The sequence below is a fragment of the Portunus trituberculatus genome, chromosome 5 (assembly GCF_017591435.1).
Source record: "Portunus trituberculatus isolate SZX2019 chromosome 5, ASM1759143v1, whole genome shotgun sequence".
Taxonomy (NCBI): domain Eukaryota; kingdom Metazoa; phylum Arthropoda; class Malacostraca; order Decapoda; family Portunidae; genus Portunus; species Portunus trituberculatus.
The window spans coordinates 1,682,249-1,792,248 of NC_059259.1; the positions used below are offsets into that span (position 1 = coordinate 1,682,249).

The 110,000-nt window shown below is 39.8% G+C and overlaps 2 protein-coding genes across 4 annotated transcripts in view; both read left to right on the top strand.

Moving 5' to 3' along the window:
* Positions 1–4,045: 4,045 nt before the first annotated feature.
* On the top strand, positions 4,046–90,609 carry LOC123514349 (cilia- and flagella-associated protein 251-like). 3 transcript variants are annotated; one of them, XR_006677585.1, is made up of 8 exons: positions 4,046–4,119; positions 4,210–4,377; positions 15,755–15,810; positions 18,014–18,140; positions 20,276–20,442; positions 25,112–25,208; positions 48,422–48,627; positions 53,009–53,146. XR_006677585.1 is itself a non-coding variant. In XM_045272220.1 (5 exons), exons 1-5 carry the CDS (start codon positions 48,565–48,567, stop codon positions 90,153–90,155), a joined length of 927 nt encoding a protein of 308 aa, XP_045128155.1. In that variant the 5' UTR covers positions 48,429–48,564; the 3' UTR covers positions 90,156–90,609. The 3 variants fall into 3 exon arrangements, 2 of the variants coding, with proteins under 2 accessions (XP_045128155.1, XP_045128161.1); XM_045272220.1 differs by lacking the exons at positions 4,046–4,119; positions 4,210–4,377; positions 15,755–15,810; ... (1 more) ...; positions 20,276–20,442; positions 25,112–25,208 and adding exons at positions 64,730–64,838; positions 82,987–83,202; positions 89,899–90,609 and having other exon boundaries at positions 48,429–48,627; positions 53,009–53,290; XM_045272226.1 differs by lacking the exons at positions 4,046–4,119; positions 4,210–4,377; positions 15,755–15,810; ... (1 more) ...; positions 20,276–20,442; positions 25,112–25,208 and adding exons at positions 64,730–64,838; positions 82,990–83,202; positions 89,899–90,609 and having other exon boundaries at positions 48,435–48,627; positions 53,009–53,290.
* A 12,571-nt stretch (positions 90,610–103,180) lies between these two features.
* The window catches only part of LOC123514704 (carboxypeptidase B-like), a 58,781-nt gene continuing 51,961 nt past the window's right edge, over positions 103,181–110,000 (top strand). The window contains 2 exon segments of the mRNA XM_045272771.1: positions 103,181–103,309; positions 108,223–108,329. Coding sequence (XP_045128706.1) covers positions 103,233–103,309; positions 108,223–108,329 — 184 coding nt within the window. The 5' untranslated portion in view covers positions 103,181–103,232.

Sequence of the window (110,000 nt, forward strand, 5' to 3'; positions counted from 1 at the left end):
ACCAGCTGTGTAGAGCGGTCTCGGTGGTTGCTTTAATATTTTGTTAATTGATTTCTTAAATGCAGCTGTGCTCGTCTCCTTGTTCGTGTTCGTGTATTGTTGTTGTATAGGTTGTCTTTGAGAGTGTTTATCTTTTTGTGTTTAATGTGATGTCCTCTTGTGTGTAGTGTTTTGTTAATTGGGTCTATTTTAGCAAGTTTATGTAGTTCTGTGTTCTTGGTGAATGGATATTTTTCACTATAAGCAAAGCAAAGTGCTTCGTTTTGTTTTGTAGTTTTAGTATCTGCATGTGAATTTGATAGAGCGTTCAGAGCGTAAGCCAGATATGTTAGCATTGGTAGTACACACGCTTTGGCAAGACGTAATTTGATATTGGTGTCTAAAAATTCAAATCTCCCGATGGTGTTTAAGACTATGTGCTTTGTTTGTGATATCTTTCATGTTTTGTGTATCCGTTTACTCCCAGTTTGAGCCCCAAATTTTAGCGCCTTTTGCGTAGTGTATTTAATTTCCATCTATGGTTACTGGTTTCTTTTCTTTCTTTTTTTCATAAATATGGGTAATAGTGTGAATTTTTTTGTGTTTGTTTTGATTTTCCATTTTCTTTCGTAATTGTTTTTGTTTTTTATTTCTCTCTCCGTTATTTTTGTTAACAGTTTTTTTTTTTTATTTGTGTGCGTGTGTGATTATTTGTGTGATATCGTCTGCGTATTGTATAATTGTGGTTTCTGTCAGTGGTGCTGGAATGTCGTGGGTGTAGATCAGGGGTTCTCAAAGTGGTCGATCGAAACATCTAAGGAGTCGATGAATAGCCAGGGGATCGAAAAGGGATCGATGGATAATGTACTTGTACACCTCGACATATTTTCTTACTGTGTGATACCTATTTATCATACTTCATAGCTATACTACTACTATTACTACTACTACTACTACTACTACTACTACTACTACTACTACTACTACTACTACTACTACTACTTACTACTACTACTACTACTGCTCATATTGATTTTGACATCGGTGTTTTCCCCTTGAATTAAAAGCTAGGGGGTCGATAGAAAATTTGAAACTTCATTGGGGGGTCAACGAGCTGAAAAGTTTGAGAACCCTTGGTGTAGATGATGTAGAGCAGGGGTTCAACCAGTGGGTCGCGACCTTGGAGGAAAGGTCGCGACCCCATGGGGGGTCTCGAAGCCTTGGCAGGGGGGTTGCGAAGCCTTGGCAGGGGCGGTCGCGTAGCCTTGCCAGAAGTAGCTTGGGATACTATTAATTTTATCTCATCAATTACATTTTTTATGCTCTTACATTTTTGTTTTTGTTTTGCCTCGGTGCAAAACAAAACGTGTGCTACATTAGTTCAATGGCATTAGGTGTTATTATGGGTGTATGTATGCCTGCCTGTGAGTGAATGTGCCTGTGTGATTACAGGATTTTCAAATGCTTTTTCGGTTTTTCTTTTCTTCGCCTTCACAGAAGATAAAAGGAAAATTAAGCTGCTAATAGTAAGCCCTAAGTAGGGGATCACATGGGTTACAAACTTTTAGGTAAGGGGTCGTGAGTGCCAAAAGGTTGAGAACCACTGGTGTACAGTGTGGGTGAGATACTACTGCCTTGTGGTATCCCGCTGTGTAGTTGGAATGGTGGTCCTGAGTAGATTTTTAAGGGTATTGAGGCTGACCGGTTGTCTAAAAAGCTGCATAGTATCTTGTTAAGAAAGCTGGGTAGAAGTCCGGCACGGCCCATGTTTTTATAGAGCTGGTGATCGAGGACGAGCAATTTGCTGGGAGTTACACTGCCCGCTGATTGGCTGCCTCGCGAGCTAGGGTTAACTGCCTCCCAAGGCCAGCTGATTGGCTGGTTCATCTGCCTCCCATCACCCGGGCAATGCACATGGCTGCTGCTGGCGCCGCCCATACATTATCGCCCGTCCTTTTGTTTATGTTTTCGTTTGTAGAGATGTAAGCACATATGGGGCCTCTAGCACTTTCCTATTTCTTTTATCGAGGACGTCTTTTAGTATTTTTGCCTCGTTCCATTTTGGCAGGCGTCCTGTCCTGTCTATGTGGTCCACCACTGCGCTGGATGCTACAACAACAACAACAACAACAACAACAACAACTACTACTACTACTACAGTACTACTACAACTACTGCTACTACTATTACAACTACTACTACTATAAGAATAATATTATTGTTACTACTACTACTACTCTACTACTACTATTACTACGGTTAATACTATTATTTCTACTGCTGCTACAACAACAACAACAACAACTACTACTACTACTACTACTACTACTACTACTACTACTACTACTACTGCTGCTGCTGCTGCTGCTGCTGCTACTACTACTACTACTCCCACTATAAAAGTATGTTCCATCATGAGCCATGACAATAAAAAAAAAAAAAAATACGTAAACGGAAGCTATGGGTCCAAGTGTAACTGTGCGATTTACTTACACGTAAAATAATGATGGAAGGAGACGTGCACACATCCTCCTCAATATTTTGATCCACACTGGCGTGGAAGAGACTCAGCGTTACCTGTCAAGGGAATTGAAACTCCTTGCTGTGGAGTGTGGAGCGATGGTTGTGCCGAACCACCTGTAGTGTCAAGATGAAGAGCATGATCAAAATAGAAAGAATGAGAGGGATGAATGCAGGAGTGAGTGTGGGGAATGATAAGATAGGTGTGCTTCTTTATGCAGATGACGTAGTGGTTATGAGTGAGTCAGCAGAGGAGCTGCAAAGTCTGCTGGATGTGGTTGATGGGTATGGAAGAGATTTTGGAGTTATGTTTAGTAGTGAGAAGAGTAAGGTGATGATTGTGAATAGGTCAGAGGATGAATGTAATGCAGCATGGAGGTTGGGAGAGAATGAGTTGAAGCAGGCACAAGAATACAAGTACTTAGGGATGTGGATGAGTCCGAATGGGTGTGAAAAGTCAAAGAATGAAAAAATAAGCTTGGTGAACCAGTGGGTGGGCCGTTTAGGAAGCGCGGCAAGGATGAGAGCAAGTAAGTATGACGTGCTGAGAGAAGTGTGGAAGAGTGTGGTTGTCCCCAGTATAATGTATGGTATGGATGTGATTGCATGGAACGAGAGTGAAATTGACAAGTTAGAAGTGGGGCAGTGTAGAGTAGCTAGGCTGGCACTGAATGCACTGAGGTACACGGCAGTAGAAGCCTTAAGAGGGATATGGGATGGAGCTCTTTTAGGAAAGACTTATAAAAGCGACACTTAGGTACAAGATTAGGCTTGAGAGAATGGATGATGCAAGAATAGCAAGGAAGGTGTATCTGTGGAGTGAAAGTGGAAGCAAATGGAGGAAAAGGTGTATAAGAATGACAGAGAGGAATGGTCTACAGGTTAAGTGGGCAGTGAGAATGGCTGGGGTGAATCAGAATGAGCTGGAATGGGTCTTGACAAGAGGAGGCAGAGTGGGAACAGAATGGGATGCGAGGAAGTGGAAGAGTGAGATAGACAGAGATGTGAAGAGTATGGGACTGAATGAGTGGAGGAATGGGATGGAACGAAAGACTACTCTGGAATGGTACAAGGTAAAAGAGTCCCCGATGTATGAGAGGTGGTACGATGGAAGCTTGGGTGGTGATCTTCTCTTCAGAGCTAGGGCACAGTGTATGGATGTGAATGCAAGGAGTTACAGGTGGTCTGGGGACGAGACGGTGGAGCATGTGATGCTGGAGTGTGTGAAGTATGCCAGAGACAGGTATGAGATGATGCAAGTGGTGTTGACTGAGTTAGGGCATAATAGGAACGAAAGAGTGGAAAAGACGGGGAGGGAGTGGATGGTGGTGCTGCTGGGACTGAGTAGAGAAACGAATGAAAGGATGATTGATGCGGTGAAGGAGTTTCTGGAGAGAATGTGGCGTGCCAGATGTACAGACGGTTAGAACAAAGGACCCTGTTTCCTTTTCTTCTTCCTTTTTTTTCTGTGTGCCTTTTTTTGTCGTCTACAGGAGCTGCCGATCCAAAGGTCCGGCTCAGGAATGATCCAGAGTCGCCTGTTGTATCAAAATCAAGATCAAGATCAATAGTTTGGCGCGCACAACACAGTAAGCGGGGACAGAGTTACGGCATCAGCAGGTATTTTCGGTATTTTGTGTGTAAAAGTTATTGTATCATGTGATGTTCGCTATGACACTCATTTTACTCTACCTTTCCTGAACATTACAGGGAGCTGCTACAAGGGAGGGAAATCAAAGGACCACCTCACTAGACAGGTGGACAGACTTGGACTGGAAGAAGAGGAAAGGCTCAAAACAGGTGATGGTTTGTGTGGACGAGATGGACACTGCCTACCTTGACAACCTGGACGAATATATTAACGACGAAGGCAGGATTGTGAGTAGCCTTGCTTGAGTAGTAAATTCTTATAATTACACCACCAGCTCATTTGTGGATTAAATAAATGTTTTCTGGTTGATTTCGACCTGTTTCGAATGAAGATGCACTTAATTTCGGTCGCAAAGTTTTTTTTTCTTTTGCCTGCTCCCTCCCTCGCACCCCGCGTATCTTACGGAAACACGATTTTGCGGTATAACGAAGCATTTGTTTTAGTATGTATATATAAATTTTTTTTTAACCTGTTTTGAATGAATGCACGGTATTATTGCAGTTTCAACCAATACGCTACACTTAACAGTACACATTCTCACGGTCTAGATCACACTTATACGAGCATTGCTAATCCTATATTACCTTATTGGAAGTGAATAATAAGGTTAGGTAAGGTTTCCCAGGAGGTCCCCAAGCTTGTTAGAGATAGGGAAAAAGAAACATAAGGTAGGGTATATTGGTTGAAACAGCAGATTTACCGAGTGCACTAACCTAACCTGGTGGCACTACCATAGTATAGACATCCCGTTACCTACCTCTCAGCTGAAGTGGTTGGAGGTTGCCAGCGGTCGCCAGATGTACCCAGTTACCAATGCAGTGAAAGAACTGTCACCCCAACCTCCCCCTTTGAAATGTAATGAAAATATTAAGAGAGAAAGAGAGAGAGATTCTATCATATAAACACACCACACATCCTAATAGTGTAACAGAGTTCATTCTTTCACTTTATTGGTAACAGTGTACATCTGGTGACCACTGACAACCTCCAACCTGCACAGGTGAGAGGTAGGTGATGGGATGTCTATACTATGGTAGTGCCCCAGACCTAATTTAATCTAATCTAATCCAATCCAATCCAAACCAAACCTGACCTAACCTAGCCTAACTTAAACATAAACCTAACCTAGCTAATGTAGCCTAGTTGAGGCGACACACAGCACCACTGTTTCGTCTTCCTCAGAACAAAATTGACTTTATCTACTACAATTAATGGGATCTAACTAAGCAAACTAGCCTAACCTGACTGGCAATGCTAAGAAATTAATATAAAGTCATTTTCATAAAATCTGGCGATACAATGGATATGATTGAGGCAACACCCTGCCCAGGCAGACATCTTCCATAGACTGAATTCAAATAGAGTTGCTTTTCTCCATAAATTGCTATGATTGGCTAGATTTATTTTGTATTATTTTTATTGGCCAGTGGCTGCATGCCCAAACAAAAGAACTAATCATCATCACTCATTTCACTAGTGAAAAATAATTTGACAATGCGCACACACGAATGAACACACATAACAGCGTTCTTCAGTACCCGTCAGTCCAACACACGGGTAGGTGTTGCTTGCTCTCCCCAAGAAGTAAATTTTTAATCATTATTATCAACGTTATAAACAATTTGAGACGGGTATGTGTGGGTTCAAGTTACTCAGAATGAAAAGCTCTATAAGATGAGCCATGCTGCAGTTGGTCTAAAAGTAAAATAATATCCTGTAACTGTAAGATGAGGCCTTCCGCCCTTTCCCCACCATCCCCATCCTTGCACCAACAAGTTTGGGGACTTATGGGAAAATGGGTTTTTGGATGGGGAAAGCCAAATAAGATAAGATTTCGTATAACTCTGGTACCTAGTTATTTTATTTATTTATTTTTTTTATTTATTTTATTTATTTTTTTTTTTCCTTCTTCCAAATCTTTGGAGAAACCATTCTATATTTATAGTACGATAGTATAAAGTGATGAAAAAATACCACAGACCATTAGCCACTCCCAACAAGCTTGGGGTGAAACAAAAACAATTGTAATAATTTATAATACTTTAATGTTCCCTCCACTCCCTCCCAACACTCACCACTTAATATTGCCAATTCTTCCAAAATAACTTATGTTAGCTGAGGGGGCTGTGGCCTGCCTGGTTCCCCAACTAGGACATTAACTCAGTCAAACATAAAACTAATGAAACATGTAAAAAATTCCATTGCTTAACCTAGAAAATGTCAAACTTAACTTTATTGAGGAGACCCCACACAACTTTTTCTCTTGGTGCAAGTTACATGCTCCCTATCACAGCAGAAAATGTTCCTTTCATGATGGTTGTGAGTGACCAGCAACGCCTTAGTGTTTTGATTGTTGAGATGAACAATTTTCCGGTAGGTGTAGTCATAGCTATCCATTACTGGCAAAATGGTGCTTCTCTCTCATATCTCCCTCAACTTGCTCAGACAAGTAAAAAAATTATCTGGTATTTAACCAAACTTTTCCTACAAAAAAAAAAAAAAAAAAAAAATCAAGCCCTATGGACATAGAAACACATTCCTTTACCTTTTGATCCCTTATTTGGGAAATTTGAATCATTAAACTTAAGCTATGCTAATGTTGGCAAAATTTATTGCACCTGCAGAATCTTAACCAAGCTTCTTTTTTTTTTTTTTTTTTTATGTAAGGAGAAACTGGCCAAGGGCAACAAAAAACTTTTAAAAAGGGCTCACTTAATTGCCCATCCCCTTGCAGGTCAAAGGGTCAGCCAAAATCAAGAACAAGGAGTCCCTGTGATGTAACAATAAACAAAAGAATATCTATAAGCAGACTTTGGAGAGGGAATTTGCTTTAATGTGGATCTCTTAGAAAGTGTTTGATACTATGCTATTTATATATACTTTGGACAGTACCTATAGTCAGGATTGCTGCAGTCAGGTGTGATAAAATATTTTACTGACATGTGGTGAAGTTTTCCCTAGATTGTTTGTGTGGTGTCCTGGTGTATGTGGGTGGGTTTTAATTGATTCTGGTCACGTATTTGCTGTGTTTTAGGAAATTCTGATAATTCACTCTCCAGAAATTACTTGTTTTTGTTTAACTCAATCCAAAAGCCCTACAGAACCCCAAGCTTGTTGCGGGTAGATGATCGAGTTTTAATGCCCAAAAGTGTAATGTTCACCCTAGGTCATTCAGGTGGTTGCTGTTAAGGTTTTTATGGGATGATCCTACACTATTTGCAGTCTATATCTCCCTCCTCGGGTTCCTGTCTCCAGGGGTGATCTTGACGGCCTGGTGTGTCAGCTGACTCCGCCTTTCCTCTTGTTGGGAGATTTTAACGGCCGTCACCCATTGTGGGATGAAGGTGCTAGTAATCCTCGTGGGGTTTTAATCGGTTCTTTTATTGAGGATGAGGGATTGGAGGTTTTAAATTCTGGGGATGTTACACATTTCCACAGTCCTACTGGGACTTTTACAGCTATCGATCTTTCTATTTGTACATCTAATTCTTTCCTTGATTTTAATTGGCGGGTCCTACCGGATTTACACGGTAGTGACCACTTCCCAATTTTAATGGAATCTGTGAACTCTGAGCCACAGTCCCGCCCCCCACGCTGGGTTTTAGACAAGGCAGATTGGCCACGATTCACAGACCTTACCTCTTTTATCTGTCCGTTGGCCGACTTTTCTACTTGTGCTGAGGCTGTTGATTATTTTACTGATTTTTACATTCAGCAGCGCTTCAGACAATCCCTAGGACGTCCGGTCGCTTTACTAAGCGTCCCGTTCCTTGGTGGAACGCAGCATGCATAAACGCTGTGAGAGAGAAACGGGCAGCTTTCTCTCGTCTCCGGCGACATCGTGGGGACCCGCAGTGTCTGGAAGCTTTTCGACGCTGCCGAGCTCGGGCCCCCGCGTTTTTAAGGAGGCACAAAGAGCCTCATGGAAAGCCTATGTCTCATCCATTAATGTTCACACCCTTCTCACGGATGTATTCAATAAAGTCCGCCGAATTGCTAGGAAGTATTCTGTGCCTTCCCTGCCAGTCTTGTTGTCTGCTGGGCAAACGGTGGCAGATCCCAAGACCGTCACCGACCTGTTTGCGGAGCACTTTGCTAGTGTTTCCTGGAAGGATCCTGCAGCCCCAGGTGCATGTCACCGCCAGAGAATGGAATCTCTCCGCATCAACTTTTCTTCGACTGGAGTAGTGTTACAATGTCCCTTCTCTGCTTCCGAGTTGTGGACTGCTTTGTCCCAGTGTCATGACTCTTCTCCGGGTCCAGACGACATTCCTTATGCCTTTTTGCGCCACATGTCTGACAGTGCTTTTACCTTTTTATTAAATCTTTATAATATGATTTGGCATACCGGTGATTTTCCATCTTCTTGGGCTGTGGCAGTGGTTCTCCCATTTCCGAAGCCTGGGAAAGATAATCCAGGCTACGAACTACCGTCCTATATCTTTGACATCCTGTATTTGTAAAGTGTTGGAAAAGATGGTAAATGTAAGACTCATGTGGTACTTGGAGAGGGGAAGTACTTGTCATCTGTACAGTATGGTTTCCGAAAGATGAGATCTACTACTGATGCTCTTTTATCCCTGGAGTCCTCTATTTGTGAGGCCTTCGCTAATCACCACCACCAGGTAACCGTATTTTTTGACCTGGAGAAGGCCTACGACACGGCTTGGTGTCATGGCATTTTACATTCCTTGTTTAATTTTGGCCTCCGTGGCCACCTTCCTATTTTTATTCAGCAGTTTTTATCCAGACGTCTTTTACGGGTTTGAGTGGGGAGTGTTCTCTCTGAGGCTACTGCTCTAACTGATGGTGTCCCACAGGGAAGTATTCTTAGTGTTAGGCTATTCGCAGTCACCATAAATGGTGTTATTGATACTCTTCTGGATGGCGTTCACAGCTCCTTATATGTGAACGACTTATGCATCTCTTTTGCTGCTAGGATGTCACTGATTGAGCGCAAGCTCCAACTGGCGATCAATAGGGTGTCCAGTTGGGCCAACATGAATGGTTTTCGATTCTCCACCTCGAAGACCGTAGCCATACATTTTTGTCGCAACCGTGGCGTCCATCCAGATCCTGATTTATATTTAGCCAATAGACGCCTCTCATGTGTGGAGGCGACTCGATATCTTGGCCTATTGTTTGACAACCGTCTTACTTGGGTTCCCCATTTCCGTTCTCTTAAAGCGTCTTGCAGGACGGCACTATCCCTTCTTCGGGTTTTAAGTCACACCTCTTGGGGTGCGGACAGGGACACTTTGCTGCTTCTTCACCGTACACTTATACTTCCCAAGCTGGAATACGGCTGTGAGATCTACTCATCCGCAATGGATGCACGGCTACACGTGCTTGACTCCGTGCATTATGCTGGAGTCCGCTTGGCTACGGGTGCATTTCGGACATCTCCAATACCTAGCCTACTAGTGGATGCTGGTTTCTGGCCGCTTGACCTCCGGCGCCAGTCTTCGATGCTTCGGTGTTGGTTTCACACCCACCGTCCTCCTGATGCTGTCCCTTGTCTGTCAATATTGCGGGATTCGTGCTCGCAGGCATATGTCACTCTACCTAGTCTCCCTAAACCTTTTGGCTTTCGAGTTGCCTCTCTCATGCTGGATCTGTCTATCGACCCCACTCCTGTCTACTCTTTCCGACTCCCTCGAGTTGGTTATTGGCAGCTACCTGTTGTCTCATTATGCCCTCCTGCCATGGATGGCAAGAAGGATCTCCCGCCAGCTCTGTCCCGCACACGGTTTTTAGAACACTTTTTATCCATTCTGATGCCATCCCTGTTTTACTGATGGTTCCAAATCCGACGCAGGCGTTGGGTTTAGTGTGGTTTTCCCCTCCTACCGGTCTGGCAGCCTTCCTTCTGTGGCATCAGTCTTTACTGCGGAGCTGTCTGCCATAGTCCTTGCTTTGCAGATAATTTTTACTCTCCCGGTTTCTTCTTTTACAATTTTTAGTGGCTCTCGCAGTGCTCTTACTGCTTTCTCCTTTATTATTTCCCTTCATCCATTGGTTTTATCAGCTTTGGAGTGGCTATACCTGCTTATGAGAATAGGATATTGTGTTGGGTTTTGCTGGGTCCCTGGTCACGTTGGTGTTCCTGGGAATGAACACGCAGATGACCTTGCTAAAGAGGCAGCAAGTCGCGCTCCACCCTCTGCCCCTGTCCCGTTTAGAGATGTATTTCAGTCCATCCGCCTGGCGATTGTTGCAAGATGGCAGAGGAGGTGGCAAACGGGTGTTGCCACCTCAAAAATGGGAGAGATCACCACTTCCATTCTCCTTGACTGGACATACACCCATATTCGCGACCGCCATAAACAGATTGGTATTAGCGCGGCTCAGAATAGGTCACATTTATCTTACACAAAAGTATCTCTTGACCAGGGACCCTCAACCTTACTGTGATGACTGCTTGGTGCCGCTCACTGTACGGCACCTGCTTGTAGAGTGCCCTAGTTTAATTGAGTTACGACACCGCTACCTCTACCGTTGTCGCAGTAGAGATAGCGGTGTCTTTTACCTATCTAAGGTTTTTGGACCAGCTTTTCTGGCCCCTGGCCATGACGTTTTTAGATTTCTGGGAGAAGCTGGCCTCCTCCCCAATTTGTGAATTTTATTTCTTTTTATTATGTATTTTAATGTTTTATTTAATTTTATTGTACTTTTAGTTTTTAGTTACTTTTAATTTTACTGTTTTTAACTGCTTTCAGTTTTCATAAACTATAGTTTTAATTTAAATATCTTCGCAGCGCCATATGACCCTAGTTGTTGAGGCGCCTAAACAAAATCCATCCATCCACCCTAGGTCAGCACTCTGAAATTTGAACTTACAAAATTTAAGTCCAGCTACATCCTAGTTTCTGTCAGGCTGAGCCTTGGGACTGCTTTATATGATGTAAGCATGCACTTAGTAGTAGTGCAGATACTACTAAAAGTAATTTTGTCAGTTTTTGTTTTTTAATAGCTACTTACATTACTTACACACTGCTAAATATACATCTTGCTTGAACAAGCATTTACAGTTTTTCAATTATTGTTAGATATACTTTACTGTCCTTTCTTCCTTGGGCACATGTGTCTCAGTTCCTACTCTGCATCCATGATGGAAGATCACTGCTCTGATTGCAACCTTAGCTTAATAGAGATAACTGCATTCCACTTCCTCTTACCTGCTAGTGTGTGATAATACATAGCTACATATTATTACTATTCTAGTGGCCTTTATCAGTCTGTTATAGACTTGCAACTGATCATGGGGGTTGATGGGGGCTGGATCCAATCCTGGTTAGGTGAGGTTAGATTAGATTTACTTGATTTATATTAGATTTTAACAGTACTTTAGAAATTTTTTACAATTTAACCAAATATGGTCTCCTAGACTTTTTTGGAAATGGCAAAAATTTTGGTCCCTTTAGGATAAAAGTTTAATATACATAACTTTGGTGCCATATTTTCAACCATTTTCTTCCAGTCCTTCAGAAAAGCCATTGTATGCATATAATACAATAGTATAAAGTGACAAAGAAATGGTACCATTTGTAAACAAAGAGGTTTTTTTCTCGCCCCTCCAACTGCTTACTCTGTATAAGGGCCTTATCCGTCCCTGTATGGAGTACTCTTCGCATGTTTGGGGGGGTTCCAGTCACACAGCTTTGCTTGATAGGGTGGAATCGAAAGCTCTTCGTCTCATCAACTCCCCTCCTCTGATTAACTGTCTTCAGTCTCTCACCGCCGAAATGTTGCATCCCTTTCTATATTTTATCGCTATTTTCATGGTAACTGTTCTACTGATCTTGCTAACTGCATGCCTCCCCTCCTCCTGTGGCCACACTGCACAAGGCTTTCTTCTTTCTCTCATTCCTATTCTGTCCAACTCTCTAATGCAAGAGTTAACCAGTATGCTCAATCATTCATCCCTTTCACTGGTAAACTCTGGAACTCCCTCCCTGCATCTGTATTTCCAAATTCCTACAACTTGTCTTCTTTTAAGAGGGAGGTATCGAGGCATTTGCTCCCCTAATTCTGGCTGACAGTTTTGGCACTTTTTCTACTCTTTGGAGAGCCAGCGCTCAAGTGGGCTTTTTTCTAACTTTTTTTTTTTTTTTTCCCTCTTCCCTACGTAAAAAAAAAAAAAAAAAAAAAAAAAAGGTGGATGAAATAACTTATGGAGAAGGGAGTGTTGGAGTGGTGCAAGCATGAGTAAGAATTCAAGGAGAATGAAAGAGGAACTTTGTCATTGTTTATGTCCCACCCAGAACAAACTCATGGGGAAATGAAGAATACAGGAACATGCTTAATGATGCCAGAAAATGTTTACAGAGGCTAAATGAAAAGAGTAAAAAACATAACAGTGATGGGTAACTATAATTGCGAGGAAATAGTTTGGGAAGACCTGACAACTGAGGGAGGAGAAACATATTTGGGACAAATACTACTGAATCTAGCAGTAGACAATATCCTAACTCAATGGGTGAAGGACAGCACAAGATATAGAGCAAATGAAGAGCCATCATGATTGGACTCGGTATTTACTAAAAACCAGAGATACTCAATAACTTGAAATGAAAGAGTCCACTTGGTAAAAGTGATCATGTATCACTTAAATTCAAGCTGAAAGAAGGACTGGAAGTAATTAGGAAAGAAAACTATAAGAATAGAAAGGACAATTATAGTAAAACCAGCTTTGCAGAATTAAGGAAATACTTTGAACAAGTAGACTAGACTGAATTTTATATATCTGACAAATCTGAAGACAAGTGGAATATTTTAATGGAGAAGTATAATGAAGGAATAATAAAACATGTGCCAATCAATAAAATAGATAAGCCTAGACACAAGGAGTGGTCTAACAGAAGATGTGAGTTAGCAAGGCTGGTTACTCAATGAATGACCTCATTAATGGCTCACCATGATGAGGGTCAGTCCATCATGGGCATCTTCTGTGTCTTCCATCCAAAGATTTTCTGTTGGGACGTAGGATGAAAGTTGTGGTCCACAGCTCTTCAAGTTGTGATATTGATGTTTTGAGTTGTGTCCTTCAGTGATCTGTTGTTGGTCCTGTTCTATTCCTGATCCATATTTTCATCTACCTATGACTTGATTTCTTGTAAGAGGGAGGTTTCAGGACATTTGTCCCTGTCTTTCAGATAATTCTTTCCAATCTTTTAGGGAACTTGTGTTTGAAGTGGGCCTTTTTTTTATTTACTTTTGTTGTCCTTGCATAAAAAAAAGAACAATGGAAAATAACAAGAAAAGCAAAAGGATGACTCATAAGGATGCAGAGTAAATAATGCTAATTCAGACTTTCATAAAAACTAGAAAAGAATATACCTCAGAAATTCACTAAACAATTGCTTAAACAATCACAGGGAAGACACTGACACAACCTCCTTAGGAAGAAAATTGCAACACCATACAACTGTGTTAGAGAAGGATTGTGCTCTAACATCAGTTACATGACAAGGCTTAAATAGTTTCTTACTGTTGCCTCTGGTGTGATCATTATCAACCCTCATGAACAGATCAGCAGGATGAGAACAATGGCCATTCATAATCTTCCAAACCCTAATAAGGTTGGCTTGCAATAACCTCCCTTTGATAGAATGCAAATTGAGTAGCTAAACGTTCAGTGTGAAGAGAGGTTAAACACACCACTGATTTTCTTTGTTCATCTTTGTTGCACTGATTCCAGAAGTTATAAGTCACCTGTATAACTTGTATTCCACAAAAAGCTGCAAAAATCAATGATGTGTGTGGTAAACACTTGAACCATGAATTCTGGGGTTCTACAAAAAGTGCTTCTATGAATGTTATTAGCAACACCACTTGCACTGTAAAATGCTTCTGTTATATGCAAGTGATATTTCAAGGGACCATTTTATAACACTGTTACAAAAGATTATTTTGAGACAAAGGTATCAAGCTGGACAAGACAGTAATAAATATTTCACAGTATTATTGTCTCACTTCAACACAATAATAATGACTTGGATAGTGTCCAGTTCAGTCATAAAACAGCAGATTGCTGTGACGCTGCTGATGGCTCCTTCCGAACCCTCATGTACGAGTGAATATTTTTTAGAGAATCAGGGATTTGATGCATTATCATCCTATCATGCTCCAGGAAACCACCATTGAATAAACAATCACGTGTGAAAATTTCATGTTAATCACATGTATACAAAGCAAAACAAGGATAAAATTTTGAAAAATCTTCAGGAGCAATTATCTCGAAAAATGTTTTTCTACACTTTCAAAATTTTACAAAATCAGTATGAACTCTGATCAACTTTTGTTTGGTAGTATTTTAAACTACAACTAAAATGGTAGGTTTTGTTGGAATTAGATTTTTGATAACCTCAAGAGAAAACAAGATATAGGAAAGTGAAAAAAAAATGTTGAAAAAAAAAAAAAACGGGAGGGCAGTTCAACTTGCACTTTAGTCCCTGGGTTGGTCAGAGTCTGACTTATCACAAAATTTGACTTATTGGGGTCCAAGTTATCCAGGTTCAATAGTATTGTAAGGTGAGCTTCCACCCTGATCACCTTTTGGTATGGATGCATGATGCCACCTCTGCTAAATGTGGGAAACTGCCTAATTAGAAGAAACAGGTTTTGTGTGAAACAAGTGACATTTTTAAAGTAGAATATACTTTTTCATTCATCTGCATCTTCTAATCAAACCCTTCCATCCTGCCTGATCTTTTCTACCTTTGGCTTGTTGCTAAACACAATGGAAACAGTAGTTATCTTGTGCAGGTGATGTGGTGCCACACTGTATATAGCAGGAGGTGATAGTTGTCATTTGTATTAGTCTGGGATGAGTTAATATCTTGAGAACATGTATGCCTAATTAAGAGAAATAGGTGAGTAAAAAATCTATTTTAGTTAAAAAATATCATTTCAGGAATTAATTCCAATCATTTACATATCAGGGAATGCCTGTAATGTTGGTCAGTGTTACCTCTAGAAATACACACATCAAGCTCCTTTTTCTCTGTCACTGGGCATATCAAACTGAAGGCCTGGTGGAAATCTGGAGTTTTTAGGTGGGAAAGCAAATATTTATGAAGTTTGCCTTCCCTTCCTAACTAAAGCTGTCCTTATCTCAGCAAACTTAACCTAATTCAACTTTGGTGAACTTTAATGATATCAAATTCAAATTAACCAAACTTTGCAGGATTAAACAATCTTCACCAAAGCTGACTTGGTCCAATTATTCCTAATGTAAATTAAACAAATGAAGGCAAATCTTATTCAAGCTGATCTGATTTGTAATTTTATAAACTTTGTAAGCTGGTCTTGGTTGTTGTTGTTGTGTTTCCATCTGTTCTTAATGGTTGTGTGAGGAGAGATGTCTGAGTAGCTGACAATAGTATATCAATAAAGATATTATTAATCATACTTTACAGCTAGATAATGTTCTTGTTTTTAGCATTGCTGTAGTTATTATGAAATTATATTCTTAGAAGGTCACACATGCTAATATAAGATAGGTCAAAAGTCAGAAAGTGTAGTGGAGGGGAAGAGTATAGGGAAACAACAAACTGCAGTGGTTGTTATGACTGTGGTGTTCACCTCTGTTTTCCTCTGCAGGTCACCTACAAATGGCTGTCACTCACTCTTGGTGTTCATTCCAATGTGGCAAAACAGTGAGTTGGCTTTGATATTCTCTCTCTCTCTCTCTCTCTCTCTCTCTCTCTCTCTCTCTCTCTCTCTCTCTCTCTCTCTCTCTCTATATATATATATATATATATATATATATATATATATATATATATATATATATATATATATATATATATATATATATATATATATATATATATATATATATATATATATATATATATATATATATATATATATATATATATATATATATATATATATATATATATATATATATATATATATGTATATATTACTATTGGTTTACTGATCATTTTTTCCAGCATTTTTAATCTCTATTTTATTATAGTGTTTTACCTTTTTAGTGTTCTAAATATGTTTGTTTAGAAAATTTTATTATAGTTGCTAAGCTTTTCACTCCATTACTATTGATACTGTATGAATAACCTTTGTTCACAGTGGAAATAAAGATTCTGAATCTGATTATCCTCTCTCTCTCTCTCTCTCTCTCTCTCTCTCTCTCTCTCTCTCTCTCTCTCTCTCTGCCTTCAGTGGCCTAAACCCTACGAACGGCTTATGGACCTGCTGGAGTCCCTCCTATTGTTTGCAAAAACTGTGCCTCTATGCTTGCATCTTGCCTGGCCAAACTCTTTTAATTCTGTCTATTGACTTCCACCTCTCTTTCTTGCTGGAAGTTTCCCTACATTCAACCTGTTCTAATGCTGCAAACTACTGCCCTGTAGGTTTAATCTCTTGCTTGTATAAAGTTTTTTTAATTTCTCTTCAAAAGGAAGATTCTTAAACATCTGTCACTTCACAATTGCCAATGTGGCTTCCATCAGGGCTGCTGTACTGGTGATCTGGCTTTCCTTACTGAGTGTTGGTCATCCTCTTTTAGAGATTTTTTGTGAAACTTTTGCTGTTGCTTTAGATATATCGAAAGCCTTTCATAGAGTCGGGCACAAAGCTTTGATCTTAAAACTACCCTCTTGCGTCTTTTATCCTCTCCAACTGTTCTATTGCTACTGTGGTAGACGGTCACTGTTCTTTTCCTAAATCTATTAATAATGGTGTTCCTCAGTGTTCTGTTCTGTCACCCACTCTTCCTATTATTCATTAATGATTTTCTTAACCAAACTTTTTGTCCTATCCACTCGAACACTGATTATACCACCTTACACCTTTCCACATCCTTTCAGAGACAACCAACTCTTCAGGAACTCAACAGATTATGCAGGGATGCCACAGAATGCCTGACTTCAGATCTCTAAGACTTCTGATTGGAGCAAAGAAAACTTATTAGTGTTCAATGCCTCAAAAACTTCAATTTTTCCATCTATCAACTTCACACAGTCTTCCAGGCAACTATCCCCTTTTCTTCATTGATACTCAACTGTCTCCCTCATCTACACTGAATATCCTCAGTCTGCCCTTTATTCTTAGTCTAAACTGGAAACTTCACATCACATCTTTTGTTTAAACAGCTTCTAAGAAGTTAGGCGTTCTGCGGTGTCTCCGCCAGTTTTTCTTGTCCCTCGAACTGCTAACTCTATACAAGGGCCTTATCCGTCTTTGTATGGAGTACTGTTCGCATATTTGGGGCGGTTCCACTCAGACAGTTTTATTAGATGGATGGTATCAAAGTTTTTTGTCTCATCAACTCCTCCCCTCTGACTGACTGTCTTCAGCTTCTTTTTCACTGCTGAAATGTTGCATCTCTTGCTATCTTTTATCGCTATTTTCATGCTAACAGTTCTTCTGATCTTTCTAGCTACATGTCTCCCTCCTGCAGATTTGCTGTACAAGGCTTTCTTTTTCCTCTCATCCCTATTATGTCCAACTCTCTAATGCAAGAGTTAACCAGTACCCTCAATCATTCATAGTTTTCTCTGATAATCTCTGGAACTCCCTGTCTGTGTCTGTATTTCCAATTTCCTATGACTTGACTGCATTTAAGAGGAAGGTTTGAAGAGATTTATCCCTGTCTTTTGGTTAACTCTTTTGTACCTGTAAGGAGACTGATGTCAGAGTTGCCCCACCCCCTCCCTCTCTCTCTCTCTCTCTCTCTCTCTCTCTCTCTCTCTCTCTCTCTCTCTCTCTCTCTCTCTCTCTCTCTCTCTCTCTCTCTCTCTCTCTCTCTCTCTCTTGTCCTTGGCACATTCACCCCTTTTACATAAAAAAAAAAAAACAAGCTTAAATTACTGTTGGTACTGCTATCCACAGAATGTTGCACCATTTTGTGATGCAGCAGCGAGGTGGTGATGGTGATGGTGGTGGTGGTGGCGGCGGCCTGACTGTCACCTACCTGTTGACTGGTGCAGCAGAGGAAAGTGACGGTGCTGTGAGGAAGGTAAGGTGTATTAAGGTGGTGTGAGGAAGGTAAGGTGTACTAAGGTGGTGTGAGGAAAGGTAAGGTGTACTAAGAGAGTTGGTGTTAGTATTGTTATTATTGCTGTTGTTAATGCTTTTTATTATTATTATTATTATTATTATTATGATAAGTATAATTATTAATATTAATATTATTATTTTAATGTTTTGAAGCTTCCCTTTTATAATATGTTAAAGTCATAGGAAGATGGAAGTATACAGGTAAACAAATATGACCATATTGGCATAACAACACACTGATGATGGTCCAAATGACGTGGCAGACTTCTGGTAGATTGTGGCAAGTGTACCAATGAACGTGTGACACAGTTCGTGCCATCAGTCTCGTTGTACCCTGTGCTTGGTGAAGTTGTTCTGCACTATATTTCACCACATTTCAGCATTCTTGCAATTTATCTTGCCTCCAAAGCCTACCAAGTGCCAAAGAGTGACTACAGTATGAATATTTTTTTTGTTCTTCATTACTTGCCAATATTCATGTTAACTGTGTATTTTTCATAATGTGTGGCTTCATTCCTAAAATATTCATTATTAATTGCCTTAATATCCAAATTTGATCATATGATTATAAGGCAAAAATGGAGTTTACCATCAGCATGTACCTAATTGCATCCAATATGTGTGTGTGTGTGTGTCTGACTCACTGCAGTGGTGCTGCTGAACTGTTGGACTGAGACTATGATTCATAAGTCAGTTCATCACCAGACTTCAGCTGGTTAACATGTGTGCTTTTCCCTCATCCAATACATCTGCTGCTTCCTCCCTGTTCCCTCTGCATCACCACTGCATTGTGATTTTCATTAGCCAGAGACCATTAAAAGATCAATATAGAAATGAAAGAGAAGGTTATCAAGTCACTGAAAAGTCACAAAATGAAAGAAACTCCTCCCATCTCTGCCTACTCTCTACCCAGGCTTACCGTCTGTGTGAGGAAAAATGCAGTAAAGAAACCTCTCACAGCATTCTTCTTTCTTCTCTTGCCTACTTAAAACTTCATTTCTTCTATAAATAATGTCTACTGTGTCTAGTACAGGATCATCAATGAGCTCTTCTGCAACACACTGGCATTAATGTTGTATGAATTAATTCTAATATGGTGACCTAATCTCAGAGGCTGTGTGAACATGTCCCATTTTTCCCATAGATTCTTCAGTTCACAATATGCATTTTTGCAAAATATGTGGGTTTTTGTGGCCCATAAAGGTGCATGTTAGGGGTAAGCACTATACTGTACTGATATGAATGTCCAATGTGCAGTAGAGTACAGTATTGTACAGTACAGTATACTGTACAATACTGTACTGTGGCTTTCCTATGTGCATTATTTTGAAAATATAATACATTAGAATCAAAGAAACCTTAATCCATATTTTATATATGAGCTCTTATATAAGATGGTTTTTAATGTCTGGATGATTTTTCCTATTTCCAGACTGTGTTCCAACCTAGTTAGTCCAGAAATTGGAGGTCTGACTATTTATTTGGCCAATTTTACTTTCAGTTTTTACTGCCACCTCATGTTCTGTATCTCATTGATATACATAGGTGTATGTTGTGGGCTATATATTTGTCATTTAAATGCCTTTTTCCTAAGTTATATTTGTATTCTTGTTTATCTTTTGATTAAAATTTTCTCATGTATATATATTTATATTGTAATTTGATTTATTGATTACTTTTTTGTATTTATTTATTTATTTTATTATTATTATTATTGTTGTTATAATTATTATTTTTCAGACATTCAGACAAGTTGGAGGAGGAGGTGAAGAAAAACACAGGTGCAGGGAGGTGAGTTTATTCCTCGACTAGTTTAGCTGATGCTTTCCCCTGAAAAAGCATCAGCTAATCTAGGCGGGAATAAACTCACCTCCCTGCACCTGTGTTTCTCTTCACCTCTTCCTCCATTATTATTATTATTATTATTATTATTATTGTTGATGATAATAATATAATAATAATAATAATAATAATAATAATAATAATAATAATAATAATATTATATATGGTTTTTTGATGCATTCTTTCAATTATCTAATTTTTCTTCATCCCCACATTAATATGATATTTACATATGTCTGTCTACTTGTGCAGGTGGTGAAGGTAGTACATGAGATGGAGATAGAGGCAGCCCGAGCAGCCATGAACACTGTGAGCAGCCAGCATGTGTACAGCGTGCAGAAGAGTGCTCTGCCTGACATAGGGCTGCTGTATGGAACTGATTATGATGTGACCAAACAGCATATCACCTCCACATCCAGGTTGGTGGGTGCATATACTGGCATTTCTTGATTTATGCATATTCAGATTATGTGATTTCAAAATATGTGGTAAAAACTTTGGTAATTTTTTTCAAATTACACAAATTATTTTGAGTAGCATAATGTCAAGAAAATCAAGTTTGGTTGGGTTGGTTCAGTTTCATGATGTGGCCATCTAGTGTCACCAGGTGTTCCCCCAGTTAACACACTGTCCCTTTACACAGTACCCGGAAAAATTGGCATTAGATGGGCTTCTTAAAATAATAATAATTAGTTTCTAATTACTATATGCATCTATATGGGATAATGAAAATATTTTTTAGATATTTTATTCTTGCCCGTGCATCGCTAGTGTTGACGTCTCTCTCCCCTCTCCTCTCCCTGTGCCTTAGCAACCATATCATATACAGGTAACTCTCGATTTACGCGATACATGCGTTCCAGAAGGCATCGCATATATCAGATTTGCGTAAAATAAACTTGTAAATCTCATAATAAACAATAGATGATAGGGGATATGCTGGATGTGGTCCAAAAAAATTTGTACAAAATACTCTATTTATTTGGCTAAATTAACATGTTTTTTATTATTTACTATTCTAAATACTAGAAGTGTATCTAAAGTAAAGGGAAAAGCAAGAAATAATAAGAGAAAGCAAAAAATAATAAGAGAAAACAACAATACAAAGAATACGTAAACACAACACTCACTGCGTCACTGCCTTCACCACTCACACCACAGTCAGTCACCATCTCCCTCTGAGCTTTTCCACTTTATCAAAAATCCACTTATCAAAAATAACCTCACAGTATAAAAGGAAACATTAGTAAAAAAATAAACGCAGGACGCCATTGTCTTAATTCATCCCTCATAAGCACATGCCGTTGCTGACCACCTCCTAGTCAAGGACGTCATTATCCACCTGCGCTTCCTCCGCTTCCACGGGATAGTCCACATCCTCTTTTGGTACTACATCTTCCACTGGTGTTTTCTTGAAAAACTGCAGCATGGTGGTCTGGTGCTTTTTCTTGGAAAATTCTTTTTGCATTACTTTGTAGCAGGAGAGTGCATCTGTTGCAGTGGAGCTCCCATCTATCGGCCAGCTGTGGAACTCTCTGGCGTGCAGTTTGAAATTACGTCTGGTGCTCAGTTTGAAAATGCGGTTCGGCATCTGGCGTGCAGTTTGAAATTACGTCTGGTGCTCAGTTTGAAAATGCGGTTCGGCCAAATCGCGTATAAGCAAACCGATCTTATAAATTTAATCAATTATAATATTTTTTCGGTCACATATTAACAAAAACGCGTAAATTAAACACATGTAAATCAAGAGTTACCTGTATATCCCACAACCCATATCCTTCAACTTAAGGCAGGTTCACACACGTCAATATGCTGGAGGCAGGGCTACTCACTAGAGGTATCAGGTAGATATTGCTACCTAGCAGGTGAAGCTGCTACCAGCAAAACAAGATGGACATGTTTGTCTTGTCCAGATGCTAGGGGCTTTGTTTACATAATGACATTATGATAAACGTCATCAGGAAGATCAGCCTATACCATCTTGCTGTCAGTTAGATCCTGTTACTATATCAGTAATCATTCTTTGTTTATTGCAGCTGAGAGATGCACAAAAGCGTTGTTTAGAGGATACATGCTGCAGGGATGGCAGGGTGTGTGCCAAGTTGCTCTCTCAGATGCTGCTGTGGATTCAGTGATGGATTAATCTATTTTACTTTGATTCCTTTGGGGAAAATGGCTTTGGTTTATGAATATATATGAACATTCGATCCTCATTTTTCTGGACTAAATGGTGCAGGCACTGGTCTGGATAATGAAAAAAGTCAGGATAACACAAATGGGTCCTTCGTTTGCCAAATATGGTTGTTTGTCTCATTAGACATTTTTGAAGAATACCAAAATTTAGTTTATTTAAGTTTCCGTGATGAACTAAACCTAAACTAACTAAATCTAAGTTAGCCTAACACTAAAACTAACCTATCAGTTCTGTATATTGCAGCTTATAAGTCGATCTGGTACATGAATCAACTCCTGTTATTTGACCCCAAAATGTTGTACTATAGGTTTACTTTGCAGATAAGTCACCCCTCTTTAACTATTGCTTAGTCTGATCCAATGTTACCCTGGGTCACTAAGTACTGGATTGTAAATTAAGTTTTATCTAGAATAAATAAAACAATTCAAACAGATTGAAGACACCACCAACTTCAAACATTTCAGTTTTTACTTTCAGTCCTCACCTGTTTCACCACTATATCAGATGAATATTTACTTTAGAACTCTAATAGTAAGTGTCCAACCACATACAGTCCTGCTACTAATGGAGACTGCACATACTACCAAAAGGAATATGTTCAAGGGTGAAGTGAATATTTCATAGGCAAGGGACTCAAGGAGGCCAGATAAGACTCCTGGCTCAGGGAGACAGCCTCTTCCTCTTGTCATGTTGTGTAGGGGACTGACACTCTGGAGTCTGAAGTAAGTAAGAACAACAACATACATACATAAATACAGTAGTTTATTACTAAAACTATTTTATTGATACATGCTAAAAATATAATAATTTCATAACGAAACAATCATGGTTGACTGCTCAGTGCTGCCACCTAGTGACTAGCATTCTGTCTGAACTGCTGTTTAAGCATGAAATATTAAATATCATATGTTTTTAGATATTTTAGATTATTTTGAGCATTATGTTTTAAGCTTTTGTATCAATAGAATATTCTCTAGTAATAAACTATGGTATTTGTGTAGGTACGTTGTTGTTCCTACTTACTGTAGAGTGTCAATACCCTGCACAACATGGCTAGGACAAGAACATCTCCCTGAGCCAGGCATCCTATCTTTTCCACTCATTACATTTTTCTTAGTGCACCTTTACCACTTTTGCTTCATGATGCATCTACACAGTATTTGCCAGAATATTCTACCAACTTATTTGATTTACAAGTGACTGACACAATTTGCTTGACCACACCGTACTTCTCTCATTCACAACTCTAGCTCCTTTCTCTAATTTTCTTATTAATTCCAGCTTTTATGTCACACCTAGGGTCACTCACTTATGCCTAACACCCTTGGAAGACATAATGAAAAGTTCTAAGGTACTGAAAATGCACAAACTTACTCACTGATACTGGACAACACAGTGTTCATTAGTGTCAGCCGGACTTCTTTGCAACCGCCTGCTGCAGCGGTGCCGCCATCTATCTGCTGTTTCTGAAAGTGTGTGAGGTTCACATTGTTTGAATGAATTTGTTGGCCATCTGGACTCAAATTATTAAATTATTATCTGGACATTGTCCAGATTAACTGAAATCCAGATAAACGTGGGACATACAGGTGTATATGCAGGGGTCCTCCCTTAATGTGAAATCTGCAACCAAAGAAATGAAAATAAAACATTTAGATGAAAGAACCAATTGTTGTGAACGAAGAACAATGATTCTATCCAGTGCTGCTGTTGCAAAGGCTATGCTTGAACCTTGAAGCTTGGGTCGGCTGCTCCTGCAGAAGACAAACATAAAAAAAACAAGCAGAAAAGAAAAAAAGACCAGTGTCCTGTTCATTAATTATCCCCTCTTATAGTGATAATGGGTTTTGATGGGTGGCGGCTGCAGCGTGGGTGGTGATGTGATCGTGGTGCACTTGGTTTGTTTACATTCTGGTGATCGGTTAAAAATCAGATGAGTGAGCCGGCACAACAGAAAATGACCGAGTGGACATAATTCATAACAATCGGAAAACCAAAATATCAAATGATGATGAAATGAAGAGGAAACAGTCTCAGTTGCCAATCACAATGTATTTCACAAGAAAGCTACCCCTATTAGTGAACCTCAGCCCAGGCAATACACTCCTCATGTCATGCTGTTACACTCCACATCATCTCATCCAGTTATTCATCAACAGTAATTGCATGTGATGGAAAGCTCAAGTATCTTTGTACCTTATCTAACATGTGTTCTATCAATGAAGGCAACTGCATTTACTTATGATATTTCATGATATTTATGGGTTTTAGGGGAACAGTGGAACCATGTGTGCTTTGTGGTCCGAGGGGTCTCCAAGCACATGGGTTTGAATCCTGTCCACGGTCCGAGTGTAGGTTGGGCTTCCTCACTTGGGGCAATGGTTTCCTAGTGGGTGGGCTTTGAGATAGGAGGTACCACAAAAAGTATCCCCTTTAGCCCATAAATTCCCGTGAAAAGCCCACATGGTATAAAAAAAAAAAAAGATAGATACATAATACTACAGTGGGAGATAAATACAAAATTGCTTCTATTTATCTTCATTTTATTGCTTTATCCTTGTTTATTTTTATCCCTAAAATTTGTATTACTTAATGCAATAATTGTATTTAGATATGAAACTTCATGGTTTTTGTATGTTTAATGGGCAACATTTAAGGGTTTTGGAATGCACTACTATGTTTTGTATTTATGATTATGTCTGCTATATGATTGTTCACCTTGTGATTGTATTTTCAAGAAGTAATTGCAACCGTATATCAAGGAATATTTTTTTTTTTTCTCATTTTTATTTGTAATGTATACATCCAGAGTGAGTGTGACCTTAGGCATTACTGAGCCTGTCTGTCTCTCTGTCTGTCCGTCCCTTCTTACCTCTCTACCTTCCTGTCGACAGATACAGTGCTATCAGCTGCTCTGAGGCACAGATCAGCCGCAGCACAGGCAGAATACAGCATTTGGTAAAGGATGAGGCACCAACACCACTACACAAGGTATGAAGTGATTGTGGTAGCGGTGGTGGACTGGTGGTAGTAGTAGTAGTAGTAGTAGTAGTAGTAGTAGTAGTAGTAGTAGTAGTAGAAGTAATTCTAATAGTAAACCTCACACCTAAATTTGTTTTTTTGATACAAATATATCTAGTAATAAATGTGAATATGTTTGTGTGTTGTGTATTATATGTCAGGGATGGAGTGGGTAAAATGATGGCAGAGGTGAATGGAGGGAAGAAGGGATGCAAGCACCATTCACATGTAAACATTAGATATACACTAAAATTGCACTTTCTTTAAACAAAATAAAGTTTACTATATAGTGTGAAAGTGATGAAAGATTAATCACATTGCATGAGATCTGTGAGAAACACATAGATACAAACTCAGCTGATGGGCCAACTAGTGTCAGCATCTTGATGCATGACTCCTATTGCAAAATTTCACTCGTATCTCAAAGCAAAAAAATGACCAGATCGTGGTTCATATCTCAAAAAACTTGTATCTCAAGTAGCTCATATCTCAAGGTATTATTGTGCATTTATAGTTCCTGAATGAATTTGTTTTCTGATTTTTTTTCTTATTAATAGAAACAATAAATAGTTGTTTTGTTGGTAGTGCCAACATAGTATGGATTATAGCAAAAATAAGTACATTTTTTTTATCTTTTTATTTTCATTTTGTTGCTTTTGTCACATCAACCTGTCTCATATAACTAGGACTAGGGTTCATCTATTTTTTTCCAAGGTTGAAATACCAGAATTCAAAACCCATAATAGAGGGCGCAGTGCCATAGTAGTAGTGCACCCCCCCACCCCCAAGTCCCCCCTCCAGTGTGCTCTGCCTGCCATGAAATGTAATTCTATTTTCAGCATTCATAGAGTTAATACCTCCTCTCCTTGTTTGTGTTTTGGTTGCAGTCGCCAGATAAGTACTGTATCATTTGATCCCTATACCATTTGTGTGCATTGTCTGGGTTTTCATGAGGTAGACAAACATTGTGACGAGTGCAGAGAATGGAATGATAGTTTGGTTGTTAAGGCTTATAAACACACCAGTTAAACATTAGTTTCTTCACTCTGGCAAATAGAAAATGGCCCTCCCCTCCCTCCCTCTCCACAATGGAAATAAGAATATAGAGTGGAGACTCAATACTCGAACTTAATTCGTTCCAAATGGTTGTTCGAGTATCAACACGTAAAGTCCGATATGCCACCCGGGTGGAAATGGTACACGAGTCCGATATCCCGCCCAGGTGACAGGATATTTAGCAATGCACCACAAATGTGCTTTAATTGGTAACGCTGTCAAAATGATTACACTGGTACTCCTGTCCTCCCACTACACCCCTGGTGAGAGAAATTGAAACTAGGCCTACCACGCTCAATTTGCCAGGGTCGCTTGTGGAGTACACTCGTGCTTCTCAGTTGCGCGTCATATTTGCGGTTTTGTGTTAGTTTTGTTACTGAAAATGGTTCCTCCAGCGAAAAGAAAGCTAGTATATTCTAGTGAGAGTGAGGATGAAAGACAATCTCATCCTGTAAGGCCTCATAGGGCAACGAGAGGGCGAGGAAGTGAGTCGAGCCTCGTTATAGAGACTCCTACCACCACCACCCAACCTACACCATTATCCGCTTCTGAATTGACATCTACAGCCTCTACTGGTGTCCTTGTAGCTTCAAGGGGTGCCAAGACCTCCTGTAGATTCTCTGCAGGTCGAGCAGGCAGGTCGACTGCGAGATCGACCACACGAGAGAGATAAGAGGACAGCGCGTGCCTTATCTACTCACTCACAGCCTACCACACAACCTATCACCACCACTGTCTCTCTCTCCATACTACTTCCTCTTCTACTAGCACTACTGTTACTGCTACTACTACTCGGCCTTCTACTAGCAGTACTACTACTACGTCTCCAGGGGCGTTTTATGGTAGAAAAGGAGGTGTTAGAGTCCAGGGGACTCTAACACAGTCTATGCATGTGCATAGACTATGCTACTCGTATACGATTTCACGCATTTTATTTTATGTGGTGAGATTCATCACATACTGAAAATTCATATCACGTACAAATGCTCACACTACACACAATCTAAGAGCATAACATCATCTCTGGACAGCGGGAGCTGCAGTATTGCGCTCCTCTGTTGGCCCCACCACCCCCACCCTTCCCCCTAACCTTCCCACCTTCGTCCGGGCCGGGGCGGAGGTTGCCAACTCGCGCCACTCTCCAGCTTCAAGGCTTTGTTGCAGCGAAACTAAAGTGAGTATTGCCGAAATATTTTACCAGTATATGCACGTAATAAGTCTATTGATGATAAAAGTGTTTCCATTCAATTCTGTAACACTCGATAATTTCGTGATTTAGCCGGATCACGGAGGGATAGCCATATGCCTTTGATCGGATTCTACGGGTTAAAAAGTTTGACTATTGATACCTATAAATCAGGTAATTTGTTTTAGCCATTGCCAAACCCACGTTTACAAAAAAGTAGCGGTGTAATTTTGCAGTTGCCGCTATCACTGATGCACAGAAGCAGGGGTTAAGCCTGTCTTTGATGGGCTTGTGTCCTGGCAAACACCTCTCTTCCTTTGTTATATAGGTCCTGTTTGGTAGTTTTTTTTCAAAAATAGGCCAGTTTCATCACAATTAACCCGCAAGAGGTCAAGCACGTACATGTACGTGAAATCCGCAGTTACTGTCTGGGGTCAGTCACGTACAGTACGTTAGTCTCTTTTTCATTTCCTATACATTTGAAATTCCCTCTAGCGACACTAATTATGTTTCTTGAGGTGTCTAGCATATATCAGCACATTTTTGCTATTCTGGCAACTGGGCAGGCCACCCACTCATCCCCTTCCTCCTGATTGACCATTGTGTCCTGCCACTCGCCTCTCAGCCCCTCACTTGTCTCTGATTGAGTCACGATGGCAGGCAGGTGTCCCCGCTCTCTAACTTCCGCTGAAATTGCTGAACAATGATCTTTTGAGGAAGATATTTTTGATAACAGTGACATCAGCACTGATGACAGTTATGCTGATCCTGATTATGTTTTCGATCAGGAAATGGAGGAGGAAGATGAACAGCTTGAGGCACAATACTCTGGCGTGTTTCCACCACCACACACTTCTTCTCCCACTCCTGGGCCGTTACATACATCTTCCCCTTCTGACACGTCTAACTGGCTTTATGCACAAGAAAAGAAGAGAAAGGAGTCTAGGCCATCTTCAAGTGTAAGGCAACAGTCATCTCCTGTCCCAAGTGAAGATGGTGTTGATGATAAGTATGATGACCTTGACTCCAGTACAATCACACAGCAGCCAGGCAGTGACAATACACGCGGCACACCTCGTATCTTATTGTCTACCCACCGCAAAACACCACTTTGCCGAGGGAGGGGAAGGGTACCTGCTGCACCTGACCTAATTAGACCTGGCAGCAGATGGGACTGGATAGATGGGTCAAATTTTGAGCTGCAAGTTTTTAATTTTGATGAGTCAAGCTCAGGAATAAAAGTGCAAACACTCAATATTGCTGTCATGAGCGTGATGCAGCTTTGTGCATCGAGCCCTGCTTTGCAGAATATCATACCCTGCTGCAATATTGAGAAGCTTGGATAGTGTAAGAAGAATAGAAAAAATACTTTTGATCAAGTGCTCTTGTTTTATGGATTTGATATATTTTATACAAAAATGTGTCTCTTTATCAAGAATTATTCATTTCAAACATATTTTTTTTTTTTTTTTTTTTTTTTTTTTTTTACATTACAAGGGCACTGGCCAAGGGAAAACAAAGTGTTGAAAAAAAAAAATCCCGCTGGTTGCCAGGCCCTGTTAAGAAGAAAGTAGGAGAAAGAGAAAAAACAAAAAAATCTAAAAGGAGGGTCCAGTTAACGTAAGAGGTGTCTTGACACTCCTCTTTTGAAAGAGTTTAAGTCATAGGCAGGTGGAAATACAGACACAGGTAGAGAGTTCCAGAGTTTACCAGTGTAGGGAATGAAGGAGTGAAGATACTGGTTAACTCTTGCATTAGGAAGATGGACAGAATAGGGATGAGAAGAAGTAGAGAGTCTTGTGCAGCGAGGCCGCAGGAGGGGGAAGGCATGCAGTTAGCAAGTTCAGAAGAGCAGACAGCATGAAAACAGCGGTAGAAGACAGATAAAGATGCAACATTGCGGCGGTGACTTAAAGAATCAAGACAGTCAGTTAGAGGAGAAGAGTTGATAAGACGAAAAGCTTTAGATTCCACCTTGTTTAGTAAAGCTGTGTGTGGATCCCCCAGACATGAGAGCCATACTCCATACACGGGCGGATAAGGCCCTGTACAGAGCAAGCAGCTGGGAGGAGAGAAAAATGGACGAAGACGCCACAGGACACCTAACTTCTTGGAAGCTGATTTAGCAAGAGTAGAGATGTGAAATTTCCAGTTTAGATTTTTAGTGAAGGATAGACCGAGTGTGTTTAATGTAGAGGAGAGGGAAGTTGAGTGTTATTGAAGAAGAGAGGATAGTTGTCTGGAAGGTTATGTCGAGTAGATAGTTGTAGAAATTGAGTTTTGAGGCATTGAACAAAACCAGGTTTTCTCTGCCCCAATCAGAAACAAGTGAAAGATCAGAAGTTAGGCGTCCTATAGCATCTCGCCTTGAGTCATTTAATTGTTGTTGGGTTGGGCGTCTGTTGAACGCTGTTGAATAATGCAGGTGGTATCATCAGCATAGGAGTGGATAGGGCATTGAGTCAGATTTAGGAGATCATTGATGAATAATAGAAAGAGAGTGGGTGATAGGACAGAACCCTGTGGAACACCACTGTTGATAGTTTTAGGGAAGAACAGTGACCGTCTACTACAGCAGCAATAGAACGATCGGAAAGGAAACTGGAGATGAAGGTACAGAGAGAAGGATAGAATCCGTAGGAGGGTAGTTTAGAAATTAAAGATTTGTGCCAGACTCTATCGAAGGCTTTCGATATGTCAAGGCCGACAGCAAAGGTTTCACCGAAGTCCCTAAAAGAGGATGACCAAGATTCAGTTAGGAAAGTAAGAAGATCACCAGTAGATCTGCCTTTACGGAAACCATACTGGCAATCAGAGAGAAGGTTGTGAGCTGATAGATGCCTCATTATCTTCCTATTAAGGATAGACTCAAAGGCTTTAGAAAGGCAGGAAATCAAAGCTATAGGGCGGTAGTTAGAAGGATTGGAGTGGTCACCTTTTTTAGGGACAGGTTGAATGTGAGCAAACTTCCAGCAAGAAGGATAAATAGAAGTAGAGAGACACAGATGAAAGAGTTTGACCAGGCAGTGAGCGAGTTCGGAAGCACAGTTTTTGAGAACAACAGGAGGGACTCCATCCGGACCGTAAGCCTTCCGAGAATCAAGGCCAGAGAGGGCCAGGAAAACGTCTTTATAAAGAATTTTAATTTTAGGGATGAAGTAGTCAGAGGGTGGAGGAGTAGGAGGAATATGCCCAGAATCATCCAAAGTTGAGTTGGTAGCAAAGGTTTGAGCGAAGAGTTCAGCTTTAGAAAAGAAGAGACAGCTGTAGAGCCATCTGGATGAAGTAAAGGAGGGAAAGACGAAGAAGTAAAGTTGTTAGAGATATTATTGGCTAGATGCCAGAAATCTCGAGAGGAGTTAGAATTGGAAAGACTTTGACATTTTCTATTGATGAAAGAGTTTTTAGTAAGTTGGAGAATAGATTTGGCATGATTACGGGCAGAAATATATAGGGCATGAGTTTCAGCAGTTGGATGGCTACGGAACCGTTTGTGAGCCGCCTCTCTATCATTGACAGCACGAGAACAAGCAGAGTTAAACCAAGGCTTTTTAGCTTTAGGGTTAGAGAAAGTATGCCAGAGATAATCACCTCTGTTATGCGCTCGGCACAAAGAGAAGGATCTCTGACATGAAAACAATAATCATCCCAAGGAAATCAGAATAGTACTGCCTTAGTTCCTCCCACTTAGCAGAGTTAAAATGCCAGAAGCACCTCCGCTTAGGCGGGTCCTGAGGCTGCACTGGAGTGATAGAACAGGTAACGGAAATTAGATTGTGGTCGGAGGAGCCCAACGGAGAGGAAAGTTTAACAGAGTAAGCAGAAGGGTTGGAGGTTAGGAAAAGATCAAGAATGTTGGGCGTGTCTCCAAGGCGGTCAGGAATACGGGTAGGGAACTGCACTAGCTGCTCTAGGTCATGAAGGATAGCAAAGTTGAAGGTTTGTTCACCAGGTTGGTCAGTGAAAGAAGATGAAAGCCAAAGCTGGTGGTGAACATTGAAATCCCTAAAATGGAGATCTCAGCAAAAGGAAAGTGAGATAAGATGTGCTCCACCTTGGAAGTCAAATAGTCAAAGAATTTTACATAGTCAGAGGAATTAGGTGAGAGGTATACAGCACAGATGAATTTAGTTAGAGAGTGACATTGAAGTCTTAGCCAGATGGTAGAAAATTCTGAAGATTCAAGATTGTGGGCACGAGAGCAAGTGGTGTCGTTACGCACGTATGCGCAACATCCAGCTTTGGATTGAAAATGAGGATAGAGCAAGTAGGAGGGAACAGAAAAGGGCTGCTGTCAGTAGTCACAGACAACTGTGTTTCGGTTAGGAAGAGAAGATGAGGTTTAGTAGAGGAGAGGTGGTGTTCCACAGATTGAAAATTAGAACGAAGGCCACGAATGTTGCAGAAATTGATAGTGAAAGTATTAGATGAAGTGTCAAGACACCCAAGGTCGACAGCAGAGGGCAGTCCGACCTGGGGACATTTATGGTCCCTCCCAGAGGGGACTCCGAGGCAGGGCGTGGTGAAGCCATTATTAAATTTTGATTTGAAGAGAGTGTAAAAGTGTAAGGTGTTGTAGTGTAGTGTAGGAAGTAGTAGAAGTTGTCTTTAGAGGGCAGGCTGCAGCTGCTCAATTGTATAAATGAGACCACAAAGGGAACCGGGAAGAGAGGACACGGGGAATCACTCAGTCTGCAGCACTGCCTACATCCCCGTAAGTACCTCTCCTGGAGTATTCCACCGGGCGGCAGGTGACTACTGCCTACTCCATACATTTATCTTGTAGGTGAAAAAAAAACATCTGTAAAACAATGCAGAATAAAGGAAATGTTGCCATACACCAAAATTGTACGTCTGGCAGCATCGCTGAATGAGCCAAATTTAAAGTCCTAGCAGGACATTTAAAAATGGTAATTTCTAACTTTAACTCTTTTTTTTATACTTTTGTAAACATTTTGAGTTATATGGGATCAAAAACAGAAAAACAATTTTGGTGACCTGGATGAGTAAATGGTATGTAAATGAATGCTGACCTCTTACAGGTTAAAGATCTGTTGTGGGTTTAAGCGCTCCTTATCCACAAATTTCTTATATTCAAGCACAAATTTCTCATTGGCAACTCTGTCAGCACTTAAGGCCTTATCATGCCTCACAACAGAATGAATTTCAGTTCTGTTCTTGAAATTCCCAAACTCTTACTTGCTTTAAGGTGGAAATTCGATGACTCGATATCAATATCGGTTTTTTGGCTCTCCCATTCCTATTTTTTCACTGAATTCAATAATATTTATACACAAGGTGCACGTTTATGGTGTACATCTTCAGTGTTAATTTGGTACAGAAATGTGGCATAGTTTTTTTTCAATAAATATTTTTTCGGCGATAAGAAAATAATTCAAAATACCATTATAAAATCAAAACTAATAACAGTGTGGCAATTTCCTCTTAACCACATATAATATACATAACAACAAATAAATGTCAGCATCGGCATACACATAACCTATGTTATAAAAATTTCATTACATGCCAAATTGTTACCTTTTTTTTTCATAAAAAAATTTGAGTTTATAAGCCTGTTGTAAATTTATTTGAGTGAGTTCATGCATTATCATGCTGGCATTTGTTAAGATGAGGTTGTTGATCATTTTGCTGCAAAAGTTTTGAAATTGACCAATTACTGAAAAAGTTATTCAACAATATATGCTGAAAACTGAAAGTCGAGAAAACGCATTTTTCTGTGAACATCTTCAAAACCCCACATAACTCACTCCAATATGTACCAAACTCAGATATGTACTTACATAATCCCTTGACAACTGTTTGGAGGCTGGTAGTGGCTGTTTAGATAGTTTCAGGCCATGTTACATCATGGGAATGTCGTCTATATAGCCTCTCTGAATGGTGAGCTCTCACTTGCCTGTCAGCCTTACAGGCTCCTGGTCCCGTTATTATCATATTAGAATATATAACATATCACTGATAGGTTCTGAATGGTGAACAACACTGTCACATTTGTCACACCGAAGATTTATAGTACAATCAAACAAATAACTTGTCACTTTTGCGGTGATTCCGTTGCCACATTCACATTTCACCAAATTGAAAATTGTTTGCAGTCTTTGTAATGATATCACTAACAAGGCACTATCCTCACTAGTTTGGTGAACTTCACTCTCCTCTGGTGGCAGGAGACTATGCCTGTAGCTTGCAGCAGACACGTGAGGGTCGGGAGTGGCAGGGGTGGTGGCGGCGGAGGTGGAAGCCTCGCCAGTACTACCACCACGTGTCTCAGGCTCCTCACTTTCTTCTCTTTTCCACCTTTTCAAGGCTTTCTGGCGGGCTGTTTCAACCTGAGTCTTTCTTTTACCACTTACACGTGGCATTGTCACAATTTGGGGACTCAACACGTGTAAAGTACGATCAACAGGTAGGCTGCAGGCACGCACACTTCCTAAGGCTGTATCAATTAGTACTGAGGATTTAGCATCTTCCTCACCCTCACTCAGGCTCACTGCCTGATCCTAAACTGTCGTACAAGTACATCACGCAAAAAAAAAAAAAAATAAAACAGCTCAAAAAAAGGAAATAAATACAAGCAAAACAAAGACTAGAAGAAAAAGGGGCGTGTGCGTGCTTGGGTATTTAAAGGGCCGGCCCTTTAAACCCGCCATTACCAGGTAAGCAGTGCGTTATGCGCCTGGCAACTTCGGCCATAGCTTCCCTCTCCAGAGACGAACCCAAGTACAAAGTTTCCAATTTTTCAATTTTTTTGACCAAATTAACGAATTTCCCCCTTAAAATCATCATTGGAGTCAGATGTAGTATCAGAAATGAGATCAAGATGCAGCAGCCAAGCCTTCGCACAAATTATGCCCTCTGACAAAGAATCACTAGCCATCTGCTTTTCGTTTATCCACATAATCAACAATCTCTTCATTTCTTCCACTGCTGCCACATCAACTCTTTTAATGAGCTTACCTCTTCAGTATTGTGGCTACTTACTATAGATTTAGCCATACAGTACTCAGCTGGAAGATCAGTTATTTTTCCTCCTTTCTCGTATTTATCAATAATTTCTTTTTTTCCTTTTGATGGTTGTCACTACATTCTTTCTTGTAGGCTTATTCTCACCTCTAACAAGCCTCTTCACCGCCATTGTAAGCTTCTAAATGTAGAAAAAAAGAAGAAAAAACTCCAGAGAGAAAGCATAAAACAATGTTATTCTTACGACCGTGGAAGATCAACTGGCTGCAGTGGCCAGCCAGTGGGATGTGTGAGGCGACAGGAAAATAAGGACCCTTTGTTTGCAGCTAAGTGGACGGACGTTCGACCAATAGGTATTTTTTCGAGTAATAAGTCGAACTTTTGCGTTCGACTATTGAAAAGTTTGACTATTTAGACATTCAAGTATTGAGTCTCCACTCTACAATAATACAGTAATACCTCGAGATACGATCGCCCAAACATACAATTTTTTTTATATACAACGAAAAATTTCATATAATTTACACATTGAAATATAAAGATATTTTTAAGATACGCATAGCCATTGGTAGGTCCCACAGCAATCGCTTGGCTACCCGCATCCACCTGAACACTCAGCCCACGTTGTGTATCATTGTTCATCCTTTGTGCATGTATGTGTCTGTGCTCCTCGGCAGTGTGTATTTTTTCTTAAGTTTTGTGAACTCAAGACCCTGTGATCATGAGTCCCAAAAGTAAAAGTTTGGTGAGAAACACACAAAATAGCCTGTATTCACATACTGATTACACTTAGAAATTCAATAAACGAGTGAGTACAAATGGTGGTCTGCCCACAAGCAACTCTTCCTCTATGCAATGCAAAAAAACAGAAGGCTAGATGTTATGGTTACCAAAATATCACAGGTTGAATGAGGTAGTGTCATTGGTACCTTGCGTCCGATCCGGTTCAGCGGCCTTGGCTAGAGTGATAGAAAACGGGCCCTTTGTATCCTCTCTCTCTCTCTCTCTCTCTCTCTCTCTCTCTCTCTCTCTCTCTCTCTCTCTCTCTCTCTCTCTCTCTCTCTCTCTCTCTCTCTCTCTCTCTCCTCTCCTCTCCTCTCTCTCTCTCTCTCTCTCTCTCTCTCTCTCTCTCTCTCTCTCTCTCTCTCTCTCTCTCTCTCTCTCTCTCTCTCTCTCTCTCTCTCTCTCTCTCTCTCTCTCTCTCTCTCTCTCTCTCTCTCTCTCTCTCTCTCTCTCTCTCTCTCTCTCTCTCTCTCTCTCTCTCTCTCTCTCTCTCTCTCTCTCCTCTCTCTCTCTCTCTCTCTCTCTCTCTCTCTCTCTCTCTCTCTCTCTCTCTCTCTCTCTCTCTCTCTCTCTCTCTCTCTCTCTCTCTCCTGTTCTGATACCACTCTCATTAAAAGTTGTCTCCCTGTAACATGGAGAGACCCGAGGTATAGAAGTAAGGCGTGTGTGAGAGGTGGCGGAATCAGACACAGTGAAATCCCTGTCGCTCCCACCATCCATCGTTGGTGACACAGTGACATGGAGCATATGTTTACTCCTGATGAGTGTTGCCAGCTCACAAGCAAAGAAAATGGGAAGAAAATAGCCAAAATATAGCCGTAAAAAGCCTAAACGTCTATCGACATGCCCCGAGTCTTGCATGATGAACGCCTATCGATGTGTCCTGAGTTTTGCAGGTTAAGTTGTTATTTTGGGCAATATACAGGCAAACCCTGCTTGACGAAGGTTTACACAACGAAATTTCGTACAATGAAGGTTTAATTTTACTACTATTTGCTCGTTTAACCCTTAAACTGCGTAATTATGATTTCAGGACAGCTGCAGGGTGCGCAAAAAATGGCAAAAAAATCAACTTGCTTGAAAACTATCTTTGATCTTATGAAACTCAAAGGAGACAAGTAGGTCACTGAAAAGTGAAACAAAAATTGAAAATGAGGTTCCCGTTCCCTCTCCTCCTCCTCCTCCTCCTCCTCCTCCTCCTCCTCCTCTCTCTGATCAGCTGACATCTCTCCCTCACTCAGCTCATTTGTTGATTCTTCTCCTATACCTCCACTGTCGTTTTCCTGTTCTTTCTGCCAATGTGGATCATCAGAAAGTGATGAGAGTGATTCCTCAGAATCTTCAATCAATGGTAAAAATTTTGATGGTGTCAATGGCATATTACGCGCTTTGCCTGGCTGCGAGGGAGCGGCAGCGCGCTCATGACCTTGAGAGGCAAGAGGGTGTTTACGGCATCTCTTGGGCTTTCTCACAACACCAGAGTTGATTGCTGTAAATAATCTATATCATCAGAGCCTAGTGCAAGCTTTCTTTTTACTATCTCCTTCTTTTTACGACATCTGCCTCCCCCATGGCCATGAGTGTGGGAGCCAGGAGGCTGGCCAGCATGGGAAGATGATGATGAATTACCGTCTTCCATGACTGCCTAAGCCTGACTGAGATAATAATGCCTATATGGAGTGAAAGAGGGATGATGTTGCCACATGATGTTCATTGGATTTTATGGTGGCTGTGCGGGAACTTTTGAAATGCAGCTTAGAAAACCTGTCATCTTAAGATGTCTGGCACAGTTGGTCAAATAGCATCTTAAGATGTCTGGCGCAGTTTATGGGTTAACGAACACAAAACTCGCTTTAGCGAAGTTTTATCCAGGTAATTCTTTCCAAGTTTGAAAGCCCCGCCGTATCACGCAAACCGACAGGCTTTTGAATACACCAGTGCCTCTCGTAGACGAAACGCGCAACACTCACTCCCCATGTTCAAAACAATAACAGCGTCAGCAGCAGCTCATCTTCCCTCGCTCAACTTATCACCAAAACAGCCTGCAATGTCGCCTAGCGTTGCTTAGAAGACCAAGAAGTCTCTTACTCTCGAAGTGAAGCTGGATATTATTCACAGACATGAGAGAGGTGAGAAAACTAATAGCATTGCTCGCCACCATCTTGACTCCATCTACTGTCTCTACTATTTTCAAGTCAGCAGACTATTAAGAAGGCTGGTGAGACTGTATCTTCCTTGCAAGCTAAAAGAACCACCTGAACTCATGACCACAATGGATAAAATGGAAAGCTTTGTGGAAATGTGATACATAAGTTTTGTATGCATTACAATGATACGCCCTTTGTTTACATTCCACAGGTTGCCGGTTAGTGTCTTTCCCGTTTCACTCTCCCTCTTTTCATAAATTTAAGATTATCAACATTATAAAGTTGCATACATACATACTTTAGTGTACATTATAATGACTTAAATTAAACTGCCTAAATGTTTAACTTCATAATTTTTACTTTCATTAAACCTTTCACTGTACTGTGATACACTCGTTTTGTTTACTCTCAATGGAAGTTCAAATCAGGGGTTAAACTTGTTATAATCGGTTTGCTTAACGAAGTTTCGCTTAATTTTCGAAGGTTTTTTTAGGAACGTAACCCCTTTATTAAGCGGGGGTTACCCGTAGTTAATTTATATCATGCATACAATAAACATTGTATTTATCTCATATTAAAACTATATTTGGTTGATATTTAAAGCATGTTAATTTTTTAGGGGGTAAATTCATATCCACAAGAACAAATTAATTCTATTTCCATTAATTTCTATGGGATAAATTGATTTGATATACAATTTTTTTATATACAGTCAAACCGCACCCAACACGACAGTTACGTTCCTGAGCGCGTTGTGTATGGTGAGATTCGTGTTGGGCGAATAATAGGCCCTATGGGAAAATGGAGGTTACGTTCCCAGATCCTCCCCAAAAAAATGTTTTTACCAAAAACAAAAAGGCTGAAAAAAAGATAAATAGATAAATGAAGTACCAAGCACACATTTTATTTAATTATAGTACTAGTACCTTTAATTTATTTGCTGGTTGGAGAGGGCTTGAAATATGAAGTGATGGGCCTCTGACTGGCAGATGCTTCCATATGATGTAAAGTCTCCTTGTAGGGCAAAAAGCTCCTCAACACCCCTCTTGAACTTACCGTATTTTACGGCATACAAGACGCACTTTTTTTCCTATAAAATACCCTGAAAAATACTAGTGCGTCTTCCAAGATGAATGTTGTATTGTAAGGCAGCATCCAACCTCAAGTGAGCTTGGACACTTTTTTTTTTTTTTTTTTTTTTTTTTTTTTATACCATGTGGGCTTTTCACGGGAATTTATGGGCTAAAGGGGATACTTTTTGGGCACCCTCTATCTCAAAGCCCACCCGCTAGGAAACCGTTGCCCCGAGTGAGGAAGCCCAACCTACACTCGGACCGTGGACAGGATTCGAACCCGTGCGCTCGGATCCCAAAGCACGCATGGTTCCACTGTACCATGGCGACCTGGATTTGTATGTTGAGTCATCACATTATGATGTTAGCTTAAGTACTATTTAATTTAGCCTTTTATATTATGTAAACTCAGTACTTAGGTGTTACAAGTATTTCCAATACCGTAATCCTTCCTGCAGCCTACTCAGCGTGTGGAGAAAACGGGCCGCTCCCTCGTCTCATTGCAACACACATACATGCACACGAACGCACACACATCATGCCAGTCGTCAAAACTCCACTTGTGAATTGTATTCACATTGATAAAGCCTATGAAGCACGACTGCAAAATAAAATAAATACAAACTGCAGCACTGATGTTTTCGGTTTCGGCGATCGGACAAATGATTCCTTAATGTAAACAACAGGTCCAAAACATGCTGTCGCCCGCCACTAAAACAAGAAGAGATGAACTGTTTCACTGTGTATTTGTATTTACCTCTGGTATTTTTATTTACATAGTTTTAAGTTTGTGTTGAGTGCTCCAGCAAATTTGTAATGAGTGGTGAAACAATAATGTCCTGCAGACTCCTTGCTTCTGATGTTTTTGTATTCAGTGGTCGGGTATATGGTGAATGCATTCTTGTATGAGAATGACTTTTTTTTCTTAGAAATTTCTTTCAAATATTAGGGTGCGTCTTCCAAGATACAGCGTCTTGCAAGCCGTAAAATACGGTAATGCTCCTCTCCAGGATGGGATCTGTTTCAGTGAAGAGGGATGTTGCATCTTCCATGACTTTCAGCAAATTACAAAGAGTCCAAGACACTTGGGAGGGGAAGGTCAAATGCATCCACCAGGACCAGTGGGAGATTCAAATGGAAACCAAATCGTGCAATTGCGAGTCAAAGTCGTGCTCAGCGAAATATGGGATATTTTACCGATTCGTGTCTACGCGAGTTTCGTGTTCATCGAGGTTTGACTACAACAATCGCCGCGGAATGAATTAAATTTGTATATTGAAGTACCACTGTAAATGATTTTTCATGCTAGGTATGTACGTTATGAAATAAACCCAAGGAAATTTAAAGAAAAAAATATTATTATTGTTAGGCTGCTTTTGGCAATTTTCTGAAGATGAAGAACAACATAAAATGTCTGAAAGTAGTCAACTTTTATGGGAAGCTAATGGTAATGAGTCCTATACTTACATATTGCTTCCATAAAGAAGTACACTCAATCCTCGTTTATCCAGACATCATTTATCGGGATTTTGGTTGATCTGGACAGTGTCCAGATAATAATTTAATAATTTAATTCTGGACAGCAAATGAATTCCAGTCGTGCTTGTTGTGCACTTCAGAAAATGACTAATGGATGGTGGCACTGCTGCAGCAGGCAGTTGTAATCGTTTTTTTTATTTATTTATTTATTTATTTATTTATTTATTTATTATTATTTTTTTTTAATGTTGCATCTTATAGTACCTGTAGGCTTGCTTTCTTGAAGAGTATATGTAGGAAGCACTGTTCACCTTCTGCCCATTAGTGGCACAGGCAATTTTATTTTTAGTGGTATCCATATTAGGGCCCATATCAACACCTAAGTGTATCTTGGTGTAACTACTGGGTATCATGGTGACATGAACTTTAAACCACTCAACAAATGGCATAGCTTCTAAGTGGTATGTAGTGTGGATGTCTGTCCAATCCCATGCTCACCACCGCCTCTGCCAATGCTAGTGAACGCTCTGTATCATCGGGTATCTGTATCTGTATTGTCTGATAAATTATGTTAGGCATAAGTGAGTGGCTCTACCTGTGACTTAAAAGCTTGAATTACAGAGGTCTTCTTTTAGTCCTCACCTCGGTTAGTGCATTTCTGGCTTTATGAACACCCTACCCTCACTTAGTGTCCATCACTTGTGCAATGTGGAGAATTTCAGACCTTATATGCTACTTGGTGAAAGAAATTTTCATTTGAGAACAAAATATATTTGCTGGAAAATGATTTCTCTACCAAAAACAATAAAATAAATAAAAATAAATAAAAAAATGATATTCTAACAACAAAAATAATAAATAAAAGTCAAAACATATAAATTAAACATTACATGACAAGGAACCAATGAGACAGTTTGATGCCGCATTTATGTTTTGGTCCAGCCATGTTGTTCCAGCTGTGTTTTTTATGGTTTCATGTTTCACGTTTGCGAAGTATTATGATATTTTTTACCTTTTGTAGGTTGGTGATATGTAATATTTGTGATCTTTGTAGGTTTGTGAATATGGCTCCTTTAAAAAATACAAGAGATAAATATACTTAATAAAAGTAGTTTATTTATATCCTCTTTTTGTTTTATTTTTATTATGTTTCTTTACAATAATTGTTATTTATGAATACTTTTTTTTTTTACCTGAAAATATGAAAAAAAGATTAGGGGTGCTCTTTTTGGGGAGGCTGGAACAGATTAATGGCATTTTAATGCATTTCAATTGAAAAAATTGTTTTGAGGTATAATTTTTTTTAGATAGGAGCTCCATCACAGAACGAACTAAACTGATATCTTGAGGATTAGTACCAATAATGTTTGTGGTACATGTGAACAATATACCAGAAAGTATAGACAGTTCCATCAGTCTGTTTGCAGATGATGCTAAATTAATGAGGAGGATGAATAGAAAAGAAGATTGTGAGGCGCTACAACAAGACTTGGATAAGATAGTGGAATGGTCACTCACATGGGAAATGGAATTTAATACTAAAAAGTGCAGCATATTAGAATTTGGAATGAGCAAAAGAAGGCTGAATGGAGTTAACTCAATGGGAAAAAGAAGAAATCTGAAGAAAAAGACCTTGGAGTAACTACTGTGGATAACTTGTCACTAGAAAAGCACATAAATAGAATTACTGGAAATGCCTGTAGTGTTCACTATCTAGCCAGGACACGGATGGAAAAGTAAACTAGAGATGTTCGTATACTGCTATTATAGATATACAATAGGTAGAGGTGACAGGATGAGCGGTCGTGTAGGCAAGTGTGTGTGTGCCGGAGTCTCAGTGCTGTTTGAACTCACATGGTGACTGGATACCCGGGCCGTAGTAGTAGTAGTGCAGTAGTGTAGTAGTGGCAGTAGTAGTAGTGTAGTGGTGATGGGACGAGCGGTCGTGTAGTTGAGTGTATGTGTCCCAGGGTCTCAGTGCTGACTGACTCACGTGGTGACTGGATAGTAATAGTAGCAGTAGTGTAGTGGTGTTCATTACACGCTGGAGTCAGTCAGGCGTGCATGTCTGGTGATGATTGTAATGTACAGACAACCCCCGTTTAACGAAGGTTCACACAACGAAATTTCGCTACAATGAAGGTTTCATTTTACTACCATCTGCTCATTTAACGAATACCTATCTCGCTTTAACAAAGTTTTATCCAGGTAAATTTTGCCAAGTTTGAAGGCCCCACCGTATCACGCAAGCTGACAAGCTTTTGAATACACTAGCAGCCGCAAATACTAAGGCCTGCCTCAGGAGAAATCCTGGGACACCTGTAGAATCAAGATCAAGATCAAGATCAAGCCTCTTGTGGACAACACGCACCACTCACTCCCATAAGAGCGTCAACAGCAGCTCGTCTTCACTCGCTCAACTTCCCACCAAAACTCCTTGCAATGTGGCCTAGCATTCCTAAGAGGACCAGGAAGTCTCTTACTCTTGAAGTGAAGCTGGATATTATTCACAGACACGAGAGAGACAAGAAAACTATAGCATTGCTGGCTACCATCTTGACTCCATGTACTGTGTCTACTATTTTCAAGTCAGCAGACTATTAACCCGTACAGCGTCAGCAGATCTGAGACTTTGTGATTTCGCCAGTGCTGGCCACATCATGGATTTTTTTTTTTTTTTTTGCTAAACCAGTCTTGAATGATGTGAAACAAATGAAAATGACAGTCATTCCTCCCAGAACTGACTGGAAGTGGTATTAATTGGTGCGAGATGTTTTGCGCTAAGGTTAGCGACTTAGCAAAGCCTTATGTGATTAGTTTATTCGCTTCCTCGTTTCTCACCAGTTGATCCCCGAGTTGGACACATGCATAATATAGTTCCTGAGTTGAAAGAAAAACAACATGTCATGTTTTGCTGTTTGGGAGTGTTTGTGGCTAAAAATAGACACGAGATATCGCGAGAGTGTTGCCTTTCGCGGTGCAAATATTTTCTGAGTAATATGTACTTGTTTTTCCTTATAACAAAGCGATTGGAAAATTCTTATTTATGTCATACAAAGTTTTCACTACCACAATATAACAGTTACCAAAAACATCTGAAATGGTGAGAGTAAGTTATGGAAATTACGCTGCGTTCATATTAGCGGAGTTGAGGCGTCAGTTTACCGCTACACCGAGCTGAAGGCAGCAGAAACTGCTAAAGTTCAGATATGTAATAAATAAATACAGGAAGCATTCATGTTAGCAGGGATGAGGAGGCAGCATGAGCAATGTCTACAGTGCATGATGGCAGTATACTGGTAGGTTTTGAGTGAGACTGTATCTTCCTTGCAAGCTAAAAGAACCACCTGAACTCGTGACTCTACAATGGATAAAATGGAAAGCCTTGTGGAAATGTGGTACATAAGTTTTGTATGCGGTATAATGATGCGCCCTTTGTTTACATTCCACAGGTTGCTGGTTGGTGTCTTTCCCATTTCACTCTCCCTCCCTTCATAAATTTAAGATCATCAACATTATAAAGCTACGTACATACATACATTAGTGTACATTATAATGACTTAAATTAAATTTAACTGCCTAAATGTTAAACTTCATAATTTTTACTTTCATTAGACCTTTCACTGTACTATGATGCACTCTCGCTTTGCTTACTCTCAGTGGAAGTTCAAGGTTAAACTTGTTATAATCAGTTCGCTTAACGAAATTTCGCTTAACGAAGTGTTTTTTAGGGACGTAACCCCTTTGTTAAACGGGGGTTGCCTGTAGTGTAGTGGTGTTCACTACATGTCTATGAAATTTTGATAAATATAAAGGTGGCATTCACTAAGGCTGCTTTCACACCAAGGTGGCACGTCGCACGTGGCAAGTGGCACGTCGCAGGTGGTAAGCCATGTGAAAATGAACATGCGGAAACATATGAAACCTTTCAAACTGAAGTGGCGTGGCACGTCACATGTGCCACATGCAACGTGCCACGCCACTCAGGGATCGGACCTGCCCGTTATTTTTGAATGTGCGAATTGCCACCCTGGACTGTGATGCCTAATTTTAGTGGAACTTTCACTTCAAAACTTATTATTAGACAATGTACTATTACTTTTTTTTATTCTAATAACAAAATATATAATAATAAGAAAACTTTTGGATGTATGGCACATGTTGATTAGTTTTCAAAAGACTAGACAGATTTGAGCAAGCACATGTGACAACACTGCCTATGAGAGGGACACGTAGCTGTGTAGGACACAGTTGTGTTTTTGTTGTCATTTGTCTTTCGTGGGTGCTCTCGTGCACAACTACGAATGTGCCTCTTCCAGACAATGAACTATTTAACATAAAATACCAGATACCAAAAATTTCTTTGCACAATTGGTACAAAATCTGGAACTTCTCTTCATCAAGCTCTAGTTGCTTTGTAACTACAAAAACAGTTTGAGCTTCTACATTATCTTTAAGATACGGATGTATCCAGACTTTCTTTCTTTTTCTTCTTCTGCGGGCGACTATATTACCAATCAAAGCAACAATAACTTCCTCATCCGATCATGCCATCTTGCATACTGTGAAGTGAACTGCCACCCTGAGACGCGTGGCGACGTGCTACCTTGGTCTGAAATCACCGTGCCACTCGTCACTTGCCACTTGCCACCTGCCATTTGCCATGTACAATGTGCCACCTTGGTGTGAAAGTGGCCTTACAGAGATGAGGATGTGATAAGAAAAACTGATAACAACTCTGATATTCCCAAAATTAGAATATGGAGCTACAGTATGGTCACTGAACAAAAAGAAACACATAAGGAAACTAGAAAGAATATAGAGGGCAGCAACAAAGCTTCCTCCAAGTTTAAGTGAACAGTAATATGAAGAAAGGCTTTGAATACTAGGTCTTACAACTATAGAACAGAGAAGGTAAAGGTGAGGTCTAATAGCAGTGTACAGAGTAAGGAATGGACTGGAAAAATTAGATAGAGAAGACTTACTAATCTAGGACACCAATGACACAATAGGACATGAAAAGAAATTAAAGAAAGAACAGTTTCAGGATAGGTGTCAAGAAGTTCAGCTTTCCACAAGATAAGAGGGTTGTTAAAAAGCAAGGACAAAGAATTTTCAATTCAATAATTTTCTTTAAAGCTATACACATAATGTGTTGCAAGAATCTCATCATTTAATGCATTCCACTTTTCCACCATTTTATGTGGAAAACTGTTTTTTCCAATATTCTTCACACACTGCCTCTTCCTGATCATCTTTGCATGTCCTCTTGTCCTTCTATCTTCTGTCACCAACACCAGGTCTTGCTTCTCTATCTTTTCAATGCCTTTAATTATTTTATACAATGTTATTGGGTCTCCTCTTTCTCTTCTGTTTTGTAAGGTTGGCAGTCCCATTTCCTTTAGCCTTTCTTCATATGGTAGGTTCTTTAGTTATGGCACCATCTTTGTAGCTATCCTCTGGATCCATTCTAATCTTCTTATATCTATTTTCAAGATCGGCGACCACACCACTGCTGCAGATTTCAACTTTGGACGTATCATACTCGGTATAATTTTTTTCACCATATCCTTATACACTGCTGGTCAGAGCAGAAGGCGTGGTACATGTGACATCCTGTGAAGAAGATTAATGACAGAAAATATGTTTCAATTGATAATTGATAGGGTGCCCTCGTGCCTTCTTGACCTTTCGAGTCTTGAAAAGTGAATCACCCAAGTGGTAGAGATACTGAGCATCAATATTGTCCCATATGTCCTGAATACTAGCTTGGAGGCGTGGGAGGGAGGAGGTATTTCTCTCCTCTAGCTTCAGTTTTATGTACGCCCAGAGATTTTTTATAGGGTTCAGGTCTGGCGAACTTGCGGGCCAAGGTTTTAAAGGCTGGCATTGCAGAAATCAAACCAGTCAACAAATAACTTTGCCGTATGGCTCGGTGCACCATCTTGCATGAAGGTATCAGCATTGCACTTTTCTATACACTCATCTAACTCATCTAGAATTAGCTTAAAGTAGTTATTTTGGTTCATATGAACATTCTTAGGCAAAAACACTAATTTTTCAAGACCATAGTAAGAAAAACAACCCCACACCATCAAAGAATCAGGGTTTTAATGTGTGTGTTGTATAGCGTGGATCGTGACGGTTTCTACCGGGTCTGTGGTACACACGGTTTCTCTGGTTGTCTGTAATGTGAGAGCTTGCCTCATCTGACCAAAGTACCCTACGCCACTTACCTAAGTCCCAATCTTTGTGCTGAGACACAAACTGCTTGCCTACTGTTAAGGTAATCATGACTGAGGCAAGGTTTTGAAACTGCACGGCAACTCTGTTATCCCATGTCGCCTTTTACATATCTCCACACACTCCTTTCATTCACCCCACCCAGCACAGAGGGTTCCTGGCTGTAAGTTCCTTGCTGTGTATGTGAGTGTTGGCCTCAAGCTGTCTTTGAATAATGTTCAGAGTTCTCTGGGTCACACTGCGCTTACGCACTTCAGGCTTGTAAGGTGGTGGTAAAGCGTCTCTTCCTCCTTCACGATAAATTTTGGTCCAATGTTGAATAGTTCTGAGAGCTATGCCAGTGTTCGTGGCAATTTCTTGAAAAATTCAAATGCAAACACACGAACCACAGGCAAACGTTGACTAAGGAAACATATCATCTACTTTGACTACTAGAGCTGCAGAGTTGTCAGATGGTGACATGCAGCGAATCCTGCCGTATGTTTAGGAGTTAAGAAGGGATGAATGAAATTTGGTCAGTGGAAGTCATGGTCCCTTTTGCACCTTCCGCTCTGACCAGCAGTGTACATGTATTGAAATGTTATCCTAATATTGGTCAACATTTTATATGTGGTTCCAAATATTTTACTGATGTGTTTTTCGGTGCTCAGAGTTTCTTGTATAACCACTCCCAGATCTTTTTCATCTTTAGTCTTCATTATTTGTTTCTCTCCCTTCAAATAATTCCATACTGGTCTTCTCTTACTCTTTCCTAATTCCATTGTGTGGCATTTCTTGGCATTGAATTCTAATTTCCACTTCTTACTCCACTCATAGATTTTGGCTGTATTTTCCTGCAGCAACAAACAGTTTCTTTGGTCTTAAGTAATCTTAACAATTTTGCATCATCAGCAAACCTACCACTTTTGATACTGATTTTCAGCAATAATATTCATGGCTTTGGCAATAACATGAGGTAAAAAAACCTAATAATTTTTTTCAAATTACGCAAATAATTTTAGAATAACATGAGGCCAAGATGCTTTTTGGTATGGCAAATCTCGGGAATTGCAAGATTCCGCGAGATGATTGTTTGGGTTGACGTATTGTTATCACAGCTGACTGAAGCATAAAGGTGCTTCACCTTCAGGACAGCTTGGGTCTTAATTGGTTTGGGGACCAACTGACTTGGTGATCACTTGTCTAGAGTATCAATTAACTTGTGGACCAGATGACCTGAGTACCAATTGCTTTAGCGACCAATTGACTGTAAGCCTTAAGTGGTTTAGGAGCTGTAACATAAGGGACATGAGCAATATTTTTAGTATCAGTTTCCAGGATAGAACGAGAAATGATGAGTTCAAGCTTGAGAAATTTAGATTTTATGAAAGAAATGGAAAGGAACTGGTTTTCTAATAAAGTAGTTGATGAATGGAACATACTCTTGCAGCTTCCTCATTTTTTGTATGTTCTTATGTGAGGTCCTACTTCATTCATTTCTGGGAAAATCAGAATGACTCTATATCAGATCCTTCCACTTTAAAGACTTACAGTGCCAGAAGTGGATTCAGAGGCAGTACTGAAGCAGTATTTAGTAACTGATGTATTGCAGTGTGTATGTGACAGGTTTGGCAGAATTAGAGAAAATACACTCACTTTGGAGCAATACATTGTGTATTTATTTCCTTAACTAGTCTATTCACAACTTAGGAAAACAGAAGCCCTTTCCATTAAAATGGAACACACATAGTGTAAAAGATAAAATTATAATATTCAAACTATTATTATTCAAACTTAGTTATTAGCCACCTTTGCTCCTTTCTTTTGTGCCACTTCTTCTGAAATACATGGAATACAGCTGCAGCATTAGTTACTGCCATCAGATCAAACCATCTTCACTTGAGACTGACAATGTTTATAATGTATTATGAATGATGTGCATGAATGTATGGTGCTCTACTTGGGCTGTCCTTTGTGGGATTGCCAGCATGGTATATGGATTAGTTGATTGTTCAAGTAACAGTAAAGCTTTTAGAATATTCTGCAAAATTTGATCAAATAGGAGCAGGTGACAGACAGTGTAAGAGAAGCATCAATTTCTCAGGTTTGTAAATCTTCTCTTCCTCACCAAAATGCAGGTACTATCTTAGAAAACTTACAGTAGCCCCTTTTCTATTAGTATTATTGATTTATTTAGTTTTAGAAGTAAAGAAAAAAAAACACCAACTAAATGAGTATTTTGCTTTCCAGAGTGTGCAAAAAACTAATGAAAAGAAAGAAGAGAAAAATATACTAAACTGGACTGTAGCACCACCACCACCACCACCACCACTGCTACCACCACTACTGGCACCACCACTGCAGCTGTTAAGGCCACCAGTCAGATAGCAAACATGTTTGCCAAACAGACTAAGAAGCTGGAAAGTTGTCCAAGTACTGCTGTTAAAGAGGAGAAGGTATGCCATAATTGTGTATTGTCTTTGTACACATCTCACCCATAGTCTCATATACACTTTCTTTATCATGCTTTCTGCTGATCTTTGTGTGTGCACAGTCCACCATGTGATGTCAGGATGCTGTGCTGTGTCGAAATTCACATCAACCGTTCCACACTTTCTGTTTAGACATGAGGAGATTGTGTTTTCTTACCACAATCCACTTACTCCACATTTAATTCCTTTGCTTGATATACACACATTCATTACCTTCACCTTCCATTCTTGATTATATCTTTCCTAAACCTCATCTTCTCTTCCTCACCAAAATGCAGGTATCTTAGAAAACTGACAGTAGCCCCTTTCCTATTCTCCTACTTTCTCTATCCTCATTTTCATTCCAAAGCTGGATGTTATGTCTATTTGCACGATGACTTGACTTGCTCACTTGCACATGGTCTTGAATCTTCCTAGTTTTTCTATCATTTGGTTAAAATTATAGTGTCACTTTCTAACAAAATTTATCTGTGCTGTTTATCTCTCACCTATCTCCTCTGACTATAGAAATTTCTTTGAGTATTTAACTTCAAAAGCACATTTGCAGAGATCTTCATCCTTGGAGATTTCAGTGTTCACCACCAGCTTTGGCTCTCCTCTCTCTTCACTGACCATCCTGATGAAATAGCCTTCAACTTTGCTATCCTCCATGACCTGTAGCAACACTCTATTCATATTTCTAACTATCTTGACTTGAAGATACAACCAACATTTTTCTTATCTTTAATCCTTCTGTTTATGTTGTTATCCTATCTTCTCCATTGGGCTTCTCAAATCACTACCTCATATCTGTATTTTGTCCTATTTCTCCAATTCTTCCTCAGGTATCCCCAAGGCTGAAGTGCCTCTGGCATTTTGCTTCTGTCAGTTGGAGGAACCTTGTACTGGTTAGGGCCACCTGGTAAAAATACACAGCTCTCTTAAGTGTACAGGAGAGTTCAAACAGTTTGGATATGCTTGCTGTAATGACAGAGCCAGGTACAAAGTTCAGAATAGTATTGAATGAAAGTGAGCGTGTTGCTGCAAGGAAGCACAGATTATCATGACTGTCGAGCGTGTTACAGAGACGACGGCAAAGCAAGTGGGAACCAACAATGCTGTATATAGAGGGTGTGGGTATATATATATATATATATATATATATATATATATATATATATATATATATATATATATATATATATATATATATATATATATATATATATATATATATATATATATATATATATATATACATATACATACAGTGGTACCTTGAGATAGGAAAGCATCTGTATAAAAAAATTTCATTTTACAAAATGATATGCGAAGATTTTTTCACTTTGTATGACGAAAAATTACTCAGGATACGAAAGATACGAAACAAAACTTGAATTTCTTGGGCGCAGAAAATTTTAAAATTCGTGCCATAAACGTGCCATAAGATCCTACTCTCCTATTGGTCAGAATCTTTAATGACATTTGCCTGAGTCATTTCAGGAACATATTGAAAAGTAGGCAGAAACAAATTTCCTTGGATCGTTATTTTTCAAAGAGGCCATTAGTGAGTCAAGGTGAAGGTCAAATTGATCCGAAAAAACAGCGAAGGGAAGAAGAAGCTGATGAAAATCAGAAACTGAAAAAAAGAAAAATGAATTTTAAGCGTTTCGTAAAGTTAAGTGTTAATTGATGAAATTTAGAAACTGAAAAAAAAAAAAATAATAATTTTAAGTGTTTCATAAAGTTAAGTGTTAATGTTTCCTGCCATTTTCTATATTTTCTGTTGTTTGTCCTCCTCCTCTGCCGCCATTTTCGCTTTCAGACATCGCCTCACTCAAAAGGTAAGGTTCCACATTTTCATATCATTTTCGTATTATTGTTTTTCATTTATTATTGCATTATGTTCTATTATCTACTTCATTTATAGGTATTAACAGTTAGGTTAGGTATAATGAATGATTGAAATGTATTAGGATTTTATTTCATTCTGGTTTTACCCTTATTTTAAAATTTAATTTTAATTTTGTAGGGCTTAGAATGAATTAGGCAATTTACGCGACTCATTAAATGAAAAAATCATGATATGAAAACCACTCTGGAATGAATTAATTTCGTATATTGAGATACCACTGTGTATATATATATATATATATATATATATATATATATATATATATATATATATATATATATATATATTATATATATTTCTTTTTTTATGTAAGAGAGAACTGGCCAATGGCAACAAAAATATAAAGAAAAAAAAGCCCACTCTGTTGCCAGTCTCCTTACAGACTATAGATTAGCCAAAGGATAGGGACAAATGTCTTGAAACCTTCCTCTTGAATGAAGTCCGGTCATAGAAAGTTGGAAATATAGACACAGGCAGGAAGTTATAGAGTTTACCAGAGAAAGGTATGAAAAACTGTGAGTACCAGTTAACTCTTGCATTAGAGAGTTGGACAGAATAGGGGTGAGAGGAAGAAGAAGACCTTGTGGAGCGAGGCTGCAGGAGGAGGGGAGGCAAGCAGTTAGCAAGATTAGTAGAGCAGAAAGCTTGAAAATAGTGATAAAAGATAGCAAGAGATGCAACATTCCAGCAGTGAGAAAGAGGCTGAAGACAATCAGTTAGAGGAGTGCCACAGGGATCAGTGTTAGCTCCCATTATGTTCCAGGTGTATGTAGACGACATACAGTATGGAGGTGCCAATTATATTAGTATGTTGCTGATGATACAAAATTGTTAAGAGTAATTAAGATCCGAGAAGACTGTTTGCTGCTGCAGAAAGATATAGACAAAATTTATTAGTAGAGTAAGAAGTGGAAGTTAGAATTCAATGCCAAGAAATGCCACATAATGGAATTAGGTAAGAGTAAGAGAAGACCAGCATGGAACTATTTGATGGGAGAGCAACAAATAATGAAGACTAAAGGAAAAAAATTTGGGAGTGGTTATACAAGAAACTCCACACTAAATATTCTCGGTTCGTCCTTCACTGGAAGAAACTTACGCATCATCTCTTGCTAAAACAGTTTCTATGAAGTTAGACGCTCTGTGGCGTTTCCACCAGTTTTTCTTGCCCCTCCAGCTGCTAACTCTGTACAAGGACCTTATCCATCTTTGTATGGAGTACTCTTTGCATATATGGGGGGATTCCATTCGTACAGCTTTATTAGATAGGATGGAATCAAAAGCTTTTCGTCTAATCAACTCCCCTCCTCTGACTGACTGTCTTCAGCTTCATTTTCACCGCCAAAATGTTGCATCCCTTTTCTATCTTTTATATTGGTATTTCTATGCTAACTGCTTTATTGATCTTACTAACTGCATGCCTCCCCTTCCTCCTGCGGCCTCACTCCACAAGGCTTTCTTCTTCCTCTCATCCCTATTTTGTCTAACCCTCTAATAAAAGATTTAACCAGTATTCTCAATCATTTATACCTTTCATTAGTAAACTCTGGAACTCCCTGCCTGTCTCTGTATTTCCATCTTCCTATAACTTAACTTCTTTTAAGAGAGAGGTGTCAAGTCATTTGTCCCTGAATTTTGACTAATTCTTTTGATTCTTTTATGGAGAATACAATTCTAGTGGGCCTTTTCTTTTCTAATATTAATTTTTTTGCCCTTGGTAGTTCTCCCTCTTATGTAAAAAAAAGAAAATACTACGGCATCCAAGCATCCTTCAGTCTCCTCACAGAAAAGTGATTCCAGAAAATCAAGAAAGATTGTGACCATCAAAAAGAAGTTGGAAGTGTTAGATTGCTGTGCTAGGGGAGAAAACCTCAGCAATTGTCCGTGATTGTCCATGTGATGGGACGGAGAGCACATTGTGTACCATCAGAGCTAATAGAATGAGAATGTGTGTTTTTAAACCTTCCATGACTTAGTGTTGTATTAGTAGTTTTTTTTAGGTTTAAGTAACTAAATTCCCAAAATAGACAGACTTTCCCAATGGCCAGGAACATAATCCCCCTTTTACCATTATTTTCTATGGGAAAATGATATTTTAATAACGTGATTTTGAGTAACACTACGTCTCCAGGAACGTAACCCTTGCATCAGTCGAGAGTTGACTGTAGGTAAAAATATTTTTGAGGCTAAAATAGATATATAGTTTTTACATTATTTCAATGGAAAAACTTTTGATTCATGAACATTTCAATTCATGAACTGTATCAAGGCACCAATTGAGTTTGAGATCTGAGGTTCCATTGTTTATTTTTTTTTATTCTACTGGTTAACACTATCTTTATTATATTCTGTTGGTTAACATTCTCTGTATCATTTCCTGTTCCAGGAATCTTTCTAGATAACCCTCTATCATATCCTCTCTCTTCACTTGACTTTCCTTGTTCTCCATAGGCACCAGCAAAGGCCAAGGGTGCAGGAATCTCAGCGTTTTTCACCAAGGGTCCAGTTCAAAGAAGGCCAGACACCACAAAGTTGGGCAACACCACCAGTAGTCCTAAATCTGACAGTACTCCTTGTCCTGATGAGTCCAAAGGGTCTCTACCTAGTGAGGATGCCCAGCTGAAACCCAAGGGCAAGGAGGACTCTCTGGTGTTTGGAGTAGAACAGGACGACAAAGAGGAGGTGAAGAGTGAAGGTGCTGGTGCAGGAACCACTAAAACTACAAAGACCAAGGTGAGAGATGAAGTTGGATGGATTGAGGCATTCAACACCTGAAAGAAGTTTTACGATTTTTTTCTTAATCAAAGACCCAGTTGGTTTTCCTTGTAATGAAGAACCATGATTTAATTTTTGATACTTTCACTGTGACTGGCAACAATTCACAACACTAGTAACAGTACAAAATGGTAAGAGAATTGAGTTTGGTTTTCATTAGCATCACTGTTGCTGGATTTGTGAATGGTGCTATTATTGAACAAGTGATTCGGGCAGGTGTGGTAGCTAAAGGGTTGTGTACTGTGGCTGGCTGTAGAGATAAGTGAGGCTGGATTTGATGGGTGACAGAAGCTTGAGTACATTAATACTGGTGCTGGCTGTGATGGGTAAGAGAAGTTGGCTATGCACCACATCTATTGTCTTAATTGGATGAACTCCCTTGCTTTAGGTAGAACTGCTGATTCCTCGTGCCTCTTTGATTTATGAGATCAAACAGATTTAAGGATGGAGATGATGGTGGAAATAAGTAGATGCATATATAGTGACTGCTTTGTATGGCACTAATGGTTTAGTTTAGTATGTAAGAAAATAAGGGAAAAGTAAAAGAAATTATTAGGGCTACAGGTGGCAGTCACTGTATGAAACATCTACTCTTAACCCTCTAGTATCACACCTTCCGCTACCACGTTTTATTGCTATTGAGCATACATAAAAAGCCACATATGTCTATGTTGCGCATGAAATTCCTGCTATCACACGCCCGTTGCTCAAAAACTTCATGTTGTTATGATTTTTTATAAAATTTAATAAGTTTTTTTTCTTCATTTTTATACAATTACAATGGTGCCTTGTGGTAATGAACCTTACAGTAACGGATTTCACTATATAACAGACTGATCAAACACTAAACTATTTTTAAGGGACAGTCATGGGAGTTTTTTCCTTCTTCCTACAAATCCATAGTTTCTGAGTGGCTGCCGTGTTACAGTGGAACTATGCGTGCTTTGGGGTCCGAGGGGTCTCCAAGCGCACCGGTTCGAATCCTGTCCATAGTCTGAGTGTAGGTTGGGCTTCCTCACTCAGGGCAACAGTTTCCTAGCAGGTGGGCTTTGAGATAGGAGGTACCATAAAAAGTATCCCCTTTAGCGCATAAATTCCTTGTGAAAAGCCCACATGGTATAAATAAAAATGAAAAAAAATACACATATGATACAATAAACAAGCCAAAGCAGGCTTGCCTTATATCATTGTAAGTCGTTTTGTTCATCTACAATTTACAAAACTTCTAATAAGGTGGATAGTGGTGACTGCTTGCCTGTGTGGGTCACTGGATTGACACTCATGGTGATTTGCTAGTTATACATTTCTGCTTGAATGTTGTTTGGTGAGTGAGGATAAGGACAATCCCAGAGAGAGAGAGAGAGAGAGAGAGAGAGAGAGAGAGAGAGAGAGAGAGAGAGGCCTGCTGGTGTGAATTGCTAGTTATGCATTTGTTTTAATTTTGTTTGGCAAGCGAGAATAATGAAACTTCACATAGAGAGAGAGAGAGAGAGAGAGAGAGAGAGAGAGAGAGAGAGAGAGAGAAAACCATGGCTGACTAATGTGCAAATGACAGACAAATAAACTAAAACTCTCCAATCACTTAATTTTTGTCTTCATTTACCAGTCTTTGGAGGTCAACAGTTTTATTTCCTTCTTGTTTTGAGTGAGGGTGATTTAGTAAGAAATAGCCAAGGTTTTCTTTTTTTCTAGATGACATAATGAGCAAATTGTTTCAACACTGCAGTAACCAAAAGCATTGTAAACATCTCTCTCTCTCTCTCTCTCTCTCTCTCTCTCTCTCTCTCTCTCTCTCTCTCTCTCTCTCTCTCTCTCTCTCTCTCTCTCTCCAAGAATGATTTTTTTTCACATTGCAGATTAGCTAGTTATGAATTTCTGTTGAATGTTGTTAGGCAAAGAAGGATAATGACACTTCTGCACAGAGAGAGAGAGAGAGAGAGAGAGAGAGAGAGAGAGAGAGAGAGAGAGAGAGAGATGTTTACAATGCTTTTGGTTACTGCAGTGTTGAAACAATTTGCTCATTATGTCATCTAGAAAAAAAGAAAACCTTGGCTATTTCTTACTAAATCACCCTCACTCAAAACAAGAAGGAAATAAAACTGTTGACCTCCAAAGACTGGTAAATGAAGACAAAAATTAAGTGATTGGAGAGTTTTAGTTTATTTGTCTGTCATTTGCACATTAGTCAGCCATGGTTTTCTCTCTCTCTTGATGTGAAGTTTCATTATTCTCGCTTGCCAAACAAAATTAAAACAGAAATGCATAACTAGCAATTCACACCAGCAGGCCTTTCTCTCTCTCTCTCTCTCTCTCTCTCTCTCTCTCTCTCTCTCTCTCTCTCTCTCTCTCTCTCTCTCTCCAAGAAGTACTTTTCCTCATTGCAAATTACTGCCTTAGATTGGCTTTGAATGTGGTCATATGGCAAGTTTTCAGCAGGGGCAATACTCTATAGCAAGACTACATAAGGTGTGAGCCTGCAAGGTATCAGGCACTAGGCAGTCACACTATCCTGCTAATATGTCATGTTTAGGATGGGGGAACACTTTTCTATAGTGAACACACCTTAATTTTTACATCAGTGGCAGTGTGGAACAAAAGTTAGAAGGATTCAGAAGTTATTTTTGAAACACCAGTTTATATAGAGTAACCCCCCACACTTGGGCCAATTAATTAGTTTGGCGAAACTACTGCCAAACATGAGTTCTTTATACCATATGAATTACCTAAAAAATGCCTCAATCAGTCTTTGGTCATTGCCAAAGTCCCTCTTTTAACCCCTAAAATGCCATCTTTTGAGCTGAAATAAAATCTTTTGCCTTCACACATTAGAACATATGTACAAAACAGACCAATAAACAATAAATAAAGCTATTAAGACATGATGTAAAGGCTGTAACTCCTGTTTTTCCACCTGTTTCCCTCGCCCACTTTCGTTCTGGCCGCCACCACCATTGTCCTTACCCCCACCGGTACCACCTGTTGCGCTGGTAGAGGCCATGTTGGCGGTAAATCGCCAGAATTCATTCCCACACTAGCAGAACAGAGGGTAGCACAAACAAAATGGCTGAAGGAGACACTCACACTGCATTTTGATAGGTTTAGAGAGAAGTCTGACGTCACTGGGAAGCCGCGTGGTTTGCCGTGCAGCCACCAGGGGAGTGCCAAGTGTGCACTCGGTGGTCCATGGCCACCCTACCGCCTAAAGTGAATTTCGCCAAGCTGAGATTTGCCAGGTTGGGGGCTTATTGTATATAGAAAACGGAGGGAGAGAATAAAAGACGTAGACAGAGAGTAAGGACGTGTAGCATTGTTTGAATAAGAAGGCAAGCCCATGATCTGTGGTAAGGTGGCAATAGTGTTGAGATAGTTTTCTGACTCTAACCACCTCTTGTCTTCCTCCCCTTTGTGACCTTAGCAGTGTCCTTCAGGCATTTATTATATGTTTGTTAAGGATGCCACTGGACCACACGGGAATTGGCCATTACACCAAATGCTATATCTTAAATTAATCTATTCTTGGTAAGACCAATTTTTATTACTGTACACTTCCTAAAGAATAATGAACTCTTATTTAAACATTGTTTGTAGAATAAGACAGATTCGATGATCAAAATATTTTTTTTTTATTATTGAAATATAATAAATTGGCAATAAAGGGAAAGAAGGATGTTTTAGGGTTTCACAGACAAACCAATCTCAGGAACGGGCAACTCCTCATCCCCAAACTGTCAGTCATTGCGAGGCACCGCTGTATAGGGTATAAAAACTGTGCAAAAAAGTGACAAAAAATGATAATTTGGAAGTGAATTTTTTCATAGGTTCTTCATTTAGGCTATCACACAATGGTAGATGCACCAAAAACATGAAATAGCGGAGGGTTGAGTGAACTTATCTCTACATATCACTACTATCCATAAATTCATCTAATCTTTTAAAGTTCCCTAATGACTCAGCAGTAAAAACTTGATTTCTGTGTTCATTCCATTTGTCCACCACTCTACTGTGAAGACTCAATTCATTTATTCATTCCAAATGGCTGTTCAAGTTTTATGAAGTTCGACTACCAATACCTATAAATCAGATCATTCGTTCAAACCTTATCAAAATCTTAAGATTAAAAAAAATTCAGTGTATATTTTTTTATGATATTGATTTGTACTTCCTGTAAGTGAAGGCTGGTGAAAGATGATATGAAAGAGTGGAGAGAAGGGTGGAGAGGAGGAGGGAGGGTATTTGTTGGGGGACGAGTCACCATCCATGAAAAAGTGTGGTAACTTGTCTCCTGGTGTGATTCCTGTGAACCCACTAGTAGAGGGCTGTGGCTCACTAACACTTGCAGTCTCATTAGATTCCTTATTGTTTCACATACAACCTGCTTCTTATATATTAGCATTTACAATGCTCCCTATTACCCAGCCGTCTATTCCACATTCAAAACTTTCGTCGTATTCCACCCTGGTAACCCCTGGCAACTTATGGCAACACCGTCTCCCTCAGCCAGCCACGTCATTCTTTTTTGAGACACACTTGCGTGCGGACTCAGTTACAGTGCTCTGGAACACTTTTTGCCCAGCTGTTTCCTCTACGAGGACCTGTTTGCAATTATGGCTGGCCATCAGGAAATTCAGGAGGGCTTGTCGTCGCCTTCTCCTTCTTATGGCGACGGCGAGTTTGTCCGTAGCGGTGAATGCGGTGTTGGTGGCGGCCAGGACTCAACCCGCCATGCCATCGGCTCACCGCTGGGCTCTTCATCACCTTTTTTCTCGGCCTCACACGTTGTCAGGAGAGTCTGTGCTTCGTCTGGTTGCAGGAGAGTCCTTGGGAGTGCCCACAACGATCCACACACTGTATGTATTGTCTGCTGTGATGGTTTCTGTGATGTAAACAACAGATGTCGGAAGTGTGCTGAGTGGAGTCCTAGGAGGGTGCTCAATTCCCGTAAGTACCAACAGACTTTACAGAAGAGGCGAGACTATAAAGCGAGGAAGAAAGCCTCTAACCCTTCAGGCCAGTCTCAGGAGCTTTTTGCCAAATGTTCTGATTCTCCTGTCACCCACGGCTTCAGGATCAGACAGGGATTCGGTACCTGAATCAGTGAGGCCTTAGGATTCGATTTCTCAAATTCTGGGATCCAAAGTGTCTCCTTGGGGTAAGTCAAGTTTTTTTAAGGAGTTGGCTGCTTTCCTCGGGTTTCAGGAAGGCAGTAAATATGTTTCCTTCCCTGATATGGTATTAGCTATGGTGTCTAAGGAAGTAGTGAGCAGGTTAGCTCCTAATACCACCTCTCTTACAGCTGCCCCCTCGCTCTCGATTCAAGGTGCGGTACAGTCTGCTACCAACTCCCTTCCCAGCCTCAGCGCAAGGCAGAGTGTGAAGTCACTCTTAGCTGACGTGCCAGCGGGGGGGTAATCAGGAGCAGGAGAGGCCCGGGGATGAGTTAGGATTAGCTCAGGCTGTCCCTCCACATGATTCATGGGGGGAGAAACGCTCTAGGACCCCTAAGGATCATCCATGGAGGATCAAGCTATCCCGTCTTGAGGTGGGGAAGATTTGGATCCTTCACATGTAGGATCTCCTTCAGGATGGGGTCAGGGCAGGAACAGGCGTGTGTGTCCAGTACAACGCCTTCACCCACAGACCCTGGGTGAGGGTCCAGCTGTGCAACACCATAGTGCTTTAACTGAGGATTTGGTCAAGCCCACACAGCTTGAGAGGGGTGCAATCCATGCCATGCCTCCCGCCCCCTCTCGGTCCACAAGTCACACAGGAGCGCCAGGTACAGATGCCACCTCCTATGCCTCTTTCCACCATGAACAGTTTCATTCTGTTGCCCCTCACCTTGAGGCAACAGGATCTGTTCTAGGATCACTTCAGGATCCAGTATCTTCTCTGCATACTAGAACCCGAGGTCCATCAGGAGATCCAGGGTTGCCAGGTGTCCCTCTTCTGGATACTTTGAAGATTGCGGCGTAGATTCTTCTGAGGAGGAAGCTGACACAAGGGTTAATAGAGAGACTGTTTCTCCTCCGATTTTCCAATCCATGATGGAATATATTGCCCAGTGTTTTCCGGAGGCTCATGGATATGCGGAAGGATCTCATCGCCCAGTGCCCCCAAGGGAAGTCAGGATGGTGGAGGATAAACACATCCGCTTTACTAGGGCACATCCAATGGACTTTTCTCTCCAGGCCGCCACCAAAGCTCTTCGTTGTGCTAATGAAGGCTCCCGGCCATCACTTGCTCGCTACCCTTCCGGCTGGTACAGGAGGATCTGTGGGGTCAGTGGACACGAGTTTGCTGGGAAAGCTGCCAAACTCAACACAGACTTAGCCCTCGCCCTCACCACTAAGGTAAAGACCTGCAGGTGGTGGTACAGCATGCAGATATGTCTCACCTGGAAGGTATCTTAGCACACCAACGTGAGGCACAGAATTTTCTGTTTTGGGCTATTGGCGCCTTTTACAGACTGGTTTCCTCTTTACAACCAGATCAGGAGGAGAAGCTCTTAGCTGACCTACTGTTCCGCAGCATTCAGTTTGCCATGGTGGATACAGCACAAGATTCGGCTTTTGCTCTAACTAATGTCAAGGCCATGAGACGGGAGGCGATTCTCTCTCACCTTCCCCCTGTTTTTAAGACTGCTACCAAGGTTGATCACAGGAAGTCAGCTATTGACTCGGCCTTCCTCTTCGATGAGGACAAGGTTAAAGAAGCTCTTCGGGTGGCAGATAATAAGGCTGCTTCCATTTCTTTCCAGCAAGCAGCAGCTCGGGCACTGGTTAAGCCAAGGCCAGCTACTGGCACCCCACTGGTGGATCGTGGTTCTCGCCCGGCACCCACTGGTGATACTTCTCGCCGGACTTCGCTTTCCACATGGCGCATAGACCCAGCCTTTCGTTCAAGAGCATCGCAACATCAGAGGTCTTCCTCTAGTCTTCCTTCTGCTTCTCACCCTAAGAAGATGGGGAAGTTTTTCAGAAGTAGATCAGCCGCCTTCCCAGATTCCAGTAGGAGGTTGTCTGGCCAAGAATCTAGACAGTTGGATGGCAATTGGTGCAGAGGCATGGGCATGGGTTCTCTCCATCCTTCGCAAAGGTTACAAGATCCCTTCACATCTCTTCCCCAGTCACCTCGGCACCTTTGGAGTTTCGTTCTTACACTCCAGGTTCCGAGAAGGGCAAGGCACTAGAATCCGAGGTCCAACGTCTCTTGACAAAGGGAGCAATAGAGGAGACGTCTGCAAAACCAGGTTTTACAGTCACCCTTTGTGGTGCCCAAGAATACAGGAGGCTTTCGCCCAATCCTCGATTTATCCACGCTGAATCGTTATGTGACTACCACTCCCTTCAGGATGGAAACAGTGAGGACGGTTATGTCCGCCATCCACAGACACGACTGGATGACTGCCATCGATCTCCGGGATGCTTATTTTCAGATCCCAGTCCATCCAGACAGCCGAAAGTATCTCCGCTTTATATGGAGAGGGCGTCACTTCCAGTTCAGGGTTCTTTGCTTTGGCCTCTCCACGGCCCCTCAAGTTTTTACCAGGATGATGGGTCCAGTTTCAGCGGCTTCACATCAACAGGAGTTCGCCTCCTCCGTTACTTAGACGACTGGCTGCTGTTAGCTCACTCGAACAGACGGCACTCGAGGCAACCAGTTACCTCCTCCGTCTGTGTGCATCACTGGGAATCCAGGTAAACTGGGAAAAGTCATCGCTTTCACCCTCCCAGACAAGGATTTATTTGGGGATGGAGATTCGCTCTCCTCTTTTGAAGGTTTTCCCGACACAGAAACGCCTAGAGAATCTACAACATCAAATCAAGACTTTTCTAAGTGTTCAGTCCTCCAGCAAAGGCTTGGTTAGCCCTCCTAGGCCACATGTCCTCTCTGCTGCATCTAGTTCCTGGGGCAAGACGAAGGGTGTGCAGCCTTCAATTCCGCCTTTCCCAATTCAGGGATCGACAGTCCGATGGAGACGACCTTCCAGTTCCTTGGGATTTGAAATCCTGGACGATCTTCAGTGGTGGACACTGGACCACAATCTTCAGTTGGGACAGTCCCTTCAGTTAGCTTCCCCGGATGTTTGTCTGTACACAGATGCTTCCACCGTCGGCTGGAGAGCGTCGATTCTACACGATTCAGTGAGCGGTCTGTGGGCCTCTCAAGAGCTCTCCTTACACATCAACCTTCTAGAACTTAAAGCTATACGCCTCGGCCTTCTGCACTTCAAGGAACATGTCCGAGGACAGACGGTGGCAGTGTTCTCCGACAATGCCACGGCCCTGTTGTATCGTTCAGGAAGCCTCAGTGCAATCCTACAGTGGGCGGAGGTTCATGCTGTCCGGATCCTCACCCAATTCGTGAAGTGCTCGGCAAACGTCTTAGCGGATTGCCTCAGCAGACAGGATCAGATAATCTCCACAGAGTGGACTCTCCACCAGGAGGTTTGCAATCTCCTGTGGAGGCTTTGGAGTTATCCCACGGTGGACCTGTTTGCAACGAGGCTCAACTTCAGGCTACCAAACTTCATCTCCCGTTTCGGGATCCAATGGCAGTAGCCACAGACGCCTTTCTGTACAATTGGGATCATCAAGATCTTTATGCCTTCCCACCATTCCCGTTGATTAGGAAGGTGCTCAACAAGCTGAGAATGGCACGTCAAACAAACCTTATCTTGATCACTCCATTTTGGCCACAGAGGGAATGGATCCCAGACCTCATAAAGGCCTCAGTAGACACTCCGAGGCGCCTCCCGCAGCGCAGAGATCTACTTCGCCAGCCTCATGTTCGCAAATTCCATCAAGCTCTCCCCATGCTACAGCTAACCGCGTGGAAATTGTCAAGCGAATCCTCCGTCACAGGAGCTATTCCTCCCGAGTTACGGAATTCCTGGCAAAATCTAAAAGACCTTCCACTATTATGAATTACCAATACAAGTGGAAAAGGTTTTGGGAGTGGTGCAAGAGAGAAAGAAGGTCACACGGTCTCTAATCCCACCAGCCAGAAGATTGCAGATTTTTTGGTCTTTCTTAGACAGGAGTGCAGAATGTCAGTCACTGCCATTAAAGGCTACAAGGCCATGCTCAATGGGGTGTTTGCCCTTAAAGGCTTTGATCTTTCTACTGACCCAGTTCTCCGCGAGGAAATAAAGACTTGTTCAAGACAAGTCCAACGCCCACCTTGTAGGCTCCTTCATGGAACGTAGACGTGGTCCTTAAGGCTCTGACATGTCCTCCATTTGAGCCACTTCACCAAGCCTCATTACGGGATCTGATTGAGAAGACCCTCTTTTTGGTGGCCCTGGCTACGGCTAAGAGCGTTGGAGAACTTCATGCCCTTTCTCAGGTTTTAGCCTCAAGAGGAGAGGATCTTATCCTGTCATTTCTTCCTGAATTCATAGCTAAGACAGAAACACTTCTAAATCCCGTTCCTAGAGATTTCCCTCTTCAAGTCTTTCTTCAGTGGTGGGAAGAGAGGATGAGGAACGTCTCCTATGTCCAGTGCGAGCTGTACAACGCTACCTAGCTGCAATAGCTTCCACTTCCCGGCCTCAGAGTCTCTTCGTGTCTTTGCGAGACCCTGCAAGGCGAATGTCTAAAGCAGCTATCTCTTTCTTCCTATGGGATACAATCAAGACGGCTCATGAGTCTTTTCTCGAGGAACTCAGCCCATTGTTCAAGGTACGGGCGCATGATATAAGAGGAATTGCCACATCCATGCTTCTCTGGAAGAACAGTTCTGTGGCATCTATCTTGGAAGCAGCCTGTTGGAAGACCCACTCAGTCTTTGTGGACTACTATCTCCGTGACATTCAACGGCAGGAAGGAGATGTCTCTGCCCTTTGGCCCAGTAGTCGCTGCTGGGGATTTGGTGGGACCACTACCTCACTAATGGACTCTTCCAAGACTTAGAAAGGAGACCAGAAGTTCCAACCACAGCCTGGCCATGGTCTCCTTCTCACTCTCCAGTCTCCAACCCCTCATAGGTGAGACCAGAGTGTCTTATTGTGGACCCTTTCACCCATCGGCGTATTCCACCCTTATGGCATGACCTTCCTCCTATAATGTGACTCAAGCCTTACACAATACATGGCCAGGAGTCAAGAGAGGAGCTACATCATTTAGCTGTCTACATCCTTACAGGCATAAAATTGATGAGAAGTAGAATCAGAAACTTCAAGAAGAGAAGACAACAAGAAGACAGCTGGACCTTTAATCCTCGCCTGCCCTCTCCCCTTTGTCATGCGTGTTACCTTCCCCTCCAAGACCCTTCCCTGCCTCATTGCCATGCTTCTCCACCATCTCTCTATATCATAAGACTGCTATGACCTTTTCAAACACTGTTTTTTCTCGCTATCTTCATCATCACAACTATACATCACATACTCTCACAATAACTGTTACAAAAGATTATGTTGAGATAGAGATATGAAGCTGGACCAGACGAGTAATGAATACTTCATTGTATTACTATCTCACTTCAACACACTAATCATGATTCAGAGAGTGTCCAGTTCAGTACTGAAACAGCAGATTGCTGTGACGCTACTGATGGCACCTTCCCAACCCTCATGTAGGAGTGAATAATATGTTTTAGAGAAGCAGGGATCTGATGCGTTATTATCCCATCATGCTCCAGGAAGTCACTATTGTATACACCATGTGTGAAAATTTCTTGCCTGTCAGATGAAAACAAATAGCAAATCAGGGATGAAATTATGAAAAATCTTTAGGCACGAATGTCTCAGTGTTTTTTTACATTGCAAAAATATTTAAAAAATCGGTATAAAATCTGATCAACTTCTGTTTGGTATCATTTTAAACTACAACTAAAATGCAATTTTCAATTAGAATAAAATTTTTGATAATGTCAATAGAGAACAAGATACAGGAAAGTGGAAAAAAAAACAAAAAACAGGCAGACAGTTCAACATTGACTTTAGTCCCTGTGTCAGTCAGTGTCCCTCTTATTGCAAGATAAGGGGTCCTAGTTATCGAGGTTCAACAGTGCCAGATATTTTTTTTGAGTACCAAGTTGAACTTTTGCCTTCAAGTATCAAAAAGTTTGACTTCAAAGATGTTCGAGTGTTGAGTCTTCACTGTATTTGAGAACCAATTCTTTCTTGTCTTTTAAATCCAACATTTTTTAAGATTTGACTCATTATTTTCTTTCTATCCTGATAATTGATCCTGATAATTTTGTTTGTCACCACTGTCATTGTTGCAGCTTTCTGTATATAGTTTATGTTTGCATGATCTTATTTATTGCTTTTAATATTATTTTATATGTTTAGATAAAGTTTGTGCAGAATCCCAGTATGCTGAATATACCCATGTCTATTTATAGATAGAGAGACAGAAAGAGTAAATATTCTTGTTTCCCCTGATCTGCCAGACCACCTCTTCCTCCTCTGCATCCAAGAAGAGAAAGAGTAAGGGGAAGAAGAAGGATGACCCAAAGACAAAAAGGACAAGAATTATGCAGCTGAGTGATTCTGAGAGTGGTAAGGATGGAAATTGTTGTAGAAGTACAGTAGAATCTCAAATCTCAATCTTAATTGAGACCAAAACTACTGTATTGGATGGCTCATAAGACACACCCACTTTAGGCAGACATTGAAATAAAACAAAAGATAAATGAGCAGATTTAACCTCTGAATATGAAGTGAATGATTTCACTTGATATTTGCAGCCTTACATGCATCTGGATCATTATTAGATCCCAATATTTTGCATTTAAAAAATTTGATCACTGCTAGTTGGCAACACACCAATCCTTTTGTGACTTGTGAGATGTAAACATGTAACTGGCATTGGCATTGGCAGTGACTGTGATTGTGAGGGTTAATAATCAATTTTTTTTATCATCTTTTTCACATGTATGCAAGGTAAGAATGTTAAAAGATAGGTGCAGTTTTAATTGTAGGAAAGAGTGTCTTACCTCAAGGAGTAATGACATCACACTAAAGAACAAAGTGAAGCTTGCCTGTGTCAGATCAATATCACCGACACCAACTCTGTTTGTTTTGCTTATTGGTAAGTATGACTTATTATATATTGTTATCTTGAAAGAAAGTGGTTTTGTGGTGTAGTACATACCAATCATCACTTTGTTTACATCTGCAAAGATGTCTGGGGTTTCATTTTTAAGCCTTTGATGCCACCAACCACTGCCTCAGTACTGAACCTTGGCCTCATAGGACGCAGGCTCATTTCCTGAGACTTTTTTGCAGAAAAAGGTGCGTCTTGTGAACCATCTAATACAGTACTTATCAATATGTTATCTTCTTATGAAGGAAAATCCAATTGGTACCCAACCCTTGCCAAATATTCTATATCAATTCCATTAACTTATAGCTACACCTAAAATTTCCCACAATACACATTATAGTCTATTTAGTAAAACTCCAGGAGTTATGTCACTTTATTTTAGTTTTCTTTAATTTAAGTTCAGTTTTTTGCTCTTACTAGAATTGTGCTTCTCACTTCCAGGTATTTTCACAACACCTTGTTGTGGTTCTTGACTTTCAGTTTTGCTCTAACCCCTCCCCCTGAGTCCTTACATTGGTCTCAGCAAATATGGTGAATAGCATTCGCCACACCCCGGGTTTCAACCGCCTGCAGGTGGCTGGTTCATAAAGTATGCTCCACGGGACATTACCCTCACGTCATCCAATCCCCCCTTCCCCAACTTCATTTCCCTCATCATTCTCTTGGGACGGTTAATCAGAGAGATATTGATCATAAGATAAATTTATTCTAATAAGACAAGAGGAGGAGAGAGACCACAGAGCACAGAGGACTGTGAGAGGTTTGTTCACTAAACATTAACCCTTCCCTCGCTGGGTGCATGCTTATCACCTGTGAGCGCCAGGGGTGATATCATAATCCCACTACAGTGCACTGCAGAATACTCTGTAACCTTCTGCAAGCTTCCAGAGCACATTTTGTAATGCAGGCTACTGCTGGATGGAGAGCAGTTGAAAAAATCACATCACCATGCTCCTTGTTTGTTAAAATGTAAGCTGACCAACAATTATTGAAACTCATGTAATTCAGTGAGATACAGTGGTACCTTGGAATGACAGACTTCACAGTAATGAGTTTCGCACAACAAATGACCAGATGTAATTCAGTGAGATACAGTGGTACCTTGGAATGACAGACTTCACAGTAATGAGTTTTGCACAACAAAGGACTGGTCAGTTACTTCAGTTGTTAATAGAATATTTTGGACTATATATATATATATATATATATATATATATATATATATATATATATATATATATATATATATATATATATATATATATATATTGTGAGGGGCACTGCCTTATTTCCCCTTTTATTTCTTATTATTTCGTGTTGTATGGCAGCCCACAGCATGGGTCTCTGCTGTTCCGCAGTGTGGCCACCCTCCCCCTCTCTGTTCCCGCCATCTAGCTGGGCCTGGCAGGCGTCGAGTCAGTAGCCAGTCAGTCTTTAGCAGAGGTAGACACGCGATCTCTTGGGTCCTGGCACAGTGTTGAGACGCATGGCTAGGCTGTTCTGGGTGCTCAACAGTCTTGGCCTGGGGAGTTGTGCCCCCCCTTTTTGAGTAGCTGATTTGCTTCTGGTGAGGCCGTGACGGTGTGGAGCAACGAGTTTGTTGTTCCAGGGAAAAGTAGCGGATTTGGCTGCATTTTCCCGGGTTTTGCATTCGTCCCCCCTGTTGAGTGACGACGCGGAGGGGCGCTGTATGTTGTCTCGTCCCGCTTGTTGTATTTAGGTGGCTGTGGTAACCAGTGTGGTTTGGTGGGCGGCTGTGTGCCACCACCTTTGTTTTGTGTAGTTTCTGTAGTATATTGATTATAGTGGCCTTAGCCACACACACTGGTTGTCTGGTGGGAAGCTTCATGCTGTATCCCAGTCGGCATGCAGTCATCATCTGTACGACCTGTTAGCTACGCGTATCTTGACTCCCTGCATGGCTGGTTTTCACCCGGAGTTGGTAGCTGGACTTGTGTGGAATACGCATCGTGTCTTGTAGTAAGCTGTAGGAACGTGGAGTCAGTCATGACAGGTGCTGGCAAGCATCTGTTGCATTAAATAATATAGTAATATACACCACGCACCTTGTTCCAGTCTGTGGGCACTTACAGCCTGGGTACAAGACGTGTGGAGAGGCATTAATACTCCTGTAGAGAAGTGGGTGGAATTGTCCTTGTGGGCAGTTTCTCTGCGGAGTATTAAGGCTTTGCCCATAACACATAACTTATACACTATCTATAATTTCTACTTGGTTTGCTGTCAGGAGGAGGAGTTGCTAAGGAGATTCCCTAGCAGTGGGGGAAGTTATACACTGCTGGCGACCTCTATTTCCGTAGTATTATTTGTCTACTACTAGGGGCTGGGTGTGCAAGGCTCAGAGGAAGTGATTGGTACATGCTGACGTCATTATCAAATCCTTATTAGGCACGAGTGAGAGCAGAGTGTCTCGTCGCCTCGCTGGGATGCTGTGACGCCGTGGGAACAGCAGTCTGGTATGAGCTTGCACACTTTCAGCACAAAGAACCTGAGTGTTGTGACTGCTGTGAAATATAGTGTTGGGGACCCTGTAGAGCATCATACTCCCCAGTGAGCAGACGTAACAATATATATATATATATATATATATATATATATATATATATATATATATATATATATATATATATACAGTAAAGTCCCGGGTTATGTCAAACTCGTAGGTACGTCAGTCCACTATAAGGTAATTTAAGATTAAAAAAATTGAAAATTTATAAATCGTAAAGTGCAGGATTTATTGTTATTGTTGGTGGTTGCCCGCCACACCCCCCCCGCCTCACGCTTGAATACAATAACACCCTGCCTCAGTTCCACCACACCATCGCCCCTGGCAAGAGTGTTATCCTACTTCTGCGTTTACTGACTCAAGTTCTTAGTATCTTGCTCAATGGCACCAAAGAGAAAACTTCTTAGTGACAGCAGTGATGCTAAGAAAAGGAAAACCATTATGCTACAAGAAAAAGAGGACATAATTAAAAGACATGAGAAGGGAGGCAGCAGCTGTGTGAGGGAGGGAAGAAGAAAATGGGAAGCCCATTACCATGACAACGGGGAGGTTGACGACCTTGAGGGCTCGCATACCCATCACAACAATACCAACTCCGGAGCCTTCGCCTGGGCCACACGACACTCCCAGCTGATTTGCACCGTCTGCGCCTGTCTGCTGATCCCTATTGCCCTTTCCTATTGCATTTCCTGTCCCCGCTGCTTCTACTCCCACCGCACTGCACTACGCTCCCAGCTGTCCGCCCTAGGCGTCACAACATTCGACCTGCCCACCCTCCTGGCGGCCTCAGGCATCCACCCCTCTCAGCAACCTGCAGTCCTTCGCGTTCGTGGCCCTAATCAACAACAAAAACAAGCTTGTGTTTCATATTCCTACATAGTTGTAAATAATATAACAATATAACCTTTAACTTACCTGAATGACAATAAACAATGATTGGTTGAAAACTCGATAATATGCTTTGAAATGTATGGAAACTCGAGTTACGTACAAAATTGACTTACATCATGTTTTAGGAACGTAACTCTGACGTAAACCGAGACCTTTCTGTATATATACAGTCAACCCTCGGCTATCGCGACTTCGGCTATCGCGTTTAATTGCTATCGCGCACCCATGAAAGGCTGCTAAAATTTCATTACCGCGACCTAAGATGCATGCTATCGCGTGCCCCGCCATGACGTCATGGAATATCTAAGCACTCATTGGCCAAAACCACCTTCCCGCCAAGATCAGTTCAGCTCTAGCGTTTTTGGCTATGGCGAGGCTATTTCGGCCCCAATTGGGCGCGATAGCTGAGGGTTAAGTATATATATATATATATATATATATATATATATATATATATATATATATATATATATATATATATATATATATATATATATATATATATATATATATATATATATATATATATATATATATATATATATATATATATATATATATATATATATATATATATATATATATATATATATATATATATATATATATATATATATATATATATATATATATATATATATATATATATATATATATATATATATATATATATATATATATATATATATATATATATATATATATATATACATATATATATATATATAGATATATATACATATTATATATACTATATATACAATATATATATATATATATATATATAAATAAAATATATATATATATATATATATATATATATATATATATATATATATATATATATATATATATATATATATATATATATATATATATATATATATATATATATATATATATATATATATATATGTATATATATATATATATATATATATATATATATATATATATATATATATATATATATATATATATATATATATATATATATATATATATATATATATATATATATATATATATATATATATATATATATATATATATATATATATATATATATATATATATATATATATATATATATATATATATATATATATATATATATATATATATATATATATATATATATATATATATATATATATATATATATATATATATATATATATATATATATATATATATATATATATATATATATTGGACCTTGGAACGAACACTTTAGACTACGAACAACTTGGAGTACGAACAAAAAAAATGTGTTATTTTTGCATTGGAGGACGAACTTTGTATTGGAGTGCAAATAATCATAAACGCGGTCAACAGACTGCACGCAGCACTGCCTGATCAGCTGACTGCATGCTGGGGCACCACGCTGCCTCAGTGCTTTATGAGTGTTGTTTGCAGTTGTTTGGTTGTTGTTTTGTAGTGCCAGGGATAATAATATTAATTTTTTTTTAGTTATTAAGATCATTGCCTAGCGTAGCAGCACACATGGTCACGAGACATACAGACAGACGTATGGAAGATTCTAGAAGATCTGAGGGGAAGAGAGAGTATCCAGCTCATGAAATAAAAGCCTTAACCCTTATAGCCCGTCAGGCACGATCGTGGCTCTTACGTTAGAGCCCGTCAGGCATGATCATGGCGCTTTTCAGAAGCCACGCTCCTTTATGCCGCACAGTTTGTTTATGCTTGAGGCTATCTGTCATATATCGAGGCCTGTCATTGGCCCATTGTTTTCAAGATGGTGGACACTTAGCCAATCATGTATCAGCTTTTACAAAGATATGTTTGTGTAGGTGTGAGGGCGCCAAGTGTGAGAATGGTGAGAGCACTTATGTCAGTATGCTGTATTTTATAATTTTTTTATGTATTTCTTGGTGAGATATAAGATATACATGTATATCCATGGATAAGTAAGCAGTTCACAAACATGTTATGATGCATGACAATATTGGAATCATTATTTTTATATCGTTCTTGGTTTAGATAAGAGTGCGTAATGTTGGTTTGATGGAGTCAGCTGAGGAGGATGTGTTGATGCTTGTTTCTGACTGCGAAGAAGCTGAATTTTCATATCACAATTAGCTTTTTTCCCTGATTTATTTTCTATAATGAATGCATTATATCAAAGAAAACTTATTGGCATGTGTGGTGCTGGCTTGATGGAGTCACATGAGGAGGATGTGGTGATGCTTGTTTCTGACCACGAGAAGTTGAGTTTTCATTGTACTATTACATTTTGCTTACTTTCCTGCTTTATTTTTCTATCTTTTATAGTTATAGCATAATAGTAGTAGTAGTAGTAGTATATATAGTAATAGTAAGAAATTAGGTGAAAATATAATTTTTTGGGGCTTGGGAGGTGGTTTGGAACGAATTATAATTTCTTCCATAAGAATACATGTATTTTGATGCTTTGGAATAAGAACAAAATTTTGAACGGATTAAGTTCGTATTCACTGTATATATATATATATATATATATATATATATATATATATATATATATATATATATATATATATATATATATATATATATATACTGTATATATATATATATATATATATATATATATATATATATATATATATATATATATATATATATATTTTTTTTTTTTTTCTTTTTAAGAATTCATAGTTCCTGCTTGGCTGTGCGGATGAATACCCATATGACACAATAAGGAAACCAAAAAAGGTTCATGTTGATCTACTCCTGCATACTGGATTCCATTGTAACACATTTGGTTTGTCTGTGCTATCGAAATACTTATAACTTGGTACAGTGGAACCATGCGTGCTTTGGGGTCCAAGGCATCTCCAAGCGCACGGGTTCGAATCCTGTCCACGGTCCGAGTGTAGGTTGGGCTTCCTCACTTGGGGCAACAGTTTCCTAGCGGGTGGGCTTTGAGATAGGAGGTACCCCAAAAAGTATCCCCTTTAGCCCATAAATTCCCGTGAAAAGCCCACATGGTATAAACATGGTATAAATAAATCAGGTAATTTGTTCTAATATTAGCAAAACCTGAAGTTTATTAAAATTTTAATGTAATTTTTTATATAATTTTGATTTCTAATTACCATAAGTGAAGACTGGTGATGGATAATGTAGAAGAGGAGAGGAGAAGGAGGGAGGTTGTCTGAGGACGAGTCACCATCTATGAAAACGTCTGGTGTGATTCCTGTGAACCCACTAGTGGAGGGCTGTGGCTCCCTAACACTTACACTTGTCACTAGATTCCTTATTTTCACCACCAATAAGTCTCTTTGCTGCTATTGTAAGTTTGTAAGGAAAAACTACTAACAGGAAGCACTAGAATGCGTTTTTAAAGACTGCAGGAGGAGAAGGGGTACGCACCATTATCCGGGATTCCAGAATACCACTATTTTTATTCAGTGTTACTTGTATTGCTGGTATGGGAATGGGACAATGGCAGTGGCAGGGAAGGAGAGGCCAGAGCTTTATATGCAATGTGTATGGCTGCTCAATTTATGCTATATATTTATATATATATATATATATATATATATATATATATATATATATATATATATATATATATATATATATATATATATATATATATATATATATATATATATATATATATATATATACACTCAACTCTCGAAACAACGGACAAATGTGCATGACCCTGTCCGTAGATTGCAAAAGTCCGTTCTTTGCAAAAGTACGTAAAAAACTGTATAAAATGTATGTAAAATACTGTGTAATCATTAAGAAATCATTCAAGCAGTATTACAAAGCATTAAGTACAACAAATAACCTGAAATAGATGACATGAGCATGGACAATGTTCGCTGTTGGTTGAAAACGCACGGACTGAAGATAAAACATGGCGGCCAACAGCTGATAACGCGACTGACCCGCCACCTACCGGACAATAATTTGCCGGTAACGGACAATTGCGCACATTTTAATATTCGTTCGTAGATTAAACCGGACTCCAGAATTTGTCCGTGGTTTCCGAAATGCATTGATGGGAGGTCCGTTGTTTCGAGGGTCAAATTTATATATATATATATATATATATATATATATATATATATATATATATATATATATATATATATATATATATATATATATATATATATATATATATATATATATATATATATATATATATATATATATATATATATATATATATATATATATATATATATATATATATATATATATATATATATATATATATATATATATATATATATATATATATATATATATATATATATATATATATATATACCGATTTTACGGCTTGCAAGACGCTGCATCTTGGAAGACGCACCCTAATATTTGAAAGAAATTTCTAAGAAAAAAAGTCATTCATACAAGAACGCATTCACCATATACCCGACCACTGAACACAAAAACATAAGAAGCAAGGAGTCTGCAGGACATTATTGTTTCACCACTCATTGCAAATTTGCTGGAGCACTCAACACAAATTTAAAACTATGTAAATAAAAACATCATAGGTAAATACATATACACAGTGAAACAGTCCACCTCTTCTTGTTTTAATGGCGGGCGACAGCATGTTTTGGACCTGTTGTTTACATTACGGAATCAATTGTCCGATCGCCGAAACCGAACACATCAGTGCTGCAGTTTGTATTTATTTTATTTTGCAGTTGTGCTTCATAGGCTTTATCAATGTCAATACAATTCACAAGTGGAGTTTTGACTCTTGCTTGAATGAGTTAGCCACTTGGATGTTCTATTAATAAAGGTATAAAGGCACCTGGCATGATGTGTGTGCATTCGTGTGCATGTATTTGTGTGTTGCAATGAGACGAGGGAGTGGCCCGTTTTCTCCACACGCTGAGTAGGCTGCAGGAAGGATTATGATATTGGAAATACTTGTAACACCTAAGTAGTAAGTTTACATAATATAAAAGGCTAAATTAAATAGTACTTAAGCAAACATCATAATGTAATGACTCAACATACAAATCCAGGTCGCTATCTGTCAAGTGTCCAAGCTCACTTGAGGTTGGATGCTGCCTTACAATACAACATTCATCTTGGAAGACGCACTAGTATTTTTCAGGGTATTTTTTAGGAATAAAAGTTCGTCTTGTAAGTATATATATATATATATATATATATATATATATATATATATATATATATATATATATATATATATATATATATATATATATATATATATATATATATATATATATATATATATATATATATATTGTGGCTTTAGCACCTGTAGGTTTACTTGAAGAGTTTGGGAAGCGCTGTTCAGCTTCCTCCCATTAGTGACGCAGGCAATTTTATATATAATGGCACCCATATTAAGGTCCATATCATCTCAAGCGTATCTTTGGTATAACCACTTAGAACCTGGATATCATGGTGACATGTAGGTAACTTTAAAGCACTCGACAAATGACAAAGTATAAAGGTGTTACGTGGTGGGATTCAAACCTACTCGTGGACATTTGCTTGATCCCATACTCATCACCTTATCCACTTCGCCACTGCCTCCTTGATTACCAGATATTTTCACCACTAATAAACCTTTGGTGTTAATATAAGTTTATGAATGAAAAATTACAGACAAAATGAAGAAGAACGATATTCTGATGACCGCAGCAGCACAACTTAGTTTACAACCACATGTGTGAACATTTGACTATCAGGGATTTTTCAAGTATTAAATTGAACTTTTGCATGCGAGTATTGAAAAGTTTGACTATTAAGACATTTGAGTATTAAGTCTCCACTATATATATATATATATATATATATATATATATATATATATATATATATATATATATATATATATATATATACAAGAAAAAAACTTATTTAGTGTTTGTACCTTGGAGACAGACATTTGTGGCTAACGGACGTGGAAGGCGGAGGAGGAGGGGTGAGCACGCTTGACTCACAATCGAGAGGGCCAGGTTCGAGTCTCGGGAAGCGGTGAGGCAAATGGGCAAGCCTCTTAATGTGTGGCCCCTGTTCACCTAGCAGTAAATAGGTACGGGATGTAACTCGAGGGGTTGTGGCCTCGCTTTCCCGGTGTGTGGAGTGTGTTGTGGTCTCAGTCCTACCCGAAGATCAGTCTATGAGCAATAAGCTCGCTCCATAATAGGGAAGACTGGCTGGGTGACCAGCAGATGACCGAGGTGAGGATGCAGGCACCATGCACATATAAACATTAATAATTGTAAACTAAAATTGCTTTTTTTTTTTTTTTTTTTCCTCCAAAGGAAAGGTAAGTAAATAGTATGAAAATGATGAAAACAATGACACTGCATGGGATCTGCAGGAAACATGCAGATACTAGCTCAGCTGAGATGGGACTGATGCGCCAACTAGTTATAGCATCCCAAAACACGGCTTGTATCTCAAAAAAAAAAAAAATGGACCAAATCATAGCTTTATCTTAAAAAATTCATATCTGTAGCAGCTCATATCTCAAGGTATCACTGTACTAATAAAAGTAGGTGTTTTCAAGGAGTAAATCTGTGTATACATACTGTCTTGCCTTGCTGTGGATGTATGTTGCCAGCTGTACTGCACCTAAACTGGTGTACAATAGCATAGCCAACAGGACTGCAAGGGCCAATTGGGCTAAGAGAGTGAATATATGTGTGAGAGTGTTGTGCATAGTCTCTGCCATCCCATGAAAGGCTGCTGGTCTTGCTGGCCAGGATAAATACATATGCAGTAGAGTTACATTGGAGTCTCGTGATAACAAACACTTCAGTGGTAAGGGGTTGTCCGTTACTGCTTTTACTGAGAGTGGTTTGTCTTTGAAACCCTTATGCATTCCCTTTCCTTTTTTTTTTTTTTTTTTTTTTTTTATAATGTAAAAAATACTTTGATAAATTAATCCTTCTTATTGTACATTGTGTTTAAATAAAAGAGTTTAGTATTGTTCAAGAAGTGTAGAGTAATAAGAATTTGTATTACCAAGAATAGATGAATAAAAATATAGCTTCCCATTTGCTGTACAGTGAAGACTCAATACTTGAATATCTTAAAAGTCAAACTTTTCAATTCTTGAATTGAAGTTTGACATGGTGCTCAAAAAAATATCTGGTACAAATGGCTGCACATTTGGTTGTCCTGTTCAGATACCAGTAATATTGGTGATGCGGAAATTAAAATACTGGTATTCCGGTATACCAGCTACTGTTGCACATCCTTAGTCCCACCGCAGTCATGAGAATAACAACATTCTTCTGCGTTCTGTCTGTAGTTTTCCATGTAGAAATTTACAATGCACCAAAGAGGCTCATTACTGGTGAAAATAAGGAATCCAGTAAGAGTGCAAGTGTTAGTGAGCCACAGCCCTCCACTAGTGGGTTCACAGGAATCACACCAGGAGATGATTTACCAGACATCTAATATGGATGGTGACTCATGCTCCAACAAATAACATTCCTTTTCCTCCCCACCCTACTCCCCTTCTCATCTACATTATCCATCACCAGCCTTCACTTCTGGAAAGTACAAATCAAAATTGTAAAAAAAAATATGCATTGAAATTTTTGTAAACTTAAGGTTTTGCTAAGGTTAGAACAAATTACCTGATTTATTGGTATTTGTAGTCAAACTTTTTGATACTCAAACAGCCATTTGGGACAAATTCGTTTCGAGTATTGAGTCTCCATTGTAATGGCAATTTCCCACATGGTCCAGTGGCATCTTTAACAAGCATTTAATGACTGCCTGAAGGACATTTCTGAGGTGACAAAGGAGGCAAAGGAGGGGAGGAAGATAAGGGATTATCAGTCATTGTAGACTACCTTCACAGTATTACCACCTCCCATAGATCACAGGCTTGCCTTCTATCTTTTTTTTTTTTTTTTTTTTTTTCCATGTAGGGGGAAGGCCAGGCCAAGGGCAAAAAAAAGAAAATATTGAAAAAAGGCCCACTTGAGTGCTGGCTTTCTAAAAAGTGGGAAGGCATCAGCCAAAATTGGGGAGCAAATGCCTCGATACCTCCCTCTTAAAAGAAGACGAGTTGTGGGAAGTCGGAAATACAGATGCAGGAAGGAATTCCAGAGTTTACCAGTGAAAGGGATAAATGATTGAGAGTACTGGTTAATTCTTGCATTAGAGAGTTAGACAGAATAGGGATGAGAGGAAGAAGAAAGCCTTGTGCAGTGAGGCAGCAGGAGGAGGGGAGGCATGCAGTTAGCAAGATCAGTAGAGCAGTTAGCATGAAAATAGCGATAAAAGATAGAAAGAGATGCAACATTTCGGCTGTGAGAAAGAGGCTGAAGACAGTTAGTCAGAGGAGGGGAGTTGATGAAACAAAAAGCTTTAGATTCCACCCTATCTAGTAAAACTGTGTGACTGGAACCCCCCCCAAACATGCGAAGAGTACTCCATACAAGGGCGGATAAGGCCCTTATATAGAGTAAGCAGTTGGAGGGGTGAGAAAAACTGGCGGAGACGCCTCAGAACACCTAACTTCATAGATGCTGTTTTAGCAAGAGATGAGATGTGAAGTTTCCAGTTGAGATTATAAGCAAAGGACAAACCTAGGATATTCATTGTGGAAGAGGGAGACAGTTGAGTGTCATTGAAGAAGAGGGGATAGTTGTCTGGAAGGTTTAGTCGAGTTGATAGATGGAGGAATTGAGTTTTGAGGCATTGAAAACTACTAGATTTTCTCTGCCCCAATCGAAAATCTTAGAAAGATCGGAAGTCAGGCGTTCTGCGGCGTCCCTGCGTGATCTGTTGACTTCTTGAAGGGTTGGTTGTCTCCACCTCCTTACCCTCTGTCTCTGTCTTTCTTTCTCTCCTTATGTTTTCTATATGAATTGGTGTGTTTCTAAAATTACATGTGAAATCCTTCTAAATTTTGTTCCACCTCACCAATGAGGTAAACATAATGGCGTGTTCTCTATAGAAATGTTCCCCCATCCTAAACATGGTATCTTAGTGCCCAATACTTTGCAGGATTGCACATTATGCAGTCATGCTATAGAGTATTGCCTCGCTGTAAAATTGCCATATGACCACACTCACAGCCAATCTAAAGCAGCAGTTTGCAACATAGAGAGAGAGAGAGAGAGAGCTATCAAGCAGTGTTGTTGTTTACATTGCTTTTGCTATTGCATTTAGGAAACAATTTGCTCATTGTTTCATCTACAAAAGAAGATCTAGTCCAACTCATACTAAATTATCCTTACTCAAAAGAAGAAAGGAATGGAATTGTAGACTTCCAAAGATTAGTAAATGAAGACAAAATCAAGTAATGGGAGTGTTTTTGTCTGTACGTGTTTGTTGTCTGCACCTTAGTCAGCCACGTCTTTCTCTCTCTCTCTCTCTCTCTCTCTCTCTCTCTCTCTCTCTCTCTCTCTCTCTCTCTCTCTCTCTCTCTCTCTCTCTTGTGTGTGTGTGTGTATATGTATTTACCTATTTGTATTTACCTATTTGTTTATTACAGGGCCCGAGCTAAGTTCTGTGTCCTACCTCCTTGGCCACTCCTGTCATATCTCTCTTTCATCTGATTGACACACACTGCGTCAACGACATCACTGCTCAGTTTATTCCACTTATCAATACTACGATGCGGGAAACTGTACTTTCTCACGTCATTTAGACAGATGTCTTTTATTAGTTTTTTTCCATGTCCTCGGAGATGATTACTTGTGGTCACCTTTATCAACTCTCTGTCCAATATGTCAATCTTGTTCACCAATTTATACTTCTTCACATTTTTCTTCATATGCATGCTGCATATTCTAACTGGGGTCTTATTAAAGTGCATAGTATCTTCATCATTCCCTCATCCAGGTAGTGGAATGCAAGACCAATATTTTGAAGCATGTTATATGTTTTCAAAAATATCTTGTTAATGTGTTTCTCTGGTGTGTGTGTGTGTGTGTGTGTGTGTGTGTGTGTGTGTGTGTGTGTGTGTGTGTGTGTGTGTGTGTATTTACCTAGTTGTATTTACCTAGTTGTAGTTTTACAGGGCCTGGGCTTTATGCTTGTGTGGTCCCATCTCCATATCTACACTTATCCAATTTTTCTTTAAAACTATGTACACTCTTTGCTGATACCACTTCCTCACTCAAACTGTTCCAAGTCTCAACACATCTTTGCGGAAACTAAATTTTTAACATCTCTCAGACATCGTCCCTTCCTTAGTTTCTTACTATGCGATCTTGTGCTTCTAAAGTCATATTCTTCTCTCAGGATCAGTTTCTCATTATCCACTTCATCCATTCCGTTAATCAATTTATAAACTTGTATCAGATCCCTCTCTCTTCTCTGCTCCAAGGTTGGTAGATCCATTGCCTTTAGTCTCTCCTCATATGCCATCCCTTTAAATTCTGGAACCATTCTTGTAGCCATTTTTGTAGTCTCTCTAATTTTCTTATGTGTTTCTTTTATGGGGAGTCCACACAACTCCTGCATATTCCAATCTAGGTCTTATTTTAGTACTTATCAATTTCTTCATCATTTCCTTGTCCATATAGTGAAATGCTACTCCAATATTCCTTAGCAAATTATACGTCTCTCTGAAAATTCTATCAATATGGCTAACCGGTTGATTATTTTCTTCCATTGTCACTCCCAAGTCCTTTTCCTTTTTTACTTTTTCTAGTTCTACTCCATCTCCCATCTTATAGATTCCCACTGGTCGTCTTTCACTTTTTCCCATTTCCATGACATGGCTTTTGTCCACATTGAATTCCATCTCCCATTTTTTGCTCCATTTCCAGATCTTGTTTAAGTCTTCCTGTAGTATTTCACAATCCTCTTTTGTTTAATGACTCTGCACAGTTTCGCATCGTCCGCAAACAGATTTATGTAGCTGTTCACTCCCTCTGGCATGTCATTTATATATACGAGAAAAGTATTGGTGCCAATACTGACCCCTGTGGCACTCCGCTGTCTACTGTTCTCCACTTGGACTTCATATCTTTAACTATCGTCCTTATTTCTCTCCCCTTAAGTAATTCTTCATCCATCTCAATGTGCTTCCTTTTAAGCCACCCTTCTCCTCTAACTTCCATAGTAATCTTTCATGTGGCACTTTATCAAAAGCCTTTTTAGATCTAAATAAATACAGTCAACCCATCCTCTCTCTCTTGTACTTTATCAACTATTCTAGAGTAGAAACTCAATAAATTTGTCACACATGACCGACCTTTTCTAAAACCAAATTGGCTATTTGATAATATTTTGTTGTCTTCAAGAAACTCGATCCATTGCTTCTTTATTACTTTTCACACATCTTGCATATTACACTAGTTAGTGATACCGGCCTGTAATTTAAAGGTTCTTCCTTCCTTCCGCTCTTATATATGGGAACCACCTCAGCTCTTTTCCACTCCACTGGCACTGTTCCATTTTCTATTGAGCATTTTATGATGTTGTATATTGGACTTGCTAGTTCTTCCCTACATTCTTTCAGTATTCTGCCTGAGACTTCATCCGTCCCATTGCCTTTTCCTCATCCAATTCCGTCATCAACTTTTTATTTCAAGCTTGGTTACTTTAATCTCTTTCATATAGACAGTCTCTCTATTACCCTGTGGTCTTTCAAATTTGGATTCCTTAGTAAAGACCTCATGAAATTTACTATTTAACAGTTCTGCCATACTTTTGGGTCTTCCACCATTCCGTTTTCTCCTTTTAACCTTTCTATTGTTTCTTTTTGTCTTATTTTTCCATTTATGAATCTGTAGAACAATTTTGGTTGTTCCTTACATTTTTCGACAATGTCCTTTTCATAGTTCTTTTCTTCTTCCTTTCTCACCTTAGCATATTCATTTCTTGCTGTTTTGAAGTTTTCCTTATTTTCTGGATTTCTGTTTCTTCTCCACCTTTTCCATGCTCCATCTCGTTTCTCCTTTGCCCTAGCACATCTTGCATTAAACCAATCTTTCTTTCCTTCTTCTTTAGGTCTATATTTGGAACATATTCCTGACCCCAGTTTTGTATATTTCCAAAAATAAGTTATATTTCTCTTGAACCGTTAATGAGTTTTCCATCTCCTCCCAGTTTACGTTTTAAAATAGTTCTTGAGATTCTCAATATCAGCCTTTCTGTAATTTAATCGGTCTCCTTTGTATGATTCATCTCTATCTTCCTTTCCTTCTTCTATATCCATCTCTAATATTACATGGTCACTCTTTCCCAATGGGCACTTGTATCTTATATCATCGTTAATTGGTATATCCCTTGTAAAAACTACGTCTAATCTTGCCGGCTCATCGTTTCCTCTGAATCTTGTGTTTTCCTTTACTCTTTGGACCATCAAATTATCTATCATTAGGTTCAGGAATCTATCTCCCCAGGCATCTTTCCCCATACCACTTTCATAATTTTCCCAGTCTACCTCCTTACAGTGTGTGTGTGTGTGTGTGTGTGTGTATTTACCTAGTTGTATTGTACAGAGTTCAAGAGGGGCTCATAGTATCCTGTCTCCATGTCTCCATTTATCAAATTTTTCCTTAAAGCTATGCACATTATGTGCTGGAACAACTTGTTTATTTAATGGATTCCACTTCACCGTTCTGTATGGAAAACTGTATTTCCTAATATCCTTCACACACTGCCTCATCCTGATCTTTACATGACCTCTTGTCCTTCTTATCTTCTTCTGGCACCAGCACCAGGTCTTCCTTGTCCATCTTTTCAATGCCATTGACTATCTTGTACAGTGTTATTAGGTCTCCTCATTCTCTTCTATTGTGTGTGTGTGTGTGTGTGTGTGTCTAATTACCTAGTTGTATATTACAGGGTTTGAATGGGGCTCAAAGTGTCCTGTCTCCATATCTATCTTCATCCAACTTTTCCTTAAATTTGTACACACTTTCTGCTGCTTCACTCAATCTGTTCCAAATATCCACTGTCCTGTATGGAAAATAAACTTTATAATGTTTCTCAAACACTGACTTTTCTTGATCTTCTTGGAGTGTTCTCTTGTTTGCCTACCTCCATCTTCTGTCAGTGATACCAGGTCTTGTCTATCTATTTTTTCCATATGGTTTACTAACTTATTCATCATTTTTAGATCTCCTCTTTCCTGACTGTCCTTCAAAGATGGTAGTTCCATTTCCTTGTCTTTCTTCATAGGGAAGATTCTTTATTTCTGGCACCATCTTTGTAGCAGTCCTTTGGATTCTTTCTATTTTCTTGATGTCTTTCTGCTTATATGGTGACCACACCACTCTGTATGGTCACCAGGAACACAAATCATCATGAGTGTCTGGTGACCCCTACAGGAAACCAGTCGCTACTCTCCACCTTATTACATGTTTTGTAAATTGCAGACGAACAAAACGAGTTACAATGGCATCTAGCACGCCACATTTGGCTTGTTTATTGTGTCACATGTGTACTCATTTGTGCAACCACTCAGGCACTCAGGCACTACGGATTTGTGGGGTGGTAGGAAAAAATTGCCATAACGGTTAAAAAGAAATTGGTTAATGTCTGACTAGTCTGTCATCATGCAAAATCCATTACTCAAGGTCCTGTATCATTAGGCACCACTGTGTTTACTGATATGTAAACAGCATGGGCAAATGAGTGGTCACCAGAACATCGCCTTATACAATACAGTTAAGAAACAGATATGCAGTCCTTCAGGTAAGATACAAACAAGTCTTTATCTTTGCAAATAAAACACAAGATGAGAATTAGTTTTTTCCTTTTTCACTAAAACAAAGCTAAGCCTTCCTTCCACTGATGTAGAAGAGAGAGGGGAGGAGAAAGAGATAAAAGATTACTCCTCCACTTCTTTCTCTATTTCCTCTCCTTTGTAGAATATAACAAAAACAGATTGGTAGATATGAGAATTGTCATGGCGAGGCAACTCTAAGGGTACAGATTGCACATTTGCCCGGCAATTGAAAGGTGCCAGGTTTGATTGCTGGGCGGTGCCTGCCTTTCCTGATAAACCCTTTACATTAGTAGGGGATGTCATTTTGTGATTTACATAAGGCATTTTCCTTTTCTTGTGTTTCAACTGCTTTTTTCCTTTTTTTTTCTGCTCTGTTGCCATACCTTCCCTTTTTTCTTCCTTTCTCTGTTCTATTTTTTTCCTTTTTCTCTCCTCTCCTCTCCTCTCCTCCTCTCTCTCCTCTCCTCACCCCCATCAAACACTTAACCAAATTCTCCTTTCACAGAAGAAGAAGAAGAAGAAGAGAGGAATGAAGAAGAAGATGAGAGATTACTACTGCTTCCTTCTCCTCCTCCTCCTATAACAGTCAACTCAGAGGAAGAGGAAGAGAATGAAGGGGAGAAGAGCCTCCAGCCATCCAAGTGCCCAGAGGAGGAAGCCAAAGTGGGGATGAGGAAGAAGATCGTGGATGAAACTTATATGGATGACAAAGGATATTTTGGTGGGTGACTGATGGATTGTTTGTTTGACGAGTTGGGTGATTTTGTTTTGGGGAGTGGGCAACTGTTGTGTTAGGTTAGGTTTGTTTATTTGCTGGATAACTTGTGTTGGTGGTGAATGCTTGACTTTGTATTCTTTATTGGGTGACACTGTTTATTTACCTTCTTTTCTTTTATGTATAGAAGGGATATTGGCCAAGGGCAACAAAAAATACAATGAAAAAGGCCCACTAAAGTGCTAGTCCCCACACAAAGTAAAGAGTATAAGCCAAAGTAAGAGGATAAGTGGCTTGAAACTTCCTTTATCTGAACTGTTCAAGTAATAGGAAATTTAAGTTATAGGAAGGTGGAAATACAGACTCAGGCAGGGTGTTCCAGAGTTTACAGAGAAAGTGATGAATGATTGAGAGTACTGATTAACTCTTGCATTAGAGGTAGAGAGAATAGAAGTGAGAGAATGAAGAAACTCGTGTGCAGTGAGGCTGTGGGAGGAAAGGAGGCATGCAGTTAGCAAGATCAGAACAATTGCCATGAAAATACCAGAAGACAGCAAGAGATACAACATTGTGGGAATGAGGTAGGGATTGGTAATAGTTAGTCAGAAGAGAGATGATGATACAAAAGGCTTTTAATTCCATCTTGTCTGACATAACAGTATGAGTGCAACCTCCCATACATGTGAACCCTACTCCTCACATGGATGGATAAGCTTTAGAATTAGCAGTTGGAAAGGTGAGAAGTACAGGTAGAAATGACTCAGAATGCCTGAGAACATATGAACATTAACAAATGAGGCAAGCTGCAAGTGGCTGCCAGGCTTACATGTGGCAGTCCTTATGTGAACATAGCTTCGTAAATAAACCTATCATCACAAGCACCATGTGATTTGTTAGAAGCTGTTTTAACTAGAAAAGATATGTGAATTTCTTGCCTTACATATAATTCCTCCACTTTCCACTCACACTCTTCAGCATTCAGTTGGTATGATGTCATTCAACCTAGGCTACTTTTCTTGGGGTCACTACAGTTAGGAGGGAATTTTTTCCTGCTACATCGGGAGTTCTACCAGCCCAGGACCAAGCAGTCACGTTTCTCCACCTTATTACAAGATTTGTACATTGTAAACCAACAAAACAAGTTACAGTGGTGTCTAGCATGCAGGACTATATAGGCACAGGCCTTTTTTTGCTTGTTTATCATACCATATGTGTATTCATCTACACAGCCATGCAGGAACTATGCATTTGTAGAGAAAAACTGCCATTATGGTCCCCCCAAAAATTAGTTAAATCTGACCATTCTGTTACTGAGCGAAATCCATTACTGTGAGGTCTGTTATCATGAGGCATCACTATACATACATATATAGTGGGAAAAGACCGCTAGAAATATTTTGTTTCCTATCATATGACATACTCGGCATTTACAATGCAGTGTGATATCCTTTATACCTTTCCTTCAACTCAGAGAGTGAAATATTATGTGGACATAAGACAACTCTCTCTCTCTCTCTCTCTCTCTCTCTCTCTCTCTCTCTCTCTCTCTCTCTCTCTCTCTCTCTCTCTCTCTCTCTCTCTCTCTCTCTCTCTCTCTCTCTCTCTCTCTCTTTTTTTTTTTTATTTAAACATAACTTTATACAAAAGAACATGTACCCAAAGGCGCACTGTCGTGTGCTACCTATTCTAAGGGTACTACAATCTATTTCTCTACAATATTTACAAGACTTAAAAATAGATAATATACAAGATGGTCAGCATGTAAATGGAGCACTATTCGTTTCACTTCACTAGCACTATTCACGCACTGCACTACACTGAGTGTCACGTCACAAAGAGTGTCAGAGGAGTTGGCAGTGTCTGTCTCCACTTATGTGCCATCAGTTTGACACTGTGAGTGTTCATCTCCTGGACGTGAGGCACCGCGGCCGTGAACAAGTTCCACATCCTGGAGACGCGTCCTGCGAAGGTGCGTTGATGCTGACACCCGTGGGATCGCGGCACCTCTACGGCGTCACCACCATTGAGCACCGTTCTCGTGCTCCGTGCGGTGACTCTTAGAGGATGACGCAGCCCTGCCAGATGTGGCACTCTTTGCACCTGTGCCTTATGGAACACTACGATCGCCGCCACGTCTCTGCGGTGTTCCAGTGAATCAAGAGGACGCTCAGGCTCTGGGTGAGGTGGTAGTGCAGCATCTACTAGCCGTATGGCGCGGCGTTGGATGCTGTCCAGTCTCCTTCTGTGTGTGGCGGCACAGGACATCCAGGAGAGAGCTGCGTACTCAAGGTGGGGCCGCACCTGTGCCTTGTACAGCAGCAGTCTCCCTTCCTGTCGAGGAAACTGGCGATCCTTCTGAGAGCGGAGATCCTGTGAGAGGCTTTCTTGGCAATGGTTTTGACATGGCTGTCAAACCTCAGCCCTCGATCCACCTCCACTCCAAGTATCTTGACGTCATCTTGGAGTGGGAGCAGCAGCGCCAAAAGACAACTTTCCTGCCATTGCTGCCATGGCGGCTGGGGACCGAGAGACAACCATTGCCTGTGTCTTCTCCGGCGCGAATGTCACTTGCCAGCGAGCACCCCACTCCTTTATCACTCGTAGCTGCTGATTGATGGCCTCAGCAGCCCGCCCACTGTCCTGGCGTGGATAGGTATAGGAGAGGGTGCAGTCATCAGCATAGGCCATGACTCCTGGCAGTAGCTGGAGAAGATCATCCACGTAGATATTCCACAGGAGTGGGCCAAGAATTGAACCCTGTGGCACTGATGCCTCCACAGGCAGGGACTCAGATGTTTGCCCGTTGACAACCACCTTGAGGCTTCTGTCCTGCAGGTAATTTCCCAGGAGTCGTAGCAAGCCACCCTGGATGCCTTTAGCACGAAGCTTTTCTAGTAATCCGTTGTGCCATACTTTATCAAAAGCTCCTGCTATGTCCAAAGCAACCACTATAGTGTCCTTGCCGTCGTCGAGGGCGTCCTGCCACTGCCTGGTGAGAAGCATCATTAGGTCGGAGGTTGACCTTCCAGGTCTGAACCCAAACTGTTGGTCTGAGAGGAGGGCATTGTCCTTGAGATGGCTACACACCACCTCTGCCACGACCCTCTCAAACACTTTACCCACCACTGACAACAGGGATATGGGTCTGTAGTTTTTTGGGTCCGTCCTGGAGCTTTTTGTGTACGGAACTACTCGAGCCTCCTTCCACACTGAAGGCCAGACGTTTTCCCGTACACAAGTTGTGAAGACTTGGGTGAGAGGGGCAGCCAGTTCCTGGGAGCATCGCTTCAGCAGGTGCGGGCTGATGTCATCAGGGCCGGTGGCTTTCTGTGTGTCCAGCCCCCGCAATAATCGCTTCACCTGCTGATGCGTCACCTCCACCATGGTGACAGTCTTCTCACATTGCTGGACCAGCTGAGGCGGTGGCTGCTGTGGATTCCCGACCTTCATTTTTCCAGCAAACAAGGAAGCCAGCAACTGTGCCCTCTCCTTACTGCTGGTGGCGACAGTACCGTCCTGCTTGCTGAGGGGAGGGATGGATTCTTGGTGGCCAGTTCCTTGTTTGTCCTCTCTCTCTCTCTCTCTCTCTCTCTCTCTCTCTCTCTCTCTCTCTCTCTCTCTCTCTCTCTCTCTCTCTCTCTCTCTCTCTCTCTCTCTCTCTCTCTCTCTCTCTCTCTCTCTCTCTCTCTCTCTCTCTCTCTCTCTCTCTCTCTCTCTCTCTCTCTCTCTCTCTCTCTCTCTCTCTCTCTCTCTCTCTCTCTCTCTCTCTCTCTCTCTCTCTCTCTCTCTCTCTCTCTCTCTCTCTCTCTCTCTCTCTCTCTCTCTCTCTCTCTCTCTCTCTCTCTCTCTCTCTCTCTCTCTCTCTCTCTCTCTCTCTCTCTCTCTCTCTCTTGAAGATTGTAGCTCTCTTAACAAGTGCTTTTGGAATGTATTCCCTTGTAAAACTAGAAGTTAACTGTATAGGAGCATTTGCTTGAGAGAATCATCACTGCACAAGAATAGGAGACAAGAGAGAGTAAGTACATTTTTTTTATATATCTTAATTTTATTGCTTTAGTTGTTTGTTTATCTTATTTATGTAACACGTGTTTTTTTCAATTTCTATCACAGAGACCTGTTCCTCATGTAAAAAATAATAATTTCCACTGTTTTACTTACTTTTTTCCACCGTGATTCAAAAGATCTGCTGTGCCTGGCAGCAAGGTGCCCTGGCACTGCCGAGGGTATCAGCATGCTCATAGGTCTTGGGTAGTTTCCTCCACAACCCTCATTCAGTTTGTGTTAGATTTAGGAATATCTGCAGCCCAGGCAATAGGTGTGGTGAGTGTGCTAACTGGAGCAGTGAGAAAGTGCCTGCTGCATATAAGTACCAGTGCAGTTTGGGTTGCAAGAGAATTCCTAAGGCCAAGAATAGGCACAAGTCTACTGACCTGCTGTTACAGCCACCATCCATGTCCCCTCATCCTATTTTGGAGGCCAGGGATTCATGATCTTGAATCTCCTATGTTCTTCCTGGCACACCGGGGCCTTGCAGGTTTCGGCCATGGATGGGAGTGTCCTGTTCCAGGATGGGCTCACAGGCTCATAGCAGGGCTCTAAGCATCCGGTTACTCTTAATTTTTCTTTGTTTTTAAAATCTTGGCAGGAGGAAATACTTGCTTTTGTTAATGATCTTGTTGCTTCTCAGTTAGGAGGTTTATGTGTTTCTGTGCCATCTGCTACTGATCTCCTTTTGCAGGACCGTATGTAGTTTAGTGTCCTGTCCCCCCAGTCCTGACACAAAAAGGTGTGTGCAGTCACACCAAGTCAGGGGGCCAGGGGACTCTAGTCCAGGGACTAGAGTTGCCTCTTAAGTGTTCACGCCTGCCAAAGGATGACAGTAGGAAGATTACGAGGGGTGATCAAAAAGTAATGACAGTGAGACCATATATTCTAACAGTACAGAGGTAAATTCAAACCGTGGCCTACATTCCTTCAAAGTACTCCCCCCCTGCCTCTATACAACGTTCCATCCTCCTTCGCCACTTCATGAAGCAGTCATGGTACTCAGAAGCTGGTATACCTCGTAGCTCTGAATTGACTGCTCGTGCCAGGTCTTGAATGCGGTGAAACAGCTTCCCTGCGATCGCACCCTTGATCTTTGGAAACAACCAAAAATCACAGGGAGCAAGGTCAGGTGAGTAGGGTGGATGGGGGAGAAGTGTGATCCCCTGCTCCTCCAGGAACTGCTGAGTGAGGCGAGCTTTGTGGGTGCAGCATTGTCGTGGTGCAGCAAAAGGCGCGATCGGCGGCGGCTTGGTGCAGACTTGGCCTGATGTTCCAGGACTTGAGGAAGGACTTGGTCAATGTAGTACTGGGCTGTGATAGTAGATTGTTGAGGCATTACATCCACACACATTGGTCCCTGAGAATTGAAGAAGATTGTGAAAAGGCGCTTCCTGCTGCGAAATCCTTCCTTCAAAATCTGAGGTCGAGGCTCTTCATCACTTAACCACACCATGTTAGATTGCTTATCTCTGTTGGTGAAGAAAGAAATCCAACATTCATCTCCAGTAGCAACATCTGAGAACCGTTTTGGACCATTTGGCTCGAACTCAGACAGCCAATGACGACAAATCCGCACCCGTTCGCTTTTCTGCTCTTCCGTTAGCAAATGGGGTATCCATCGGGCACACTTCTTCCTCAGCCCTAAGTGTTGATGCACGATGTCATGTGCACTCCCATAACTGACGTCAAGCTCCAAGGATAAGAACCGAAGAGTGACTGTTGGATCCTCGTCAATGATGGCTCGCGCACGGGCAGTTGTTGCTTCGGTCACGGATGTCCGAGGGCGCCCAGAGCGATGATCATCTTCCAGCTGAGTTTTCCCGGCTGCGAAAGCTCGAATCCAGCGGGAAACAGTTTCAAGTGATGGAGTAGAATCAGGAAAAACTTGCAATAGCTCCCCTCTGATCTCCGATGCTTTTTTTCCACCTGGTGAAGGTGTAGAACCTGCAACCTTCTTTCGAAAAATCCATGTTTCCGGTTAGAGGGAGAAACCAATACTGACGCAATCGAACAGCGCAACAAGGAAATGCGACCCAGGCAAACGGCGACAAGTTCAAACATGCTGCAACAGGCATCACTTGCTGCCCGCGCAGCCCTCCTCCTAGCGCTCATAGTCTCTCAGCTACGAGTCCTACTGTCATTACTTCTGCTTTATGCCTGAGAGTGGACAGGCTCACTCTCTCTTCAGGCATCACAGCTCTGCTCCAGTGGCACCTCCCAAGGACTACTTGATGTTCTCTGACAGTTGGCTAAACAATTGCATTATATCCAAGATATTTCACTGATATGGCTTCGGAGTCACAAGGTTCCACCAGATGTTTGTTTGGGTCACCATATTTGCTTAATGACTGTCATCACAGCTGATCGCAGCTCAGAGGTGCCTCACATACTCCAGGACGTTTAGTGATGCATGTGATAAACATCTGCAGGAAGATCATCATCATATGCAATCTTGTCAGAGACTTTGTTACTGTAGCAATGACAATTGCTCTCCAAACCTCTCTGTCTCAATATGTGTCCTCAGATTTTCATTTGTTGTCTTCATAAATATCTCATCAGATATCTTCCCATTCTGAATGTTAGTATCTGAATGTTTGTCATTAGGTTTGTTTCAGGAATTCTCATCATTCTCTGCATAAACCTTTCTTTTCACAGTGACCAAAAAGGTGATGAAGCTTGTCCCACTAACGGAAGAGGAAATCAAGCAGGAGGAGCAAGAGGAAGAAGAAAGGAAGAAAAAAGAAGAGGAGAGGAGAATCAAGGAAGAAGAAGAGAAGAAAAAGAAGAGTTCCCCAACTGTAAAATCTGAAACCTCTCCATCCTCCTCCTCTGGACAGAAGAAGAGGAAGAAGGGAGGAAAGGAGGACAACAAAAAACAAGCAAATATCACGAGCTTTTTTACCAAAAAGTAAGCAAATTAGATGAGACCTGACAAGGTGAAAGAAGGGGTTTAAGACTGAGAGACTATAATTTTATGAGATAATTTTATTCCTCACTAAGTTCACTCTTGGCTTACTCAGTATCCATGAAGAAACAAAGAGCTAAACTAGTCAGGAATGAACCCACCTTATATTACCTTTGTCTCTCTCTCAAGCAAATTAGATTAAAGTGCACTTCTTTTGTTATGGTTGGTCTCCTAGTTAAGTGTAGTCACTATTGGTAAAAAAAACTTTTATTCCTATAGATATTTCTCTTTTTATATGATATACAGGTTCTTGCAAGCATCATCTAAACAAATTGTGTGAAACAAATATCACAAATACCAATAGGAAAAGAGAAACTAGGGGATTTTACTTGTTAAATTGCAGTATTTTTGTCCTGAAATTTATGTATATGGCCAATGAATGATACTGATTTCCCACCATTTATCATTGTTTATTGATCCTGACTAATATGGGAGCTAAAATACAGAAAAAAAGAAAAAATGCCATTAATATCTATACTGTACAGTACAAAGGAGTGGTGCCACCTGGTTAGTATATTCATGCTAAAGTGAAAACAAGGAAATTAAATTAGATATTTTCTAAGTCTTTTGAAACTTGATTTATGTAAACAATAAAGGCTTGTGTGAATCGAATGCATCAAATTAGATATATTTTAAGTCTTGAAGCTTAATTTATGTTAAAAAAAAAAGGTTGCGTGAATCAACAGTCAACTGTATTTAGATAGTAATGCATCAAGATGCCACACAACTATTTCCAAGTTCCATGGGTGAAAATAAACCTTTGTGAGTGAGGCAGTCACTCATTACTCAAGTACTTGAGCAGTGAGTGAGTGGAGAGACTGTATATTTAACTTTTTTTTTTATGCAAGAGAGGAAACTCCATGGGCAAAAAAAAAAAAAAAAAAAAGCCCACTGGATTGCTATTTCCCATAAAGAAAAAAAGTGTCCAGAAATCAGGGACAAATGTCTTGAAACCTCCCTCTTAGAAGAAGTCAAGTTGTGGGAGGATGAAAATACAGAAGCAGGTAGGGAGTTCCAGAGTTTACCAGAGAAAGGTATGAATGATTGAAAGTACTGGTTAACTCTTGTATTAGAGAGTTTGACAAAATAGGGGTGAGAGGAAGAAAGTCTTGTGCAACGAGGTCACAGGAGAAAGGAAGGCATGCAGTTAGCAAGATCAGTAGAGCTGTTAGCATGAAAATAGCAGTACAAGCTAGAAAGAAATGCAATATTCCAACAGTGAGAAATAGCCTGAAGACAGTTAGTCAGAGGAGGGGAGATATGAGACAAAAAGCTTTTGATTCCACACTATCTAATAAAGTTTAAGTTCGTTGGTTTTAGTTCCAATATCCATCACATCTGATCCTCTCCACAACGTCAGCCAGGTGAGCCCAACTCCCCAGTGTAGCACTCCAATCCCAGCAGTAACCTCCTAGTAAACTGCTTAAACTCACGACCCAACCTAGACTCAATCTCATGACCTTAGCAGTACCAGGCCAACATGTTACCACTGTAGTAGTCAGAGCCTTTTTTTTTTCATGTAAGAGGGGAAGCTGTAAAAATAGATGAATACACACAGCACCTCTCGTGGACAACACGCACACCACTAACTCCCCCTGTTCAAAACAATAACGGCGTCGCCGGCAGCTCGTCTTCCCTCCCTGAACTTACCACCAAAACGTCCTGCAATGTTGCCTAGCGTTGCTAAGATGACCAGGAAGTCTCTTACTCTTGAAGTGAAGCTGGATATTATTCACAGACAAGAGAGAGGCAAGAAAACTAATAGCATTGCTTGCCACCATCTTGACTCCATCTACTGTCTCTACTGTTTTCAAGTCAGCAGACTCAATTAAGAAGGCTGGTGAGACCGTATCTTCCTTGCAAGCTAAAAGAACCACCTGAACTCGTGATTCTACAATGGATAAAATGGAAAGCCTTATGGAAATGTGGTACATAAGTTGTGTGTGTGATACAATAATGTGCCGTTTGTTTACATTCCACAGGTTGCCAGTTAGTGTCTTTCCCATTTCACTCTCCCTCCCTTCATAAATTTAAAATCATCAACATTATAAAGTTACGTACTTACATACAGTAGTGTACATTATAATAATTTAAATTAAACTGCCTAAATATTTAACTTCATAATTTTTACTTTCATTAAACCTTTCACTGTACTATGATGCACTCTTACTTTGTTTACTCTCAATGAAAGTTCAAGTCTAGGGTTAAACTTGTTATAATCGGTTCGTTTAACCCTTGTATTCCGGCGATCGTATAGGAACGATTGCATCAGTGCATCCGTAGCGACGGCGATCGTACCCGTAATCAAGAATTTTCACGCCTCATGTTTGAGCTCCACGCGTGGTTTCTCGAGTCAGATGGCGAGTGGAAATATCTGGCTTCTTTTTCCACCCGTAGTGTTGCCACTAGCTCTGTGTATTTAGGGGTAACGAAGCTATTCTCCCATTCTGAGGGCGACACTTGGCAACCCCAGCGACCGCCGTGTCAAAAGCACCCTGATAAGAGCGAAGGGACGTCTAAGCCCACGCCACTCCATAGTGGCAAATCTAACAGACAGACAGTCTCAGTTCATAACTCACTATGGAACAAGACAGATAATTCTTATTTAGCAATGCTTCTGAGCCTGACTACAGTGACAGTGATTATGAGGAAGAAACTGAAGAAAGCGAAGACAGCAGTAGTGAAGACTCGGAAAATGATTCAGAGGATCCACCTGTTTTCTCAGAACAGAGAGAAGACAGAGATAGTGGTGATGGAGAACAGACTCCAAACATATTGAGAACCCAGAGTGGCTCACGGAGATGCAGGCGTGCCTCTCTTGTTCTGGGAAGACGATCAAGGGGACGTGTGTGTGAGAGAGAGAGAGAGAGAGAGAGAGAGAGAGAGAGAGAGAGAGAGAGAGAGAGAGAGAGAGAGAGAGATGATACCTATTTGTTTGAAACTTGATATGAAAAGGGATGAAAGAATACTCTCTCTCTCTCTCTCTCTCTCTCTCTCTCTCTCTCTCTCTCTCTCTCATTGGAAGTGTACAATTTCTCTTCCAAGATGAGAGAGAGAGAGAGAGAGAGTGTGTGTGTGTGTTTGTGTGGTGTCAGGAGAAGGAATCCTTGATAAGGCAATAACTAAACTTTCAGAGGTCACAAGGAGCTAGAAAGTACATCATTGTATTCAGAATAACAAAGAGAAAATAATTATTAGTATTCAAACAGTCTTCTGACAATTTCTAGGTTTACCATTTTTACCCATCATTGGAAAATAGTTTAATCACTGGAACATAAGGGTTAATGAAGTTTTGCTTAACGAAGTGTTGTTTAGGAATGTAACCCCTTCGTTAAGTGGGGTTGCCTGAATATCAAAACTCACGTAAAACAAACATGTAAGTCTTTTAAGAAACACTAGATAATAGGGGAGATGCTGGATGTGGTCCCAAAAAATTCATACAAAATACTCTTATTTATTTGGCTAAATTAACATGTTTTTATTATTTACCATTCTAAATACTAGAAGTGTATTTAAAGTAAAGGGAAAAGCAAGAAATAATAAGAGAAAGCAAAAAAATAGTAAGAGAAAACAACAAAACAAAGAATACGTAAACAAAACACTCACTGCGTCACTGCCTTCACCACTCACACCACAGTCAGTCACCATCTCCCTCTGAGCTTTATCATTTTATCAAAAATCCACTTATCAAAAATAACCCCACATGCAGAAGATGAAAGACATTTTGGGGCCATCTTTGTGAATTATGGGCAGATTGAAGAGATTCCATCTGTACTCAGTGATGGTGGACTGCAAATGAGGCACAAGAAAAGCAGAGCTCCCACCTATCGGCCAGCTGCAGAACTTTCTAGCACGCAGTTTGAAAATGCGGTTGGGCCAAGTCGTGTATGTATAAGCAAACTGATCACACAAATTAGATTAATTATAATATTTTTTCGGTCGCATTATAACAAAAACGCGTAAATCAAACACGCATAAATCGAGTTACCTGTATGTGTCTGTGCTCCTTGGCAGTGTGTATTTTTTCTTAAGTTTTGTGAACTCAAGACCCTGTGATCATGGGTCCCAAAAGTAAAAGTTTAGTGAGAAACACACAAAATAGCCTGTATTCAAATACTGATTACAATTAGAAATTCAATAAACGAGTGAGTACAAATGGTGTTCTGCCCACAAGCAACTCTTCCTTTTTGCAATGCAAAAAACCAGAAGTCTCTAGATGTCATGGTTACCAAAATATCACAGGCTGAATGAGGTATAGAAGGTATAGAAGCAAGGCGCGTGGGAGATGTGGCAGAATCAGACACAGTGAAATCACTGTTGCTCCCACCATCCATTGTTGGTGACACAGTGACGTAGAGCATATGTTTACTCCTGATCAGTGTTGCCAGCTCACAAGCAAAGAAAATGGGAAGAAAATAGCCAAAATATAGCCTTAAAAAGCCTAAAGGTCTATTGACGTGATCCGAGTCTTGCTTGATGAACGTCTATTGGTGTGTCCCGAGTTTTGCGGGTTAACTTCTTATTTTGGGCATCATGCATACAATAAACATTGTATTGATCTTATATTCAATCTATATTTGGTTGGTACTTAAAGCATGTTAAATTTTCTATTGGGGGTTGGTAAATTCATATCACAAGAACTAATTAATTCTATTTCAATTCATTTCTATGGGAAAAATTTATTTGATATACAATTTTTTTATATAGAACAATCATCACAGAAGAATTAAAATTGTATGTTGAGGTACCACTGTATATATATATATATATATATATATATATATATATATATATATATATATATATATATATATATATATATATATATATATATATATTGCTTAAATAAAGTGCAGTTTTAGCTTACATTTAAGGTCTACTTGTGAATAGTGCTTGCATCCCTACTTATATATATATATATATATATATATATATATATATATATATATATATATATATATATATATATATATATATATATATATATATATATACACACACACAGTAGTACCTCGAGATAAGAGTTTAATTAGTTCTGTGATGGAGCTCATATCTCAAAACAATTTCCCCATTGAAATGCCATTAATCTGTTCCAGCCTTTCCAGAAAAGCAATGTATTTTTTTTTCTACGTGTTTTAAGGTATGAAAAAGGTACTTATACTCGTAGATTAAAAAAAATGTATGAAAACATAATGAAACAAAGCATCATTTTAAGTAACAGCTATAAAGAGAGAGAGAGAGAGAGAGAGAGAGAGACAGCATTTGACATGTGTTAATTAAGTAAAAATCAACCTTCAGGTGAACTTTCACCTGATACACAATTTATTTATCCTTTATTTATATGCACATGTATATGTACACTTGTACAGTACATGTTTACATCTATACATGCACATATACAGTATGTTTACATGTGTACATGACCTTGTCCAGCCATATATTTGCCCCAAAGACAGCTTCCCCACCTCTCACACGTCCACCAAAGCTGGAAAACACTGTACTATTTCATTTGTATGTATAAATTACCGTCTAAATCCTCTTGCCACGGTATGCCACGACTATTGCGACTCTTTCAGGATCACATACGGTAGGCAGTCTTGAGACATGGACATAAGACGGAAAATAAGAAGTGTAACTGGGACGTTCCCATGTATTTTCAATGGGTGGTCGGTCGGCAATGTTTTGGGTGTAAGTGGAGTAGGGCGCAGCAGTTGACCAAAAGCACGCTGGCTTCATTTTTGTGATGTCATGCCGCCTTCTGTTATTTAACCTCCTTGCTTGGGACTGTTGATCAGCTGTTGTGTACAAATACTGTAGCCACCCACAGGAGACTGACTGCTCTACTAGCCACCCTGTAAACAATATTCATAGAATAAGGGAGGCGGTGGCATAGTGGATAAGGTGGTGAGCGTGGGATCGGGCAGATGTCCACGCGTAGGTTCGAATCCCACCATGTACAGCCTTAAAACACTTTGCCATTTGTCGAGTGGTCTAAAGTTACCTACATATCACCATGATACCCAGGTTCTAGGTCGTTACACTCAAGATGAGCTTGGGCAGTGATATGGATCCTAATATGGGTACCACTATAAATGATATTGCCTGCGCCACTAATGGGCAGAAGCTGAACAGCGCTTCCCATACACTCTTCAAGTGTGCCTACAGGCGCTATAGGCCTTACTGTAAAAAAAAAAAAAAAAAAAATGACATTCTAAGTATGGAAGAGAGAGAGAGAGAGAAAATTTGCTCTCTCTCTCTCTCTCTCATTATACAGGTACAGCATTCAGCATAATACTTGAACCTTCAGGTTTTTTTCATACCTGCACACACACGAATGAAGCCATGCGGATAATCTTGGGATGCCCCAGAACTGCACGGATTGAAGTCCTCAGAGCTGAACTGCACCTGCCGAGTATCATGTGTAGGGTACAGGAAATGATTAGTCGCACAATTAGTCGGATGCTATGCACGGGCTCTGACTCTCTAAAGGGATCACTGACCCCCTGTATCATGATCCTCGCACTCCTACAACACCATACCTCAGGAAGATCTTGGGAGTACTGACAAGTGTAGGTGTAGCCGAGGCTTGTATTAACGTTTTTGTCACCGCTGCAACCCTCCTGGAACCCTCACCGTGTCAGTGTTGATATTCACTCACTGCATCAGCCCAAGAGGGACTGGCTCCCTCATGTGCTGCAAGACATGTTCATGACTAAATTGTCCAAGTATCCACACGTTCAGGCTATTCATGTTTATTGTGATGGGTCAGTCAATGGCAGCAGGTCTGGATGTGGGCTGTTCATCCGTGACTACATCTCTGCCAGTCTCTACACTGACACTGAGGTTTCCAGGCGGCTCCCTGCACCCATGTCTTCCACTAGAGCAGAACTGTATGCTGTACTGGAGGCGCTCCACATTGTGGCGCCTCTCCATAAGAATGTATATTTCTTTATTGACAGTCAGGCTGCATTGTACGCCCTTCAATCCACCTCCCCATGGACTGTGATCTAGTTAATAAGTGTCTTGATCTCATCCACGCCCTAGAAGGTGCTGGTGCCACGGTCCATTTCATCTGGATACCCTCTCATGTGGGTATCCCGTTAAATGAAAAAGCAGACCACCTTGCTCAGTGTGCCCTACAAGATGACACAGTGGACCCTGGCACTGAGTACACTCTGGGTTATGTTAAGAGTAGCATTAAGGACTTTGTACAAAGTAGCATTAGTGATCAGTTGGAGCTTTGTTGCCATAGGGGCAGTAGCACTAGTCTTCACTATGCACGTGTCTCCCAGAGCTGTGCTTACACCTACGGGAGACACACTGCATCACATGACAGGGTGGCAATGAGGCTCAGATTAGGCTACAAATACTTTTGGGAAGTCAGTGCTTCTCCTGGTGTGTGCTGTGTGCTGCACCAAGGGGACACACTCTGCGTCACTATATCATGGAATGTCCTCTCATTGCTAAATTTAGGCCACAAGGTCAGCATGATTTGTACAGCCTCATTGACCATCTCCTAGACTCTGCCACCCTCAGGGATATACTCAGGGAATATCCTCAGTTTGCTCCCAGACTGTAGGATGTCTTAGGCAATAAGGTGTGCAATATGTGTATTTATTTATTGAAATACTTGTATTCTTGTTGTGTATACTGTCCAGAGTTATGTTTGTGATACTTTAACCTTAAGTGTTTGCCCAAGGGGTGGGTGGCAAGGCCCATCCTCCTCCTTTGTTGTAATTATTTATTAATTCAACAATAAATGTATCAATCAATCAATCACACACACACACACATAGCCAGATGACCGGGTTCGATTCCCCGGCCGGGTGGAGATATTTGGGTGTGTCTCCTTTCACGTAGCCCTGTTCACCTAGCAGTGAGTAGGTACGGGATGTAAATCGAGGAGTTGTGACCTTGTTGTCCCGGTGTGTGGTGTGTGCCTGGTCTCAGACCTATCCGAAGATCGGAAATAATGAGCTCTGAGCTCGTTCCGTAGGGTAACGTCTGGCTGTCTCGTCAGAGACTGCAGCAGATCAAACAGTGAATTACACACACACACACACACACACACACACACACACACACACACACACACACACACACACACACACACACACACACTTTACACACCGCGTAGTGTAGTGGTTAGCACGCTCGACTCACACTCGAGAGGATTCGGGTTTGAGTCCCAGAGGCGGCGAGGCAAATGGGCAAGCCTCTTAATGTGTAGTCCCTGTTCACCTAGCAGTAAATAGGTACGGGATGTAACTCGAGGGTTGTGGCCTCGCTTTCCCGGTGTGTGGAGTGTGTTGTGGTCTCAGTCCCTACCGAAGATCGGTCTATGAGCTCTGAGCTCGCTCCGTAATGGGGAAGACTGGCTGGGTGACCAGCAGGCGACTGAGGTGAATTCACACACACACACACACACACACACACACACACACACACACACACACACACACACACACACACACACATATATATATATATATATATATATATATATATATATATATATATATATATATATATATATATATATATATATATATATATATATATATATATATATATATATATATATATATATATATATATATATATATATATATATATATATATATATATATATATATATATATATATATATATATATATATATATATATATATATATATATATATATATATATATATATATATATATATATATATATATATATATATATATATATATATATATATATATATATATATATATATATATATATATATATATATATATATATATATATATATATATATATATATATATATATATATGAGAGAGAGAGAGAGAGAGTGTTTATATTTCAAGAGTGCCTTGTGTTGATTCGCTAAGAAAATATTGGTGACGTGTGGACGGAATTATACTAATGAGGTGTGTTGGATTGTGAAAGCCGAAAACACAGTAACTTGTATGTCACTGCCGTGCCTCACTGCATTGAACATTCTTATTATTAAATTCTCTGTTTATTCTCTCATCATGACTGCTTTCAAATAGCTCACGTATCATGGCTTCTAATATTTCCTTTCTTCTAAATTATAATGTCAATTAATTCTTTGCTAAAATATTATTTCAGCTGAATTATTATCAAATTTACAGAAATCATTAGTTGCGCTCTATTTATTTATTTTTTTTTTTTACATAAATCAATAGAATAAATCAATAGAAGCATGAAAACGTATCTGAAAAGTAGTTAAGATAAGATACAGAAATGTTTGTGACCATTGTCTAAGACTCTAAGGGGTGGAGAATAGGTAGGCCACACACTTGTGGAGTATGTTACATGTCCAATACAGTTATAGAATACATTTTATGAAATAAATTTCCAGATTTTGGGAATAGTAGTGACAGTGGAAGTAGGTAGGTATGTTTTATAGATACAGCCATGTATAGGCCTGCAAACTTTATGTAGCTCTCTTTATTTTTGTATCTTATGTTCTTAAACTTGTTAACGCCATCAAAGTAGGAGCGACGAAACACTGACATTTTGCTGTTTCTGTATTTGTTTGCTTTTAAACTATGCTAACATTACAAATCAATTAAAATTGAGATTGAAATTTTATGAATTGATGCATATTATACATTAGTATTTTGCAGTCAGACGCAAATCGCACCTCGCTGATTTGGGATGTAGCATTTTGTTTTGATATACATTTAGCATATATAACAATTGCTCAAGATTGATGAAGTATTTCCTTAAAAAAAAAAAAAAAAAAAAAAAAAAATATATATATATATATATATATATATATTATGACGACATATTTTACGGGGAGGTGTCAAGACATTTGCTCCTAATTTTGGCTAATTCTTCTGATCTTTTAGAGCACTAGCACTCAAGTGGGGCTTTTAAAATTTTTTAACATTGTAAAAATATATATATATATATATATATATATATATATATATATATATATATATATATATATATATATATATATATATATATATATATATATATATATATATATATATATATATTTTTTTTTTTTTTTTTTTTTCGGTTTAAGAAATAGATTACGGAAAATCGGTTTTCAAATAGACTGGTAGATAAATTAAATAGACTCAGTAATTGCCTTATTATTGCTAAAAGAAGATTAGATGGATATAATGATTGGATTCTCAAGAGCTACCTACCCAGAAGCTTGCATAAACATGAGGAGATTAACGCCGGTACATATTTCGAAATAGTATGTCCATCAGTGCAAATTTAGCTAAGCAAACACATTATGATTATCATTATCAATTTATATTTATGTCCACTGGTAAATATGAAGGAGTCTCACACCAATTTTACAAGCAATGTCCAAAAAATTGCGTAGGTTTGGTTTTCCCTCCCGTCTTTCTTCATTATCAATTTCCTTTATAAATTTATCTCCAGTAGGTGGTGTATTTCTCCCACTATAGACATAAAAAAAAGGCAGTTAATAGGCTGAAGTCCGTAATCTCAAATATTTTAGTGTCGTTTCTATTGTTTTTTTTTCAGACTCTTAATAATTTAACAAATACGGTGTCCCTATGGGTTTCATCAGGCTGTTGAAATTACTATGGTTTTAAAGGATATTTTCATTATTCCGTTAGTAGTTAATCAAGCATTATCTCCAGTTAATAGGAAAAAGCACACTGAAAACCTGAACGAACATATGTGACCTTTGAAAAGTTATCCTTTTAAAAAAAATTATCATATGAAAATAGGGGTCAGAGGGCTTCATGAAATATACTGGAGTTCCCAGAGACGACGATTGTAGAAATAGGAGGTAGCTGACCACCTTTTTGAGTTTTTAGTTCTGCAGTTTTAGTCTATTTGTTATAAGATTAAGATTAGTGATGTTTCCAAAGGTGTTCTAATTTTTCTTTCGATAATTTGACAGTTATCCAACCCTATGAATAAAATAGGAAAAAAATCCTGAGAACTTGAACATGAACTGAACCATCTTCACAATACATCTAACATTACAGACTTTTTCCTAACCTCTAATCCTTCTTCTTTTCTGTGTAATAGAAGAAAGCAGGCCAAGAGCTACAGAAAACTTCATCAAGCAGGAAAAGTAGAAGTCAATATACAGAGTTGAAAGAGTTTGGCCAGGCAATTTGCAAGCACAAAACACAGTTTTTGAGAACAATAGGAGGAATACTATCAAGTCCATAAGACTTTAGAGTGTTTAGCCCAGCTAAGGCATAGAAAACATCATTGCAAATAATTTTAATTGAAGGCATGAAATAGTCCGAGGGAAGAGGAGAGGGAGAGACAAGCCCAGAATCATAAGCAAAGGTTTGAGAGAAAAGTTCAGCTTTAGAGACAGATGAGATGGCAGTGATGCCATCAGGATGAAATACGAATAAAGGGAGGAAAGATGATGAAGTAAAGTTATTGGAAATGTTTTTGGCCAGATGTCAGAAGTCTCTAGGGGAGTTGAACTTTTTTCAAGCCTTCCATTTGGCTGAATATTTTGATACTTTATCTACGGTTGTGGGATTTTAGAGATTACTCTGAAGTTCTTGAAAACGAGGCCACCAGATGGCGCTTAATCAAATTAGTAGACTAGGCCCGCGATGATCACGCTGTTCCGTATATATTTTTCTTTTAAAATACCTAATCACTGCTAGGTGAACAGTCGCTTCACGGCAAAGGCGTCCAAGTTTTGGGCCTCACGGATTCACAGGCTCCGAAATGGAGTCGGTCGCGCTAAGCACTACGCCACCAAGCTGTGTGTGTGTGTGTGTGTGTGGGAAACTTTAGGTTATAAAACAAAAAATTTAACTATTGTGTCTTTCTTCCTTATTTTATTCAATCTCCATCCTTGCATTTAGTATTTGTTCTTCCTTTTCCCTTTCTTTCATTTCCCTCATCTTTCCTCTAAGATACGTTACACTACGGACAGAACATTGTGTCAACACGTAATAGAACACATTATGCAACAATATATGATGAAGTCTTAATTGCTGAAGACATTTTAGGAAGATCTGTTGGGGGATATGATGGTAACTCTTGGAACGAACATACCAATAAAGGTAACCCATATTTTGAAAACATCTTGACTCACATTCGCTACATTCTAAAGGATTTTTTAATGAGTTTTACGGTTCTAGTAATATATAAAAAAATTCTTTATATCATTTACATGAGAAATAGTCTTTAAAACTTACCCAATCATCTTTGTGGCATTTGAAAGTAGTTGTAGGAAGAGGAAAAACGTTTTTAAATACGATGCCGTGTTGAGAAAGATGAATTTACTGCCGCTCATAGATCCACACCAATAGCAATTGATGCCGCCAAGTTGAAAGTACTCACGTTGGTCTGTGAGGAAAATGAAGCAGACTAGACAACCAAAGACACTGTCATTTGTAACACTGGCTAAAGAAAGGAACCTGTCTTTCTGGGCCCGTATTTAGAAACAATTTGCTCTCTCATTGCGATGAAATATTTTCAAATGGCATAGAGATTATTCAAGGTGCACCATTCCTGGTGTGTAATAAGGAAGTTATGTCATCCAGTCTTCATACAAATCAACACGGCCTTCACGCCTTCAGATCTAGTGGAGGCAAGTCGACTTGAACTACCAATATTATATAAAACACTGCTTCAAAGTTGACGACTGTTGTTCCTGACTATTCTTACTCGTCTGTCATAAAATCGCAAGTGTGGAGGTAACCTTATAATTCTCCTCACTTTTTTTTTTATTTCCCTTCTTGTTTCTCACACAATATAATAGTTTTACACACACACACACACACACACACACACACACACACACACACACACACACACACACACACACACACAGAAAGAGAGAGGGAGAGAGTTATGAGTGGGATGGCGAGAGAGGGAAGGCAAAGTGAGTGTAGAGAAAGATGATGCCACAGTGATGTCAAGGAACAAGGAACGGGACAATCGACCTTGAGACAAATCAGCAGGTGCCCCCTGTATATTATACAAGATGACAAGCTAGTGAGCGACAGTTAAGCGCCACTCTCCGCCATGAAGGCTGCATTGGTGTTGGTGTTGGAGTTACTACTGCTGGCCATCTCCCCGGCCTGGGCCTTAAGCCTGTTTGGGTGAGCTCTGCCTCGTGTTATTTTTCTTTTAGACTTTGTTCAGAACATCTATATTGCCGTCCTTCACAATCTGCCTTACATTCCCTAACATCCTGCTTTAATACTCTTTAACCTGCATCGTGAACACTCACATCCTACTTAACTACTATCACTTGCCTTATTACCATTACAGTATGCCTCATTATCTCTCTATCATTCTTTCATTTGTTCCATTACTCAAAGCTTCCTTCCTTATATATTAGACTACATCACTGATAAATATATATATATATATATATATATATATATATATATATATATATATATATATATATATATATATATATATATATATATATATCCTGTCTCATTTCATTAACAATCACAGCTTGCTTCAAGTATGTTTCATCCCGCCTCATTATCCTTTACAACCTGCTTCATTATCCCTCAAAACTTTCTCATTAATATCACTCACAGCCTGCTTGATTATTCATTAGCCTGCTTCACTATCTTTCATAGTTAGCCTTATAACCACTCACAGCCTGCCCAATAACTCCTCACAGCCTGCCTCATCTGCCTGCCCACACACCCCTCATTAACCCTCACAACCTGCCACATCACTTCTCAAGCCAGCTTCATCACTCATTACAGCCTGCCTAATCACTCCTTACATTATTTCTAATTAACCCTTGCAGCCTGTATCACTCCCTAACAGCCTGTCTCTTTAACAGAGAGCCTGCTTTATTACTCATCATCCTGCCTATCACGCGCTAACAGCCTGCTTCATCACTGGCTCCCTCACAATACTTCTCCTCTTCCTCATAAGTGTTGTGGCCTTGATTCACAATCTGGTAGGGGACAACAAAATTTCATGTGAAAATACTATTACTGGATTTTCTTTCCCATCGAGGGGTGGGATTCACAAAACAGATTACGTATTTCGTAAGTCCTTAAGAAGTCCGTATCTATGGTAAGAGCTAAAGCGCTATTCACCAAACACAGGTTAAGTCGATTAAACAGAAGATTGTGAAGCGACAGATGTTAAGTATCTTCTTATTGAGGGTACATTCAAAAACTTTAGACAAGCAAGAGATTAAAGCTATAGGACGGTAGTTTAAGGAGTTAGAACGGTCATCCATTTTATGAACAGGCTGAATGTAGGCAAACTTCCAGCAAGAAGGAAAGGTAGAAGTCGATAGGCATAATTGATGAAAGAATTTGGCTAGGCAAGGTGCAAGCACTGAAGCATAATTTTTGAGAAGAACAATAGGAGGGGCCCCATCAGATCCATAAGGCTTTCGAGGGTTGAGGCCAGAGAGGGTTTAGGAAAACATCATTACGAAGAGTTTTGATTGAAGGAAGACATGAAATAGTCAGAGGGAAGAGAGAGAGGGACAAGCCCAGAATCAGCCAATTTGGAGTTGTTAGCAAAGGTCTGAGAGAAGAGTTCCGCTTTAGATACAGATGAGAAGGCAGTGGTGCCATCAGGATGAAATAAAGGAAGGAAAGTTGAAGAAGTAAAGTTACTGGAGATGTTTTTGGCCAGATGTCAGAAGTCACGAGGGGAGTTAGAGTTTGAAAGATTTTGACATTTTCTATTTATGAAGGAGTGTTGGGCAAGTTGAAGAACAGACTTGGCATGATTACGGGCATAAATATAAAGTGCATGAGATTCAGGAGATGGCGGGCTCAAGTACGTACTTTTGTGGGCAACCTCTCTATCATGTATAGCACGAGAACAGGCTGTGTTAAGCTGTGTTAAACAAAGATTGTAAGTGACACTATCATATGACAGTGGCTTGACGACGGTAGGAGATTGAGATATATATACTAATACAGTGAATCTAGAAAGATGCTCAATGATAGGGCTGTTAATTTTTTTTGTGATTTTGGGGATACTGTGAATGTTAAGCAATGATCTGGGAGGTGTAAGTGCCTGGCAGTGACGTACATGAGAGAGAGAGAGAGAGAGTGTGTGTGTGTGTGTGTGTGTGTGTGTGTGTTTGCGCGCGCTCGCCTGACAGTGACAGTGCAATGTAAGACTGGCTTTTATCTCACTTGTGTACATATATAATGTTTGGCAGTGAGTGATTCCCATCTTTTAAACTCATAAGCTTTAATAAAGTAATAAATATATGTTTCGTAACTTGTACATAGATCAAGCTTATGAGTTTAAAAGATGGGATTCAGCCACTGCCAAACATTATATATATTGATATACATGAAATAGGATAATCATTCTTGTAATATCATCACCATACCTAGTTTTTCCTGTGTGAACACTTTGATTCCTAAAGGAACAATAGCCTAAGAGTAGATAGCAAGAGAAGTTCGATTTAGAACATGACTAATGAATAACAGGAAAATAATGGGTAACAAGCCAGAACACTGCAACAACAGAACTGTCCGAGAGGTAACGAGATAAAGTCAAACAAAGAAGGATAAAAGATGCAGACGGGTAGTTTGGAATTCAAAGCATTGTGCCAAGCGCTAGGATTTTGGTATGTCTAAAACAACAACATAAATGTCACAAAAATACCTACAAGAGGATGACCAAAACCCAGTAAGGAAAGTCAAGAGGTCACCAGTAGAGCGGCCTTGACGTAAAGCATATTGGCGATCAGATAGAAGATTGTGAAGTGATGAATATTAAAGAAGATACCTATTAAAGATAGAGTCAACAACTTCATAGCCAGAAAAATAAGGTAGTGAAGCGGTGGTTACAAATATTAGAATGGTCACCTTTTGGAATGATAATGGAAAAACCTCCAGCAATAAGGAAATTTGATGCTGATACACAGAGTTGGAACAGTTTGACTAGGAAAGGAGTATGTTCAGATGCACCGTAACGGAGAAAAATAAGATGGATAACGGAGAAAAATAAGATGGATCCCACTACATCGATAAACATTACGAGGTTTAAACCTTGGGAGGGCATGGAAAACGCGACTTCAAATTATCTTGATGGGTAGCAGGAAAGAATGGAGGGTTTGGAAAGGGAGGAGAAAGCACTGAATCATTCAACGTGTTTTTTTTTTTTTTTTTTTTTAATCAAACTTTGAAGAAACAATTGAGCTTTATAAATTAATGGTAGTTGTGCCATTAGATTGAAATAAAGGGAGAATAGAAAAAAAAAGTTATAGGAGATTTTTTTTAGCTAAGGGTCTTAAGTTATTCAAAGATTTTGTGACTTTCTATTACTAAAGAAGGAACTTTTTGGCTACATAGTTGGAGAATAAATCTAACATGATTCCGGGCAGTTATTTAAAAAAAAAGAAACTATGAGATGATATGAGATGATGAGGATAACAGGATCAAGCACCTTTCGGAGGACACATCTCTATTACCTATAGCAAGAGATCAGCTCTTGTTAATCAAACTAAAGTTTGAAAAGTTTAGGGCGAATAAAAAGATTGAGAAATATGCTCTTCCATGAAATGCCCTCTATTATTTACTTTCAGTACACAAAAAAGGTCTCTGACATAGAAACAAAAGTCATTCCAGTTGATATCAGCGGAGTACCTCTTTAGGTCTCCGAAAATTACCAGAAGTAAAACACAAGCGGCACTCCTGCCTTCGTGTATCTGAGAGATTAGAGCAATAAGATATGTACAGATATGAAGTTGTGATTAGAGGAGAGATTGGAGGAGAAGATGGGGTGACAGCATAAGAATAATGATTAAAGAAAAGAGAAATGTAAAGAAAAGATCTAAAATGTTGAATGTATCTTCAAGACGTTCAAGAATACAAGTAAGATGTTTCACCAATTGGTGTATTTCACCAGGCTAGTTCACTAGGATGATCACTGAAGGGAGATGAAAACTAAGATTGGTGGTGAACATTTGTCTCCAAGAATAGAGGTATCCACAAAAGGGAAGAGAGGTTCCATTTTTAAGTCAATAGTAAAAAGAAAAAAAAAATCTTATATTCAGGGGAGTTAGTTAGTTTGAGAGTGATTGTAGTCATAGCCAAATAGTTGAAAATTTGGAGGAGTAAAGAGCATGGGTGTGAAAGCAGGTTAAGTCGTTGTGCACACAGACACAACATCCATCTTTGTAATGAAAATACGGGTGGAGAAAGTAAGTGAGAACAGAAAAAGAATTACTGATCATGGCCTCAGATCCAAGCATTTTAATGAGGACAAGATGATGAGGTTTAGTAGAAAAGTCGGGTTCTACAGACTGAATATTGAATAAAGCCGCGAATGCTGCAGAAGTTAATGGAGAAAAAGGTGAGTCATGACAAAAACAGAGGAGCAGTTCGATCTGATGTCATTTGAGTTTCCCTCCCATAATGGGGACTCCGAGACTGGAGTAGGAGTCGCCATACTGAATTGAAGATTTTGTTTGAAATGTGTTTTGTAATTGGGTGCATGTCGAATTGTATGAAGGAAGAAAGCTATTTTTAGAGGATAGACTGTGACTACCCCCCTTGTGTTATGAGAAACAAAGGAAAACATTCAGTGAAGTCACAGTTGGGTTACTGATAGTTTCATCGTTCAAAAATTAATGACCCAGCGCTTCACACCATAGGAGTAATTATGGGTTTGACAGGTGTCAACTGGCACTTTTATAATCACATTTTTTTCTTTTTTGCTTTATGTGCCAATATTACAATATTCAGCTTTTTCCTCAAGCAATACATTGTACAAAGCCAACAATTACGGTAAATAAATCACGTCTCACTCTCACCTATCACCCTGGAAAGTTTGTATATATCGTTGGTGGAACGAAGTCATGTGTCAGGCCAAACTAAGATAAAGCAAGTCGCAGTAACAGAAATATAATTTAATTAACGGAGAATTTGGTTATTTATTTCAGGCTTCAATTTGCATGGGAGGAATGGTATATGATTATATCACCTATTCTCAGCGAGTATAGGTGAAGGTTGGCATATTTCAAATTAGTTACTGGTATTCTCACTCCTTCCCTCAGGGCGAAGTTGCTGAGGGTGGTGCCAGAAAAGCACGATCAGCTTCTACATCTACGCAAAATGCTCGTTGAGTCTCCATATGATTTCTGGAGGGAACCTCGCAAAATAGGTAAGTATCAGAGGCGGTAGTAACAAAGATTCTTAAGTATGGAAGTTTATCTTAGACGAACTCTTCGTCTTAAAGTTATGCTAATCTTAAGATTTGAAACGTTGAAAGTTACATTTACGACCAAGTTAACAAAGATAACTGAAGGCCAAGCAGCCCAAACCCTTCTACTCAAGATTTATCAGCCCTGTAAGGATGTTCTATATGACCTGAGTGACTCTGAACTGTTTGATACAATAAATTATACGTGCAGGAATGTTATTTGTTAGCGAGGTGGAAGAAAATGCCTTTAAGAATCGCATAAGGAGTGATCAGCCGATGCTTGTAATTAAAATAATAAATACAATATCATTTAGCCAATAGGAAATCAGCTCTCCAGCAATTATTATTTTGGTTGTTCCTGTGTCCTGTTTTTGGTCTATCTCATTTACCTTCCTTGAAATAGAGCCCAATGCAGCTTTTTGTGCTGTTGAACGGTGAAGCCCGTCAGGCTATATGTTTCCTCATAATGCTGACTGTACGAGGAAGGCGTCTTGCCATCGGTCCAGCTGGGTTTCCTGTATTGGCTCTTTCGGCACTATGAGTCATCATTTCCTTTATACTAAAGAAATAAAATTATAGGAAGTGAGGCGCTGGTTGGTGGGAGGAGCTGACTAGCTAGACTCAAGGCCATGAACACTGACACAAAATACACCTGTCTTGTGCTTGATGGAATTTGCCTATTCACAAATTTATGCTTTCATATTCTTACAAAAGGTATGATAAAGTTGTTTTTTTTTTCTTATTTTGTAAATTGATGTAAAAACATTGCACTTTTACCGTATATGCCAGACTACTCTGTGTATAAAACGACCCACAATTTCTGAAAGAAAAAACTTAGATTTTGAGCTATTCACGGTGTATAAGACGATCCCCATAATGATGGAGCAGCCAGCCGCTGCTCACGTGGTTGGCTGAAGGGCCCTGGGGAGTCATCAATCATGATACGGCCGCTCCCTTACTACCACCGTTTATTTATCAATCCATCAACTAATTAATTCAGACACAAGTACCTAAAACTATAAGGACTTAGAGGAAATAAAAACCAAGTATTTTTTCATTCTTTTTATCTAACAATATAGGTAGGTAATTTTTAAAACATGCCTAAGAATATGTGGCTGGGTGCATCGACACATGACGCCGTCAGTAAATATTTGACTACTGTAGAGAGAAAAGCCCGCTCTGTCATCCAACCAATAGATTGTGTATATATATATATATATATATATATATATATATATATATATATATATATATATATATATATATATATATATATATATATATATATGACTTGAAAAACAGGGCGTCTATAGCGTACACGGTACAGGAGAGAGAAGACCCACAAAAGGACGGTTATCTTCATTATATCCACTTCACAACGTTTCGGGAAAGTACATATCCCATCTTCAGGTACAAAAAGCACTGTAAAACCACACGTAAAACGTTAAAAAAATGACCAGACGCAGTGGTCCTGCTACTTGTTCCTCCAACAGGTAAGTGGGGAGGGAGACTGGCTTACCAGTATTTATAGGCTCCTACTCACTAGATGGCAAAATCTGATTAGTTCACTAAGAATTTCCTATCCAATACAAAATTTGGTACTATGACAGATTAGAATTTTGTACTATATTT

What these genes read in the sequence shown, in the direction of transcription:
- LOC123514349 (XM_045272220.1), top strand. Translation starts at nt 48,565, where the DNA reads ATGTTTGCCAAACAGACTAAGAAGCTGGAAAGTTGTCCAAGTACTGCT. An exon ending in CTAAAACTACAAAGACCAAG is followed by an intron (nt 53,291 to 64,729) that starts GTGAGAGATGAA and finishes CTGATCTGCCAG; the next exon opens with ACCACCTCTTCCTCCTCTGC. An exon ending in GGATGACAAAGGATATTTTG is followed by an intron (nt 83,203 to 89,898) that starts GTGGGTGACTGA and finishes TTCTTTTCACAG; the next exon opens with TGACCAAAAAGGTGATGAAG.